At 46.1% G+C, this 144,179-nt stretch overlaps 1 protein-coding gene, 1 non-coding gene and 2 pseudogenes across 3 annotated transcripts; 3 read left to right on the top strand and 1 right to left on the bottom strand.

Annotated features, from left to right (window-relative positions):
- Positions 1-41,634: 41,634 nt before the first annotated feature.
- Positions 41,635-41,766, top strand: LOC111763645 (small nucleolar RNA SNORA38). The gene has a single exon (XR_002796476.1). It is a non-coding gene; the product is annotated as a small nucleolar RNA SNORA38 (small nucleolar RNA).
- Positions 41,767-46,603: 4,837 nt separating this feature from the next.
- On the bottom strand, positions 46,604-52,202 carry TMEM177 (transmembrane protein 177). Of its 2 annotated transcripts, none has more exons than XM_004456252.3 (2): positions 51,792-52,202; positions 46,604-50,856 (listed from the first exon to the last, which is right to left on the bottom strand). In XM_004456252.3, the coding sequence occupies exon 2, from the start codon at positions 50,832-50,834 to the stop codon at positions 49,899-49,901; it is 936 nt and encodes a 311-aa protein (XP_004456309.2). In that variant the 5' UTR covers positions 50,835-50,856; positions 51,792-52,202; the 3' UTR covers positions 46,604-49,898. The 2 variants fall into 2 exon arrangements, with proteins under 2 accessions (XP_004456309.2, XP_004456310.2); XM_004456253.3 differs by having other exon boundaries at positions 52,080-52,196.
- A 53,468-nt stretch (positions 52,203-105,670) lies between these two features.
- Positions 105,671-119,815, top strand: LOC139439266 (cilia- and flagella-associated protein 221-like; annotated as a pseudogene).
- A 361-nt stretch (positions 119,816-120,176) lies between these two features.
- LOC101412796 (cilia- and flagella-associated protein 221-like) lies at positions 120,177-143,756 on the top strand (annotated as a pseudogene).
- Positions 143,757-144,179: the final 423 nt, after the last annotated feature.

Here is a 144,179-nt window from a genome sequence, read left to right as displayed (position 1 = left end):
TCTACACCAACTCCAAAATCCCTTCCTGCTCTCACAGTGCTATCTGGTCTGAAAGAAGATGGCCTTCAGCCCCCTCTTTGATGACACCCCTGAGGGAAGTGTGCACACGGGCTGTGTGCAAACAGCTTTTCTCCCTTAACAAGTGTTGAGATGGATTTCCGGACAGAGCCAAATGAAGCAGACAGGGAGGCATGGAAAATAACAGCAAGATGGAAGGCAGGTTCAAGGCCCAACCTGCCATCTGAGGGCATGCGCAGCAGACTCAGGGCTGTTTGAGGATTTGTGCAAGATTCGTCATCTAGTTCTCTCAGGCTGACAAACAACTCATTGTTCTCGGAAAACAGTAGCTGCTTCTGGGGAGCAGTTAGCATTTGGGTGTGCCAACTTAGGGAAGCTAGTCTTCAGCAGAAGGCATGGGGCCTTCCTCTGTCAAGGATGGGGGGCATCATTGTGGGCAGGACCGAGTGTATTCGTTTCCTACTGCCGCTGTAACAAATCAGCACACATGTAGCAGCTTAGCACAGTATACCTGATTTTCATAGTTCTGTAGGTGAGAAGTCTGATGCAGGTCACACATGTTGACAAGGTCATGTTACATTCTGGAGACTCTAGCGAAGGATCCATTTTCTTGGTTTGGGGCAGAATTCAGCTCCATGAAAACGTAGGCCTGAGATCCCCATTTCCTCGCTGGCTGCCAGCTGGCAGTCCTTGGCCCCTAGAGACCTCTCTCAGGGCCTTGCTCACAGCTTCTGCATGTCCAAACCCGCAGCAGCCTCTTCTCATACTGCCATCTCTCTGCTCTTTCACCCTTTGTCATGTCCATTTCTCTGTCCACGGCAAGCAAAGACTCTCTACTTTTAAGGATTCAGGTGATTTGGTCGGGCCCACATGGATTACCGAGATAATCTCTCCATTGCAAAGTCTTTAACTTCAATAATATCTGCACGGGAAACGGACTTTGGCCCAGTGGTTAGGGCGTCCGTCTACCACATGGGAGGCCCGCGGTTCAAGGCCCGGGCCTCCTTGACCCGTGTGGAGCTGGCCCATGCGCAGTGCTGATGCGCGCAAGGAGTGCCGCGCCACGCAGGGTGTCCCCCGCGTAGGGGAGCCCCACGCGCAAGGAGTGCACCCATAAGGAGAGCCGCCCAGCGCGAAGGAGGGAGCAGCCTGCCGAGGAATGGCGCCGCCCACACTTTCCGTGCCGCTGACGACAACAGAAGCGGACAAAGAAACAAGAAACAAGACGCAGCAAAAAGACACAGAGAACAGACAACCGGGGGAGGGGAGGGGAATTAAATAAATAAAAATAAATCTTTAAAAAAAAAAAAAAATAATATCTGCAAAGTCCCTTTTGCCATGTAAGGTCAGATATTCATAGGTTTTTGGGGATTAAGGTGTGGACTTCTTTAGGGGGTTGTTACTCTGCCCACCACAGCCAGGTTAGGCTGTATGGTCTGCTAGCCCTACGAGATGTAACACAGACCCAGCAAACCTTTATCAGTCAACTCACACTCCTGGGGGACACCGAGCCGTGTGAACCGCAGCCAAGCTGGCTGGGCATGGCGCAGAGCAAGACCTGAATGCACCCGTCACAGGCCCTCATGGTCAGGCCATCAGGCGCACTGAGTGGTGGATGCTTGCTGGGCTCTGTGGGATGCAATGATGTAGGCTGGCTCACAAAGCGCTTTTACAGTATCTGACACAAAGGGAAGCCACTCAGCCTGCTTTTCCTGTTCTAGCTTTGCCAGGCCTCGTCAGGACCCTTCTGGAACGTCACCTGCTGCCAATGACCTCACCCCCCTTCTGCAAGGTGGCTTGGTCCCATGCAGCCTCTGATCTCCAGGCTGAAGTCATAAGAGTCTCCTCTCAGTTACACTTGCTGTCGCCTCCCAACCTCACCCCAGGGGCCTAGCAACTCCCCTCTGCCTTCTAGCTCCTCTCTGCTCAAAGTGCTTCTGAGGACCCTCATCAACTGAGAAATGCAGAATCTTAGGCCCCACCCTGGACCTACTGAACCTGAATCGACTTTTTTTACAAGATTCCCATGGAACTCCTAAGCATTCTTGTCCAGAAATGTCATCAGAGGCCTCAGAGGCAATAGCAGGTGCCAAGAAGTCCCACATCCACCCTCTGCAGGACAAGCTAAGGGAATGGTGAACTTCCTCTGCCGGCATTAGCCCTTCACCCACTCCCAGCCCTCGGAAGTATGGGAGGGTTTCTTTGGAGAGGCTGCCTGAGGCTTGTGTCTTCCCACCACCCTTCTCCCTGGAGAGGGGAGACAGGTACTTCTCCCTCACCTCAAAGCAAGTGAGAAGGGCTTCAGGGGGGACTTCCTTGTGCCTTAGTAGTTGGGGAAACTGAGGACTGGCCTGAGAAAGCAGGGCTGCATTGGCAAAAGGTGCCCACTTCCAGAGGGCAGTGGGGCCAAGGTGCATGGTTCCTGTGGACCAGGTGTGGTCGAGGTGGGGGACCTGCTGGAGCTGCCTCAAAAGGGGCCTCACCCACGAGGACTGCCTGGATGGGCAGAGGGCCCAGCCCAGGGATGGGCCATTGAAAAACGAGAGGCTGAAGGGACACTGCGGCCCCCACCCCTGACAGACAACACCCCAACCTCATCATGAGAATTGTACTTGAGATAAGGTTGCCAGATTCAGTCAATGAAAATACAGGAAGGACGCCCAGTTAAATTTGAATTTCAGATAGACAATGAATAATTTTTTAGTATCAGCATGTCCCAAATATTGCATGTGACATGCTTATACTAGTAATGTAAAAGCATGTTGTTTATTTGAATTCAAATTTAACTGCGCATTCTGTATTTTATCTCTCAGCCCTAAGTCTGGAGATTTGCAGCAGAGATTCTTATGGCTTTTCCCAAGAAACCAACAGATGTGCCCCAAAGAGAAGTTAGCTTTTGACTCCGGATGTCAGGTCATGGCTGTAGCAGTCGTATAAGACCCTGTGTTTTCCTTTATCCTATCCCTCCACCTTCTCCCCTAGCGCACCCCACCCTGTCTTGCTAGTGAGGGGGAGGGGGAGGGAGGATAGGGGCAGAGGAGCTAGCCACGAGTCCTGCATCCCTACAGCTTCCGAGCTGTAACTCTGAATGACATTTAGCTTTTCGATTATTCCCTGCACGGGACATAGAATTACTACTGTTCTTGTGACTTCTAGGGACCTGGAGCCAGGTTGAAGACAGTGCGGGGACGGATGGAGTTACTTTATGATTGTGCGCGGCTGCGCGGAGCTGCAGTCCTAAAGTGATTCCTTTTTGCACACCCATCTCTCTCGCTAGCGTCCTATCACTCATCCCTGAGGCCCCAGCGCCTGGCCTAAGTGGGGACGCTCAATAAATGTGTGGAATATTGAGAGCTTCACTGAATCGACCCATTTTTTTCACCTATAGGGTCTATGAAGAGAGAGTCTTTTTTGGCCAGAGATATTTTGGCTATGGTAAGCTGTCTTATTGCAAAATGTGCCAGTAAAGAGAATGGAAATAAGCTTAACTGGATTTGGAGTCTTCTCTAGGATCACAGCTGGGCACGTGATGTCATGGCAGAGGCAGATCTAGGTTTTCAGAACCTGAAGTTTATACAACCTAGGGACAAAGAATATAAAATTATGAAGACAGAATTAGGTATAATTGTGAATATTTATTTAGGATAAATCACAAAAGATTACAAATATTAAAAATCTACCAAAAGCACAGAAATCACAAAATCCAGAAAAATAACACAATATTTGTATTGGTTAAAAATTAGACACGTGGCTATGTGCTGCCCTTTTTTTCTACATATTTTGGCTACATAGTTTTTTTCTATGTTTTTTCACCTGTGTCCTTGTAGTTCATGTTGGCCCTGCTGATGACACTAGTGTTTTGTGGTTAAACCACCAAGAATGCAAACTTAAAAAAAATAAAACCACCAAGAATGCAAACTTAAAAAAAATAAAAATGCTCATATAATTCACTGTTCTTTTTTTTTTAAAGATTTATTTTTATTTATTTATTTCTCTCCCTTCCCCCTGCCCCAGTTGTCTGTTCTCCGTGTCTATTTGCTGCATGTTCTCCTTTGTCCGCTTCTGTTGTTGTCAGCGGCACAGCAATCTGTGTTTCTTTTTGTTGTGTCATCTTGCTGTGTCAGCTCTCCGTGTGTGTGGCGCCATTCCTGGGCAGGCTGCACTTTCTTTCACCCTGGGCAGCTCTTCTTATGGGGCACACTCCTTGCGCGTGGGACTCCCCTACACGGGGGACACCCCTGCGTGGCAGGGCACTCCTTGCGCGCATCAGCACTGCGCATGGGCCAGCTCCACACGTCAAGGAGGTCCGCGGTTTGAACCGTGGCCCTCCCATGTGGTAGACGGACGCCCTATCCACTGGGCCAAAGTCCACTTCCCTCCCTATTCTTATTAAATTGAGTTATTCAAGCAATTTATTTATGCTTGAAATTTATCTCTTCCTCTTAATGAGGTATTGCTTTTGGCATGATCTGATTCTCATAATCTTCTTTCTTCTCTTGTCGTTTTCATTATTTATATATTTTTGGCTATTGTGATTCTTTTCCTTAACTTCGTGCTTTTGACTGCTAGACTTTTTAGACTCTATTGTGATAAAACAAGAGAATTTTTTTGACATTTTGAAGTTTCTCTCAGTCTTATATCTTTCAGTTTTTGTCTCAGGCTTTCACTAGGATGTTTCCTTCTCAACACATTTAAATTTTGAATAATCAATAATTCTGAAAAGTTAATCAGAAATTAAGACATGTTCTGGAGCAATTATTAATAAAATGCACTTAAAATTGATAAAATGTGTTAAGTTACGTATTGTGAAATCAGATTACTTTTTTGCTATACTGACCAATCTGTTGAGGAATATTGGTAGGGTTTTTGTTACCATAGAATACTTTTTCCTCAGTGTATAGCTATATTGGTAGTAATTTGGTGCATAGTTTCATCTAAAATAATAAGACTTTATTGAATAAGAGGATTAGATATTTTAAGGTTTATCTGCTCATTTGGGACAATAAATCCATGGAAGGCTTCATGTGAACCATGGACTCTCCTCTCTTTGTGGAGCACATCTCATATGCTACATTAAAAGGACAAGCACCCGGCTTTTTATAATCTAAATTATGAAGCATCATCCTTATAGGATATTATTACTACTGAAGTTCTTTTTTTTAAAGATTTATTTATTTCTCTCCCCTTCTCCCCCACCCCGGTTGTCTGTTCTCTGTGTCTATTTGCTGTGTCTTCTTTGTCTGCTTCTGTTGTTGTCAGTGGCACGGGAATCTGTGTTTCTTTTTGTTGCATCATCTTGTTGCATCAGCTCTCCATGTGGGCAGTGCCATTCCTTGGCAGGCTGCACCTTCTTTTGCACTGGGCGGCTCTCTTTACGGGGCGCACTTCTTGTTCATGGGGCTCCCCTACACGGGGGACACCCCTGCGTGGCGGGGCATTTCTTGAGCGCATCAGCACTGCGCATGGGCCAACTCCACATGGGTCAAGGAGGCCCGGGGTTTGAACTGGGGACCTCCCATGTGGTAGACGGATGCTCTAACCACAGGGCCAAGTCCACCGCCACTACTGAAGTTTATAGAGCTTTGTTATATGTTGCAAAGAAGCTTTATCATATGTTGCAAAATGGCTCTTACATAATATTAAGGGCAAAAAAGCAAGATATAAAATGATACATGCATTCTGATCTCAGCTAGAATGTAATAATCCCCATGATCAGAAAAATTACACTATTTTTTCTGACCATGAAATATATATTATTCCATGACCCTGGAATATACATTATTTAAAAATGCAGGGAAGTGGACTTGGCCCAGTGGTTAGGGCGTCCGTCTACCACATGGGAGGTCCGCGGTTCAAACCCTGGGCCTCCTTCACCTGTGTGGAGCTGGCCCATGCGCAGTGCTGATGCGCGCAAGGAGTCCTGTGCCACGCAGGGGTGTCCCCCGCATAGGGGAGCCCCACGCGCAAGGAGTGCGCCTCGTAAGGAGAGCCGCCCAGCGTGAAAGAAAGTACAGCCTGCCCAGGAATGGCTCCACACACACGGAGAGCTGACGCAACAAAAAGAAACACAGATTCCAGGTGCCACCTATAAGGACAGAAGCGGTCACAGAAGAACACACAGTGAATGGACACAGAGAGCGGACAACTGGAGGAGGGGGGGAAGGGGAGAGAAATTTAAAAAATGCATTAAAAAATGCATACTATCTATGTATGTACACCATACATATCGTGAATATCCTTCCATCTCAGTAAATAGAGATTCAAGAATCATTAAGAATTGAATAGTATTCCATTGTATGCATAAACTAAAATTTAACCAATTTCCTATTTTAATCCATTTAGATTATTTCCATCTTTTCCTCTTTTAAGTACAATTCAATAAATGATCTTTCACATTAATTGTTTAGCCAGTTCTCCAATTACTTTCTCAGGAAAAATTCCTAGAAGTTTAAGTTGCTGGGTCAAAGGACTTTTTAGGGATTTTGAAACTTCTTGCTAATCAGTCTTCCAAAGAAGTTATAAATTCTCACCTTCCCCCCCCCGCCCCCCAGCAGGGTCTGAGTGTATTCTCTTTTCCTGGTGCCTTTGCCAACGTTGACCCATCGATTTGCTTTAAAATTAAGAAAACAATTTAAGAAAATACCCCTGTGCAACAGATTTGAAACTTAGTAAGTTTTTGTCACACATCCTAGTTTGCTAGACTAATGATGATAACAGCTAACACTTGCTGCTCAGCTACCTCATCCCAGGCACTGTGTTCCATGAGCTAATTTAACTCTGGATAATTCTAGGAGGTGGGTGCCATCATCAGCCCATTCCACATGTCAGGAAATTGAGGCACAGAGGTGCTAAATAACCTGCCCAAGGTAGCACAGCCCAAAGCAACGAGGGGTGCAGCTAAGACCTGCGCACCCAGACCGCAGCCTGTTCCCAGCTGTATGATTTCTCCCTCGAGGGTCTGCTAAGATGTTCCTGATCACCCAGTGGGACCTTTCGCTTCAGGGTCTGCCAAGGCACCTCTGGGAAATGAGCCCCTCAGGTCTGTCTCTCTCTTCCTGCCCTCTAGTCCTTTTCGAGGATGGGTCTCAGTTGAGACCCTGAGGGCAGAGAACCACATGGACGCTGCAAGAGTCCACATCCTCAGCGAGGTCGCCCTCCATGCCGCACGTGCACACGATGGGATGGTCTCGCCCAGCGGCCCCCTGGCTGAAGAGTCACGGGGTCCCTTGGAGAGAGCTGTGTCGGGAAGCGGACCAGCTCCTCCTGTTTGGCTGACCCTGTCCTGGGCAAAGGGGCAGATTGGTCACCTCCTCCTTGGGGAAGTTCCCTGTGCTTCCCTTTGGCCTCAAGGCTAGTGTGAAGGCCTCTGAGGGCCTGCTCTGGAGCCGCGGGCCGGGGCCAGTGTTAACTCCATGCCCCACTGAGTCACAGGCCAGGCTGCTGGGCTCTCCTTCCCTCAGCACATCCCTTCTGCCTCTGAGCCCCTACTCAGAGGGCTCTGGAATCTAACTCCAGAGTGTGGGGCCTGGGGTGGACCCTGAAGAGAGAAGCAGCCAGTGACTTTTTTTTTTTTTGAGGTATCGGCTCCTCTGCGTTGGTTTTTTCATTTCTGCTTGTTGCTGTTTTTAGGAAGCACTAGGACCTGAACCTGGGACCTCCCATGTGGGAAGCAGGCACTCAACCACTTGAGCCACATCTGCTCCCCAGCCAGTGACTTCGGACGCCCCCACTTCCACACAGCAGCGCCTATACCTCAGGCAGGTCCCAGCTTGTCCGGGGGGCAGAGACAGAAGCTTACAATGACAAAACTTAGATTTGATTACTACCATGGTTCGGAGATTTTAGTCGCTTGAAAGGAGACTTCACAGGGCCCAGTGGCACTATGACAGCCCCGGGGATGGGAAAGGCAGATTCCAGAGGGCAGTGGGAAGGCCAAAGCTGCGAAAACAATGTGACAAAGGGGTGCTGAGATTCTGCCGTAGTTACTTATTGTCTGAGTTGGCCTTTGTGACCTGCCCTGGAGTTCTAACCACACTGGGTCATGAGGTTTCCCTGGAAGAAAATACACCTTGGGTCCTACATCACCAAATTCCAAATGGAGTTGTCTTGAATGATACTGCGGGGACAGATGCTAGACATCATGTATCCTGCCATAACCCACTGAATGGACTGGGGGAGAGTGTGAACTACAATGTAAACTATAATCCATGCACTGCAGCAGTGCTCCAAAATGTAGTCACCAAATGCAATGCATGGGCCACAAAGATGAATGAGGTTGTTGATGTGGGAGGAGTGGGGGTGGGGTATATGGGAACCTCTTATATTTTTTAATGTAACATTTTTTGTGACCCATGTAATCATCAAAAAAAACCACAAAAAATTTAAAAAATAAAGTAAAAGATAAAAGTACACCTGGGGCAGGTAAAAACAAGAAACAAAACCACACTGTTAGCACACAGCAATACATGAGTTGGGGAATGTCTGCCCGGAAACTATTTTACTTGGTATAACAAGGAAACTAAGCTGGACTCTTTTTTTTTTTTTTAATTAATTAATTAATTAATTTTTTCTTTTATTTTTTAAAGATTTATTTATTTATTTAATTGCACCCCCTCCCCCGGTTGTCTGTTCTCTGTGTCTGTTTGCTGCGTCTTGTTTCTTTGTCCGCTTCTGTTGTCGTCAGTGGCACAGGAAGTGTGGGCAGTGCCATTCCTGGGCAGGCTGCACTTTCTTTCGCGCTGGGCAACTCTCCTTATGGGGTTCACTCCTTGCGTGTGGGGCTCACCTACGCGGGGGACACCACTGCGTGGCAGGGCACTCCTTGCGCGTATCACCACTGCGCATGGGCCAGCTCCACACGGGTCATGGAGGCCCGGGGTTTGAACCATGGACCTCCCATGTGGTAGACAGACGCACTAACCACTGGGCCAAGTCCATTTCCCTAAGCTGGGCTCTTTAATTCGACTATTTGAGTTGGTTGTTTTAAAGTAACATAGGAGCAGTGGGGCACGCTGCAGTTTGCCCTTCTTTGCAAGAATCATCTACAGAATTATTCAATCTCTCACGAGTTTGTGAATACGGTCTGATGGGTTTAGCCTGTCCTTGCCCTTAACTAGTGGTGTGACCTTGGGTGAGTCACTTTACCCTTATAGGCATCTGCTTTACAATCTGTAAAATAAGGGGGTGACCCGGGAAGTCCCCCAGTGCCCCTCCTGTTCTCAGTTTCTGTGAAATACAAACAGCTCTGTATACACAATGGCAAATGTGGGGCCTGCTCAGAAATTCTCTTTCTTTTACTGCCTTTTATCATTTTTTTTCTCTCTCTCAGGAGTGGCATTCTCCTTGAGCTTTAGCGGAAGAGCAAAAGTGAAAGTCGGGTTCTCTTGTGTTAAATGGAGCATTTAGTGATGGAAAAGCAAAAAGATGAGTGACAGGCCTTTTTCTTACATTGGATGCGGCTAATTGATGCCCAGACTGTGGCAGCCAAGTGACAACCCGCGTTGAGAGCTTGGAGGGGAAGCCATGGTGCATGTCTCTCATTTCCCCTGAAAGCTGGGAGAATGTTCAGCTTGGCACTGCCAACTGTGTAACGCGGGGTCACCTCTGAAAGAAGGCTTTTCCTTGGATGTCTTTTAGCCTGCAGTGTTCCTCTTGGCATCCCTGCCCCCTTGGAACAAAGCCTGGTGCAAATGCTGGATGCTTCTCAGAAGGCCAGCATTGAAAAACAGTGGACTCATATTTTTTAATGTAACATTTTGTGTGATCTGTATATCTTTTAAAAAAAAAAAGATAATTAAAAAATGAAAATAAAAAATAAAAACAGTGGAAAGGTCCCAGTATGTCATTAGTGACTTTTAAAATTTATTTTTCATTTTTACTTTTACAAACACACGCTCCCCTTTCCCCTCCTCTCCCTTCCTCCCATCCTTCCCACAGTAACCTCTAGTTGCCTTCTGGTTCTGTGAATTTACTGTTTCTAGTCATCTCTTATAAGTGATAGCATACATTTTTAATCTGCATATGTCTGGTTTTCTCACTGAGCATGATGTTTTCAAGGTACTTCCATGTTGCAGCAGGTCTCAGAACTTCATTCCTACTTGTGGTCGAAAAATATTCTCTTGTGTGTATGTACCACATTTTGTTTGTCCATTCATTTGTTGATGGACACTTAGACGTTTCCCAGCTTTGGGCCATTGTGAATAATGTATATAAACGTTGGTGAACAAGTATCTGCTTGAGTCCCAGTTTTCACTCTCTTTGGGCGTGCACCTAGAAGTGGGATTGCCAGGTCAAATAGTAAGTCTATGTTTAAATTTTTGAGAAAACACCATCTTGACTGCCACAGTTTTGCCACCATTTTATACTCCCACCGGCAGTGAACGAGTCTTCTGCTTTTTCAAAATCCTTTCTAACACTTGTACTTTTCCATTTTTAAGTAGTAACCATTCTAGTGGGTGTGAATGGTATCTCACTGTGGGTTTGATTTGCATTTTCCTAATGGCTAATGAGGTTGAGCTTTTTTTTTTCCATGTGCTTTTTTGGCAATTTGGATATCTTCTTTGGAGATACGTCTATTAAAGTGCTTTGTTCACTTTTTAATTGGGATGTTTGTCTTTTTGTTGTTGAGTTGTAGGAGTTCTTTATATATTCTGGATATTAAACACTTTTCTGTTATATGGTTTGAAATGATTTTCTCCCATTCTGTAGGTTGTCTTTTACTTCCTTGGTAATTTCCTTCAATGCTCGAAAGTTTTTAATTTTTATGACATCAAAGTTACCTATTGTTTCTTTTTTTGAAAAAGATTTGTTTTATTTCTCCCCACTCCATCGTTGTTTGCAGTTGCTATGTTCGTTGTGTGCTCATCTTCCTTTTAGGAGGCACTGGGAAAGAACCCAGGGCCACCCACATAAGAGGGAGGAGCCTAATCGCTTGAACCATGTCCACTCCCTGCTTTGTTATGTCTCTCATTATGTTTTCCTCCTTGTATCTCTTGTTGCACCATCTTGTTGTGTCAGCTCGCCATGCCAGCCCATTGTGTCAGTTTGCTATCTTGCTCATCTTCTTTAGGAGGCACAAGGAACTGAACCTGGGACCATCCATATGATAGGCAGGAGCTCAGTTGCTTGAGCCACATCTGCTTCCCCTATTGTTTCTTTTGTTGCTTGTGCTCTTAGTGTCACATCTCCAAATCCATTGCCAAATCTCAGGTCATGAAGATTTGCCCCTCTGTTATCTTTTAAGAGTTTTATGCTTTTTAAATATATATATATATATTTATTGTCTTTTTAAGAAAAGATACATAGATCACACGAAATGTTACATAAAAATATGAGGTTTCCATATACCCCACTCCCTACCCCACTCCTCCCACATCAACAACCTCCTTCATCAGTGTGGAAAATTCATTGCATTTGGTGAATACATTTTGGAGCACTGCTGCACCGCATGGATTATAGTTGACATTGTAATTTACATTCTCCCCCAGTCCATTCAGTGGGTTATGCAGGATATATAATGTTCTGCATCTGTCCCTGCAATATCAGTAAGGACATCTCCAAGTCCTGAAAATGCCCCCATATCACACCTCTTTTTCCCTCTACCTGCCCTCAGCAACTGCCATGGCCAGTGTCTCTACATCAGTGATACAGTTTCTTCCATTGCTAGAGTCATAATAATTCTATAATAGAATACCAGTAAGTTCACTCTAATCCATATTTTATTCCTCCATCCTAAGGACCCTGGGATGGCGATGTCCACTCCACCTCTAAATTGAGAGTGGGCTTAGATCCCACATGGCTGATGGATGGGATTCTCCTGCTTGCAGTTGTAGACTCGTGGTTCCCCAGTGTGGACACTGACCATCCTCACCTTCCTGTTAGCTGACATGGGTAAATCCAACAAACTGGAGAGTAGGTGCTGCAACTCTCCTGAGGCTCAGGGCCCCAGTGGCACATGGATAGCTCAGAGATTCAAGTCTTAGAGTACACCAACCCCAGCACCAACCACAGGTTCAGTAAAAGTGACAGAAGAAGCACGTGTAGAGAGGTCACATCTGAGTCCAATTCCATCACACTCAGGAACACAAATTCCAAAGCAGGGCCCACTGGCAAGGCAATGAACTCCAGAGCTGTCTGCCATGACTGTAGGACCTGGGTGTCTCTGTTGCCCTCAGGAGCACCAGTACCTGGGGTTGTATCTACTTTGGCTGTCTCTGGGATCCTGCTGAGATGTGTGTAATCGTGACCTCTCAGATGACCTCCTGTCTCATTTTGAAGTCTCTTAGCCACATAAACTCATTTGTCTTTATCATTTCCCCCTTTTAGTCAAGGTCTTTTTCAAGTTGCATCACCAGCTGGTGCTTGGTAGTAATCCCTTGGCACCAGGGAGACTCATCCCTGGGAGTCATGTCCCATGCTGGGGGGAAGGTAATGCATTTACATGCTGCGTTTGGCTTAGAGAATGGCCACATTTGAGCAACATGGAGGCTCTCAGGTGGTACCTCTTAGCACCCTGCAGCTCTAGACCGAGTTGAAATTTCAAGCACTCAGACTCATAAGTATAGTCATCAGTATCAAGGGCCCATCATTGGACAATCCTTCTTCATTGGTCTATGCCCTTGCACTTGGGGGATTATTGCTGTTTCATTGGGGAATGAGACAGAGCTCCCCAGACTGGGAACTCAGCACTTCCTCAGTTGTTATATGTAATTCTTCCCATTATGACAATACCCAATGATTATCTGAATATATCTATATACCCTATGTGCATGTCCTGGAGAACTCTCCCCCATCAATGACACCCCACACCAGTTCTCCTCTCATGCCATAGTTGAATCCCTCTGTATCCAAAAGTTCTGAAAAAAATGAAGCCTAATATAAACCATAATGTAAACCATAATGGAACCAGGGTTAGTAGCTATGTTTCAATATCTGTATATCAGTTGTAGCAAATGTAACATCCACATGTAAAAAGATCATTGTGGGGGAAGGGGGAAAAGGGTTTGATGTTGGGTATATGGAAGTCCCCTATATTCTATATGTGACTTTACCGTGACCTAAAACTTTTTTTAAGACATAATAAAAAATTTTTTTTTAAAAAGGATGTAGACATTGAGGAAGAAATGGAAGAGACTGCCTTGCCACTGTACATATAGGGCAACACCTATTATAGTGATGAAAGGAAAAACATTAAAAGAAAAAGTTTTATGATATTTTTCATTTTTTAATACCCAACTTATTTTTATTTTATTTTTTCTAAATTGTTATGTATTCTATTTTGAAACTTTAAACCTGTCACTACTATTTCATTTTCCTACTAATTGAGTTTTATGATTTTAGCCCTTATATTTAAGTCCTTGATCTATCTGGGATTGATTTTTGTATATGGTTTGAGGTAGGGGTCTAACTTCATTCTTTAGTGGCTTTTCTTTTAAACTAGCATTTGATTTGTCTATTTCATTGTCTTTTTCCCACTTCTTTCCATAAAACTGGCTTAGAGCAAGGACACATATAAGAAAATGCTGCTGGAAACATATAGAGGGAGAGGATTCAGCCCAGGGAAAATAAAATAGGAATAGAAAATCAAGATTAGGTCAAAGAAGATTACAAATGTATAGGCTAAGAAGCCCAAAGAGTTGTTATAGATGAAATTCAAATTTCGCTAGCTAAAATTTTCTTGGTGTCCCAGGAAAATGAGCTACCCAATTAGTTGGATAACTGTTAGTGTTTGGTCTAAGGAAAGGGTTTGAATTTCTCAGAAGAGTATTCTTTTGTCTGTTCACTTAATAAACGTCTATAAAACACTCACCATGTTCCAGGCACACTGCCAGTTAATCAAAGAGGAAAGAGCTGTCATCAATATCCCAGGGAGGCTAGATGAAGGAACAACATTTGTGCTCCTGCTATGTTGGACATTATACAAGTTACTTCTCATTTAACTCTCCTATTACATACAAGTCAAGTAGACAGTAAATCTACTTTTTACAGGGAAGCGGATTTGACTCACCTGATAGAGCGTCCACCTACCACATAGGAGGTCCTGGGTTCAAACCCAGGGCCTCCTGACCCATGTGGTGAGCTGGCCCACGTGCAGTGCTAATGTGTGCAAGGAGTACCATGCCACGCAGGGGTATCCCCCACATAGGGAAGCCCCACGCACAAGGAGTGTGTCCCATATGGAGAGCCACCCTGCGTGAGAAAAAGCGCAGCCTGCCCAGGAGTGGTGCCGCACGCAGAGAGAGCTGACGCAGCAAGATGATGCAGCAAAAAAGAGACACAGATTCCAGGTCCTGCTGACAAGAATACAAACTGACACAGAAGAACACACAGTGAATGAACATAGAGAGCAGGCAACTCGGGTGGGGAGGGGAAGGGGAGAGAAATCAATAAATCTTTAAAAAAAAAAATCTACTTTTTACAGATGAAAAACCAGACTCTCAAAGTCTGTTCCCATAGCTGCTAAGTATTGCTGTTGGGATTCAAATCAATGGCCACTGATCAAATGCTCTTTTTTTTTTCCCTAATAAATCAAAGTCCTTTGTATTTAATGCCAGTCTGTCAGTGATCTCTCCAGCATCCATTATTCATTACTCCTTTACTTTCCTAAATAACTTTATTTAGTTACTTACCATTCCTCAGGATAGCTCATGTGGATCAAGTGCTGCTGACCCCATCTCCAGTTCTTGGAGTAGGATGGAAAGATTGATTAATCTAGATTAATCTAAGCCCATCGTGGTAATACCCTGTGTTTAACAGTGATTAATTTAAGAAACTGGTCCTAAATGTATCTGTATGTGACATTCTGGTGACTGTCTTAGGTCTAGGATGACATAAGTGGGACTAATAAGGTTGAAGGAAAGATCATCTATTCCATGTTTGGGGAAAAGCTTTTTCTCTCCTTCTTGCTGGAACTAGGAAGCATGTAGGTGCTGGCAGCCTTTTCATGACTGTTGGGGAAGCTGACCTTCAGACAAACATGACTTATGGGGGAAAGTATTGATATGAGAGAAACAAAGCTGGAGCCCTGATCAAACTGTACCTAAAGCCCACACTACTTTGGACTCTGAAATATGAGATAGAACCTTTCCTCACTGTTTAAACCAGTTGGAGTTGGGTTTCTGTCACTTGCAGCTAATTGATGTTATGTGTGTTATTGGGCTTTTTCTTTCTTTTTGTGGGGTGCAGAAGTGGGAGTTCCCAGCGTCACTCCATGGCCCAGGTTTTCCCTTGCACAGAGCCTTGCACCCCTCCCCTCCCCTCCCTGTAGAAACAGAAAATCCAACTAAAAGTAACTTAAACAGTAAGATCTTTTATTATTCCTCATAATAAGAAGTCTGGAGGAGAACAGTTCTAGACTTTTCACATTTTCACTTGGGGTCAGAACGACGTGCGGTAAGTGAGGTACTAACTTCAGGTATGAAATGTCAGAGGGTGCTGAAAGACTCAGTAATCAACATAAATAATATTCTCCAAAATGAAAATTAATGCAAAGCAAGCCATGATGAACAAAATAACAAAATATTACATAAAGTCAGGATCAATACGAGTGTTGTGCTGAGCAATATTAGAGTCCTGGGCCAAAGGAAAATTCAGTGACACTGACCCTGTTAGCACTGTGGATTTTTTTGCATAAATTTTCATCTCTTGGGAGGTGGATGTGGCTCAAGCAATTGGGCTCCCATCTACCATATGGAGGGGCCCGGGTTTGGTTCCTGGGACCTCCTGGTGAAAGCAAGCTGGCCTGTGGAAAGCTGGCCCATTTGGAGAGCTTGCACAACAAGATGACTCACGAGAAAGGAAACACAGAGAGACAACGAGAAACACAACAAACCAGAGAGCTGAGGTGGCTCAAGCAACTGAGTGCCTGTCTCACACATTGGAGGGTCCCGGGATCAGTCCCCGTTGCCTCCTGAAGAGAAGACAAGCAGACACAGAGAACACTCAGCGAATGGACACAGGGAGCAGACAGCGAGCACAAGTGGTGGACGGGGATGGGGGGAGGCTATCTTAAAAAAATTTTTTTTTTCCTCTCTTGAAAACATTGCATCAAATGGGATTCCTTTTGATTACTGAGATTCTTGGCACCCCCTTAAGTTTTGTGCCCCAGGCAAGTACGTCACTCACCTCCCCCTGGTCCCAAGCCCTGTTTCCCCTTGGCTGTCCTTGGAATGTTGTTTTTAGACCTGGCTGTTTCCCTTCATGGTTGTAAGGTGACTGCCCCAATTCCAGGCACGTCATACAGAAATAAAAGGCTGTCATGTGTAACTTTTTTTGTTTACAAGGAAACATTTCCCAGAAGGCCCCCAGCAGACTGTCCTCCTTAGCAGAATTCCATCTGATGCTCATGTCTGAACCAGCCAAGCCACTTGCTTGGCTTAGTGCATCAAGGGCTGCGGCTGGGGGGATGTGGCACCTTCCCTGAGCAGGTACACGGGTAGAGGTTGGACGCTAAGCAAGATCAGGGCTGGACTCCAAAGATGACAGGCTTTGTAAGTTGAAAAGCAAGCCATTTCCTAATGGACTGTGGCTACCTGGGTGTGTTTACCATACGCTGTAGGCTTAAGATTTATTCATTTTTCTGCAAGCATCGTGTACCCTCGCTGCTCAAAATGTGATCCAGGGCCCAGCAGCATCAATGTCTCCTGGGAGCTCATTAGAAATGCAGATTCTCATCCCATGGAGGTGGGGTGGGAGGTGCCGTACAGGACCAGATGTTTTACCCATACAAATGAGGAGAAAGTGCTCAAGCCTAACCGTAATTTCAGAAATGCTGCTTGGAGTATCTGTTCTGCAAGTGTATGTATGTGCTTTGCCATAAGAAACACACTGGGATTCTAAATGATTGCTGGAAATATGCTTATTAAAATTTCTTCACTTAAGCAGCTCTGACAATTCTAAAACTAATTGAGTTGGTTTTCTATCAATCTAATTTTAGAAGTTTAATCTTTGCACTTAGTTCTCTGAAGAATATTATTAACCAAACCTTCACGGTTTTGCTTACAGGAATAAGATAACGTCTCAAAGCAAAACCAGAGAGAATGGTGTAAATCTGTAACTTTTCTCAGACACAAAAAACTTGATATCCTTGAGCAGTTGGCTGAGAAAGGAGCCACAAAGTCCTTGCACCTGCACAACAATATCTAAATTTTGGTTTGTTAGCTGCTGAAACCCTTGTATTGGAAATAGCCGAGTTTATAGTAACACGAGCTCCAGAAACATAGGTATTTTAAGAACTGTATACTCTATTCCCTTTGCTTTGATTTAAGATAAAATTCTCCTTATGATTCCTGCCTACAAATCAAGCTTTCTCAAATTCCCATTGGCCCTAGCCACAGCAGAAGCAAATAGCTCAGAAGGCGGCTGGGCAGGCAAGAGCACAGGAGGAGGAGGCTTCTATTAATGGGGCACAGGGACATCATCCTTTTAGAGTCTCAGGTCAGGGGCAAGTGTCAGAAGTAGGAGCTGAGAGGTTCAAGGTAGCTGTGGCCTCTGCACCAGGGGCTTAGCTTAGAGCCCAGGAATAACCCACACCCACATCAGAGAGTGATGGAGCCGCACACTGAGTATCACACAGGGCCCCACGTTCAGGAAGGCCCAATGCTTGATTTACTGCTCTGCCATAGCTGTTTCAACATTCTTCTGATTTTGAACCAGGAGCTCAACGTATGCATTTTGTACTGGGCCCCACAGATTATGTAGCAATTCTGAATCTAGGAATTACGGCAAGCGGAGATGTTCTGTACTTCTTCCTGACCCCAAGGCCCATGGGGCCCCATGAAGAATTAGAACTGGTCTGTCCGGTGTCTCCCTGACACCCCATACCAAATTGCCTTTTTGTTCTCCAGCTCATTGTGCCGTACCTCCTCCATGTCTTATTTTCAATTCTTTTCTCTCTATTGTTATGTATTAGTTTCCTATTGCTACAATAACAAATTATCACAAATTTGGCATCTTAAACAATACAAATTTATCACCTTACAATTCTGGAGGTCAGAAGTCCTACATGGGTCTCAGTCAGCTAAAATCCAGCTGTTGGCTAGTTTCTTAGACTTTTCCAGCTGCCAGAGGCCACACACATTCCTTAGCTCATGGCCCCTTCCTCCATATTCTGTGGCAGCCACGGCTCGTTGAGTTCTTACGTCACATCTCTCTGACTTCCTCCTCTGCTTCCCTCTTCCACTTTTAAGGACCCTTGTGATTACATTGGGCTCACTTGTATAATCGCCCTATTTTAAGGTCAGCTGATTAGCAAATTTAATTCTGTGTGATAGTTAAGTGCATGTTTCAACTTGGCTAGGTTTTGGTCCAGTTGTTTGGTCAAGCAAGCACCGGCCTGGCTAATACTATAAAGGTATTTCCTGGATTTAAATCACCAATGTGTTGTTTGCATCTATGGCTGATTACATCTACAATCAACAAAGGAGATGGCCTTCAGCAATGAGAAGAGTCTCAGCCAATGGGTTGGAGACCTTCAAGGGAGAACTGGGGATTTCAACAGACAGAAGGAATTTCTATCTCTACTTCAGCCAGCCAGCTTCTTCTGTAGAATTCATGGAAACCTTCATCAGAGTTCCCAATCTGCAGCCGGCCCTACAGAATTTGGACTTGCCAATGCCCACGGTTGTGTGAGCCAATTCCTATAATAACTCTCTTAAGGGAAGCGGATTTGGCTCAAGTGATAGAGTATCTGCCTACTATATAGGAGGTCAGGGGTTCAAACCCAGGGCCTCCTGACCTGTGTGACGAGCTGGCCCACGCACAGTGCTGATACGCGCAAGGAGTGCTGTGCCGTGCAGGGGTGTCCCCCACCTAGGGGAGCCCCACGCACAAGGAATGCGCCTCACAAGGAGAGCCGCCCCGCACAAAAAACGCACAGCCTGCCCAGGAGTGGTACCACACACGGAGAGCTGGTGCAGCAAGATGACACAACAAAAAAAAGGAGACACAGATTCCTGGTGCCGCTGACAAGAATGCAAGCAGACACAGAAGAACATACAGTGAATGGACATAGAGAGCAGACAATGGGGTGGGGAGGGGAGAGAAATAAATAAAAAATATTTTAAAAAAAATAAATCTCTTAATACTTATGCACACACATATTGCCTGTGGGCTTTCTTTCTCTGGAGTGTGCAAATACAATCTGCAACCTTAATTCCCCTTTGCCGTGTAACCTACCATACAGGCGCCCAGGGATTAGGACACGGACTTCCTTGGGGAGCCGTTATTCCGTCGGCTTCCTTCTTTCCCAGCCTCCACTCCCAGCTCATCTTGTCCTTTGGTCTGCTTCGTGCCCGGGGCTATTCTTAGCAACTTCATCCTAACCGTAAAGGGTCACTGGGGCCTTCGAGTGATTACAACACAAGATGACAGCCCCCACTGGCTTGGACGTGAAAGCTAAATATACAGCCTTACAATGTGGACCTAAATCCCCAGAAGCGCTCCTTTTTGTAAGATTTGTAACAAAAAGTAATATGAATGGAATGAATAGTTCTAATGGAATGGGGGACCTAACAACCATACAGTGCTAGCAGAATGGCAGAATTCACATAACCTCAAAGTTGTCCTGCAAGAGCTTCGGCGCCTAATGAGATCTAAAGAAAATGTGACACTCCTTTAGTCTCCTGTCTCCTGAAGGACGGTATCATAGCAATTAATCAAAAAGAAAAATCACAGGCTTCCCTCTCCCCCCACACACCATTCAATTAAAGCAGTCTTCATTTTCCACAGACATAAATTTGCTAAATTTGCTATGTCGTGCAGACCTCAAAGTGCTGGAAAGGAGGTTCCCATTCAAAGGCATTTTATCTTAAGATACTGTAAATGCTACTAATGTTTTGTCCATCTGAAATACATGTTATGCTGAAAGAAAAAAACAACAGAGAGAGAAACTTGCAAAAAGGTGGGTGAGAAAAGCAGCGAGGGAAAGAATTCAATGTTTTCGATAGCCTCTCAACTTAGGATTTTACATTCCGAAACTTGCTTCACCATCTCCACCTCCGTTTAGCACTACTTTTCCTTACATACTTGAAGATCCAGTAAAGATCTTAAGCTTTGAAGAAAATTACTTATGCGAACCTGACAGGAATGACATGGATCTTGTGCAGGTACAATCGAGGACTTAGGAAGAGGCCTTTCAGAAGGAAGCTAGGAGAGAGACTCCTGCATCACTGCGTGCGCCATTCACTTCCAAATGTGACTCTGTGGTCTGGGCAGGACTGAGTGCTGCAGACCCTTCAAAACCTTCATTCGCTCCTCTCTAAGGTCAGGTTCATTCTTCCTGTGGGGGTGAGGGGCCCTGGGGGAAGTGTGCTTGCTCCTCTGCACTCCCTCCACTGCGTTCCTCCCCAGCTCTTGGGCAGACTGCTGAGAGGATTCTGGCGTGGAAAGTATTGCCAGCTGGTCTGGTACCCACATCTTTTCAGTAAATTTCTCTCGAGCATATGTACACATACAAATACGCCTTCTGTTGAAGACAATGAAACAGTCTTTCACCACGGAGACTGGCGAAGATTTGCTGAACCGTGAAACTGAAGCCATGCCTTCAGGTCTGGGACGGTTTGTCCTGGAGCACAGACCAGCGTGGCTGAGCAGGGCAGGTCACAGTGGTCAGCAGGTCCAAGTGGACCCAGTAAGCCTAAGAAAGCCCAAGGGAAGTCCTGATGTTGAGATCCAGTTTCGGCTCCTGAGAAAGGCCCTCCAGGGTCCACCTGCCACCTTTCCCGTTTCACTGTTTCACTGTCTCACAGCCCAGATCCCTCTGAAGACGCCATATCTGGTTCCCTGCTGCCTGGTTCCCTGCTGCCTGCCTCCCCACAGGAAACGCAAGGCAGGGCTTTCTCTCCGTTTTGCTGCCTAAGGTGTCCCCAGCACCCGGCTTGGCAGATGCTCAGGACGCGGGGACATCCCCCCACCCCGACTGTGCCTAAAGCCCTAGAGCGGGCCTTGCTCGCGGGCCCCCAGGCCCTGCACCCCATCATGAAGCAGGGAGCCGGCAGCCGCGGGGGGCGACTTCATAGGCGACTTCATACCTGCCAGCCTCCCCATCTTTGGGAGTCTGATCTACAACCCAGGGAAAGGAGATAAGGGGCAAGGAAAAGCAAGGACGAGAAAGCAGGGGGGGCGGGATCCTGCCAGGGCTTTCCTCCTGGGTGCGGGAGGGTGACAGCCTCCGCGGTTTGCTTGGAGGCTGGCCGTGCGGGGCTGCCCCGGGAGCTCCATCACCAGTGGCTGCTGCTCCAGGCGTAGGGGCGGGGCACATTTCCAGACTTCTCTCTGGCTTCCATTCCCTCCCCATTGCCCTGAGGTTCCAGCCTTCACCCTGGTGGGGCTTGCCCCTCTCTTTTCCACATCAAGTCCCACGTGCCCCAGCCAGGGCTCCGCCTCCAGCCTCTCCCCTCGCCTGACCCGCATGACCCCTGGTGGGTTCCCGGTCTGCCCAGGGCCCACGTTCGTGCCTTCCTCACCTGGGCCTGAGGGCCTGCAGCGACCCGGCCCAGCTCTGCCCTGTGCTGTGGCTGCCCCGCCCGCTGCCAGCCCATCCCAGCCCCTCATCAGGCTGCGTCTGAGGATTAGGGAGGGCGGGCAGATTGGAGCAGTGACCCTTCCAGGGCATCCCCTGATAAAATCTCCAGCTGCCAGTTTCTGCTGCTCTGGGGAGGTCACCCATACTTTGTCCCCACCTTCTCAGGACTCTGGAAGGAGGATTCATGAGTTCATGTCTCAGAAATGCTTTGAAGATGAGAAACACTGAGCGTTTTCCCGACAGCCCTCAATTTACTTTTTTCAGAATTCTCCCTGGGTTGTTGAGCCTTTGTAGTTATTTTTATAAGTAGCAATCACTGGCTGCTTCCATTTTTACCCAGGAAAATTCCACCTCTGGCTGGAATTGGCTGCCATCCTACAGCAGACCAGCCACGGGACAGAGTTTAGCTCTTTTTCTTCTGACCACTCTTCTTTCCACATCCCCCACTACTGCAGGCCCCACCCTCACTGTCTCTGTGGGTTTCCAGTGTCACCCCTCACCCTGCCGCCAAGCCACTGATCTGTCCCTCCTACTCCCCTTCTTCAGACAAGCCCAGGTTCCCCAAAATCGCATGCAAGGTCCGCCGCGCTCAGCCGCTCGGCCACATCCTCATCCTGTCCACTACCACACTCTGTTCGGACATCCTGAACTATCTGCTGTCCCCTAAAGGGCCAGAGACTAGGTCCTGCCACCAGGCTAGGGGGGAGGCCAGTTCACAGAGCAAGGAGCCTGAGACAGCAGGGAAGAGAGAGCAGGCTTCTTGATGGAGCTGGGTGTGTTTCAGAAATAAAACATTCAAATCACACAAAACATGGGTGGGAAATAATGTAAGAACCACTTGCCTTAAGACGTGAAGTGCTACCCTTCTATGTATGTTTTTTCCTCTCCCCCTCCAACTCACCCTCTCTCCCAGAGAGAACCACTATGTTAAGTTGGGTGTTTAGTATCTCCAGGAAAGTCTTTATGCTTTGGTTATATGTGTGGGCCTACCTAAATAATATAGGGTATAGATTTTGTAGAGATGTTAACTTACTGTACACATCCTTATGAGATTTCTTCACTGACATCTTTTTAAAAAGATTTATTTATTTCTCCCTCCTCCCTCCATCATCTGTTCTCTGTGCCTGCTTGTATTCTCATTAGGCGGCTCCGGGAACCAATCCTGGGACCTTCTAGAGTGGGAGAGAGGCGATCATTCTCTTGTGCCACCTCAGCTCCCTGGTCTGCTGCATCTCTTATTATCTCTCCTCTGTGTCTCTTTTTGTTGTGTCGTCTTGCCGGCACCAGCTCTCCGCGTGGGCCAGCGCTCCAGCGCGGGGCGGCCCTCCTGTGCGGGGCAGCACTCCCCGCAGGCCAGCACTCTGCACAGGCCAGCACTCCGCGTGGGCCAGCTCGCCACACGGGCCGGCTTGCCCTCACCAGGAGGCCCTGGGCATCGAACCCTGGACTTCCTGTATGGTAGACAGGAGCCCAATTGCTTGAGCCACATCTGCCTCCCCCTCACTGACTTTTTAGTCACATCTTTAACATACTAACCCTTGCGGTCTGTCTGGCTGGGGAAATAGCTATTTATCATGGTCTTAACGAGAGTCAGGTCTACCAGTGAAGAGCCAGGGGAAGCTGGAGGGAGGAATGGGCCTCAGGAAGAGTGTTTTATCACTGACATTGTTTAGAGTTGCTTGTCCGTGTGGTAACAAAAAGCAGATCGACTCTAAGTGGCTTTATTCCTGTTTTTAAGTTCTCTACAGACAACACAATGCTTGTTGCCTGCCTGCAGGGAGCACCACTGCCTCCACGGCCCCTCCTTGGCACGTCATTGAGGCCAACATAGTTCCTTTCAAAAAATTGTTGAAAAGGGACATTTTCAGAGAAAATGGGGCAAGCTCTGCCCCACCCCAGCCACCCTCATCGGATTTGCCTCTGCCCCGGCCCTTTGCCTCCCAGGCCCTCTCCTTCTTGAGTGCCCTCCTACCTCCTCATGATCTGGTGAGCACATTTTGTCCCTCACGGCCCCCGTCCACCTCTAGGGCAATACCTTTCCTGTGTATCTCCATGGGAAGATCCCCCAGATCCGTCAGATCCCCCAGATTTCTCACCATCATCACCACCATCATTGAAGAATTCTGGGGCCACTGTGCAAATACATGTAAAGAATGCCACTGGTTTTCCCTCCCATTTGGCTGAGACTTGATCCCTTTGTTATATAATAATAATAATAATGTCTTACCTTTGCATGCTGCTCATTAATTCTCATTGTAGATCCGTGAGGGAGTCTGTTTTTCAAATCCCAATGGCTTAACCAGTAACATTTACTTCTGACTTACAGGCCTGGGGTTGGCTGTCCGCTCAGCTCTGAATTAGGACTTGGGCCGTGTCTTAGCTTTCTAGGTCTGCCGTGACAAAATACCACAAACCGAGTCGCTCAACACAAAGAGAAAGGGATGTCTCATCGTTCTGGAGTCCAGGAGTCGAGGTGATGGCAGGGCCATGCTCCCCCTGGAGTCCATGGGGAAGACTGTTCCAGCTCCTGGTTTCTGCCGGGGGCTGGACGGCAATCCACGGTGGGCTCTGCCTCAGTCGTCCCTTATCTCTGTCTGTGTCCAATTTCCCCTTTCCTATGAGGACTCCAGGCATATTGGATTAGAGCCCACTCTCACCCAGTTTGGCCTCATCTTTAAAAGATCTTCGAAGGCCCTAATTCCAGCTCAGGACACAGCCACAGGACTGGGGGTGGGGCTGGAACATGTCTTTTGTTCATGCTGCTGGCTGGGTTGACATCTGCTCTGCACTATTCTGATCCTCTTTTGGAAGGCAGCGACCCAGGGCAAGTTCTTCTCGGGGCAAACGGCAGGAGCCCGGGGGCGTGATGACGCCTCTTAAGGCCTTGGCTGGGAGCTGTCACACTGTCCTTTGACCCAAACGCGTGACCTGGCCAACACAGCACCAACGGGAGGTGAAATGCACTGCCTGCTCGCCTCTGCAAGGTGTGTGTGTGTGTAAGGAATTGAGAGTAACAGTCCAACCTCTCAAAGGGAACTATTGTTATCTCACTTTTACAGATGGAGAAACTGAGGCCCAAAGTGCCCAAGACACACGTCTAGTAAGCTACAGCAGGAGCCACACAGATGCCAAGCCCCAGGTTCCCAAACCAGCTCTCCTTAGCACCCCAGAGCCCAACTGCACCGTTTCTCTCTCCCTCCACTCTCCAGGCTTTGTCCCTGTCTCGACTTGCAGGACTAATTCATAGTGAAATTCTGTTGCCGCTGTCCCAAACTGGGGGAAACTCCCCTGTCAGAGCTCCAGTGACAGCTGGAGCACCAGCAGAATCGGGCTTTGTGGTCCCAATGATCCAGCTGGACGTGGCTCCTGCTCTAGCCCAGGGTCCCTGTCTCCACCCCAGGGAGTCTCTTCTTGTGACTCCTGGCAAGGACCAGACTGTTTGGTCCTGTGGAGTCATTAGAAAGAAATGAGTCCTCAGTTTACTGCCTCCTCCAAGCTTTATTGGTTGTCCCGTGTCTTGCTACCTTCTCTGCAGCTTGAAATGGTGTGAACTGGTACCTTGTTTTCCTCAGGAATGGCAAAAGCAGTTTGTCAATTAGTGAAGAAAGCTGACCTCAGAAAGAAAAAGCCCATTCAGATTTCAAGTCCCAGGAGATGAGTAAAACTCAGTCACGTTTCAGGAGTATCCGCCTCCCCAGGCTGTGTGCATTTCTGCCTGGAAGAGCTCCTTGCTTCCTGAAAGCTGACGCTCCACTCCCCACTAGATTGACTGCCCACTTGCCAAGTGTTTTATAAATATTACTCCATTTAACATTCCCAACTGCCCAGCAAGAAAGCATTGCCCTTGGGAAGTGGACGTGGCTCAAGCGATTAGGCTCCTGTCTACCGTACAGGAGGTTGAGGGTTCGATTCCCAGGACCTCCTGGTGAAGCCAAGCTGGCCTGAGTGGAGAGCTGGCCCATGCAGGTACGTGGACCTGTGTGGTGTGCTGGCCTGTGCAGGAGTGCTGGCCCACACAGGAGCACTGGCCTGCGCGAAGTGCTGGCCGGTGCAGAGAGCTGGTGCAGCAAGGTGATGGACAAAGAAAGAGACACAGAGGAGAGACAATAAGAGATGCAGCAGACCAGGGAGGTGAGGTGGTGCAAGAGATTAAGTGCCTCTCTCACACTCCAGAAGGTCCCAGGATCGGTTCTCAGTGCTGCCTAAAGAGAAGACAAGAAGACATGGAAGAACACATAGCAAATGGACACAGAGAGCAGACAGCAAGCGCAAAAACAATGGGGGTGGGGGGCGATAAAGAAATAAATCTGTAAAAATAAAAAGAAGGCATTGCCCTCATTTTACAGATGAGCAAAAGGAGGCTCAGATGAAGTAACTTACTAACAGTTTGAACTCCAAACAAACATGAAATAGTTTTATTTTTTCTCTCAATTTTTTTGGAGATTATACCAAATTTCCTTTCACCAATCCTTGATAAAATCTTTGGCTGATCCCCCTAGTTTTTGGTTCAGGTATTTAAACACACACACACACACACACACACATATACATATACACCTTCCAGTTTCATCTCGTTCCTTTTTGAATTCTTATTGTGCATCCGATGGAATGCCCACTGCCTGTCCTCCTCCAGCACCAGCCCGCCCTGAACATGGAGCCTTGGACTGGGTTAGGGCTGCTCCTCAACTCTGCTCACTTGTTTGGTCCCTTTCTCTTCCTGTGCTTGGGGACTTGGAGAAGGGCTTTGGGGGAAATGGCAATCTCTTTGCTTCACTGGGCCTTTGATTGCAGCCTCTTCCTCTGTGGGTTCTGTGGGTTCTCTGCTGCTCTTCTCAGAAGGGCAGGTGCCCAAATGCCCTCTCAGAGGGGGGCGGGTATGGCCTCCCTTCCCAGCTTGGCTCAACCCCTTTCCACTGTTCTTGGCTCTCTCTGCTTGCTGGAGGCCCTGCGCCTGGGCTTGACTTTTTTGCAGAGAAGTGCTGGCGAGGCAGCCCACAAAATCCGCTGCCCCCGTGAGGCTTAGCGATGTGGCTTTCATGCGAGCCACCGTGGCAGATGCTCCATGCTGCCCTTCGGTTTCTCTCCAACGCAGCAATATGTTTCTTCCAGGCATCCGTGTTCTCAAAGGGCAGTGCTCTTGGAGTACCTCCCTTGACTGGGGAGATCCAAAACAGTCCCCAGTCCAGTGTTCTCCACAAGTCCTGGGAGATTCCCTCTGGAACCTCCAGTCTTCTGCTTCCATAGTCTGGGGTGCTGGGAAAGCGGGGTGCCAGCTGGGGCTGCCGGAGTTGAGTTAAGACTTTTAATCTGGTGGTGTGTAGTTCCTTTTGGGACCCCTTTCCCTAAGATTGGTTGGATGACTCTTAGCTGTCACCAGTAGTTCTGGTACCCAATTCATGAAAGTCTCAAAGGGATTGTAGTATGGGGTGGTGTTTTATCCAGAGGCCACCAATCATTAGCTTTCAACAGCCATCTCAGAATGGCCATAATTGCCTTCACCTCCGTAATTAAAAATCAGATCCATAAAATATCAACAAGGCAACAGGCATTTAGTGAGTATTTTCTAACCCAGTGCTAGGTAGGGGAAACAGACAGTGGATGCCTGTTTGAGTACCAACTTGCTGTGTGTCCTTAGACAAATTATTTAGCTTCCTGGGGCCTCAGTTTTCTCATCTGAGTCTATAATACCCATAGTAGTATTACTACGTATGCAATTTATAAAACAACAAAGATACAATGAAGAAAACGCAAAGCTTAGATGAGATGATCTTTAAGAACTCCTTGAGGTCTAAAGTGCTAAGAGGCAGTGGACCCTTGGGTTGTGGCCTTGTGCATTAATGCGCCAAGGGCCAGCAAAGCCATGTCCCAAACTGTGAGGTAATAAACATGTATTATTTTAAGCCACTCCGTGTGTGATAACACGTTCCACTGCAATAAAAAAAAAATAAAACAAACAAACAGAAAAAGAAAACACGAGATACTCCCCAAAATACTGCCTGGGGAAGTGTATCTGGGTGGAGCAGTCACTTGTCTGTCACTTACGGGCCGACAGCTCACAAAGTGCCCCCTGCTCTGTGCTACTACAGGAGGCTGTGGTCACGTACCCTTTTCTCCTTCACCACTAGCCACAGCAGCAGCTTTCCCACCCGAGACATGATGGAAGGGGTGGGAAGGGAAACTCACAATTAGAGAGCTCCCATGGTGAGCCAGGTCCAGAGCGTTTATATACACTGATCCCATCAGTCATCACAGTGGCCCCCAAGGTGCATATTATTATAACCACATTACAGATAAAAACCTGAGGTCACACAGTGGTGGCACTTGGATTCTAAGAAACTGTCAGCCCCTCCCATTCTAAGCTGGGTTAGAATTTGGCTTAGGGGAAAAACCAGGTTGTCTAGGCTCCCATGGCCTACTTTATCAAGGCTTCTTCTTCAAAGAATTTTTAAGAAATAGCAGTTTTTAAATGGAATGAATATCTAGTGTAACTTCTTCACTTTTCCTTTGTCGGCATATTCTTCCTCTTCCATAAAGACATTATTAGAATGTTCTTTCACTCTCTTTCTAAATTTGAAACTGATGTCAGCATTTCTTTAGGCTGACTTCCATTGCGTGGCGGGGAAGATTCAGTGATGTGATGGAGGTAAAAAATCAGGTCTTTGTTCTGTATAACAGTCTGTATTCTTCATGTCTTTTTTAAACGTAATTTTATTTTTATTAGCGCAATTGTAAGTTTACAGAAAAATCATGCAGAAAATATAGAATTCTCATATCCCCTTTTATCTCCCCTTTAATCTTTTTTTCCTAAAGATTTTATTTATTTCTCTCCCCGTCTAACCACCCCCGTTGTCTGCTCTCTGTGTTGATTTTCTGTGTATTCTTCTGTGTTGGCTTGCGTTTTTGTCAGGTGGCACCAAAAATCTGTCTCTTTTTGTTGCGCCATCTTGCTGCATCAGCTCTCTGTGTGTGTGGCGCCACTTCTGGGTGGGCTGTGCTTTTCACACAGGGTGGCTCTCCTTGCGGGGCACACTCCTTGTACATGGGGCACCTTTACTTGGGGGGCACCCCTCGTGGCACAGCACTCCTGTGCGGGAGCACTGCACATGAGCCAGCTCACCACACAGGCCAGGAGACCCTGGGTATCAAACCATGGACCTCCTATATGGTAGGCAGATGCTCTATCAGGTGAGCCACATATGTTTCCCTCCCCTTTAGTCTTAACACACGTCAGTCAGAGACCTGGCAGGAAATGGCATTCACGCAAATGGTTCAAATGGAGAGCTTGTGGTGAAGAGTGGACAGAGGTGTGGATAGCTTTAAAGGAACCAACAAAAAATTCCGGGGCACCCAGGATCCGCCAAAAGCTATTACCATCCTCAATCCAAAGGGGCAAGGGGAGAAAATTCTGGCAACAGAGCCCAGAGAAGGCTGCAGGCCCAGTGGGGCTGCCCAGTGGGAGCGGTGGTCCCAGAGGCCCCGAGGCCGAGAGGGAGCAGAGAAGAAATATCGCAAGCTCTCTCTCCACTGGTGCCCCCCACTGGCTGAACCCAACTTGCAGCCAGAGAGTGAGGGAGCTGGGGTGATGATCCCTGGGGTGCAGAACAGGACAGGGAGGGGCAGAGAATGTTCTGGGTGGACAAATGGAGAAAGCATATTATATTGTGAGCATTATCCCATGCCTTTAAATATCCCTTGAAAACAGTGTTCTAATGGTGGAATGATATTTTGTCATATGATGGGTCTAAAATTTATAATAAGTAGTAGTAGTAGTAGTAGCAGTATAGTAGTGATACTGGAGGCATTTCGATTGGTCCCGGCTCAATTTTTCTCCCCCAATGGACATCTTTGCCTCACATTATTTTTCTACATCTGCTTTTTTTTTTTTGAGATTTATTTGTATTTATTTCTCTCCCCTTGCCCCAGTTGCCTGTGTTCTCTGCGTCTATTTGCTGTGTGTTCTGGGTCCCCTTGTATTAATCTGCGGCACCGGGCATCTGCGTCTCTATTTGTTGCATCACCTTGCTGCCTCAGCTCTCAGTGTGTGCCGGTGCGCTGCGCTTTTTCCACGCGGGGTAGACAGATGCACTGTCAGTTGAGCCACCACCGCTTCCCTACATCTGCCCTATCTCTCCACAGCTCACAGGCTTGGTGAGTCCAGAGGAGAACACGAGGGGCCCAGCCCCCTCCCCAGCCCCCGCAGGAGACTCCTGGAAGCCACTTTGGGCGTCACCTCCTGCCGCCTGTGTCCAGTGGTGCGTCAGGAGATGGCTTGGGAGGCCGCTGAAAGAAATGTTCTGGAGGACAAAGGGCCGGGCCCTGCGTTGAGGGAGAAAGGAGGGCTCCGATGCTCGAGGAGGAGCCGACCGCCTGCGAGCCTATGGCAGGGGAGGGGGGCTTTGCTCCCCGCGCTTCCGCCCTCTTCGGCCTGGGGCACCTGCTGAGCCGCCCTCCGCCGCGGTGAGGCTGCGCCCCCTGCTGGCTGGCCGGGGCCACTGCTGGAAGCGGTGCCCAGCTCCCTGGTTCTGACATGCCCCGGCTGGGGCGGGCCGCAGAGAAGCTCCCGGGAACTAAGGCGGGGGTTCCGAACCTGTCGTGTTCCACGGACCCTTTGCTAGTCAGGTGAAAACCACGGACCCCTTACGACGTCCACACTGTGGTGTGTGTTATTTAAAAAATACATCTCACCCGCACCAACACGTCCGCACAAGAGTAATGTTTTTTTTTTTGAATTTCAATTCAAGCTCAGGGACCCTTGATTAAGAACCCCTTTCCTAAGGAGTGTTTATTTTATTTTTAATTTTTTAAAAAGATTTATTTTATTTCTCTCCCCGCCCCAGTTGTCTGTTCTCTGTGTCTATTTGCTGCTTGTTCTTCTCTGTCCTCTTCTGTTGTCGTCAGCGGCATGGGAATCTGTGTTTCTTTTTGTTGTGTCATCTTGTTGTGTCATCTCTCCATGTGTGCAGCACCATTCCTAGGCAGGCTGCACTTTCTTTCGCGCTGGGCGGCTCTCCTTGCGGCACGCAAGGACGCGTGGGGCTCCCCTACGCGGGGGTGGCACAGCACTCCTTGCGGGGATCAGCACTGCGCATGGGCCAGCTCCACACGGGTCAAGGAGGCCTGGGATTTGAACCGCGGACCTCCCATGTGGTAGACGGACACCCTAACCACTGTGCCAAGCCCGCTTCTTCCTAAGGAGTGTTTAGATACAGCTCCCTGGGATGGAGAACTGTCTTGGTTAGAACCAAATCTCCCAGAAACAGGTGGGAGTTTTAAACTGGCCCAGCTTTCCTGGAGACAACTTAGAAGATCCATACCGAGAAACTCCACAGTTCAGGTTCAGTCGGCCCGGCATCAGCTCCTCTAGGAAGCTTCCTTGGCGACAGTGCCGCCCCCCACCACACCACCCACTGCAACCTCTATGCCCCTGTCTCTGACTTGGGTGAACAAGAAAAGTAACTTTATTTTGCTCTAACTTCTGTGTTTCTATTCTGAACACCAGTTCCTCCAGGAAATTGCAGGAACTTGACTTCCATCACTTCAGGGATGCCCCCTGCCCTTTTGCTGGGATTATGTCCTAGCAGGAGGCAGAGGGGAAGGTTGCCTTGCCTGGTGTCCTGACAGGGACTGGGCAGCACCACCGTCCTCAGCTCTTCCTTGGCTGAACCCAAGCACCTTTCTCCACCTGGGCCAGGAGTCTGGCTTTGTTTCCCCAGTTGCTCCCTCCCAGATCATTTGTCCATGATTTTTTTCCCTCCTCCACCCCCTCCCTGCTGTTTTTGCTGTCTATGTCCATTTGCTGTGTGATCTTCTGTATCTATTTCTCTTTTTGTCTTCTCGTCTTTCTCCTCTAGGATTCACTGGGATTCAATTCTGGGGACCTCTGATGGGGAGAGAGGTTCCCTGTCCTGTACGCCACCTCAGTTCCTGGTCTCTGCTGTGCTTCACCTCGACTCTCTCCTTCATCTCTCTCTTGCTGTGTCATTATCTTGCTGTGTGACTCACTTGCACGGGCACTGGCTCATCATGTGGGCACTTGGCTTGCCGTGCGGACACTGTCTTGCCACGCAGGTACACTTTCTCTTTTTCTTTTTTACCAGGAGGCCCCAGGGATTGAACCCAGGTCCTCCCATATGGTAGGCGGAGGCCTTATTACTTGAGCTACCTCCGTTTCCCTGTCCATGATCTTTGGTGCTTTTCTTTTTTTCCTTTTTCTTCTGCTTTGGTTCACCCCTGTCTTCTGGAGGCCAAGAACGAGCAGCTTTGAGGGAGCCTGGGAATGGAAGGAACTCATTTTCCGTTTGGAAGTGGTCATCCCGTGGCAGGACAGAATAGGGACCTAAGGAGGAAGGGGTAGAAAACCTAATAATATACCTAATAATAAGCCACATAAACACCAACTAGTAAGAGAAACTGAGGCAATGGCCTGCTGAGTCACAGAGGCAAGTTAGGAAGGGGCAACTCACAGCACACACCCCAGGGCTGCATTATCAGAAGGCAGCCAGCAAATCCGGTACATGGCGGGAAAGAGGGAAGGGCAGGGGGTACCCCCCCACACTTTCAGGTTACCGCATGCCTCATGGACAGCGACCAGAGGCCAATCACCACCAATCAACATGCCCCGCAGAGCTCATGGACAGCAGCCAGAGGTCAATCACTGCCAGACAGCACCCTGAAGTCCCTAAGAGAATCAAACACCCAACTGATTTCCCTTGCTTTGTCTCAAATACTCCAATCAGCGCAGACTGCGGCGGCTTGCTCGGTCGGTAGAGGTGGGGTCTGGCTGCGGACGAGGGGTCGGTCCAGCTCTGGACGAGGGGTCAGTCCCGCTTGGGACGAAGGGTCGGTCCCACTTGGGACGAGGGGTCGGTCCGGCAGCAGACGAGGGATCGGTCTCACAAGGGGTTGCGCGGTTCGGCTGACGGGGTCGCTCGGCGAAGCTGGCGACGAAGGGGTCGCCCGGAGAAGCCGGCGACGAAGGGGTCGCCCGGAGAAGCAGGCGACGAAGGGGTCGCCCGGAGAAGCAGGCGACGAACTGGGAACAAGGGAGGCCAGGCCCTTGTCGGGGGCTCTCAGGACTGGAGGGCGCACGGCAGAAGAACTACCGCGGAGACAAGGTAAACACGCAAGTCCACTTTACTGAGGGAGAGGCAACAGTTTTATAGGGGCTGGGGAAGGCTGATTGGTCGAAGCCACGCCCTGTTCTGATTGGTTGCCGGCGAAAGGTCAGTGGGCGGTACTGGACGGGGGAGGGGTGGTGGTTAGAGATTGGCTGTCGCTGTTGCTGGGGGAAGGGGCAGGGTTTAGGGATTGGTGGCTGCTGTTGCTGGGGTGGAGGGCAGACTTGAGTTTCCCGCCCACGCCTGGCTGTTGCTGCTGTCGGGGGAAGGGAAAAGGGCGGGCTGGATTTTTCCGCCCACGCCTGGCTGTTGCTGCTGTCGGGGGAAGGGAAAAGGGCGGGCTGGATTTTTCCGCCCACACCTGGCTGTTGCTGCTGTCGGGGGAGGGGAAAAGGGCAGACTGGAATTTTCTGCCCTGCGCCTGCGCAGGGAGAAAGAAGGCATCGTGTGGCGCCATCCGGGAGGAGGGGTGGCCGCGGAAGCATGGCTGCCGAGAAGGGGAGACCCGAGGGCACTCTGCGCCCATGCCGAGCTCCCTTCAGGGGTGGCGGTGAGTCCGACCAGCCACCCTATTATGGGGGCAGCGGCTTGGCCTACCGCGGCCGCTCCCCCGCCAGGCCAGCAAACCACGCTTCAGCCCGAGGGGTGACCGCATTTCCCCCTTCTTTTCAAATAAGGACCAGGATGGCAGCAGCAACAAGTAGCTGAGGCCCAAGAGGCAGTAAGCAATGAGGGAAGCGGGGCTGAAGAGGGAGGTGAGTATGCCGGGGATAAATGTACAATTTGGGGGGCAGTATCTTGCCGTTGCAAGCAAGGGTGGCCAATGTCCAATTCTTGTTGATCTCGGTGGCTATAAGGTCCATCTGCTTGTTAAAAGTCCAGGATGACAGCGCGTTACAGGTAGTTGATCTCTTCTTGGCGGCGAAGAGCGGTAGAGGCAGACTGTGTGATGGTCTGGAGGATCGCAGCGGTGAGGACAAGTCGCGTCAGGGCACCAGCGACGGTGGTGGCGGCAGCGTCGGGAGTGGTGGAGACGTAGGCGAGGACAATAAGAAGGCCAAAGTCTTCACGGGCGAGAGAGAGGCCGATGTTAATGGGGCGGGCCGACATGGGGCGGCCCAATCTGCAACGCAGTAGGGGTTCAAGCGAAAAAAGGAGGGGGGCGGGGGACGAGAAAGGACGCTTTGGATGGCTGAGAAGAGGAGTGAGGTCGAGACAGGAGGAAGCTCCGCAGAAGTATGGGGAGGCAAGAGCAGAAGCATTATTGGATGCTAGGAAGCAGGCCGCGGGCCGGGGAAAGCGGGTTGTGGGCCGTTTAGCAGGGCTGGAGCTGCTTGAGAGCGATGGCGGCATGGGGGGCCGTGGTTACAATCTTCTGGGGTGGTAGTGGCTAGACAGATGGCGGAAAATATTATCAAGAAAGCAAAGGTTATGAGAAAGAAATAGAGTATTAAAGGCTGTGGGGGAAGTGAGAAGATCATTTAGAGGATAGGGTTGAGAATGGTATGTTTAAGACAGAAGCTTTGTGGTTTGTAGGAGACTGCTTTATAAACGAAGGAGAATGAGGGCAGTAAATATAGTAACGATAGATAGGAAGATGACAGTGAGGAGGAGTCTTTGTTTAAGGTTTCAATCGTCCGGCGCAACAGTGGCTAGGCCGATAGCGAGGGGTGTTGCTAAATAGACAATGGCTGCAAAGACAAAATCATCTTCTGTTTCCTTAAGAATAACTTTTCTTTAAATACTTAGTAGCATGCAATATTAGAAACCGTTTCCTAAAAGCAAGTTGGCAGGGGAGCTTGGTTGCTGTTAATCTTTCCTGTTATAAAATTACCTTTTATTATTATTATCATCAATTTAGTTTTATATATATATATTTAAGAATGACCTTTTGGAATTAGCCATTTAATACCTTAATGTAAACTACTGAAGATAAATTTTATCTTTACAGAACACATTCCCCCACGTAAAGTTATCACAATACCTTTTACACTTGCCGCATGCAAATTAAGTTTCAAGAGTTTATGAAAAATTAGCCATCTTACTTTAGGACAAAATACGTCTTTTTGCAAAACTTATTACATTTCCGTTAGCATTTTTACAAACTTTTAACCTTTTTAATATTCATATAAGTTTTACATTCTTTATATTATCCTGTGAAGAAAAATAAGTTATTCATTTTAATCTAGGCAAGAACAACTTTTTATGAAGATGTACAGTTAATTTTGTTAATTAAGACTTACAATTTTTTTTTTAAATTGTAGATATCTTATTAACATTTAAACTTATGTATTAATATAATAAACTTAAGTATTAATATAAGCGCTTATTTAATTTTTGGCCATTTGAATAGAGCTCTTTTAAAGATTTCTAGTAATTTATATTTACCATCCGGAGGTATCACAATATACGTTGACATTGAACGAACAGACAGACAAACACAGAACAATTACAACACATTAACAGAAATATATAATTTATTTACAGTTGACTCATAATTCTTACTTTCTTGGTATAGCTGCTTTTAAATCTTTTTTTATATAGCATATCATAGATTATACCCTTCAAGATTTCTGGACTTCATGTTGCCTGTAATAAGCCAGGAGGGAATCTTTTACCTTCCTGCTCCACAGCAAAAGTGACCCTATCTATAAGGCGAGTATAGGTGTCCAGGTCCCAAAGCTGACACGTGGTAAGCCACGGATTAAAGGGGAGAAGAAGGTCCCAATATACTTGAAGCTCTTTGAAAGAGATCTTACACCGGTGAGTGTCTAGGAGACCGGTGAGGGCCCGAACTTGTGGGGCTTGCTTAGCAGATAGGATGTTACCCATTGCTAATGGCCTTTTGGAGCCGATAAGAAAAGGGGCCCTTACCTTGAGAGCGCGGCGATGGGAGCCGAGGTGCGCGGTGAGACGAGGGGTCGGAGCCGGTGGGGCTCCGACGGTGGTCGCGGGCCAAGAGAAGGCCCCGACGAGGGGAGGGCGGGACGACGAGCAGTGGAGCAAGTCAAAGGGGAGCAAGCGTGGAGGGGAGGAGGCAGAGGTGAAGGCAGGGGTAGAGGTGCTCAGGCACGCGCTCCTGAGAGTTTTATTGGCGCCTCTTAATCATAGCGGGTCGGTATAAGCCCCCGACATGGAAGGAGAAAGCCATCCAGCGATTCTCCCAGACCGCCGTGGATCATGAGGTCACCAAGGTTCAGGAGCAGCAATGCAGAGCGAAAAGATAGGGGTGAGAAGAGAGGAGAGCGTAGGGCTATGGTAGGATTACTTCAGACGTGCAAGCGTGCGCTCCCGAGAAATCCAAGGCTCCTCTTAATCATAGCGGGTCGGTATAAGCCCCCGACATGGAAGGAGAAAGCCATCCAGCGATTCTCCCAGACCGCCGTGGATCGTATGAGGTAGCCAAGGCTCAGGTAGCAGCAATGTTGCACGAGAGAAGTCCCAAGGTGAGAAGAGAGGAGGGGGGGGCTGCCAGGTTATGAAGTGAGGCTGTGGTGGGGTTGCCTTGCCCCACGTTGTGCTGTGGTGGGGTTGCTTTGCCCCACGTTGGGCGCCAACTGCGGCGGCTTGCTCGGTCGGTAGAGGTGGGGTCTGGCTGCGGACGAGGGGTCGGTCCAGCTCTGGACGAGGGGTCAGTCCCGCTTGGGACGAAGGGTCGGTCCCACTTGGGACGAGGGGTCGGTCCGGCAGCAGACGAGGGATCGGTCTCACAAGGGGTTGCGCGGTTCGGCTGACGGGGTCGCTCGGCGAAGCTGGCGACGAAGGGGTCGCCCGGAGAAGCCGGCGACGAAGGGGTCGCCCGGAGAAGCAGGCGACGAAGGGGTCGCCCGGAGAAGCAGGCGACGAACTGGGAACAAGGGAGGCCAGGCCCTTGTCGGGGGCTCTCAGGACTGGAGGGCGCACGGCAGAAGAACTACCGCGGAGACAAGGTAAACACGCAAGTCCACTTTACTGAGGGAGAGGCAACAGTTTTATAGGGGCTGGGGAAGGCTGATTGGTCGAAGCCACGCCCTGTTCTGATTGGTTGCCGGCGAAAGGTCAGTGGGCGGTACTGGACGGGGGAGGGGTGGTGGTTAGAGATTGGCTGTCGCTGTTGCTGGGGGAAGGGGCAGGGTTTAGGGATTGGTGGCTGCTGTTGCTGGGGTGGAGGGCAGACTTGAGTTTCCCGCCCACGCCTGGCTGTTGCTGCTGTCGGGGGAAGGGAAAAGGGCGGGCTGGATTTTTCCGCCCACGCCTGGCTGTTGCTGCTGTCGGGGGAAGGGAAAAGGGCGGGCTGGATTTTTCCGCCCACACCTGGCTGTTGCTGCTGTCGGGGGAGGGGAAAAGGGCAGACTGGAATTTTCTGCCCTGCGCCTGCGCAGGGAGAAAGAAGGCATCGTGTGGCGCCATCCGGGAGGAGGGGTGGCCGCGGAAGCATGGCTGCCGAGAAGGGGAGACCCGAGGGCACTCTGCGCCCATGCCGAGCTCCCTTCAGGGGTGGCGGTGAGTCCGACCAGCCACCCTATTATGGGGGCAGCGGCTTGGCCTACCGCGGCCGCTCCCCCGCCAGGCCAGCAAACCACGCTTCAGCCCGAGGGGTGACCGCAGCAGACCCTGGAGCCCTGTACCCCATAAAGCAGAGGACCCCAGGGCAAAGCGCATGTCTCTACCCTGAGCACACCAGCACCCATGTTTCAGGTGTGTACTTATTTCTTTTCTTGTTTCTTATTAAACTCTTTACTTCCTTGCCTACCCTATGGCATGTCCTTAAGTTCCTTTATGCGACATAAGCCAAAAACCTGGACACCGACTCTGGTAACAATCCCACCACGCGTCCTTGGCCACTCCATCTGGTGCTGACCTGTCTAGTCTCCTGGCTCAGTCAGGACCAAGGAGGCAGCTCTTGGCGGTGGTGGGTAGGTTGCCCCCGGGCTCCCACCAAGTGTCAGGAAATGCCTGGTGAGGGAAGATGCTGGGAATCAGCAAAGCTTTTAAGATAGCCTAGAAAGCCAGGAGCCCACCTACTTACTGAAAAGAAGAGACTGAGGCAGTGAGAAGCAGAGAACAGATTGGTGGCTCTCCTGGGAGAGGAATCTGCAGGGAGAAACTGCCTGGAGGGGCAGGAACGTTTGACTAGGAATTTCCTGTGGGCCCGCTGTTATCATTGTCATGGTTCAGAGGGGAGAGAGAAAAGGTTTCATGAGCCTTAGCCTTCCCATGACCCTGGGTCACACTTTTCCTCATTCATAAAGTGAAGTTAGAGTTGCCACATTGTCGTGTTGTAAGGATTAAATGAGGATAGATGTCAACTGGCATCTAGTCGCAACTTTCCTCCATCGGGTCTGAGGCCGCGTTTTCCAGTCCACAGTTCACCCTCAGTAACCCACATGTGATTTCCCCATTTTCAGGTTACTCGTGAGAACAAGGGGTGGGTCAGGTCAATCAGCATGTGTTGCCGTATCTGCTATGTATCATTTTCACTCAGAATTCTCCTGAGCCCCTTGGTGCATACCTACTGTAGCCCGTTGGTGGGTGGGGACTCACAGATATGAAATAAAACGACACGGCAGAGCAGAGGAGTTAGTTGGAGTTTTTTTTTCTTTCCCCTCCCCCTCCCTCTGCCCTCCTGTTTTTGCTGTCTGTGTCCATTCACTGTGAGATCATCTGTATCTATTTCTCTTTTTGTGTTTTCTTCTTGTCTTTCTCCCCTCACCAGGATTCGATCCTGGGGAGCTCTGATGTGGAGAGAGGTTCCCTGTCAATTGTGCCACCTCAGTTCCTGGTCTCTGCACTTCATCTTGACTCCCCTTTGTCTCTCTTTTGTTGCGTCATCATCTTGCTGTGTGACTCACTTGTGCGGGCAATGGCTCACCACATGGCCACTCGGCTCACCACGCGAGCACTGACTTACCGCGCAGGCACGCTTTCTCTTCTTTTTCACCAGGAGGCCCCAGAGATCGAAACTGGTTCCTCCCATATGGTAGGTGGAGGCCCTATCACTTGAGCCACATCCACCTGCCAGTGAGTTGGAATTTTGAGCCGGAACCCAGAAATTGATCACACAGGAAAAGAACACAGAAGAAGAGATGGCTCCTTAGACATGGCAGGAGCCCTGGGGAGAGAGACAGTCATTCGCCTGCTAGTCTACAGCTGGCCTTGTGGAGCAAGCACAGCAGCTGAGCCCAGAGAGAAACAGAGTCCTGGGAAGAGAGGAACCCAGGAAGCCTGAACATGGGGCAACCACCTTGCCCCAACACATGGTTATAGACTTTGATGAGGGAAGTAACTTATGCTTTATGGTCTGGGCTTCTACCCCAAATAAATACCCTTTATAAAAGTCAGCAGATTTCTGGAATTTTGCATCAGCACCCTTTTGACTGACTAATTTGCCTACAGAACCAAAACTCATTTTTAAGTAGTTTAAAAAATACTGTCTAGGGAAACGGACTTTGGCCCAGTGGTTAGGGCGTCCGTCTACCATATGGGAGGTCTGCAGTTCAAACCCCGGGCCTCCTTGACCTGTGTGGAGCTGCCCATGCGCAGTGCTGATGCGCGCAAGGAGTGCCTTGCCACGCAAGGGTCTCCCCGGCATGGGGGAACCCCACGTGCAAGGAGTGCGCCCGTGAGGAAAGCCGCCCAGCATGAAAAGAAAGTGCAGCCTGCCCAGGAATGGCGCCGCCCACACTTCCCGTGCCGCTGACGACAACAGAAGCGGACAAAGAAACAAGATGCAGCAAATAGACACCAAGAACAGACAACCAGGGGAGGGGGGAAATTAAATAAATAAATAAATCTTAAAAAAAAAAATACTGTCTATAATGGAAGTTTCCAATGATACCAATGAGAAACTATGTTTCTAAATTCATGGATTTTCCTCGCTTGGATGCTTCAATCCATTATAGTCATTATTACTCTTTTTGGGGCTCAGTGGATGCCCTTCAAGCTGGCTGCTGTGTCCTCCAACATTACTCTATTAGTTGTTGGCAGCTTCCTTGATTTCGAGTACAAAATGTTGCAGGCTTATCTTGGACATTTCTTAACCCAGACCTGGAATCACTCATTTCTCAAAAAATGTCCTGGTTCCTTTTAGTAGTATGGCAAGGTGTCAATCTAAGTGCCACAAGGAAAGGAATTGTTGCCAAAGTTCTCCTTGTTTCCAGGCTTTTGCACTGGATAGAGTTAGGAAATACATGCATTTTTATTTTTAAAGAGGGGGCGAAATTCATGAGTTCATGGTGATATTTCCCATACAAATGTCAGATTATGGTTTTTTTACTTACTTTTTTTTTGACATTGTATTTATATTCTCTTACCTTGAAAGCCTTGGGTTCTAAAGGTGATGATGTAATTGTATGCTTTATCACAATATATCTGAAATGGTTTCGTTGCTGGATTTTGTCTAGGTTCTTGACTAAACTGCAAGAAATGAATTTCTAGAACAAGTCACATTGATTAGGCCAGTAATTTATTAAGGTAGCGGGGGAAGAAAGATGGGAGATAGTAACAGATGAAGGGTCCCAGGTTGAGAGAAAAGGGTTGAAGAGTGATAAAGAGGGCTGATTTACAGATTACAATTCCCCATGATAGATTATAAATCCCCAGGTTTACTTGCAATATTGATCCGGTCGGGGGGGAGGGGGGCAAAGAAGGCAGAATAGTGCATGAACAGGCACAGGGACAGGGCGAAGGCAAGAGAGAGCAAAAGGCCTTTGTGCTTGCTAATTTAAACCGTTGATTATTCCATCCCTTTGCTAATGGCAGGGTTGCCTTTTTGCTTGATTACCCCACCCATCAGTTCCCCAGGAGGGCCCAATGATAAGGCCCCTGGAGGATAACCGGGGCTTCTCCTGGCTTCCAGAGGAAATCTCGTCTGAACGGGAGTTCTCACGAGGGTTGTCCAGCAGCCGTCTTGGGAGTATCGATGCCCATGTGTTAATGGCGGTGTTTTTTCTGCCAGGTTCCAGATCTGCCTATTGATTCCCTATCTAGTCTGCTTCAGTTTCAATACAATACCCAAATTACCACCCAAAAATCTAGCAGCAATGAAATTAACAAATGCAGTTTAAGATTTCTTTGCCATACTTTTTGTCCCTAAACTAAAACATCCACTAAAGATACACATGAACTAGATGTCCACTGAAGATATACATTTAAAATACGGTTTTAAATTTGCGGTTCTTAAATTCTAGAATTTCTTTGAAAATGTGTTTATGAAGTTAAATTGGAAGGGGGAAAATGCCCAGTAAACCTCTCAGAAGTCAAATTATGTATTATCGCCTGTGTCTGGTGACGTTGAGAGCCTCTGGGAATGGCTCCCCCCTCTTGTGGATGAGCAGAGTTAACTATCACCTTCCACGTCTGGGAAAGCCAGAGACACAGCCCTGGGAACCACAGGCTCTCAACAAAGGTAAACTGAGAGCTGCAGGATGCCGGGTTGACCTTGAAAGTCATTGACCTGCTGGCTCCCTCCTTCCCTCCGTGCCCATGGACACTGGCTCCTGTCCCTGCCCCATCTGCTCTGCCCTGGCTCCACCCCCTCGGACGTGCGGTGGTCAGAGCCAGTGGGCAACAGCAGGGCGTCCTTCCTCTGTTGGTCAAGCAGGGTGTCTTGAGTGGAACAAGGGGCCTGAAGGGGACAGGCCAAGAGGCGGCAGGCGTTCCAGGCAGAGGGAGCAGCATGTGCGAATCTCAGTGGGGGTAAGAAGAGCCTGTGGTTACACGGCTGGCTCCTAGAGGAGGGCAGGTGGGCAGGCCGGAAGCAGAGGCGCCAGCAGCGTCCTCTGCAGAGCCTTCCTCTTGGTTCCACGTTTTGCCGAAGTGTCCTCAAAGGCAAGCTCCACCTCTGATAGCCGTGGCTTTGGGGCTCCTGGGGAAGCCTGAGGAGGTCAGCGCAGCTGAACCTGGCCACAGGTGATGATAAGAGGAGGCTTCTTCGGGGAAAGCTGCTTCCCAGGGGAGACAGGTTGGCCATGGAGACAACTGAGTTCAGCAATGCAGTAACCCTCCTACAAAGGCGTGTCAGTGGTTTCCTGTCCTCGCACACGTAAGAATTGGAGGCAAAAAGATGTGGACTTGGAGAAGTCTGGAGCCCGCTTGCTCCCCGCAGGCTCAAGATCATCCTTTCCCACACAGAAAATAAAAAAAAAAAAAAAAAAAAAAAAAAAAGCAATGCAGTAAAGACAAAGGAAAGCTTCTGCCAACTCGCTAACTTCACCCTTGTTCCTCCGCCCCTTCCGCCCTACCTGACCACGCTGGCCTCCTTGCTGTTCCTCCAGCCTACCAGGCACGCTGCTGCCCCAGGGCCTTTGCCTGGCCATTCCCTCTGCCTGGAAGGCATGAGGCTCACTCCCTGTCTTCATTCAGGTCTTTGCTCCAATGTCACCTTCTCTGCGGGGCCTTCCCTGGCCACCCTAACTAGGAAAGCAGCTGCTCCGTCAAACCAGCCTTGCCACCCAGTTCCCTTATCATCCTCTTATATGCTTCATGTAAGAATATTTACGTTTTCTCGTTCATTGTCCCTCAATAGGCCACAAGGGTGGGGATTTTTAGCCATTGCTCTTTCTCCAGTGCCAAGAACAGGATCTGGCACATAGTAGGTGCTTAATAAACATGTGTTGAGGGGTGGGTGGTGCCCGCTGGAGGACACTGAGGGCAGTGATGAGAGCAGCCATGCCCTCGATGTTCTGCTTTGGTCCAGTTCTCCTGGCAGGTGACAGTGGTCTCAGCACTGGCCTCCCAGCTGCCCAGCCTGCCCCCTACCCAGGGAGCAGCCCCTTGTTTCTGGCTCATACCCAGGGGCTGACCTCTGCCCACACGGTCTTGAACAGCCAGGATTCCCGGACACTGCCCCCATCCAAGCTGCCCACTCCTTGGTCACGTGTTAATTCCCTGCAGGCCTGTGACGGGCTCTGTGGATGCTGGGACGAGGCAGTGTCCCTAGACCGGCTTGCCTCCCCTCAGCTTCACCGTACCTGCACACCTCTAGTCTGGCAAGTGGGGGAGGCACTTTAAGAAGGGCGCAGTTTGCAGAGCCAATCACCCATCTTTTTTATTTAATTTTAATTTTTAAAGTTGTCTTTTTGTTTTTTAAAGATACAGAGATCACACAAAATGTTACATTAAAAAATATAAGAGGTTCCCATATACCCTGCCCTGCACCGCCCCCCGCCCCCCAACAACAACAGCCTCTTTCATCTTTGTGGCACATTCTTTGCATTTGGTGAATACATTTTGGAGCACTGCTGCACTGCATGGATTATAGTTTACATTGTAGTTTACACTCTCCCCCAGTCCATTCAGTGGGTTATGGCAGGATATACAATGTCCAGCATCTGTCCCTACAATATCATTCAGGACAACTCCAAGTCCTGAAAATGCCCCCACATCACACCTCTCCTTCCCTCTCCCTGCCCGCAGCAACTCCCATGGCCACAGTCTCCACATCAATGCTACAGTTTCCTCCATTGCTAGAGTCACAATAGTTCTATAGTAGAATACCAGTAAGTCCACACTAATCCATATTTCATTCCTCCATCCTGTGGACCCTTGGATGGTGATGTCCACTCCACCTAATCAAGAGGGGGCTTAGATCCCACAGAGCTGATGGTTGGGATTCTCCTGCTTGCAGTTATAGGCACTCTTGGTTCCCTCCCTGTTAGCTGACCTGGGTAAGTTCAACAAACTGGAGAGTAGGAGCTGCAACTCTGCTGAGGCTCAGGGCCCAGCTGGCACATGGCCAGTCCAGAGAAATCCCCCATCTTATAAACCAGGATGCTGAAGCTTCCAGGCCACAGCGCTGGTGGGGGGCAAAACCAGGGCTCAGAGCGACGCACGGCTGCCTCAGGTCAATTCTACTAAGGCAAAACAAGGATGATTTATGTTCAGTTTCCTCACCAGGGACTTGTGCAGTTTCTAAAACTACCCATATGATAGTGTTTGTAAATTGTAACGTGTCTTACAAATCTGGACTTTCCCCCAGCAACTCACACAGCCACTTGCACCGAATGGGTGCTCAGTAAATGCTTCTGGCTTGGGTGGGCCCATAGGTCTGACCTCCGAGGTGCTTCCTCCCGTCTCTCCACCCCTGCAGGGTGCCAGGTGCTGCGACAGGTGCCTGGGATACAAGAAGTGATACCTAGTCCTGCCTGTGAGACATTCACAGCCCAGTTGGGAGAGACAGACAAGCACCCGGGCCAAATGCAGTGTGAAAAGCGCATGGCAGGAGCATGCCAGGTTGCCGTGGGAACAGAGGGGTGGGCTCAGAATGGCAAGAATGAAAACAGCACTTTACATCTGTGTGCTGTTTCCAGCTTTTCAAAGAGATGGAGTGTGAGGGGGGCAGGGAGAGGGGAGAGGAACTTAAGACATGGCGTTTTCCCAGTCCCGTTTTGTTTCTACCCAAGCTGTACCTTAGGTGAGCTTATGGTTTTTCAGTGGGGGTGCATGAACTGGGGGGAAGAAGACGCAGAGGCACTTTCACTCACCTACCTATAAGCCAAGCATTTTAGCAGGTCTGTGGCGCACAATCGTTTCTTGGTGTTCGTTTTTCAGGAAGACTTGCAGCATCAGCTGACACAGGCGGCGAAGCCCCAAGCGTTGACGAATTTGCAGGACTGCCTCCCCTGAGCAGAATTCTCACCTCTTATTAATGATCATCTCCACAATGCACTTGTAGTTTGGTGCCCAGGTTACATGAATTGTCTAAGAAGAGTGAACTTAACCTTCGCAGCAGCTTGGCTCGAAGTACAGAAGAGCAGCAAGATGGGGTAAAATATAATCCCCATGTCCGTGCCTTAGAACCACGAAGGTGTATTGTTTGCTCTCCCCACGTGCCCGTCAGGGGCTGGCAGGGACTCAGCTCCGTGCCAGCCTTGCTTGGGGACCCAACATCTGGAGCCCACGGGGGGAGGAAGATGGGCACTGACGCCTAGCCCTGGAATGCTTACACATGACCCTTCAAGTCCACTCGCGTTCACTGGCCAAAGCAGGTGAAGTGGACACGCCTACCTTGACAGGGGCGGAGAAGTCAGTGAGACCAGACCATGGTGTCAAGCAGTGTTAACCAAACAGTAACGAGCATAGCCCACTCCAGTAGGAACTCCATCCCTGCTGTAGAACTCAGCCAAAGGGCTGATGCAAAATACCAGAAATCAGTTGGTTTTTTCAAAGGGTATTTATTTGGGGTAGAAGCTTACAGTTACTAGGCCATAAAGCGTAAGTCACTTCCCTCACCAAAGTCTTTTGCCATGTGTTGGAGCAAGTTGGCTGCCAACATCTGCCAGGGTTCAGGCTTCCGGGGTTCCTCTCTTCCCGGGGCTTGCCTCTCTCTGGGCTCAGCTGTCCTGCTCCCTCCACAAGGCCTGCTGTAGACTATCAGGCGAACGGCTTGTCTTTCTTCCTGGAGCCTTCTCTTTCCTCACAACCAAGTGCCTCTGTGTGCTTAGTTCCTGGGGCTCCAGCTCAAGACTCCAGCATCAGAACTCCAACTCTCTTCTTTTGCCGTGTCTTGGTGGATGGGGACTCAACACCCCACTGATGTGGCCCAGTGAAAGCCCTAATCATAATTTAATTAAGTAAATGTGAAACTTCAGAAGGCCAGTTTACGAACATAATCCAGTATCTATTTTTGGAATTCATGAACCATATAAACCTGCCACACCAGCTAACCTCTGAGGCTCTCTAGGCCCCGCTCTGAGCTGACGTACTCTCTCCCTACACCTTTGCTTTAAATATCTGAGTGAGACTCTGATGGTGCCAGTGAACTAATATCACCGTTTTTTGGGCTGGGCTTCCGAGAGTGGCCTGGGCAGTGTGTACATGTGTGCGGGTCCTTGATGATTGCGGAGGGTGGGGGAGGTCATGCAAGCAGGGTCCCCCTTCTTCAGGCCTGGCCTAGGCATTTTCTCTCAGAAGGGGATGCATGGATTTGGGGGGGCTCCATGCCCTGGATAGTTAAAGAACATTACTTTTTTCATCAATGTTGGCCAATCCAAAAGCAGTGATTCTCAAGCTTTAGGGGCGAATTGCCTTGGGGGGGCTCCGTGAGTCTTGCCCACAGAGACCTAAGTCAGGCAGAGCCTGAGAATCTGCATTTAACAGTCACCCCTCGTGGTTACAGAGGCTCCCTTCTCCAGAAAACTGATCTTACAGCAGTCTCCACTCCTCCTTTGAGGGCGTCTTATGAAGAAGCCCCTCTCCAGCGACGTAGAGGCTGCAGTGCCCCAGCTGGGGCTCCTGGGAACCTGATGCTCCTGCTTCATCTGTTTACTCAGCATGGGGATGGGGCTCTCCGGGGTCTCCGGGAGGCTGTGCCGCTCCACAAGAGGGGCTACTGCCCCTGGTGTAGAAGCCCTGGGTGTCCTGACTTCCCAGTGAGGATGCAGCCGTGGGGGAGAATAGTGCAGGCTCGGCATCGGGTGCCGCGGGACCCCATGCTGACTTTGGGTCCACAGGGAAGTCATTCGCCCTCTGTGGGCTGTCATTTCCAGGTGGACAAGGGCACGAGTGCCTTTCTTTAAGGGGCTTTGTGGAAATCAACGGAGACAGTGGAAAGGCACAGCCTGGACAGAGCGGCTGGCCCAACGTGGGAGCTGTAACCTTGCTGCACAGAGAGGGCTCCATTATAGGCCTGGACAGAACCGGCCCGGGGAAGCCTTACCACGGCACGGGGCCAGAACTCTGCCTGCTTCCACAGCCACTGAGACCTGGCCTTGCCCACCTCTGCTGAAGATGAACCCAGCACCTTGTATGCTCACAAGGCACCACCGAGTGCATGACGGCTTCCTCCTTGGGCCATGGGACATCTGCCTGCTGGGCCCTCATTGCCTCTCAATGCTCCCTCCTGTCCTGTCCCCTGGGCAGGTGGTCCTGCCTTCCTCAGGTTAATAAAACTTTGGAATCATTTAGCAACTCTTCCCTCTTGCAGCTGAAGATCTCATCACAAGAAAAATAAAATCGATCCACATGCATGCAAGTATTTTCCTGGCAGCTGCCTCTGGGTTAGGCTGCCAGGTGGCTGTTTTTGTCTAGATATGTTTATTTATAAACAGTAATTACATATACTTTATACATATGTTATACATACTTATATACACACACAAACATATATACTGAGTAGAATAAACAGCATTTATATACTGTAGGGGAGACATATTTCACAGATTTATCTCAAGCAAGTTTCTAAACAAAGGAATGAATGAAAAAAGAAACAAAAACAAGAGTTTCAGGAGAAGCACTAGCCACATTCTTTATGGGAAAAGTCAGAATCTAGAAGTGCTATGAGATATCACTAAAATGACCCATTTTTAGTCAGTGAAGTGACCCAAACACAGGAAAAACAGGCAATAGAAACTGTCTCTTAGGTAACTACAGCCATTGGATTTATCAAAGACTTCAAAGTAGTTATTAAAAATATGTTCAAGAAACTAAAGGGAATCATGATTAAAGAATGGAAGGAAAGTAGGATTACACTGAATCAACAGATGTCAACTCTGAAGATAAAATTTATCCAGATGGCTTCTAACATTCTCTTGGCTGAGCCTTAGGAGCCAGACCCAAAATGGGTCAAATGGCAGAGGGTGGAGGAAGCTGTGGGTCTCCATGGGCCAGGAGGAGGCACTGTCAGGTCAGGTCAGGGCCAGGGCGGGGCCGGCGGGGCCACCTCCATGAGGCCCCCCATGCCTGGGTCTCTCTGCAGCCCGAGATATCTGCACCTGTTTTCTCTGCTGACACTGAGCCAAGCCTTGAGACTGGCCAGGGACTGGACTGGGACAATCAGTGTCCAGGGCATTCAGAAACAGGCTGGTCTGGACCTGGTGGACAAGGGCTGAACACGTCTTCCGGCTGCTGCTGGCAGCAGCAGCACAACGGACCACAGTTCAGTGGTTTTCCCCCTTTCTAAAGCCTCCTGGGGTCCCCGAAGTCCTAGGTACCCTACAAGATGGGATGACCTCTGGGCCCTACAAGAAGTGACCAGAAGTGACCTGGTTTTTCTACTGAAGTCAGCAATCTCGGGAGCCCTGCCCTTGGGAATTCCTAAAAAGTTGGGAAGGCATGAAAGGGCCAAATACGACCTGTGAATGCCTTGTCCAGGGTGTTCAGCCAGCCTCCTGGAATTACTCACAGACTTGAGGGAGCCAGGACTGTACGTCCTGTAGCTTAAAAGCTTTGCTCATTCAAAAAAAAAAAAAGTCCAGTGCAGTAAATAAGACCTACCTTCTCTGCTCTTGTAGCTATGCCATTTTGCTTTTCCATTCTTTTTTTTTTTTATTCTGGTAACATGCACAACATAAAATTTCCCATTTTGACCACTTACAAGTATACAACTCAGCAGCATTCCCTGCATTAACATTGTGCTACCATCACCACCATCTCCTCCCCTGCTTACAGACATGAATTATCAAGAGCTGGGTGATAGGGAGGTTAGCCAGAAGGCTCAAGTGAGGAAAGACCTGAGGGCGAAGGCAATGAAGAGGAAGCCAAGGGCTGTCTGCACTTGACCACAAAGGTGTGGAGCTGGTTTAGCCAGAGGGTAGGATGTGGGACAGATAGGGCTGCTGAGCCCACAGCAGGTTCTCAGCTGGGTATGCTCTCTGCCTGCCAACTTCTTAGGGGCTGTGCAGAAAGCAGCAAGGAGAGGCACTGCCTGGAGGAGGAGCTTCTGCAAGCCAAGCTTCGGAGGTGGGGCCCTGCAAGGGCGTGTGGGGCCTGCGGACAGCCTATCTGAATGGAAGCAGTTTGAGAACTGGAGTAGAGGCTGACTTCTCTCTTGTGGTAGAGAGATGGGTGGGGACGGAGAGTGGTAAGCAGGCGGAGTCCATCACATTCAGACCTGTCTGCACTTCCACAGCCTAGATTTGCCCTGCCCTGAGGCTCTGAGACTCCAGACCACAGCTGCAATAGCTGGTGACAGCTGTAGGAACCCCTTTCAGGGGGGTCACAGAGTGGAGACACACTCGGTGGCTCACCAACTCCTCCAGCCATCGTGCCTCTTCCAGGCCCTTATCCCGTGTCATCTTTGGCACCCAGTGGCACCTGAGAGGTGAGAGCTGCTCTGCTCAATTCGAAGTGGATGACCCTGCAGGCAGGTGCCATCTCCCCTTCACCAGCCCCACCTGGCTCCCTCCCCTCTCAAGTCTCCAGCCCTCCCGCAAAGCCTGATCCCTTTGCAGGAGTTACATGGCGGCCAGATTCTTTTAGGGAAAACTAAACCTCCAATGGAAAGACGCTAACATGGTCAAGCTGGGCCTAGCTCGCTGGTGATGACTCTCATTACCTGGCCCTGGGTTCTCCCGTGCCCCCCACCCTGCCCTTTCCAAGGTCAGGACCGTGACTGGAGGTCTGATCAACTGACCACTCCACTCAGGGAAGCCAGTGGGGCAGGAATGCAGCCTCTTGTGGGTGCTGAGTGTGCACACAGGCTGGCCCACTCCCACCTACACCTCTGCTCTCCTTGCTGCCCACACCTTCCCCTGCTCCTCTCTAAGCTCTGACCTTGCTCTGGGCCCTCGGCGGCTGGCCACTCAGTCACCACCAGTCCCCGTCCTCTGGCTTCCAACAGACTTAGCCCACAGGAGGCCCCAGCAGGACTGAGGGTGCCTTCGTTCCCCGGCTCCCTCCCTGCAGGCTCTGGCTTTGGCAATGGCTTGTTCCTCTATCTGGCCAGGAGGCTGCCTGCGCCACACACCTCCCCCAGGCTGTGGAAAGAGCCTGCCTTCCCTTCAGGCCCAGGGTGGGTGTGGTTCTCCAGGTGCCTCGCCTTCCTCTCTGAGCTTGTCATCTGCATCTCCAGGACCTTGGTTGTTAATGCAAGCTTCAAGTCCCACAGCTAGCCCACACTTAACTTGTCAAGTTTTTTCACTTCTACCACAGCAGAAGTTTGCCCTTCAGGCAGATTAAGGGTCAGTTCACCACTCTACCAAAGCGTGGGTCCCACCCTGTAAGCGCTGGTAGCAAAGATGAAGCCAACTCCCACAGCCCCCTGGAGTTCAGGGACTGAGAAGGAGGGACCTCCAACTTATTTATGGCGCGCCCTCTGCCACGCCCTTTACATTCATGACCTCACCCCAATCCTGTGAGGCCGTTTACATCACCCCTGTTTTGCAGTGGAGAAAATCAAGGCTCAGATTCATAAAGCACCTTGTGCAAGGCCACGGAGTTCCTAGGATGAAGACGTAGGGTCAGGTGAGAACCCTAAGCCTGTGGTTTTTCACACCCTGGGCTGAGAGGGCAGTCAGTGGTAGCTCGAACTGTTCAGGGATGTGCCGTCAGGGTCGGCTGGGACTGAGTCCCGTCCTCCACACCTGCAGCACCGAGTCCCTGCGTGTCGTGTAGGGTAAATGTTTGATGCGGAACCAGTGTCTGGGGACAATGTTCCCACTGGGCGTGTAGAGCTTCTCCCCATGCCTGCCCAGGAGACCGCGCAGGGCCAGGTTGCCCGACAGGACCTTCTCGTAGAACTCCACTCCTCCCCAGGCATAGGCTGTGGATAGGGAGGCCGTGCGGCGGTCCAGCCAGGCCTCTAGGGCGTGAGTGAGAGAGTCGGTGGAGAAGGCGTAGGCCACAAAGCCAGCCACCGCCGCCACCAAGTTGAAGGTAGCCCGCAAGTTCATGGGGCCTCCATAAAGGCCCAGAGCCTGCTTGGCACTCACGCCCAGTGCCCAGGTTCCCACCAGGCAAACTGGGGCTGGCAGGGCCTGCAGGGCTGCTGTGCTGCTTTCCAGGTACACCACCTCCCGGGCCAAAGCGAACTTCTGGGCATCACGGGACAGGGTCAGGGCGTCTCTCAGCTGGGTACCTGCTGGGCTCTGCCAATCCACTTTTTGCCCATGGACGACCACAGGCTGGTCGGTGTTTGTCACTGAGTCACTCAGGAAGCTGGCGGGGATGCCCACCACGGCCCCAGCGGGGAGCCGTGGGAAGCCAGCACTCACAGGCTGGAAGGTGAAAGCAGTGAAGGCCTTGTAGTGATGGTCTGAGGGGACTCCCATGTCCTGGAGCACCTCTTGGAAGATGCTCTGCAACTCCAGGGCCGGCGGGGCCGGCTGGCCCTGAGGCCAGTACTGGTACAGCCACTGGACCACAGGATCCGGGAAGAGGTGGTATGAGATCTGGGCCCCAAACAGGCCTGTGCAGGAAGACACCAAGAGGCCCATCCGGTGTCTCTGCACAAACGCCGCAGCCCACCGCAGGGGTCCAGCCATGACTGCTGCTACTGCTGACAACCTGGGCAAAGAAAATGAAAAATTAAGTTTCTTTGAATCTGTCTGCAGACCAAGGGTCACCTCCTCTTTCACTGGGGCAATACAACATAGGCCCTAGAGTCTGACTGCCGGCTTCAAAGCCCAGCTCCATCTCATACAAGTGCTGCTCGCCCTATCGATGCATCACCTTCACAATTGCCAAAGAAGTCCACAACAGTGGCCCACCTCTAGGGTGGTTGTGCTGAGTAAGTCAATGAACGTACTCCAAGCACGTCTTCTCAGGCACAGAAGCAGGAACGCTTGTGTTAACCACTGTGATTATTTTTATTCTCATGGCTAGGCTCAGCACTAAGTACCCAGCTGTTTCATTCTACTTTTTCCTCCCACAGTTAGGCCTTAGGATTCCTAATTTACAGACGAAATATCTACTACGGTCAATTTACTACATCCCAGACACATTTCTGGGTGCTTTATATTTATTATCTAATAATTTAATCTTCACAACCCCATAACCTAATTACTACTGTTGGCCCTACTTTAAAGCTGTGGAAATGAGGCACAGACAGGTCAAGTAAATTGATCCAAATCACAGGCTAGTAAAGTGGCCCACTAGCTGAACACCGGCTGTCAAATTTACATTTTCAGAAACCTGCTATGATAAAGCACATATACAAAAATAGACAAAATCGTACATCAACCAATTTCAACCATCAATCCACAGCTAATGTTTCAGCTCTACAACCCCGCCCGCCCCCCAACTCCTTCCCTCCCAGCCGGTTTATTTAGAAACAGCCTAGGCAGCCTATTATATCATCCGCAAGTATTTCAGTAGAAATTCATAAGTCTAACGTTGGTTGAGGCTTACTGTTTTCCTGCATAGAAAATTGTTTAATGAGCAAATACGTGAATGCAAGTAGCGTTTGGTCAATTTTAATGGAAAAAACCCCAAGGAGTCACCTAATTTGGGCGCCGTATAAGGACGCTGAGGCCAGGGAAGAAAGGGCCCTGGCCAAGGTCGCCACGCCTCCCGGACCCCCAGCGCCAAACCGCGCTCCTGGTGCAACCTCTCGAGACGGTGCAGAGCAGCCCGCGGGCGGCGGCAGGGCTCCAGGACCCGCGACGGGGAATGCCCTCCTCGAGCTCCCTTAGCGGCGCCCCGCTGGGGCAACACGTAGCGAACAAAGAGCCCGAGCAAGGGGGGCGGCCCAGGGGTGAGCTCCCTTGACTGCCGCAGCCTGTGCTCACCTCCAGCGTCTGCCCGGGGAACGCAGCGGCACAGACACGAGGCGGGGACCGGCGCAAAGCACGACGGTCTGGACTTCAAAGCCGCAGCGGAGGAGGCGGGCCGGGCGTAAAGCACGCCTGCCTGGGGTTTGTGGGTGGGGCTTCCCCGTGCAGCGCGCGCCTGCGCACTGGATGCTTTGCTGGGACAGCAGGTGGCAACCTACATTAGTGTGGCACAGCCTCCATTAGTGTGGTGCAACGTCCCGGGAACCATCTGTTCTTTTTAAAATAAGATTTATTTCATTTCTTTCTTTCCTCTCCCCTCCACCCCTTGTCTGCTCTCTGTGTCCACGAGCTGTGTATTTTTCTGCTTCCGCTCGCATTGTCAGGCTGGCACTGGGAAACTGCGGCTCTTTTTTTGTTGCGTCATCTTGCTGCGCCAGCTCTCCTGTGTGTGTGCTGCGCCACTCCTGGGCGGGCTGCGCTTTTTACACGTGGGGAGCTTTCTTCGCGGGGCGCACTCCTTCAGTGTGGGGCACACCTACATGGGGACGCCCCTGCATGGTATGGCACTCCTTGTGCGCGGCAGCACTGTGCGTGGGCCAGCTCCACATGGGTCAGAAGGTCCTGGGTATGGAATCCTGGACCCTCCATATGGTAGGCCCACGCTCTATCAGTTGAGCCACGTCCACTTCTCTGCTTTTCTGTTCTTGAAGGGCAGTCAGGATCATCCCTTTGAACCTTCGAGGAAACGCCGGGCGCAGGAAGGTGACAGCCACACGAGAGTCAAGTGTGGCCTGTGGCAGAGCCACCATCCCAGCCTATGCCAGGTCCATGCCCTTCCTCTCTGAAAGCGCCAAAGCGCTTGCCACCGGCTGCAGGCACTGAGCTATATTTTTATTACTTCACCTGCTGCCCCCACATTCCTCCCAAGGGCTCTGCATTGGACAGTTCTATCACTTCACCCTGCCAGCAGCTCTATGGAGTAGACCAGGAGCAGACAATCCAGCCCATCACCTGTTTTTGTATATGAAGTTTTATTGGCACACAGCCCCTGCCATTTCTTTCCATATTGCCTATGGCACCTTTCTGCAGTCTGAGCCACAAAGCCTAAAAATTTTACTATTTGGACCATTACAGGAAGTTTGCTGACCCCTGAAGTAGATTATTCCCATTTTATGGAAGAAGAAACTGAGTCACAGAGGTTGTGCAGGATACCCAGCTAGTAGGTACCTAGTATGCAGGCGAGGACTCATCCTGAACACTTCCCGCTACTGCTGCCTTCATGGGTCTTGCTTGGGGTTATCAGCTCCTAGGCCCTTGGGTCTCCAGGCAAACCACCAACACAGTGACCAATGTGGAGTGCCCTCCCTGACTGCCTTGGGAGTTGACCAATCCAAACTATAGCTGGTTCCCTGCTGACCTGCTTTTGGAGGGATGACTTCCTCTTAGTGTGCTCCTGAGCACCTTGTGGGGGTACTTTGGGGTCTGCATCCTTGGCTCAGCCTGGGCCCAGCAGCCTCTTGAGGAGCCATGGGCCAGCCAGGTGACGAGGACCCTGCTGATGCCAAAGGGGGGAGAAATTGGAGCAGGTGTGGCTGACCCCCCATCCCCAGCCCCCACCTGGGTCTCTTTCTCAGTCAAAATCACTGCTGAGGGAGCTGGTCCCCAGGGAAAGAGAACCTATTTAGGAGGCAGGGGGACCTTGGGGGAAGGATGTCACCTCTCTGAACCTCAGTTTCCTATCTCTATAGTGAGAATAATCTCTGTCTCAAAGGCCTGTTACCCTCCAATCCTAGGCAAATAACTGCCTGGACACCCTCATTTGCATAACTGAGGGGGACCCTTCAAGTTGCTTGTCCCTGACTAAGAAGATCTGACCTAGAGTGTTCCTTCTCTCTCTGCTTTGAAAGGCACCGTCTGTCACAAAGGGCTTCTGTGTCAGTCTGGCAATGGCAAAAGCCAAGCTGCCTGGGTTAAATCTGGCTCCACACCTTACTAGGTGTGTGCCCTGGGGCACACAGAAACCTTCTATGATAAACCACATATACAAAAATAGACAAAATCATACATCAGCCAACTTGAGCCATCAATCCACAGCTAATGTTTCAGCTCTACAACACCGCCCCCCCGACTCCTTCCTGTATAGGCTTTCTAGGCCTAGTGTTTCTCAGTTATCTAATTGAGATGAGTAGTACTTACCTTGTAGTGTTATTGTGTGATCACTTGCGTTCATGTATATCAAGTGTCCAGCATAGGTTTTGCCATATAATTATCAGCTATTATTCTTAATATCTGTTCCGGTTCAGAGACATTAATTTGGCTGCTCAATTACTTGTAGGTATATGGTGCTACAGTGTGCTTTAATATGTGACTTCAACAAACAATCAGCCAAAATAAGAATGTGGGACTTTGTGCAGCACAAATGACCTGGTTTCTGCAACAAATCAATAGGAAGGAAAAAAACAGAGGGAGGGGGACATAGCAGTTTAGAGACATGGCATTTAAATATAACATGTCTTTTGTTGCCTCGTGATTTAAAAAACTAACTGTAATAAGACACGTTTGAGACAACTGGGAAAAATTGAATATGGATTGTGTATTAGATGATATTTGTAAATTATTGTTAGGTGGGATGGTGTTTATGTAAATCATAAAGTTCTTATCAGTTAGAAATACCTAGTGAAATATTTACAGGTAAAACATGATACCCGCTATTTGGCTCAACATATTCCAGCCAAAATGAAATAAAACAAAACCAAAGAGGCAAACAAAAGACAGGGGAATAGATGAGACAGCGGTGACAAAATGTTGGTAATTATTGAAGATCCATGACAGGTTCAGGAGGGTTCATTATATTCTGCTTTACTTTTGTGTAGTTTGGAAATTTCCATAATAAAAATTTTTTAATGTGCCGTGAAAAGTATGCCAGCTAAAAGGAAGATACATAAAAAGATATATACATATAAAAGATTATGTTTTGTGACTTTCCTTTCAAATCTTTGTGCATTGTATACATGAATATGTTTGTAGAACTATGGACTTCTTTTTGGAAAACATGCTGGCCAACTGGATGTCATCAAAATTAAAATTTTTTTCTGCATCAAAGGACACTATCAAGAAAATGAAGAGACAATCCACAGAATTGGAGAAAATATTTGCAAATCATATATTTGAGAAGGTTTTAGTAACCAGAATACATAAGGAACACTTACAACTCAAGAATGAAAAGACAAACAACCCAATTGAAAAAGGGCAAAAGATTTGAAGGGGCAGTTCTCCAAGAAAGATATGCAAGCTACGAACTGGTACATGAAAAGAGGCTTAGCACCGTGAGTCACTAGGGAAATGCAAATCCAAACCACAATGAGATAACCACCTCAGATTCACTAGGATGACTATAATTAAAAAAATGGAAAATAGCAAGTGTTGGTGAAAATGTGGAGAAATTGTAAAACTTGTACATTGCTAGTGAGAATGCAAAATGGTGCAGCTGCTGAGGAAAACAGTTTGACGGTTCTTCAAAAAGTTATACGTAGAATTACTACATAACTAGGCAATTTCACTTCTAGGTATATACCCAGGAGAATTGAAAACAGTTCTTAAACAAATACTTGTACATGAATGTGCATAAAAGCATTATTCATAATAGCCAAAAAAGTGGAAACGAGACAAATACCAGCCAACTGATGGATAAACAGAATGTGGTATACTTGTACAATGGGACATTATTCAGCCATGAAAAGGAATGAAGTTCTGATATGTGCTGCACCATGGATGAGCCTTGAAGACATTATGCTAAGTGAAAGAAGTCAGGCACAAAAGACTTTGTATTGTATGATGCCTTTTATATAAGATGTCCAGAATAGGTAAATCTACTTAGAAAGAAAGCAGGTTAGTATTTGCCAAGGGAGGGACAAAGAGGGGGAATTGGGAATGACTGCTAAAGGGTATAGGTTTTCTTTCTTGGGGTGATGGAAATGTGCTGGAATTAGTGGTGATGGTTATACAATATTGGAGATATCCTAAAACCACTGAATTGTATACTTTAAAATGGTTTAAATGGTGAATTTTGTTTTATGAATATTATCTCAGTTAAAAGATGCAAATATTATGTAAAAAAAAAAAAATTGACAGCCCCACTGCAGAGCTGATAGAATGAAGGCACTCTAGGAGGGTTACTGTTCAGGAATGGGGAGTAGGAACCTTATAGGACGGGTGGGTTTTTGCCTAAGGCTGGGCTTCCCAACAAAACTCATGTCGGTCATTTACATCGTTTTTGGGGGGTCCAACCATCCTCAATACCTCCTCCCTCACCACTTCCTGGGTATCTGAAATTCTACCATTCAGGTGTTCATTCATTTATTCATTCAGCTCCTACTCTGCCGGGTGCTGGGGTAAAAACATGGTTAAGAAGCAGCCACTGTGCTCAAGTAGCTAGCTCCCAGGCCAGTAAAGCAGACAGATAAGCAGTGGCCAGGCAGAGGCAGCCCTCCACGCTTCCCTCTGCCCGGGCCACGAAGGAGGGAGTGACCACTTCTCAGGGAGGTGCTGTTGCATCTGAACTTGGAAAGACTCCTGGACGCCTGCTGGGCAGACAATGTGTAGGGCAGGTTGTTTTCTGCTAAAGCTTGGGGAATAGGGTAATGAAGGGAAGGCGGTGGGTTCTTTAGTCAAGGTGGCTAGGCAAGGCCTCTCTGGGGATGTCAGGTTTTTGCTGAGTCCTGAATGGCAGGAAGGGTGAGATGGAGATGGTGAAAATAGCCCCAGCAGAGAGAATGGCGAGTTCCAAGGTCCTGAGGCAGGAATGAAACCAGTGTGTTCAGTAGATAGGATTACGTATCCGGGTTAGACGTATTCTACTCCACCCTCCACCCCCGGTCTGTGCCATCACTGATCGAGACCAACAGTATATCCCACTGCTATCTCTCCTACAAAATGATGGCCATGTTCTTATTTTTAATCCACATTTCTGTGAGTAAGTGAACTTGTGAACTCGTTTTAACTAGGCTCTCTTGAAGATGTTATTTTTTTAAAATAAATATTTTTTTAAATAAATCTTTTTTCTAAAGAAGATTTATTTTTTTTCTCCCCCCTCCCTCCATTGTCTGCTCTCCCTGTCTGTTTGCTGTGTGCTCTTCTTTGTCTGCTTGTATTCTCATTGGTCAGCTCTGGGAACCGATCCTGGGACTTTCTGGAGTGGGACAATTCTCTTGTGCCACCTCAGCCCCTGGTCTACTGCGTCTTTTATTATTTCTCCTCTGTGTCTCCTTTTGTTACATCATTTTGCTGCACCAGCTCTCCGCGTGGGCCAGCACTCCTGTGTGTACTCCGTGCAGGTCAGCACTCCACTTGGGCAGCACTCCGCGCGGGCCAACTCGCCACATGGGCCAGCTTGCCTTCACCAGGAGGCCCTGGGCATTGGACCCTGGACCTCCCATATGGTAGACAGGAGCCCAATTGCTTGAGCCACATCCACTTTCCTAAATCTTTTTTTGATGTATTTATTTATTTCCTTCCCCCTCCGCCCCCTCCCTGCTGCTGAGGTAGATAGGCTAGTGATTTAAGGGTGGGAAGCTTAGGTGGTTTTTATCTGAATGCTTCTTTTTTCTTGGTGCCATATGGGGTAGGGTCATCAGCTGAGAATGTTGAGATGATGGTGAAGATTTGAAGAAAGCAGAAAAGAAGCAAAATTTCCATTCAAAGAGGGAGAGAGTATCCACAAGGGAAATGTGGTGATTGCTGTACAGGGTTGCGTGCCCATTTGAGATCTGTGGTCAAAAGCCCAACATGAGACTAGTGAGTATGGTAGAGTGATGTTTCTCCAGGGATGTTCAGCTGGTCAGGTGCTGGGATGGGTCTGATGAGAGCTGGGCTTTTGCTACCAAGTACAAAATGTGGCGAGGGGGATGAGGCAGGTGAAGGTGTTTACAAAGGAGTAATTACATAGTGATGGACCAAGAACTTGAAGCAATCGAGGAGGGTAGGAAGGATGTATGTGGGTGATTTGTCTACTTATCACTTAAATACTATATGCCATGGTAGGCATGGTTCCTAAGTACTTTACAGATAGAACAAGTGGCAGAGTCATTAGCCTGTGGAATGTAAGAAGTGGGGTACCAGAGCAAACTAAAAACAGGGAGGTGGCAATTAGAGGTGGGAGGCTTGCAGTGGACATTTCAGAGATGGTGCTTATAATGGAGAGGGCAAGGTCAAGGGTAGGACTATGGGAATGGAGAGCTGAGATGTGGTGGAAGAAAAGGTTATTAAGAGTTGATTGAGGCTGCACAGTTAAGAGAGGCCAGGGTGTTGGATGGATGGTCTCTGTGAATGCTGAAGTTGGCAAGAATGGTGAAAGGAAGAACGGCAAAGAGAATAGGGAATAAAGTGCTAAAATAACACAAGAATGAGGGGGTGACCAGGAGGTAGGCAGATAGTAGCAGCAAGGAGGGGTGAGATGTAGAATGGTCTGATGGCATGCATGTCAAAGGAGCTGGGGTTTGCAAAGGAGAAATAGCTGTGGAGAGGACACCTGTCCTACCCCGGTTTCCATGGAGTATGGGGGAGAAAATGACTTCACTTGAGAAGGCTGAGAATGACTTCCCAGGAAAGAGAGCTAAGCTTTGGTTAGAGAAGGCAAGAGAAGGAAATGTTTAGAGAAGCTGATGAAGATATGGGGCAGTTTGCATCCTAAGTTCACAGTGAAGTTTGGGAGGCCTACAAGGGATGGGTGATTGGGGTCAGATTAGGGGATAAAAAGGAAATAATTGTGGGGATAAGCACTCAGGAATGACCACTGGGGTTTTAATATCTAAGGGTGCTTTTATGCCTGAGAGGAAGACTTAAGAGTTACTTATATTTTAATTACTATTCTCCTTATTGAAGTGGTAAGTTGAAATATGTCTCCTAAACCTAAAAACCCAATTCACAAATGTTATTTTATTAATATATTTAGTAATTTTTGTATATGAAAATAATATTTTTTCTACTTGTTCATTGATTAACTTTCAATTAACCCATGGGCTTTACAGATTAATCTTCTCTCAAGATTACTATGTCACACCACGTACACACTTAACATATCGAATTCCCTTAGACATTTCAAACCACACTTTCACATTTAATTTAGCTGATCCTCTTAAATGCATTACCCTCCAACAAAGTGGTCTTTCAAATCTAAAGAGCAAAATCTTTCTAAACCTATAAGCAGCTCTTGTAAAGCCAAAAAAAATAGACACAGACATTTCACAGATTTTCTTGACTGGTGCAAACATCTTAAAATCAAAGCCTACATTAAATGTGGAATGATGAACAAAAGTTGTTATAACAGATAAACCTAACCAGCGTCAAAGTAGCGATACTGTGGGTAGATACCTTTATTCATCCTGGGTTGCAAATGTACTTACCTAACCCAGGCCCACAGAGCCATCATTTTGGGACATTTGTGCTGCTGCTCTGTGGGTTGAGCTGTTGGTGGGATTTTCATGCCTAGGCAGGAGTCCAGAAAGGCTCCCTGGATGACTCATCATGAGTTGGTGTTTAATCAGCTGAGTCCCGGTGGGAATAATTGGGCTTTCCAAATCTATGTCTTTTTATTTTGCTGTAATAGTAAAATCTACTTTTATTTTTCCCGAGTAGTACTGATGAAATTTTTGCACACCCTACTAGGATGGCAAACAAAGAAACTTGACTGATTTGCAATCATGAAATTGTGGTGTTGACCAAAGCTTGAATATAGTAGGCACATAGCTAGGCTTACTCAATATATGTACTGATTTTCTATAAACATTATTAAAAACTTGTGCATGCCTTTCCTTTAGTGTGCGTTATATGGCATCTGCACAGAATTATTGCCTTCTTTCTTTTTTGAATTCATAATAAACTTTATTTTTTAGAGAAGTTTTAAATTACAGAAAAGTTACATTAAAAATATAGGGGATTGCCGTATAACCCTCCCCACCCACGTACACATTTCCCCCTATTAGTCACATCCTACTTATTGAGGTGCATCTGTTACAATTGATGAACCAAAATGAAGTACTACTAATCAAGGTGCATCATTTATGATGTAAACTTTGTGCTGTTCAGTTTTATAGGCATTGACAAATGTGAAATGTCATGTATCTATCATTGCAGTATTATAGAACAATTCCAATGCCCTAAAACTGCCCTGTGTTCCACCTCTTCTCCCTCCCTCTTCCCTATGAGGTCATTCCAGAGATTGTACTTATGCAGGTCTCAGCAGATCTCACTAACTGTCACAGTAAATAAAACCCCAAAGAAAAGCGCTCCCTAGGGCATTAGGGACATCTGGATACTATGGGCAAAGTGGGTCGTATTTGGGAATATATGATTATCTGTTCCCCCAGTATAACAGACTCATTTATAAGTTCCCTCCTCATCATTCTTCAACCCCTTTTATTTGAACCTGTAGTTATCACTATATGCATTAAACATATGTCTCAGAGACTTAACTCTTTGGACTGTTCATATGCCAGAATTGCTTTCTTTCTTTCTTTTTTTAAAATATATTTTTGTTTGTCTTTAAAAGATACTTAGATTACATAAAATGTTACATTAAAAAAAAATAGGGGATTCCCATGTGCCCCACTCCCCACACCTCCCACTTTTCCAACATAAACAATTTCTTTCATTAGTGTGGCATATTCATTGCAATTGATGAACACATTTTGGAGCATTGCCACACAGCATGGATTATAGTTTACATTGTAGTTTACATTCATTTCCATTCCATTTTGTAGGTTATGGCAGGAAATATAATGTCCTGTATCTGTCTTTGCAATGTCATTCAGGACAATTCCAAGTGTTGAAAATGCCCCCATATCACACCTCTTTTTCCCTCTCCCTGACTTCAACAACTCCAGTGGCCATTGTCTCCACATCAATGATATCATTTCTTCCATTGCTAGAATCACACAACTTGACCATGGGAGCCCCTTGAAACAAATGACTTTGGGTATTTTTGAAAGCATTCTTGCTTTCTGGTGGCAACAGGATGCCCCAGACACATGTTAATTACTTTTGTTCCTAGATATAGATTCATCTACTTTCCAAGAATCACTGGTGCCTTAAAATGGAGAATTATATTTGAGATGAAAATCTGGGAACTCTCAGCACATGTTAGATTGCTCTACTTGATACTGGGGGTGAGTGACACCCCAGGAGGCCCCTTTAGAGACAGAGCCAGAAAAGAGATATTTTTTAAGTGATAATGAGTCATTATTTCCAATTTATCTCCTACTTTACAGACACCTTAAACAAATCTTGTTCTATGTGATTTTCAATTTTTCTTCATTTTTCTGAGACACCAGTTTCTTTTATTGCCACAATATACAACATTCTTTTATTAACTTTGACATACTACGCTGTAGGTTGTAAAACTGAATCACAGAGATCAAATTAGATCCTGGGTCTCTACCCAGCTGCCTTGCACACCACAGACCCCGTTCCTATTCTTTTTTTTTTTAAGATTTATTATTTATTTATTTCTCTCCCCTTCCTCGTCCTGTTCCCTCCCTGCCCCTAGTTGTCTGCTCTCTATGTCCATTTGCTGTTTGTTCTTCTGTGTCTGCTTATATTCTTGTCAGCAGCACCGGGAATCTGTGTCTCTTTTTTGCATCATCTTGCTGCGTCAGCTCTCCTTGTGTACGGCGCCACTCCTGGGCAAGCTGCACTTTTTTTGCACTGAGTGGCTCTTCTTATGGGGTGCACTCCTTGCGCGTGGGGCTCCCCTACGCGGGGACACCCCTGCGCAGCATGGCACTCCTTGCGTGCATCAGCACTGCACACTGGCCAGCTCCACACGGGTCAAGGAGGCCCGAGGTTTGAACCCTGGACCTCCCATGTGGTAGGCGGATGCTCTATCCATTGAGCCAAATCCGCTTCCCTCCTATTCTTTTTTATGATCCTTAGTTTCCCCCTCAACTATGATTCCTTAGTGTCTTTTTGACATAAGAAGCTGAGCCTTCTGGTGATGCCTATAGTGTGAATTGTTTGACTGAGGAATATTAGCTTATTTAGGTATAAATGAAATATTACCTATTTTAAAGAAAAAAATAAGGAAAAAAGTATTAATATAATGAAATCTTTTTTCGTAAAGACTTAAAGCCTGAGAGTTTAAGTAAATAGTAAATATGTTATAGCTGAACTATTTCTATTGATAATGAAGGAGCAGAAAGAAGAGTGGACTTTTGGCTCTGTCCACACCTGACTCTTGCTAAACGGGCAAGTCCATGAAACTCTCCAGGCCTCAGTTTCCCCAAGTAGATAGCTACTGTGTGCCTCAGAAGTTTGTGAAAGTCACTGAGAAAATACTTCACAAACTGAAAGCCCTAAAAAGGGAAGCTATTATAATTACATTCTTCATTCATTCATTTATTTGTTTTTGAGGTACTGGGGCTGTATTAAGTCAACCAAAGGGGTGCTGATGCAAAATACCAAAAATCTGTTTGCTTTTGTAAAGGGTATTTATTTGGGGTAGAAGCTTATAGTTACCTAGACATGAAGCGTAAGTTACTTCCCTCACCAAAGTCTGTTGCCATGTGTTTAGAGCAAGATGGTTGCCAATGTCTGCAAGTGTTCAGCCCCCCTCCCTCTTAAGGCTCCCAGCTTTTCCAATATCAGCTGTAGGTTGGATCAGTCTCGTCTCTCTCCCGGGGCTTGTTCCTTTTCGGGCTCAGCCGCTCTGTTCTCTCCATAAGGTCAGCTGTAGCCTCTGAGGCTTTCCCCCTTCCCAGGGACTCTGCCATGTCTATGGAGCTGTCTCTCTTCCTCTGTGTTCTTCTCCTGTGTATTTCCTTCCTGGGGTTCCAGCATCCAGAAACTCCAACTAACTCCTCTGCCTTGATGTTTTCTCAACATCCTACTGACATGGCCCAAACAAAGCCTTAATCATAATTTAATCAAGTAAGAGAGAAACCTCTGAATCCAATACAATCTAATGTACCCAGAGGAACAAACCAATTTACGAACATAACCCAATATCTATTTTTTGAATTCATAAATAATACCAAACTGCTCCAGGAGCCATCCCTGGGATCTTGTATGTGGAAAGCTGGAGCTCAACCACTGAGCCACATCAGCTCCCTTGAGCTGTTTTTTTGTTTTGCTTGCTGTTTTTTGTTTTATTTTGTTTTGATTTTAGGAGGCATTGGGAATCAAACCTGGGACCTCCCATTTGGGAAGCAAGCACTCAAGCCACCTGAGTCACATCTGTCCCCCTATAATTACTTTATTATTATTATTGTTTCTTTAGATACTGGGGCCTGGATCCTGGTCCTCATATGTGGGAAGCTGGAGCTCTGAGTTGGTTTTCTTGTTTGTTTTTGTTTATTTGTAGGAATCACCAGGAACCAAACCCAGGACCACCCATGAAGGAGACAGGCACTCAATTTCTTAAGCCACATCCACTCCCCTATAATTACTTTTATTTATTTTTCTTTTTATATATTTTTAAAGATTTATTTATTTCTCCCCACTCCCTCCATTGTCTGCTCTCTGTGTCCACTCTCTGTGTGTTCTTCTGTGTTTGCTGATATTCTCATCAGGCACCTCTGGTAACCAATCCTGAGACCTTCTGGAGTGGGAGAGAGGCAATCATTCTCTAGAGTTACCTCAGCTCCCTGATCTACTGCATGCCTTATTGTCTCTTCTCCATGTCTCTTTTTGTTGCATCATCTTGCTGGGTCAGCACTCGTGTGGGCCAGCACTCCTGTGTGGGGCAGCACTCCTGCACACAGCAGCAGTCCACACGGTCCAGCTCACCACATGGGCCAGATTGCTTTCACCAGGAAGCCCTGGGTATCTAACCCTGGACCTCCTATGTGGTAGATGGGAACCCAATTGTTTGAGCCACATCTGCTTCCCTATAATTACTTTGAAAAGGAAGCAACTGCCATGGGTTATTCTGAGGTTCTTTGGTTTTATATTTCTTTGGCCTGAGAGAGAGAAGAGAGAGGATGAGGTGATAATCTGAGGAAATGCATGAAAGAGGGAGCTGGCAGGTCTGCAGAGATGGCTGTGTAACCTCAAGATCCTCATTCATTCAGCAGCCCTTGATTATATCCATAATCCTAATGGACTCTGGATATTCGATCCCATAGGGATCCCCCAAACCTCCTACAGTTAATGATTTCCCTGAAGGAATTTTTTTCTGTGGGATCGATCATGGAAGAAAATGCACATAAGATTTCTTTGCCTTTTTCCACCTGAAGGTGGTCTGAAAAAAAGGAGGGAAAAAGCACGGATGCTAATCCATACTTGAAAGTTCATTCAGTTCATGGTAGGAAACCACGGCTCCCTTTGGGAAGCAGAAGAGGCCTTTCTTGTGGCATCCAGCAGTTCCCCAACACACTTAACACAACTTTTCCAAGGGGTCACAGTCTTTAGTTGGCTCTTGGGAGGAAGGGTAAGAAAGAAAAGAAATGGTTTTTGCTTATATGTGGGGAAACTGAGATGAATTTAATTACATGCATTGACATGAGAACAGGTCCAAAGTCATGCAACAAGCCCTGAGCAATAGTTTGTGCAAATGATGCATTGTGGGGGCCCAGGGAGAAAAGAGGTTTGGGATAGCTGAAATTAGCCAAGGATGGCCAGCAGCCAGCCCCAGTCTTTGAGGACAACTCATCACCTTGAGGATGCCTTGATTTTGGACTTACAGCCTCTGACACTGTGAGCCGATAACTTCCTGTTGTTAAGTCAATCCATTGTATGGTATTTGTCTTAACAGCCCAGAGACCAAGATAGTTACCAAATGGAAATGGGTAGAACAGAGTGGAAAGATGAGGGAATGGGAGAGAGTGGCAGGTATAAGAGGGAGTGACACTTCTCTGAGCATGTCTTTTTGTGTAGTTCTGACTCTTAGAATCACAGTAATGTTTCACATCCTTTCACATACCCCCCAAATTAAACAATTAAAAGAAATCAGGATGTGGGGATTTCCCCCCCAAATGGGAATACAAATAGTAACAAAAGGGGAACCTATGGGAAGCAGATTTGGCTCAACTGATAGAGCGTCCACCTACCACACGGGAGGTCCAGGGTTCAAACCCAGCACCTCCTGACCCGTGTGGAGCTGGCCCATGTGCAGCGCTGATGCGTGCAAGCAGTGCCGTGCCACACAGGGGTGTCCCTGCGTAGGGGAGCCCCACGTGCAAGGAGTGCACCCCATAAAGAGAGCCACCCTGCACAAGAAAAGCACAGCCTGCCCAAGAGTGGCGCTGCACACACGGAGAGCTGATGCAACAAGATGATGCAACAAAAAAAAGAGACAGATTCCTGGTGCTGCTGACAAGAATGTAGGCAGACACAGAGGAACACACAATGAATGGACACAGAGAGCAGACAATGGGGTGGGGGGGAAGGGGAGAGAAATAAATAAAATAAGTATTAAAAAAAGGGGGGGGGGGAACCTAGCAATATCACAAATGAATAACAACCACAGTGAAGGAAAAAGAAGAACTAATTTAAGTAACTTTGGGAAACTATTTTAAGTATATACTAGAAAGCTAAAGACAAAAAGAACAGAAATACTGTAATTTGATTAGTAAATGTGTTTCTTTCAGGGATATGTGAAAGCAATTCTGACATGGCTTTATGGATATACTAAGATGGAACAAATAAATAAATATAGTGTGGGTAATGAGAGCTGGGTTACTCACTGTAGGAGAAGGAAGTTACCAATGAGGAAAAAGGGAAGGTAAAACTGAACCCTATGGTGTTGGACTGGAATTGGGAGTATCAGTATGAATTCACAATTTCTTTTATATATATATGCAGATTGAAATAAAACAGATAAATATAGAGGTGCGTGTATGTGTGGGTTAGTTTAAATACATATATTTCCTCATTCTGTCAACTGAGAGGGCCCAGAAACCATGAGACCCCCACAGCGAGCAACATACCTAATGCCGAGGTGTTGGTTTCTACATATTTTCCAATAAAACCAGGGCTCCTTGGAGAAATGGTTGATTCCAGGGCTGAAGCAAAGAAATTACAAGGTGAGCCTGGGCTATCTTGTGGTGCCAGAATGTAAGAAAGTGCTTAGAACAAGTGGGGGCCACACCAAAGGGGCACAGGAGACAGCCCAAAGGAGCTCTCAATGGCCAGAGCTGGAACAATTTGAGCAACAAAATAATTAATGATAATTTTGGATGATAGCCCACAGAATGAAATAGGTATCCATGATTTCATAATGATATTGAAATTGTGGGCAGGCCAAAATCGGTTTGTGGGGGGACGTCCTCTGTTCCTGTAACCTTTTCTTCTGAGTTTGTTTACCTGCAGGTCATATAACCTGAGCATGCACAGAAAACAATGACTCTTGTCCTTTAGACAACCATTGAGACACCAAGAACAGAGGTCACCTCCCTCAGAAACAAGATGATGAGGCGTTGGAAGCAGATCAAATGTGAGAGGTCCTTCAATAAGGAAAATCTGGCCTAAAGTCCACTCTCCCACATATAGAGACCTTTAAAATTAACCAGTGGGCCTATGCCAAGTCAAACCTCTCACTTCTGCCCCACCTCTCACCTCCCATTCCCATAACATCTCCCTTAGTGTTCAGATCAGGAAAACAGATTTGAGCCTGGTCTCCTGTCTCCATGCCAGTCAACCTTGCGTTTAAGCTCTTTCTCTTCTCAAAATCCTGATGTCAAAGTGTCGGCCTCTGTGCACTTTGGGCAGCGAGGCCTTGCTCAGTAACAACATAAATAAACATTGAAAAAACTAGGGAGAAGGGTAGCTCTTGAAAATCACCACTAAGCAAATCCACAGTAATAACCATTTGATGGATGCACAAATGAATGGGGGAAAAGTGGAGGAGAAGCAGGAGAACTGCATTGTCTTAAAGTATCTCCCCAGGATATTTAATGATTACCACGGGACAAGCAGTAACTCAACAGTGGAAAAAGTTGGCAGACACCCCTTTAGCCGAGAGCTCAATGTCAACATTGCCGGTGGTAAGACACGTCAACACCGTGGACCCCTGACAGGATGCACTGAGAATCACCTGTCACTTTGGGGGCAATCTTGCATTCAAAATACTCAAATTGAGAGCCATTTGTATAAAATAACTCTCCTGAGTGCCATGGTCATGAAAGATAAGAAATACTGAGGGACTGTCACAGATTGGATGATGGGTAAATACAGCATGGGATCCTGAAACAGATAAAAGGACGTTAGTTGATATTATTGTGCCAGTTTCCTTTTCCTGTTTTTGACAATTGCACCACAGTCATGGAAGATGCTAACATTTAGGGCAGCTGGGTGAAGTGTTCATAGGAACTCCGTACGATTTGTGCAAGTTTTCTGTAAGTCTAAAATTATTTCAAAATGAAAAGCTTAAAAGAAAAATGCTGATGCCTGGAGCCTGTGCTGTTAGTCAAGGGAATTCATATTTTTGAGCTGTTGTTTTACGCCAGGTGCACGCTTCCTATTTCCTAATTTAACACCCTAGTCCCATGTGAAGTGAGACCAGAAGCCTGTCTCTGCGCAGGGAAAACCAAGCTCAGGAAGGCGGGAAGAGCCAAGAAGGCAGAGGAGGGCTGGGATTCAAACTCAGCCACTCCAGCTCCAACCCCCTTGCTACTTCCCTCTATAGAGAGATGAGGTTGCAGAAGGTAAAGGGTAAAACACTGGGAATCCAGGGCCTGCGGTGTCACTGTGAGGAACTGGGACTTCCTCTGGAGCCCGGTGGTTTTCAGTCCCAGCTGCTCAGTAGATACACCTGGCGAGCTTTTCTTTTCTTTTTTCCCCTGTATATTTCTTCTTCTTCTTCTTTATTTATTTATCCCCCTGGTTGTCTGCTCTCTGTGTCATTCTCTGTGTGTTCTTCTGTGTCTGCTTGTCTTCTCTTTAAGCGGCACAGGGAACCTTCTGGAGTGAGATAGAGGCGCTCGATCTCTTGTACCATCTCAGCTCCCTGGTCTGCTGCGTCTCTTATTGTCTCTTCTCTGTGTCTCTTTTTTTTTGTTGCATCATCTTGCTATGCTAGCTCTCTATGCAGGCTAGTTCTCTGTGTGGGCCAGCTTGCCTTCACTAGGAGGCCCCAGGAATCAAACCCCAGACCTCATATGGTAGATGGAAGCCCAATCGCTTGACTTACATCTGCTTCCCCATATTTCTTTTTAATGCCGACCTCCCATGGCTCCCTTGTCCGTCTGCTCATCTCCTTCAGGAGGCAGGGGGAACAGAACTTGGGGCCTCCCAAGTGAGAGGCGGGTGCCCAACTGCTTGAGCCCTTCTGTTCCCTATGGGTTGCGTTGTCTGCTGGTTGAGGGGTCTGCTTGTCTTCTTTAGGAGGCACCAGAAACTGAACCCAGGACCTCCCATGTGATAGGCAGGCACCCAATTGCTTGAGCCACATCCACTTACCTAGGGAGCTTTAAAAATTATTCTTGCTTGGGTCCTACCCCAGAAAGTCTGATTCAGCTGGGAGAGGTGGGGCCCAGCCCTGTAGGTTTACAAAGCCCTCCAGGTGGCTCTAATGGGTGGTGCATTTAAGAACAGCTGAGTAGTTTCCCACCTACCACGTGTCCACCACCCACCACGTGTCCCAAGCATGTGGCCCTTCCCTTGCCCCTTGGCACCTTCACACCCGCCTGGAGCATCGCTTTTGTTTTTGTTTGTTGGTGGGACATGCTGTCTGGACCTGGGATGCACCTGACTGGCCCTGCTCCCAGGATCGGCCCTGGTGCCAGGCAGCGGGAGTTACCACTGGGACATTGTGGGATCTCCTTGCTTCACCCCTGCTCCCTGTGGTCAGCTCTGATAAATCAGGATAAAACAGAAAACAGGGCTCCCATCTTGCCTAGAATGAAATCTGAAATCCAGTTGGTGTCCTGGCTCTTAGGAAATCCTGTGACCTGGTCCCCAGTGACCTCTCTCATCATGACTGGCCACTGTCCCCTCAGCCCTCTCCAGTGAGCTGCCCGGGCCTTCTGTCCCTCCGGTTTGCCAAGCATACTTCCACTGAGGGTCTTGCACCTGCCGTCCCCTCTGCTTGCGAACGACTGCTCGGTAAGCCTTGCTCCCTTACTTCGGCTCCTCCGAGAGGCCTCTGGAGGCCACTCCCCTCCTTTGAGTTCCTCTGCCATGCTGCTCATGACCTGGCATCCTGCTACACGTGTGTGAAGCTGTCATTTGATCGTGGTGTGTCCCCTTTACTCAGGCCACACTTAGGATGGCATCCCTCCGCCCAGGCCTGTGCCTGGCTCCTGGACGAAAGCAGCAGCTGTTTGAATTTTGCACGAATGTGTGTGCGTCTTTGTGTGTGCGTGAGTGCATGTGCCCTCTCTCAGCCTGCACCTGGAAAAAGGTGAGTGAATGAATTTTGAACGAGTTCCTCGGAAATCGGCGTCACCAGCACCCTCACGAGGTTCTGGCCCCCAACACCCCCCATCCCTAGTGAGATTTTGGGAGGGCTTCCCCTGGGTGAAGGACTCACCTGCCTCCAGGACACCCCTGAGTCATGTGGCCATCAGGTTGGGGTGGGTGCTGCTGCTCCCGGGACTCCTGGGGACCCCAAGGCCCTGTTCCGTGGAGGCAGCCTTTTCTGCTTCTTTCCGTGGGAGCTGTGAGGAGCCATGGGTCTCTCTGCTCCCAAGTCCTCCAGCCCTTGAGGACAAATTTATTTCCTGTTTGTTCATGGCTCTCACACTTAGTCCCTGCAGACTCCTTCCTGTCCTTTTAAACCACATGCTTTATTTTTATCCTTTTCCGATGCTGGGGCGGCTGGAACTGTGGTGACCTTTCCCGCCCTGTGCTGTACCCACCATCTTGGTGCCAGCTCTGGGAACGTGGCGTGTATGTGCGTCTTTGTGTGCGTGCATATGTGTATGTGTCGCCTCTCAGCCTGGGTCAGTGTGCAGTGCCCATTCCCGCCCGGCCAGCGCTGGTGGGGTGAGCCGTGGCCCCCATGCAGACAAAGGTGCAGGCTCCAGGGCCCAGAGAGACCCTCTGGGGTTCTTGGACTTATCCCCGGGAGGCAAGTGAGCTGTTCTTGTCATAGGTGGGACAGGACAGACAAGCTGTGAAAAATGTGAGCAATGAAAAGAGCATGGCTTCATTTTGCTCCCTAAGCTGATGAGGTGGGACAAACTGGAATTTTCAAGGGGAGGAAAAGGGGGATGAGGGAGAGGAATGAGAGGAGGGGGAGAGAAGAACACGGTGCCGTGGGCGGCTCAGCAACGAGGACGGGGTCTGCAGCAGAGGGGGGAGGTGCCCTATCACCAGCCCTTTCTGCTGGCCCAGTGCAGCCCCCCGGCTCCACCCTGCGGCTGCTTGGAAGGACCCCCCCTGGTTTTACCTGGGCTATTCGAGACGTCTGGCTCTTAAACAGTCAGCTCCCTCACCTCTTGGACCCTCGGCTCCTCCGCCCCAGCAGACACCAGAAGGCCTCTTTCTGGGGAGGGGTGAAGTGTGCAGGAGTGACGCCCCCATCCTGGGCCCTGCCCAGGGCAGCCTTCTGTGACCACATAACTCTCCTTGCTGTTCCTTTCCTTCCTCCCTTTCCTGCTTGCTCCCTTCCTCCCACCACTGATCAGTAGACAAAATATATAGGACACCTAGGCAAATTAGAATTTCAGGTAAATAAGTGATCTGTTGTGTAATATGTCTCAAATATTGGCATTGGACAAGCTAAAAATTATTTCCTGTTTATCTGAAATTCAGAGTCAGCTGGGCATCCAGGGCTGATCTGGCAGTCCTGGAGCTGAGCAGGGGCCACTGGGGTCTGCATCTCAGGGTCTGGAGCTCCCCGCCCCCTTCTCCCTCCCACCTCCCTCCCAAGGCCCTTTCCTACCTCCTACTGCAGGTGGGGTCCAGACCACTGCAATGAAGTAAGTACCGCAAGAAAGCCAGTCACACAATTTTTTTGGTTTCCTAGTGCCTGTAAGAGTTACGTTCATACTATGCTGTAGGCTATTAAGTGTGCAATAGCATTACAAACATAAAACGTGACTGCATTAATTGAAATGAGACAAGGAATGAGCAGATGCTGTTGCAAAAATGGCACCTATAGACTTCCTCAAGGCCAAAAACCTTCAGTTTGTAAAAAACAAACAAACAATTATCTGCCAAATGCAAGAAAAAGAGGCATGCCTGTGACTGATGCATAGTTGAATCAGGGAAACTTGTATTTTGATGTTGGACATCTAGGCTCTAGAACTAGGAGACAACAAATGCCTTTGATAGCGTGAAGCTGTTGTGTGGTATTTGTCACAGCAGCCCTGGCAAACTGTGACACTCCCAAATCAGCCTAAAAGCTCCTGCTGCCTCACCATGTCCCCCACTTCCAGCACCCCTCACTGGTGTCTGCCACAGGAATGCCTACTGTGTTCACACCAATGCTGTCCTTCTGGGAGTGGATGCTACCCAAGCCGGCAAATGCTCAGGGAGCTGAGAGGCCCAGTTCCCCACAGAGTGGCAGGGCATCCTCCTTCCCCCAGCCACCTACCCCTGGGCCTTGGGCTCTGCACCTGCCACGACTCTCAGGGGACAGCTGTCAGCATCTGGCTTTAGTCACTAGTCACAGCAGCTCACACCTCACTCACAAAATCTTGATCCAGCACTAAATCAGGTACGGGTTGAGAGCTTTTAACTGCAGATTCTTCATCTCCTCCAGTACCTTTTCTCCCGCCTTCTCTGGTTGCTGTGCTTGGTCTTTTACTTCTCTAAATAGCAAAAAACCAACAAGGACACATGAGGACAATTAATCACTCAAGCCACCCAGTACTGCCAGTGACATTCCAGTCAAGTTTGGTGGAATGTTTTAAAAACAAGGTTTTTTGTTTTTTTTCAAAGATTTATTTTTTATTTATTTCTCTCCCCTTCCCCCAGTTGTCTGCTCTCTGTGTCCATCCGCTGTGTGTTCTTCTGTGCCTGCTTGTATTCTCATTAGGCAGCTCTGGGAACTGATCCTGGGACCTTCCGGAGGGGAAGAGGGGCGATTACTCTCTTGTGCTACCTTGTCTCCTTGTTGTACTACATTGTCTTATTTTCTCTCTTCTGTGTCTCTTGTAGTGTCATCTTGCTGTGCCAGCTCTTTGCGTTGCTGGCACTCCCATGGGAGGGGGCTTTCCTGCGCGGGGTGGTATTCCTATGCAGGGCGGCACTCCTGTCCATGGCCACATTCCCGTGTGGGCTGGCACTTCGTGTGGGCCAGCTTGCCCTCACCAGGAGGCCCTGGGCATCGAACCTTGGACCTCCTATATGGTAGGCAGGAGCCCAATTGGTTGAGCCACATCCCTTTCCCTAAAAACAAGGTTTTAAATGGTATTTTGTGATCATTTAACTACCGGTGAGAATCTCAGCTTGTGAGTGATATGAATCTGGCATCCAGGCTCCCTGCACGGATGTCTTAGCCTGGGCAAGTTCCCTAAACGTTCAGAGCCTCTTTTTCCTGATGTGTGCATGGTGATTATTCTACCTCTCAGCATCGTTAAGAAGGGAAAAAGAGCAGTGATTTGCAGAGGGCCCGGCAGGCTGCATTTACAAGCACAGGCAGCGTTAGGTGATTTCCATCTTTGTGGAAAAGTCCACGCACACTCTCTGGTTCTGACAGTGGCTCTGGGAAGGTGGGGTTTGGCTCCCGGACCATAGAGCGGTTGACGGGGCTGAGGCTGGTGCTGGGTGTGGCAAAGGGTTGCTGGATGGAACTTCAGCCAAATGTGGTATCATTGGGGCCAGCCACTGAGGGTGAGAGCAAGTGGGGGCTGAGACAGGGCAGGGAGCCGGGGAGTATCTGGGCTTTGCAGGGCCCAACAGTCCTCTCGGTGGGCAGCGGCCAAGGGTTAGAGTGAAGATGGAGCCTCAGCTCAGGGACTGTTGTGGGAGGAAAAGGCGAGAGAACCTGGCTGTAACGACAGATGTCATCCCTAAGGATTGTGAGGATGACCTGCCTTGGAGAGTAGCTAGGAGAATACATTAGAAATGTAAGTGGTCTGAAACATTTTTTTTTTAAGAATTATTTATTTCTCTCCCCTTCCCCCCCACCCCAGTTGTCTGTTTTCTGTGTCTATTTGCTGCATTCTTTGTCCGCTTCTATCCTTATCAGCGGCACAGGAATCTGTATTTCTTTTTGCTGCGTCATCTTGCTGTGTCAGCTCTCCGTGTGTGCGGCGCCATTCCTGGGCAGGCTGCACTTTCTTTCGCACTGGGTGGCTCTCCTTACAGGGAGTACTCCTTGCGCGTGGGGCTCCCTATGCGGGGGACACCCCTGCGTGGCAGGGCACTCCTTATGCACATCAGCACTGCGCATGGGCCAGCTCCACACGGGTCAAGGAGGCCCGGGGTTTGAACCGTGGACCTCCCATGTGGTAGGCGGACACCCTAACCACTGGGCCAAGTCCGCTTCCCTGAAACATTTTTTAAAGAGGGAGAAATGTCAAGTTCTGACAAATGCCTGGCGGTCTTGGAAAACCAGAACTATGGAAAATTTCAATGTTCCCTAATACATGCAATTTAAGAAGTTAATAGGCACCATATTATGGAAACATGTCTAAATTACATAGGTCATGGCCCTCCTGAAAAATAACAGTGATTGAGTGCACCGGTGGCACTCTGAGGAGTGTGGGACGATGTGCCAGCAACCAAGGCCGGTTTCACAGTTTCTAAGTCTTTTTTACCACACGATCCTTGGAGTGGGATGAGAGTTCCGTGGAGGCAACCAACACTCTCTTGAGTTCATTATAGCCACTAGGAGAGAGCAGGTGATTCTCTGCATCCATGAAAATAAATATTTGCCAGAAACCAAATGGACAGGAGTCGTCATGGGGAGATGGAAGGCGACGTGTGCTGTGTGTTCCTTGTGACTGTCCCTGTCTGTTCAGCTCTGGTGCATGTGCCTGACTGAAGGAAGGGCTTCTGTTGGCTTCCGGCTGAGGCTGATGGAGGTGAGGAAGATGAACAAGTAAGGACAGAGAAGGCAAAACTGAACGTGGGATATAAGGCTCATCTTAGAACCAAAGAAGTTTTGAAAATAGTCTCAGGGCTATCAGCCCGTTAGAATACTATGCAGCCAATCAAATGAGAATTACATTGACAACTTTGTGGGGAAAGTGTACATGAGATTTATCTGCAAAACAGGTGAACTCAAAATACCAAGGATATATTGATTTCAAATGTATGCAATGCATGCCTACTTTGAAAAACTGGAAGTTAATCTGATGTACAGAAAATGTTAGTTTATTGTTTGCTAGCTATTTTTTAAGTAGTTGAAATTCATTTTTTTAAATTTATTTTTTTAACTGTTTCATTTTAAGGAGGTATGAAGGATTGAACCCAGGATCTCATATGTGGGAAGGAGGCACTCAACCATTGAGCTACACCTACTCCTCAATGAGGGCTGGTGTTCTCATTTGTTTGTTTTTAGGAGGTACTGGGGATAGAACCCAGGACCTCATACAAGGGAAGCAGGCCACTTGAACTATGTCTACTCCCTGAAATTCATTTTTAAAAAGCGAAAAAGAATGACATACCACTTTGGGTTAATGTATAAAGTAATAACTTCTATTTCATTTAATAATAATTTGATAATCAAATGGCATGACACATTAACTCAGTAGTATAAATGGTAGTATAAACCATTCTATGTCCTGGGGTAATATCTGAAATAGAAAAACAATTTTTATTTAAAACTCTTAGGCAACTACTCATGTTAAATAGAAAGCAAAGTGCAGTTGAGTGCAACAGGATATTTTATAGTGGTCATTAACTGATCAAAGCAGGCACTCACTGAATTTCCATTTTAAATTTTCATCCTTAAACTCTCTTACTAAAAACTTGCAACTTCCTTTTGGAGACCTGTGGGTTGCTGCAGGCCTTGAAATGATCACAAACAAACCAAAGACTCCCACACTCCTAAGACATGTGAGCATTCCTTTCAGAAAAGATAGGACCCAAAACACCTTAAGCTAAGTTAGAAGACAAGCTAGAAAAGAACTTTGCAACATACCTAGAAAGGGTAGAGATCCTTAACATATGAGGGACGCACAAGTAAATGAAAGATAATGTTAAATACGCAAAAAGATGAACAGTCCCCTCACAAAAGATGAAAAAACGGTGGATAAGCAGAGGATATTTTAATATCACTAGTAAGTGAAGAAATGAAAATGAAGACAAGGGGATGGCCTAAAAGGGCCATCTTGGTAAAAATGAAGCGAACATGAAAAAGGACAGTGTCCTGTTGTGCAGGGTGTTTGGAGACAGACGCCCTTGACCTCTGCTGCTGGGAGGTATGTGGAAGAACTTTCTGAAAGGTAATTTAGTAAAAAATTACCTTAAAATGCATCGACAGACCTTGCATTTATGTTTCTAGGAGTTTCTCCTAAGGAAACATTCTGATAATTTTGCAGGTGATTCTGGCACAAGGATTTTGGCTGCAGCAAAACTTTGGAAAGAGCCTACGTGTCCAACAATAGGGGTTGGATAAATACATGAAGGCACATCTACCCAATGAAATAGAATGATGTATTTATCATTGCATATTTATGATATATTGTTAAATAAAAATACAGAAAACAATATGTACAGCACGATTTATTTGTGGTTAAAAACTCTTTATATGTGTATACATACGTATATAGAAATGTTTGGGAGGCCATATATCAAAATGTAAAAGTTTCTATCTCTGGGTGATTGGATTATGTTATTTCATTCTTTATGTTTTTCCGTATATTCTTAGTTTTTAAATACAAATAATAACAAATTTCTAAAAGGATTAGAGTTTTAAAAAGACTATACCTGGAATTTCAAACTTATAAACCATATGCACTATTGGCGGTTAATTCCATCACAAAAGGAGCTTTTTTTTTTTTTTTTTAGGGTGTACCGAATAAGGTGAGTGAGCCCTGAGAGGCAGGGCCGCCCTGGGGCGAAGGCCCTGCTGGACGTCCTCTGAGGGGACAGCGACGGGGAGTGAGCCGAGCCTGAGGCCCCGGGGCCCCCGCGGCGCCCAAAGCGCAGCCCGCCCGCTCCACCCCGTGAGGAGCCGACGTCTCTTAGCCCTTCCCAGGCCTGGGCCCTCCTCCGCCGCCCGTTCCTCAGCTCATTCAGTTCTCTTGACAGCCCGAAGCAGTCAGCACTAGGATTGGGACCCCTTCTCAGATGGAGAAACCGAGGCACGCGCGCTGGGTGCCCCTCCTCCGCCGAGGCCCCGCGTCCTGGGAGGGAGGCTCCGTTTCGCCCGCCGCCGTCACCCGCCGCCTCTCACGGTGGCCTGGGGTGATTCTCACGCGCCTCCACCTCCTCACCGGGACCCTGAGAGAGGCCCCCTGGTGGGTGCCTGCGCGCAGGGCCAGCAGGGCAGGGGCGAGAGGCCCCCGGGTCTCCCGGCCGCGCGCCCGGCGCGGGCCCCACGGGGCCCTGGGGGGCAGCTTACCCGCTTCTCGCCCGCCAGGCCGCTCGCGTTCAGGCCGCAGGCCAGGTCGGGCCGGGGGAAGGCGTGGGACCAGCCGTCCTGCGTGCAGTTCCGAAAGACGGCGCCTGCGGGAGCCCAGCAGCCTCGGGTGAGCGCGGAGACGGGGGCCCTGCGGGCGTCCAGCCCCCCACACTGCCGTCCTGGGGCGGCCCCCCCAGCCCCCCGGCACAAGGGCCCTCAGGGCCACCCAACCCGCCCCCCTCGGCCCGTCCCCGCCCGCGCCTCCCCCTCTCCCCCTCCCCGGCCAACTGGGGCTCGGTCAGGGCCACTCAGGGCCACCCCTGCACGCCCCTCCACCTAAGAGGAGGAAGAGGACAGGTTGGCCCCAGGAATGTGTTTTTGTTTTAGATTTTTTATTATTTATTTATTTTTCTCCCTTCCCCGCCCCCCCAACCCCCCACCCCGGTTGTCTGTTCTCTGTGTCCACTTGCTGCATCCTCCCCATCCGCTTCTGTTGTCGTCAGCTGCAGGGGAATCTGTGTTTCTTTTTGTTATGTCATCTTGTTGCGTCAGCTCTCCGTGTGTGCGGTGCCATTCCCGGGCAAGCTGCACTTTCTTTCGCGCTGGGCGGCTCTCCTTACAGGGCGCACTCTGTGCGCGTGGGGCTCCCCTATGCAGGGACAGCCCTGCGTGGCAGGGCACTCCTTGCGCGCATCAGCACTGCGCATGGGCCAGCTCCACACTGGTCAAGGAGGCCCGGGGTTTGAACCGCGGACCTCCCATGTGGTAGACGGACACCCTAACCACTGGGCCAAGTCCACCGCCCTTGTTTTTTTTAAAAGACTTATTTTTTTATTTATTTGCAAGCAATAAGATGGGTCATCGTCCGTAGGAAATTTTAAAATGGCAATAAAGCTACTAAAAGTTGGCCTCCTTTTAATATCATTGTATCACCCACAGTGATAAAATTCTCTTCTCCCCACGAGGCCGACTGCTCCCATCCATTGCCTCTCAGACAAAAGCAGCATCTTGCCCCTGGTCTCCCAGCTTGCCATGCTCAGCTTTGCTCCTCTCTCGACTTACCCTGGTGTGTGAGGCTGTCTGGCGCGCTCCCTCAGAGCTGAAAAGCTGTCTAGCCCTGGCCCTTTCTCTGTGTCAGCGTGAGCCCCACCCCACGTGTGCACAAACATGCCCACTGGGGCTCCATTTCTTCAGGGGCCACTTGTCCAGTCAGGCTTGCGACCAGCAGTGGATGGGCGTATGGGTGCTTGCCTTTCTGTGCTTGTCCCAGCTTGTGGCAGCTTCCAGGTCAGCTTCTCTCTCTCCCATTCTCTATTTTTTTTAGGAGGTACCAGGGATGGAACCTGGGACCTCTTACATGCGAAGCAGGTGCTCAGCCACTGAGCTGTACCTGCTCCCCTTACTCTCTCGCCTACCAAGAGGACAGTCTCCAGTCAGCTCCTCTTCCAGCGCTCCCATCACTGTGTTTTTCAGAGATGGGACCCTGGACGCAGCTGCAGCATTGCCACTGGCTCATTGTGATGCCCTGGTACTCCCCGCTGTCTGGGTTTCCATTTGTACCTCCTTAGGGAAAGTCCCAGCCTGAGGATGGTTTATAACAATTTTTAGACTGTTGGAAAGAGTAAAGGAGAAGTGGTCCATTAATACTCAAATTGAGTCTGTTGCAGATTTTTTTTTAAATCCTCAGCTTGTCATGACTTCATCACTCATTCATTCACTCATTCATCCATTTGGCCTGCTGCAGGCTCCCAGTTTGTAACCTTTGATTTAATTCATCTGGCTGACATGCATAGCTTGGCCCACGTGGGCGAGAAGGCCCATGCAATTTGAGAGTCAAGAGATTTCACGGAGGAATGTGGATTTCCCCTTCGCAGTGTTTTAAAAAAGGGAAGCTGCAGCAATCCTGGGCCTGCATTCCTGTGTGGTCACCGCCAACCCAGCGGGGGCTGAGTAGAGACTCCTGGCAGAGGAGACTGCCCTTTCCAGCCCTCCACAGCCCCCACCCCTTTTTTGTTCCCTCACACTTGCCCCTCTTCACTTGTTTGGCCCAAAAGAACCTTTTATCAGCAAAGCAGCTGAAAAGGAGAGAAGGCAATGCAGTGAAGTGCCAAGGCTCTGGAGCCATTCTGCCTGGATTCCAGTCCCAGCTCTGCTTCTGGAGGGCTGTGTGTTCTTGCCAATCAACAATCTCTGTGTGTTCTAAGTTCCTCATCTGTGAAATGTACCCCATAATAGTACCTACCTCGTATGATTGTTCTGAGGATTAAATGAATTAAAATAGAACTTATTCATCATTAATAATAATCGTTTCAAGTTTTTTTAAACACAGAATGCTGCCTACCATGCAGTCAGTGCTTTGTCTTAATTATTATTATCATTACTATTACTGTTATCATGATGATTACTATTATGATTGTTCTTGCAGAGATTTTAGCCTAAAGAAGTCACAAGTGAGTTCTAGTCAGATTGGCTTACACACTAGCAGAGGTAGACAACACATAGAGAAATGGCAACAAGAGACGGAGAAGTGGAAGGTCTGGCTCGCCAAGTTGCAGGTGGGCTTCCAACACCCAGTGAGTGGGTCTAAGGGCAGAAGGATGTGTGAAACCCCCAGAATGCCCTGCTGGGGACTGCATAAGCTCTGGCAATTCCACAGAGGGCTTACGATGAGGGAATGGCTCTGGAATTAGAGGAGAGCTTCTAACTTCTCTTGGTACTTATACTAAAAATAGCTTTATTGAGATATAATTCACATACCATAAAATTCATCAATTTAAAATAAGCGTTCAGTGGTTTTGAGGACATCCACAAAGTTGTGCAACCATCGCGAGAATCAATTTTAGAACATTCGCATAACCCCCAAAAGAAGCTCCAAACCCACTAGTAGTGTGTCCCTCTCCCCACCCCCCAAATCTCCCTGCCCAACACTAATCTACTTCTGTCTCTATAGATTCACCTATTCTGGATATTTCAGATACATGGAATCATAAAATATAGGGTCTTTCATAAGGAGCTTCTTTCACTTAGCATGATGATTTCAAGGTTCATCGATGTTGGAGCATGTAGCAGTACTTCGTTCTTCTTTTATTGCCAAGTAATATTCCCTTGTATAGCCAGAGCACATTGTGGTTATCCATTCTTCAGTTCCTGGATGTTTGAGTTGTTGAGTTGTTTTGCTTATTGGTTATTATGAGTAATGCTGCTATAGACATATGTTTTTATGTGGACATAGATTTTCATTTCTCCTGGGTAGCACCTGGAATTGCTGGAGTCTGTGGTAAGTCTATATGTTTAGCATGTTGAGGAGCTGCCAGACTCTTTTCCACAGTGACTGCACCAATTTCACATTCCTGCCAGCAATGTTTGAGGAGTCCAATAAGACTTATATTTTAAATATCAAAATAAAACATTTCTACAGTTAAAGAAGAAACACCATGGGAAAGACGAAGGTAAGGGGAGAACTCCAATTCAGAAAGTTGATTTCCCTTTGCACGTTTAAAACACTTGGACAGAATTGCCAGAAGTTGTAGGATTTGCATCTAATGCACTTTGGTGTTGCTGCCAGGTAGAGCTTCTCTGAGGACTAGATAATGCCTCAGTACATTTTCCCACAAAGTATATGTATTCATCAACTAAATTTTCCTTGGCTGGATTTGATCGTTGTAAAATTTCCTTACTGAGATAAAATTCCATTGGACATTTACCAACTGCCTATAAACAATTTTGGTGGCTTGAAATCTGATAAAAGGTATTTTGACAGCCTCTGTAAATCGCAAAGAGTGGCATTCCAGTTTCTGTCCAACATCTCTAAACATCAAACAGCATCCTGGGGTGCAGGAGGACTTTCAGCTCTGTATTTTGAACCTTGCCTTAGAACTAGACAAACCTAACCACCATGGCTTGGTGAGCTTTGTAACAAAATGTAATCTCACCTTTCCTAGGCAAGTAAATAAGAACATGCTTATATTAGGTACTGAACTTTTGTGTCTGTCCATTTCTGTGGTTCTAAAAAGATTCGTGTTGCTTCAGCATGCTCTGCAGTTTCTCCAGCATGTGTGTACCTGGTACCAAAAACAGGGCGACATGTCAAGCCAGTCCAGTCAGTTGGCCAGTTGTTTTCTCCATGTGGCACCAACTTATCTTCCTTGCAGCATGCTGCCTCTGTTGACCAGTTGGCTGGTGTGTCGTAGACACACTTACATGAAAATGTCCTCGGGCCTCCTCTGGATTACCCCTGGCTTCCCCAGTTTTCGTTCTGGGTCTGGCTGCGTGGGTGTGGAGCATGGGACTCCCACAGCAGGTGCAGCTTCATGCGTCTGTGAAGGCTGGGGCCACTCCAAAGACTGCAGGGCTGCAAGCATTTTATTAACAGAACATATTCCCAGCTATTCTGTTCCAAAGTCAGGATCTTCTGGTTCCTGGAACTTTAATAAAAATTTTATTGTGCTAGCACGTGTATGTATTTATGTTATAACAAAACGTTCCATCTTAAAGGTAAAATTCAATGGCATTAATTACATTTACAATATTGTACTACCACCAACACCAACCATTGCCAAAATTTTTCATCCCCCAAACAGAAACTGTTATCCATTGAGCAGTAACTACCCATTTCCACTTCTTCCTGGTCCCTGTTAACCTCTAATTTACACTGTCTCTTTTAGTTTGCATCTTCTAAGTATTTCATATAACTGGAATCATGTGACATTTATCTTTTGTGTCTGTATTATTTTACTTAGCATAATGTTTGCAAGATTCGTCCACGTTGCATGTATCATTCCTTCATTCTTTTTTACAGCGGTATAATACTCCGTTGTATGGCTATTCCACATTTTGTTTATCCATTCATCTGTTCATGCACCCGGGTTTTTTCCACCTTTTTTTTTAATTTATTTTTTTATTATTTTTTTATTTTTTTAAAGATTTATTTATTTATTTAATTCCTCCCCCTCCCCCGGTTGTCTGTTCTCTGTGTCTGTTTGCTGTGTCTTGTTTCTTTGTCCGCTTCTGTTGTCGTCAGTGGCATGGGAAATGTGGGTGGCGCCATTCCTGGGCAGGCAGCACTTTCTTTCGCGCTGGGCAGCTCTTCTTCCTGGGTGCACTCCTTGCGCGTGGGGCGCCCCTACGCGGGGGACACCCCTGCGTGGCATGGCACTCCTTGCGCGCATCAGCACTGCGCGTGGGCCAGCTCCACACCGGTCAAGGAGGCCCGGGGTTTGAACCGTGGACCTCCCATGTGGTAGATGGACGCCCTAACCACTGGGCCAAGTCCGTTTCCCTTTTTAACTTTCTTGATGTGCAAAACTTTTTAATTTTGATAAAGTCCAGTTTATTTTTTTTATTGCTAATGCTTTCAGTGCCAAATCTAAGAATGCATTGCCAAATCCAAGATCATGTAGGTTTTCATCTATATTAATTTCCTAAAGTTTTATGGTTTTAGGTCATTGATCCATTTTGAGTTAATTTCTGTATATGGTATGAGTTAGGGGTCCAACTTCATTCTTTTGCATGTGAAAATCCAGTTTTTCATCACCATGTGTTAAAGAGATTATTCTTTCCCCATTGAATGGACTTGGCACCCTTGACAAAAATCAGTTGGCAAGGGGATGCGAACTTGGCCCAGTGGATAGGGCCCAGGAATGGCGCCTTCCACATGGAGAGCTGATGCAAAAAGATGACGCAACAAAAAGAAACACAGATTCCCAGTGCTGCTGATAAGGATAGAAGTGGTCACAGAAGAACACAGAGAGCAGACAACTGGGGGGGGGAGGGTAAATAAAAAATAAATCTTAAAAAAAAAAATCAGTTGGCCATAGATTTTTCAATTTATTTCTGGACTTTCAGTTCTATTCCATTGTTTATATATCTATTCTTTTTTTTTTAATATTTATTTATTATTATTATTTTTAATTACATTAAAAAAATATATGAGGTCCCATTCAACCCCACCGCCCCCGCCCCCCACTCCCCCCACAGCAACACTCTCTCCCATCATCGTGATACATCCATTGCACCTGGTAAGTTCATCTCTGAGCATCACTGCACCCCATAGTCAATGGTCCACATCATAGCCCAGACTCTCTCACGTTCCATCCAGTGGGCCCTGGGGGGATCTACAGTGTCCCGTAATTGTCCGTGAAGCACTATCCAGGACAACTCCACGTCCCGAAAACACCTCCACATCTCATCTCTTCCTCCCGTTCCCCATACCCAGCAGCCACCATGGCTACCATTCCCACACCCATTCCACATTTTCTCTGTGGACATTGGATTGGTTGTGTCCATTGCACACCTATGTCAAGTGAGGGCTTAGATTCCACATGGGTACTGGATGCACTCTTCCCGCTTCTAGTTGTAGACACTCTAGGCTCCATGTTGTGGTGGTTGACCTTCTTCAACTCCATGTTAGCTGAGTGGAGTAAGTCCAATAAGTCAAAGTGTAGGAGCTGAAGTCTGTTGAGGCTCTGGGCCTGGGTGTCATATTATCGGTCCAGAGATTCAGATCCCCTACATATATCTTAAACCCGGCACCAACTACAATTCCAATAAAGTAGCATGCAAGTCTTGTGAAAAGAGATCCCCTCTGAGTCCATTTCCATCACGCAGAAACACCAGCTCCAAAGAAGGGCCATCTGTCATGGCAGTGAACCCCTTCTGCCATGACCATAGAACCCGTGGGTCTCTTTATCCCTCAAAAGAACCAATACCTGGGGTTGTATCTACCTTATCTGTCTCTTAGACTCTGTTCAGTTGTACATAGGGGTATTCCTTCTGACAACCTCCAGACTCTTTTTTAGAGACTCACAGCCTTATAATCTCATTTCTCCTTTCCATTTCCCCCTTACATTAGGTCAAACCGCTTCCCGAAGTCGTTATTATATGTAGGCAGGTATATTCTGCTGTTCCGCATTGAATCTTTAATTCAAGGTCATTTTCTAGTTGCTTCTTCAGCTGGTATGTGGTAGTGATCCCTCGGTGCCAGGGAGGCTCATCCCCGGGTGTCGTGTCCCACGCTGGGGGGAATGCATCACATCTACACGCTGAGTTTGGCTGTGAGAGTGGCCACATTTGAGTAACATGAAGGCCGTCAGGAGGAAACCCCCAGGCACAATGCTACTCTAGGCCTTGTTCTTATTGCAGGTGCATAGGCTCAAAAGTGTAGCCATTAGTATCAAGAGCCCACTGTTGGGCCCTCCTTCCTTCCTGGTTCTTGCCGTTGCACCTGGAGGATTGCCGCTGCTCTCCCAGGGCCCACAACAGTGACCCCCCGGCCAGGAGCCCAGTACCCCCCCAGCTGTTGTTTTTAATTGTTTCCACTATGAGTATATATAGACATTACCATATACCCTGGGCATATGCCCTGTATAACTCCCTGTCAACCATATATATCCTGTCAATAACATCCCATATCAGTATTCCTCCGCTGCCATTGTTGAACCACTCTGTGATCCAAAACTTCCCGTAAAGTGAATCCCAACATAATGTCAGCTTCAGAAGAGTCTTAGATCACCAAAATTCATATATACAATATACAGTATTTCCCCAGATCCACCATAAAACCTTTTCCCTTCCACAGCAATAATCTTTTAACTTATTCATATCATATTTCCTGAAACTGATGTACAGATTCCGAAACTATAGTTTTCAAACAAGGTAACATTTGTGCTTACTATGTGGTCCATACTTTAGGTTGTACAGTTTTCTAAATTTTTTAGTTATCCTATGTTTTGTCTTATGGTTTTCATTATTAGTCTGTCGTCCCCTATATGTTTTTGGTGTAATATTAGCTGTTTTATATTCATCCTCGTGTACTCTCACATAACTCCTCTTTTGCCCCCTTATTTACCTTTGTTCCATCCATTGCACGTCCATTTTCCCCTCCCCTTAGGGCCCACAACGCCTGCCAATCTAATGCCCTGGGAGCCGTCCTTTCTCACGAGAGATACAGTTCTCTCTATTCGACGGCATTAGTCTTCCCCAGGATATGGGTCCACCCCACCCAATGGTAGAACCCACCTTGGCAAAATGAGCCTTCAGCTATTCCCTCCGGAGTCCGTCCCGCATCAGACCATACCCCCTGAGCGTCCTAACCAGGTAACCCTCCTACTTATACTTTGATACGTTTTACTCAACATTTAGTTCTCAACGAACTTCTGGCACTCTCCCATGTTTGTATGTTGCCCCTCCCTCCCACCTATTTCTTGGACCATATTACCCCTCTTCCCATCCCCAGCCCCCCTCAAACCCTGAAAACCCCACCCAAAGGTAACCCCTTGCCCCCATTTTGTCCCTTCTTTGTGCTCATACTTACCCCCAGCTCATCACAGATTCCACCCCTACAGACATTAACTCACATCCTTCCTCCACCCCCCGATTTCCAGTAAGCCACTTTTCCAGACTCTAGCTCTCTGAGGCAGTTAACTTATTTCATATCATTGAGGTCATATAGTATTTGTCCTTCAATGCCTGGGTTGCTTCACTCAACATAAGATTCTCAAGGCTCATCCATGTTATCACGTGCGATTGTAGTGTATTGGTTCTTACAGCTGAGTAGTATTCCATTGTGTGTATATACCACATTTTATTGATCCACTCATCTGTTGATGGACTTTTGGATTGATTCCAACTTTTGGCGATGGTGAACAATGCTGCTATGAACATTGGTGTACATATATCGGTTTGTGTCCTTGTTTTCAGATCTGATGGGTATATACCCAGCAGTGGTATTGCTGGGCCATATGGCAAATCTATGGATAATTTTTTGAGAAACTGCCAAACTGTCCTCCAGAATGGTTGGATCCTTCTGCATTCCCACCAGCAATGGATGAGTGTTCCCCTTTCTTCACATCCTCTCCAGCATTTATATTCTACTGTTTTTTTCATGGCTGCCAATCTTATGGGAGTAAGATGGTATCTCATTGTAGTTTTGATTTGCATTTCCCTGATAGCTAGGGATTTGGAGCATTTTTTCATGTGCTTTTTAGCCATTTGTATTTCTTCTTTGGAGAAGTGTCTGTTTAAATCTTTTTCCCATTTTTTAAATGGGTTGTTTATCTTTTTGTTTTCGAGATCTATGAGTTCTTTATATATGCAAGTTATAAGTCTCTTATCAGATATATGGTTGCCAAATATTTTCTCCCATTGTGTGGGTTCCCTTTTTACTTTCTTGACAAACTCCTTTGAGGTGCAGAAGGCTTTAATTCTGAGGTAGTCCCATTTATCTATTTGTTCTTTTGCTGCTCGTGCTTTTGGTGTGATATTCATGAAGCCATTTCCTATTACAAGGTCCCGTAGATGTTTCCCTACACTGCTTTCTAAGGTCTTTATGGTCTTGGCTCTTATATTTAGGTCTTTGATCCATCTTGAGTTGATCTTTGTATAAGGTGTGAGATGGTAATCCTCTTTCATTCTTCTACATATGGCTATCCAGTTCTCCAGGCACCATTTGTTGAATAGGCCATTCTCTCCCAGTTGAGAGGGTTTGGTGGCTTTATCGAATATTATATGGCTATATACATGAGGTTCTATATCTGAACTTTCAATTCGATTCCATTGGTCTGTGTGTCTCTCCTTATGCCAGTACCATGCTGTTTTCACTACTGTAGCTTTGTAGTATGTTTTGAAGTCGGGAAGTGTGATTCCTCCTATTTCGTTTTTCTTTTTCAATATGTCTTTGGCTATTCGGGGCCTCTTTTTATTCCAAATAAATTTCATAGTTAGTTTTTCTAGTTCCTTAAAGAAGGCTGTGTTGATTTTTATTGGGATTGCATTGAATGTGTAGATCAGTTTTGGTAGGATAGACATCTTAATAATATTCAGTCTTCCTATCCATGAACAGGGAATATTCTTCCATTTATTTAGGTCTTCTTTGATTTCCTTGAACAATCTTGTATAGTTCTCGATGTATAAGTTTTTTACCTCTTTAGTTAAATTTATTCCTAAGTATTTGATTTTTTTATTTACTATTGTGAATGGTATTTGTTTCTTGATTTCCTCCTGATTTGCTCATTATTGGTGTATAGAAATGCTACTGATTTTTGCACATTGATCTTATAACCTGCGACTTTGCTAAACTCATTTATGAGTTCTAGGAGCTTTGTTGTAGATCTCTCAGGGTTTTCTATATATAGGATCATGTCATCTGCAAATAATGAAATTTTGACTTCTTCCCTTCCAATTTGAATGCCTTTTATATCTGGTTCTTGTCTCAGTGCTCGAGCCAGTACTTCCAAGACAATGTTAAATAGGAGCGGGGACAATGGCCATCCTTGTCTTGTTCCTGATTTTAGAGGGAAGGATTTCAGGATTTCGCCATTGTAAACAATGTTGGCTTTAGGTTTTTCATATATACTCTTTATCATGTTCAAAAAGTTTCCTTGTATTCCGATCTTTTGGAGTGTTTTTATCAGGAAGGGGTGCTGTATTTTGTCAAATGCCTTTTCTGCATCTATAGATATAATCATGTGGTTTTTTTCTCTCAATCTGTTTATATGGTGTATTCCATTGATTGATTTTCTTATGTTGAACCATCCTTGCATACCTGGAATAAATCCCACTTGGTCATGGTGTATAATTCGTTTAATGTGTTGTTGAATACGATTAGCAAGTATTTTGTTAAGTATTTTTGCGTCTAGGTTCATTAGAGAAATTGGTCTGTAATTTTCCTTTCTTGTGGTGTCTTTGTTTGGCTTTGGTACTAGGGTAATGTTGGCATCATAGAAGGAATTAGGCAGTGTTCCTTCTGTTTCGATTTTTTGGAATAGTTTCAACAGGATTGGTGTTAGTTCTTTCCGGAATGTTTTGTAGAATTCACCTGTGAAGCCGTCTGGCCCTGGGCTCTTCTTAGTTGGGAGATTTTTAATGACTGATTCTATCTCTTTGCTTGTGATTGGTTTGTTAAGATCATCAATTTCTTCTTTCGTCAGTATGGGCTGCTTATGTATTTCTAGGAATTTGTCCATTTCCTCTAAATTGTCATTTTTGTTGGAATATAATTTTTCAAAGTATCCTCTTATGATAGTCTTTATTTCTGTGGGGTCAGTGGTGATATCACCTTTCTCATTTCTTATTTTGTGTATTTGCATCTTTTCTCTTTTTTTCTTTGTTAGTCTCGCTACAGGTTTGTCAATTTTGTTGATCTTCTCAAAAAACCAGCTCTTGGTGTTGTTTATTTTTTCAAGTGCTTTCTTATTTTCTATTTCATTTAGTTCTGCTCTTATCTTTGTTATTTCCTTCCTTCTTCTTCCTGTTGGGTTACTTTGTTGTTGTTTTTCTAATTCCTTCAAATGTGCAGTTAATTCTTCAATTTCTGCTCTTTCTTCTTTTTTGATATATGAATTTATGGCTATAAATTTCCCTCTCAGTACCGCTTTTGCTGCATCCCATAAATTTTGGTATGTTGTGTTATCATTATCATTTGTTTCAAGGTAGTTATTGATTTCTTTTGAGATTTCCTCTTTGACCCACTGTTTTTCTAAGAGTGTGCTGTTTAATTTCCAAATTGTCGTGTGAAGTCTGAGTCTCTGTCCCTTGCAAATTTCCAGGTTGACTCCACTGTGGTCAGAGATATTGTTTTGTATGATTTCGATCTTTCTGAATTCATTAAGCCTTTCTTTGTGGCCTAGCATATGGTCAATCTTGGAGAATGTTCCATGTGCGCTTGAGAAAAATGTATATCCTGCTGTGTTTGGGTGTAATGATCTATATATGTCTTTTAGATCCAGCTCTTCTAATATACTGTTCAAATGTTTTGATTCTTTAGTGATTCTCTTTTGAGATGTTCTGTCCAGAGTTGATAGTGGTGTATTAAAATCCCCCACTATAATTGTAGATGCATCTATTCTTTCACTTAGTTTTTCCAGCGTTTGCCTCACATATTTAGAGGCGCCCTTGTTAGGAGCATAAATATTTATGATTGTTCGATCTTCTTGACAAATTGTCCCTTTCACTAAAATATAGTATCCTTCTTTGTCTCTCACAATTGTTTCGCATTTAAAGTCTATTTTGTCTGATATTAATATAGCTACTCCTGCCTTTTTTTGGTTGTTGTTTGCTTGTATGATTGTTTTCCAGTCATTCACTTTCAACCTCCATGAGTCTCTGGGTCTAAGATGTGTCTCTTGTAGGCAGCATATAGATGGGTCGTATTTCCTTATCCAGTGTCCCAGTCTGAATCTTTTGATAGGTGAGTTTAATCCGTTGACATTCAGTGTTATTACGTTTAGAGAGTTATTTATGGTAGCCATATTTTGGTTGGATTTGTGTTTGTTATATTTTGTTTGTATTATTTTATTTTCCCCTTCTATTTTTGTCTTTCTTGTTGCTTTTACACTCTCCTCCATCTCTGACTGTCCTGTTTTTTCCTTTCTTCCTGCAGAATTCCCTTAAGAATTTCTTGAAGGGGAGGTTTCTTGTTGATATACTCTTTCAGTTTCTGTTTATCTGTGAATATTTTGAACTCTCCATCATTTTTGAATGCTAGTTTAGCTGGATAGAGTATTCTTGGTTGGAAATTTTTTTCCTTTAGTACCTTGACTATATCATACCACTGCCTTCTTGCCTCCATCGTTTCAGATGAGAAATCAGCACTTAATCTTATGGAGTTTCCCTTGTATGTGATGGTTTTCTTTTCTCTTGCTGCTTTTAGAATTTTTTCTTTGTCTTGAGCATTGGATAATTTGACAAGTATATGTCTTGGGGTGGGCCTGTTGGGGTTTATGACCAGTGGAGTGCGCTGTGCTTCTGGGATATGTACATCTGTCTCTTTCAGTGGATTTGGGAAGTTTTCATTCATTATTTCCTGCAACACTCCTTCTGACCCCTTTCCCTTTTCTTCTCCTTCTGGAATGCCTATAATACGTATGTTTGAGCGTTTTGCGTTATCATTCAGGTCCCTAAGTCCTATCTGGATTTTTTCTACCTTTTTATTGACCACTTCTACTATCTGTTTGATTTCCAATGCACTGTCTTCCACATCACTAATTCTCTGCTCTGCCTCTTCTAGTCTGCTGATATTTGCTGCAAGTGTATTTTTGATTTCTTGAATTGTGGTGTTCATTTCCATCATATCTGTTATTTTTTTGCGCATGTCTGCAATTTCCCCTCCAAGTGTTGTCTTCACGCTGTTAACCTCTTTCATTACTTCATCAAATTTGTCGGTGATAAATGTTCTGAGATCTTTCATTGCTTGTGCGAAGTCCTGCCCCCCTTCCTGATTTTCAGTTTGTTGATTGGATTCAGCCATGTTTTCCTGATTACTGGTTTGGTTTGTAGATTTTTGTTGCTGTCTTGTCAACATTTTTTCTTGACGGGTTTAATCAGTTCCTTAGCTTCTTTGTCTAGTCTTGGAGATTAATTAGCTGTTGTTTTTGCGTAAGTGTTATATCTTCTCTTTGTCACTTTGTTCTTCTTATTCCAATTTCTTATTGCTAGTTAAGCTCACTTTAAAGGAAAGTATTAGTGCTGGGGAAAGTCAATTGTGTAAGGAAGGAAAAAGTGTGAAGTAGTATTGGTGATATATGTTTACAAAGCAACAATATGAGTTCTGGGAGGATGGAGGTTAGATCATGTAAATTGTGTAGAGTTATAGTAGTAGGAAAGTACCTATAATGAGGTAGACGACTGAATATGGGAGGAATGTGGTACGTACTAAGAGGCTATTGTTTTCGTGAGAGAGGGAAAGAGAAAAGAAAGGTAATAGTTTCAGGGATGAATACCAGATGGAAAACTAAACAAAGGTATTAGAAATTAAGAGTTAGACACTTTGTGGATCAAAGAAAGGGAGATGGAATATAGGAGAGATAGCAGATGGTGGAGGATATCAAGTTGTAGGGGAAAGGGGATAATGTAGATAGGCTAAATCTATTCACAGAGAAATGAGGCAGTGGAGGGTGAGGAAACCCAGCAAATGTGAGGTATTTCCTGTAGGACCTATTGTATTGTTAAGGTAAAATAGTATAAGAAGAATATTGGGGACAAGAAAGAGAGGATTGAAAAAAAAAAAAAAGAACAAGAAGAAGAAGAAGAAGAAGAACAACAACAACAACAAAAAAACAAAAAAAACCAAAGAACAGAAACCCCGCCGCCAGGCTCGGCTGGGCTCAGCTGGGCTCCGGTCCCCCGCCCGCCACCCGCCGCGGCTCGGCTGGGCTTGGCTGGGCTCGCCGGGCTCGGCTGGGCTCGGGTCCCCCGCCCGCCGCCCACCGCGGCTCGGCTGGGCTCGGCTTCCCCTCCCGCCGCGGCTCGGCTGGGCTCGGCTGGGCTCGGCTTTCCCGCCCGCCGCCCGGCGCGGCGCAGCGCAGCTCGGCTCTCCCGCTCGCCGCCCGGCGCGGCGCGGCTGGGCTCGGCGGAACTCGGCTGGGCTCGGCCCCCCCCCCCCCCGCCCGCCGCGGCTCAGCCGGGCTCGGCCGGACTCGGCTTCCCCGCCCACCGCCCGCCGCCGCGGCGCAGCGCGGCTCGGCTCTCCCACCCGCCGCCCGCTTTGGCGCGGCTAGGCTCGGCTGGGCTCGGCTCCTTCGCCCGCCGCCCGCCGCGGCACAGCGCGGCTCGGCTCTCCCGCCCGCCACCCGCCACGGCGCGGCTAGGCTCGGCTGGGCTCGGCTCCCTCGCCCGCTGCCCGGGCGGCTCAGCGCGGCTCGGCTCTCCCACCCGCCGCCCACCACGGCACAGCGCGGCTCGGCTCTCCCACCCGCCGCCCGCCGCGGCGCGGCTGGGCGCGGCTGCGCTCGGCTGGGCTCGGCTTCCCGGCCCGCCGCAGCTCGGCTGGGTTCGACTGGGCTCGGCTGGGCTCGGTTCCCCCGCCCGCCGCCCGCCGCGGCGCAACGCTGCTCGGCTCAGCTCTCCCGCCCGCTGCCCGCTGCGGCGTGGCTCGTATCCCCCGCCCGCTGCCCACCTCGGCCCAGCTAAGCTACCCTGGCTGCCGCCCGCCAGGGCTCTGCGCGGTGCTAGCTGCCTCGGCTCCGCCTACCCAAGGAGGGAGTCCTCCACACGTAGCTGGGATCTCCGTGTATATTTCACAGATGGATCCTCTCTGTTACCTTCCCTCCAAATCGATGTCCAGACACCTCCAGACCAGGAAAAATCCCGAAACAGCCGGTCCCAAAGAGTCTCCGACGCCTCCCAGCCGATTCCCCCCAGGAGCTAGTAACCGGGAAGTTCACTCAGCCGCCATCTTGCCTCCCCCTCCTGAAAAGTCCCAAATTATATCTTATAGACCAGTCCTTTCCGTTACCTTCCCACCAAATCGATGTCCAGACACTTCCTGCCCTGAAAAAATCCTGAAAAAGCCTGGTCCCGGAGAACCTCCAGCGGTGCCCAGCTGCCTCTTCCCAGGAGAGACGGCAAGGCAAGCTCACTCAGCCACCATCTTGCTGGAAACTGCACCCTATATATCTATTCTTGTACAAATTCCACACTGTTTTGCTCACTATACCTTTTTATTTGGTTTTGAAATTGGGAACTGTGAGTGCTACTTTGTTCTTCTTTTTCATGATTGTTTTGGCTATTTGAGGGCCCTTGTAGTTCCATATGAATTTGAGGATTTCTTTCCATTTCTGCAGATTGCTTTGGGTAATTCTGACATCTGAACAATATTAAGTCTTCTAATCTATGAACACAGTTTCTGGAAGTTTTAAATCATATGTTTAAGAATTCACTGAATTCTTGTTGTGTTTCCTTAGGCAGTGAGATTTAGGGCTCATTTTAGAAGTGTGGGAATAACCAAGATCAGAATTTGATGTCCGAATGAAACCAAATTTTCTCCCTGTCACTGGAGTTTAAAGAGTCTGGGCCATGTGGGAACATGCATTTGTAAATAGCACTGGCAGGAAGTGAGATAGTGAGAGTCTGTCCCCGCACAGCCAGTAACCAGGCTCCATCTGATTGTGCCAAAATGAGCCTCCAGTTGAGGAAGCAGAGAACTAGGTGAACCTGGGTTAGAGGGAAGGCATGGTGATGAAAGTTTACAATTGATCTTCAAAAGGGTCTTTTGAAGCCATCCCATTTTTCACCAAGCCAAGGAAAACACACTCTTGACCTATACTTATGTGTTTAAAACTCAAAGCTGGTGTCTTGAAGGACCAGCAGCATTTTATGGAAACCATCTGGCAAGACTTGAGCCATCTTGTCCTTTATTTACTTCAGCTCTTGCTTAGTGTATGCAGCAGTCCTGAGCTTATCTTTCAAAATGTTTCAAAATTGATGTACGATCATTGTTGCTTAACAACAACCTGAATTTGTAGTATACAAAAACTTCTCCCATAGGTTGTAGTTAAAATTTCTTTGAGTTCATATCCCTTTGCTGACCTGGTATTGATTTAGTTACTCATCTTGACCAGTCTGTCTTCATGAATTTTAGCAGGAAAAGAAAGTCATCCAACCTCTAAATCATAGGGATTTTATTTATAAAGCATAAAGTGTACCCCCCTTTCCTTTACCAGCTTGAGATATTCCATGAAGGGAACTTTTCAGTGAAAAACACAAGTTAGTTTTTGTTTTCTTAAATATTGAATTCTAGACTTTTGACTCCTGGAGGAAGCAGTTGAAAAGTTGAAAAACCCAAAATGGAGCAAGCCAATATTGACCTTATTAAAGCCTTGCTCAGATGGTTTGCATCAGGCAAAGGGGCAGAACAACACACATTTATTATCAGCAACTAGAACAAATAAATATGTATGCCAGAGGAAGTAGTTAAAGGTGGAGTATTTTTCTTATTTAGGTCTTCTAGCCTTTGTATAAATTCTTGGAATGATTCATTGAGTTCAGAAGCATATTTGTTTTTTGGCTTATATGAAAATATCAAGGTGGTATCCTGTGCTAAGAAGAAAGAAACACTAATTTAAAATATTGTTGGAAAAAATATTCCTGGATTAATTCCCAATTCTAGTGTTTAAGAATGTAACACGAGGAATTCCAGGGTCTCCCTGAAGCACATTCCTTGGAGAAGCAAAGTCATAGATGGTCTCCAATTAAAGACCACTCATTTGAGAGTGCTTTGAGTGCTTTCTGGATGATTCCTCCACCTTGCTTGGTTTATGCAATTGTCACATCCCACATAGACACTGTAAATGCAGTCACATTTGGTCACTGTTGCTGCTACTTTCTGAAGCTTGGTAACATACGAAATGGTGTTTTATTTTTGACAAAAGCACTACATACACATACACACACATTCTTTTACTATGGTTTCTAGGACATGATTACTTAACGCTTGTCCACCTATTTAGAATAGAGTAACTAACAACCAGTCAACCAAATTGCAACTGCTTTTTCTTAAATAGTGTCTTTTTGTTATTTTATCTGTTATTCCACTGCCAAGTTGGCTTCTTGTTTCAATAATTGCTGGTGGGTAAGCTACACGACTGGTTAGCTGGGAGCTGGGTGACCTGTTAGAGGCCAGGCTACCATGGGTCATCTAGCTCGGAGGAAGTGTGGTTTCCATGTAGTCACTATGTTGTTTTCTCTACCCCCAAATCTAAAAGAAGGAAAGGGTATGAGTGGTTTTTAGTGTGTCTTTTCTCCTAATAAATGTTGTCTTTTTCTCAAGAAAAAAAAAAAAAATCACTCTACTGCAGGCTTTTCATCACCCTTCATATCAGGATTAACTCCTTCCTTTCCGTTCATTCCTTTCCTCTCCCAACTTTCTCTGTTCTATCATCTCTAGACACATATCCTGCTCTTATCTCAAATGAACCACCCCTGAATTTCATTCATTCATTATCCCATATTATCTGAAACTCTGATGAGTTATAACTGCTCTTTTCTAGTAAATTCACTATTAATATTAATATTTATTTTTTAGTGCAATACTCCATTGTTTAAAGGTGTCTTCAAAAGGAGTTTTTTTGAAAAATGAATAGCATTTGTATCTTCTGTATAGATGACAAATATCATGTCATTTGGTCGTCTCCAACGTTTTCTAAATTTAGTTCCTGGCTTAACTTCTTTTACTGAGGATGGAGAAGTAACTGCATGTAGTTCAAGTTGTTAATTAGAGGTTTCCCCAGAATTCCACCTGTTCCCAAACTGCTGGGGTGAAGGGAGTTCCTGGTAGAGAGGAGTAAGTAGGTTGAGAAAGAAATAGAACCAAAGGAAAGGAAGGAGCTCGAAGGTCAGGCCACCGAGTGTAAAAACAAAGTTGTGTTGATATGTCGATCTCTTTGCCTCTAATACTGTCCTAAGCTTAATCTAAAATTAGGGTGGTTTTTCACTCTTTCTATGTAAGAGGTAATTGCATACTGTTATTTGGACATTTAATTGTGTAAATGTATGCCGATCTTTATTTAACGCTATCATTACGGATTATGAGCCCACTGTGCTTCTGGTTTGAGGCCCCAGTCCCAGTAAGATTAATTGTGTCTTTGAAAATAAGATAAGGAACATATGAAATTCCATGAGACTATAAATAGCTTAGGTAAAAGAGCATTCTTTGAAACTTGAACTCTTCTATATCTTTTCAGATTCTTTCCAGCTTGGGAGGTTGGGGTGGACCTCCCAACCTTGGGAGGTTGGTTGGAGGTTGGGGTTCTGGCTTCTCAGATAATGAATCATTGTGTCTGATTTTCTTCCATTTTCTTTGGTCACACTATGAATATAGCAATTTGTATCTAAATCTTAAAAGAAAATAGCCAATTCCCAGATTTCCTTCTTTCTCTCTACATGCTTGTCAGTACTTGAGAGGAGACTGGTAACATTTTAGAAAAGGTCTAGGGATTTTATAGGCCTTTCTTGCTGATCGACTAATGAAAGGAAATGTCTCCTAAAAAGCCCAACTAAGAAATCACAGAGTGATTGCTTTCAAGGAGAATGTCAGTAGAGGAGAAGAGTATACTGCAAATAATGACACGTGATTAGCTCTTTCTTTTTAGAGTTCTAGGTAAGATGAAATAATAGAGCAGTTAAGAGAAGCTTCTGGAAATTAGGCTTTAATCCCACCTTTACCCTCTTTATATGTTGGATCTCTCTATATGTCAGGGTATTTCTTTGTAAAATAAAGATGTTAAAACTACCTCATAGTGTTGTTCAGAAAGTTAACTTAGATACAAACACAATGACTACTGCATATTAAAGCCAAACACAAAACAAAACAAAACAAAAAACCGTAAAATTGCCAAATTAAGATTGCAGTCAGAAACAGGATAAGGTAATTGTTCACTGAAAAAGAAGTGAAGTGGAAAAGGCAGAATGCAGTTTTGGTTCCATTTATCTACTGTGTAATAAATATCCTAAAACAAATGGCTTAAGGGGGCAAACTAGTCACTTATTTTGCCCATGGATCTGCAGTCTGGCCATGGCCTAATGGGGAAGGCTCATCTCTGCTCCACACAGAAGTCAGCTGGGGCTGAAAGATCCACTTCCAGGTTGGCTCACTCCTGTGGCTGCCTATCATCCTGGGAGCTCAGCCTGGACTGAGCGCTAGGAGCTTCCGTTCCCCCACGGGAGTCTCTCCACAAGCTGCTTGGGCTTCCTTGCAACATGGTGGCTAGGTTCCAGAGTGAGTATCCCATGAGAAGTGAGAGCATGCTAGCTTCTTGAGGCTTGGATCCAGAATCTGGGACAGCAGCATTTGCATCATATTCTGTTAATACTGATATTAGTTAAGTAGTCAGAGAACCCAGGGAAGGAGACTTCACCTCTCAAGGACAGGCATGTCAAAGATTGTGTGGACTTATTTCAAAACTGCCATAGCATATAACTCCAAAGCTTGCCCAGACTGTGAGTCTTTTGTACATTTGTAAGGGAAAGGATATACAGATATATCATTGTCATCCATGTCTTTGAATCTGTAAAAGTTCCTCATATCAACCAGAAGTTGTCAAAGGAAAACTCCTGCTTAAATGGACTTAACCTGAAATGAGACAATTGAGCCTACTAACTGTAGGTTTTGCTTGGTCTTGGTGCCACAACTTTACAGTCTGTGGTCTAGTTTAACTTAGTCATATATCTTTGTGGGAAGACTGTCCTTTGTCTTGATGGTGTTTCACTCAAATTTTGTACACACATCGTAACTAGTGGTTAATTTATGGTGCCGTCCAGAAATAAGTTAGCTTTTGACGTGCTCATGGATCATCCAGGTCAGCCTACTATCATTATCCAGAAAAGGAGCCAGTATCTTATTGTGATAAAATAGCCTTCTCAGTGTATACTCAGGAGACCTGAATCTCTGGACTGTCCATGTGACGGCCAGGCCCTGGGCCTCAGCAGACTTGCAGCTCCTACCCTCTGGTTTCTTGGACTTACCCTGGCCAGCTGACAGGCAGGTGAAGAGGATCAGCTACCACACGAAGGAGCCAAGAGTGCCTACAGTTGCAAGCAGGAGAATTGCATCCAGCATCCATGTGGAATCTAAACCCCCTCTTGATGTAGAGAGGGACTGGACATAGCCATCTCAGATCCACAAGATGGAGAAATAGAGTATGGATTAGAGTGGACTTACTGGTGTTCTGCTGGGGACTGTTGTGATTAATAAGGGAAGAAATTGTAGTAGTGATGTGGAGAGGGTAGCCACGGTGGCTGCTGATGGTTAGAGAGGGAAGAAGAGATATGGTGTGGGAGCATTTGCAGGATTTGGAGTTGTCCTACGTGGTTATGCAGGGACAGATGCTGGACATTGTGTGTCCTGTCATGGCCCACTGGGTGGACTGGGGGAGAGTGTGGATTACACTGTGGACCACTGTCCATGTGCTGCAGTGGTTCTCCAGAATGTATTCACCAGGTGCAGTGGATGTGCCACAATGATGGAAAAGGTTGTTGATGTGGGAGGGGTGGCGTGGGTGGGGTGGGGGTTATATGGGGACCTCATATTTTTTGAATGTAACATTTAAAAGAAAATAAAGAAGAAAAAAAAGTAGAAAAAAATAATGGAATGTCTTGCCCTTTTCGAGGATTTGTTTTGAGAAGGGGGAGGGAAAATTTGAATTCATATTGTTATTTTATTATATTTACTTTCTCTAAGGCAAAACTTGCTCTCTTCTTCTAATAGGCATACATTTGTACATGATCAGAATGTAAAAGTCTAATATTTAAAAGATTTGAGCTGGATTTTAGAAAACAATTCTTTATAAGTACTTAATGTAGTTTTTATACATAGCTTTAGAATAATAAACAGAATGTTTAAATAATGAAATAATGAGGAGAAAATTTGTGGTTATCTCCCCAAGTCCTAACGTCTACCTGCTTTAATATTTTTATTGCCTACCTCCTGTAAGTTAAAGAATTACTTTAATTCAGGCCTCTATCTAATGGGATTTCATTCTTCAAATATGAAAAACTTCTAAATAAGCGAAGCTTTGTATTGCTGAACCTGCCTTTGACCCAAATTGATCTAGATTTACCTTGATTTATGATTGTAGTGGTCATTCTCACTAAGTTTGACCTCTTCAGTCTGAACTGCAGCAACGAAAGCCAAGTTCAGTGAGCCCATTGAAATTTGTATTACTTGCCCTACCTATGTCTCCATATGAATCATAGTGCTGGAATTTTGTGCCACTTAAGAAATTGTTTGTTTTTCCAGACTGGTTACTATATTAGGATTTTGGGTTCGTGTAATCATCATTAAACAAGAGCCCTGACACCTTCTCTGTGGGTATTATCAGGGCTCTGAAATTAAATTGAAAATTAGACACATATTAGCAATGGGAAAACCCCAGCATTTTTTTGTTTCTGTTCAGGAAAATGCAAACATGCAGCTTTAAGCAGAAGAGTCCTAGGCATCAGACCTGACTTGGCTGGGGGCAGCTCTGAGCAGGCCCTGGGATCACCAAGCTGAGGGCTATGCAGCCTGTGTGCATATGTGAATTACCTGCCTGAGCTTCAGAGACCACGTTTGGGCCATTGAACGTTTCCCATCGAGCATTGCCCAAGGCTTCCTTATGCTTGCTTACGCTTTGAGGGGCTTAGGTAACTTGTACTGCTACTTCTGTCTACCCAGTGAGGCGTGAGCAACAGTGAGGCTGAATTGCCTTGAAAATAGAGTATGGATTAGAGTGGACTTCCTGATATTCTATTCTGGAACTATTGTAATTAGTAATGGAAGAAAATGTAGCATTGATGTGGAGAAAGTGGCCCTGGTAGTGGCTGAGGGTAGGGAGAGGGAAGAAGAAATATGATGTGGGGGCATTTTCAGGACTTGGAGTTGTCCTGGGTGGTACTGCAGGGACAGTTGCTGGACACTGTATGTCCTACCAGGACCCACGGGGTGGACTGGGGGACAGTGTAAACTACACTGTAAACCACTATCCATGTGGTGCAGCAGTGCTCCAAAATGTATTCACCAAATGCAATGAATGTGCCACAATAATGAAAGAGGTTGTTGATGTGGGAGGAGTGGGGTGAGGGGGTGGGGGTTATATGGGGACCTCATATTTTTTGAATGTAACATTAAAAATAAATAAATAAATCCAAAAAAGAAAAGAAAAGAAAAGAAAATGCAATGACCTCTGTGGACTCTGTTTTCCAGAATTAGGAAGCATCTCGGAGTTAAGATTGACCTTGTGTAGAGCCTGGTTTAGGACAAGTTTATGAGTATGGTAAAAACCAAAAGCAAAGCCTGTGAATTATTTGTCTCATTGATGCTAAAAAGATTGCTCTGCCCAGAGACCCTTATCCAGAATTTATATCAGAAATGTGAGGCCCTTGGCCATGATTGTATGAAATCTGAGGCAAGTGTGCACCTCATTGGGGATCTCATGTACTTATAGGACAACTATTCTCCTCTCTCAGATACATTTCTGCTAAGAACAATATATATATATATTTTAAGTCGACAAAAATTTACCAGAAGTTACAGTAATGGGTGGTAGTAATGGCATCATAACATTGTGAAAGGAATTAACACCACTGAATTGTACATTTGAATGTGGTTAAAAGGGGAGCTACTAGGTGGTTTATATGTTAACAGAATGAAAAGTTTTAAAAACCACAGAAGTGTAAAACACAAACAGTAAACCGTAACATATCCTATGGGCCATAATTAATAACATAATTATATATTTCATTAATTGTATCAAAGGCACCACACTAATACAGAGTGTTACTAGTAGGGAAAACTGCATATGAGGCATGGGGTAGGGGGAGGAATAGTGGAACTCTGTATTTTCTGTATGATTTTTCTATAAAAATCATGTTAAAAAGGAAGAAAAAAACAAATGTTTTTTCAATTTGTTTCATGTTAAAAAGGAAGAAAAAAACAAATGTTTTTCAACAAATTGAAAATTAATGAGAAAATAGGGTATTTCCTGGCGGTATTGGGAGCTCTCTGCATTCATAGTGTAGGTCTCTCAAAAGTACATTTAGGGGAGCCAATGTAGCTCAGTGATTGAGTGATGGCTTCCCACTTACGAGGTCCTGGGTTCAATTCTAAACACCCTAGTTCCTGAAAAAAAAAAAGGAAGTACATTTAGAGACATGTGACAAGATGAAGCACCGAGATTATGCTGCAAGTGTACCCCCATCTGTTCCAGATACCTAGTAGTGAGAGACAACATAAAAGGAGACCTCTAGAAAGACAGAGCCAAGGTCAGAAAGAAGACAAAGAACTCTATGGTGCAGGAAGAGAAGTGCTAACTGGTGATCAGGGTAAAACCACAGCCTTGAAGGATCTAGGTTCTGAAGCAGAAAATGGGGGTTTGGAGTTCGCTCCTGTGGGCTATGGCGTAAAAGAGACCACAAATTTCCCACTGATGCAGATCAGAATCTGGCCTGCTGCTCAAAGCCAGGGTACAGTCAGCCTCCCCACTTTTGCAGCTCCCATGAAAGAAGGTTGGAAAAATCTTTGCTAACCTGCTGCCTGGCACTTAGTGGGCAGAGGAATGTGGGAGAACAATAATATTCAGCTTGTGAGCCAAGCTACCTGCTTGGCCAGTAACTGAAAACACCAAAGCCCCAAAATAGCTGCCTGGCAGAACTCCAGTACACCATTACAAAACCCAGTATAAGACTGAAATCTTTTACTCAAAATGAATGTGCAAATCCAAATTCCATAGCACATGAATAAACCTCATGCTAAAAAAGACAGCCAAAACCCCAAAAATCAGAATATGGTTGGATGAAATTAAATTTATAGAACAGTTTGATAAGGACTTTAAATAGGTACACTAGGACATTCAATTCAATTAGATAAATGCCAGCAATCTTCCATTTAAAGATAAAAACAAAGTATGAAACAAAACTAGGTGGAAATTAAAAATAGGTGGAAAATAAGAACCACTTAGAAATCTTAGAAACTAAAAGTAAACTTAACTGTTGAAATAAAAAATCCCAACATATCAGAAAAACTTTACACTAGATGTAGTTGAAGAGAAGGTTAATTAATTGGAAGATAATGCTGAGAAATTCACCCAGAAAAAAAATATATATATATATTTTGTTTTAATGGAATGGTGTTAAGAGATATTGAAGGTAGACTGAGAGACATGAATATACATCTAATAAGAGTTCTCTAAGGGTGCAGAGGTGCCCAAAGATGTACTTACCAAATCCAATGGATGTGTCATGATGATGGGAACGAGTGTTGTTGGGGGGGGGGGAGAGGGGGGGTGGGGGGGTGGGGTTGAATGGGACCTCACATATATATTTTTAATGTAATATTATTACAAAGTCAATAAAAAATAAAAAAATTAAAAAAAAAAAAAAGAAACAATAAAAAAAAAAAAAAAGAGTTCTCTAAGAAGAATGGGGGGAATGGTAGAGAAGCAATCTTTGAAAAATTAGTAACTGAGACTTTTCCAGAATGAAAGATAAACATGACCCTTTATATTAACTCATTTTGCATATTAACCAAGATAAAGATAAGTCTCCACCTAGACACACAGGTGTGAAGCTGCAGAGCATCAAGCATAAAAGAGAAATCCTTAAGAGCTCCTAGAGGAATGTGTGATTACATTAAAAGAATGGCAACAGCAATTATTCATCAGCAATGAACAATGGAGTAAGTATTTTCAAAATGCCAGGGGAAAATAAAGTCAACCTAAAAAAATTTCTCAGTTAAAAGAGTGAGGGGAAAATAAAAAATAATTACATATATGTAAAGGCTTAGAGAAATTTCCACATATACGTCACTAAAAGAACTTTAAAAAGATGACTGCTAGCAAGAAGAAAACAATTTCCAGGGGGAAGTCATGGGAATCCAAAAGCAATGGAGTTACCAAATTTTGATCCTATGTATTGGCAAATATAGTCAACTGTTTGAAAAGTCAGTATTTTGTTTGTTGAAAGTTAAGTTAAAACTAAAACAGCATCACGTATATATTATAATGAGGTTAGGAAAAGATGTTCAGAGGGCAGGTAAGGCATGCTAATGTATATACCTGGTATAGAAGGAGAATATAAATACTGGATACATTTAAACTTTAATGGGATATTTATAGCTATCAATATATTTTTAAAAAATTAACAGAAATATAATCTCAAGCCACCAAATCAAAGGAGTGAAACAAAGAAATGTAAAAAACAGTCTAGCAACAGGGCAAAGGACAAAAGTCAAGCAAAGATGATTTTTTAGAAAACACAAAATAAATAGAATAAATAAGTCCAAATACAGCTATCATTAATCACAGCAAATGTAAACAGATTACACTTACCTATTAAAAGGAAAAGATTATCAAATTGTATAAAAAAGGAAAGCAAAATCCAACTTAATGCTGCTTTCTAGAGACCCACCTAAAATAAAATTACTTAGAAAACCTGAAAATAAAAGAAAAAATTGTGTATACCAGGCAAATTCTAACAAAAAGAAAACTCAGTCGTGGTTAAAAAAAGTCTTAGGAATAGAAGGCAATTTCCTTAATCCAATAAAGAGTTTTTATCGTAAACATTCTAAAAACATAATTTTTAAGGGGTAAAACATTAAAGTATTTCCAGTAAAGTCAGAACAAGAAAAGGATGCCTTCTATTACCACTTCGATTCAGTATGAGACTGGAGGTTATTTTCAGTGCAGTGGCCTGAAAAATATGAGTCTCACAAGTTGGGAAATTAAATATAAAAGGAACCTGTTTCTCTTTTCCAAACTTTGTAATTTTCTACATGGAAAAATCTAAGAAAATCTACAGATAAATCTTTTAGAACAGATAGACTTTAGCATGGTTTTCTATCAACAACCCCAAATTGGTAACATTGCTATACACTAATAATGAAGGATTATAAAAGAAAAAATCCCATTCCAGTCACAATAACAGCAGAAGCTATAAGCTACTTAGGAAAAGAAATGCAACAAAAAATGTACAAGCTCCTTATGAATAAAATTACAAAGCCTAATTGAAGGGCATAAATTAAAACCTGAATAAATTAGAGATATGCTGTATTCATGAGTCTGGAACAGATTTCCATTCATCCCAAAATAAAAACTGATAAAGCTGACTACTACTTTCTCTTTTACCAAAGCACCATAAATAAATAAAAAGGTAAACTCTGCATTGGAGAAGATGTTTGCAATGCATTTAATTGACAAAATCAATACCCAGAATTTAGAAATTAATAAGAGAAAAAAGCAAACCAATTTTTAAAAATGGTCAAAAAAGTTGCATAAGCATTTCACACAAGAGGGAATTCTTACGGATTCCCGTGAATAGAAGCTCAACCTCAAAATATAACAAATTAACATTTCACCCTCATGAGGTTGGTAGTTAAAATGTCTGAATGTGTCTCATACTCTGCCAGTGCAAGTAGAAATTGATAACAGGGCTTTGGACAGCATTTTGGCCATATGTAGTAAGATGATGTTTTTCCTTCACTATGATCTAATCATTCCATTTCTCAGTCAAACCTAGCATAACTCTGCAGAAGAACACAAAGGGTCATGCAGATAGGTCCTCATTGCCACGTTGCATTGCAAAAAATCTAACAACCTCAATGTCCATCAGCAGGAGAGTAGATAAATGAGTTGTAGTGTAGTGACATAATGGAATCCTCTTCGGAAGTTATAGGAAAGAACAGAACTTGGTGTATTACCATAGGTAAATGTCAAAAATACAGTTTTGAGCAAAAAGAGCAAGTTTCAGAATGACTTTGTTGAAAACATAATAAAATAGTATATATTTTGTGGACACATGTGTAGTAATATTATAAGGCGAGGGAATGGTACTTAGTGAATATTGGGCAGGGGCGTTCTGGGAGCTTTAATTGTTCTATCGTGTTTTATTTCTTTAAAAAAGCCAAACTGGTCTACCCAAAGCAAAATCCTTGATAGAGCTTGGTAGTGAATACAGAGAACTTTCTTTTACTTTTCTTTTTTTTTTTTTTAAAGATTTTAATTTTTATTTCTTTAATTCCCTCCCTCCCCCAGTTGTCTGTTTTCTGTGTCTTTTTGCTGCGTCTTGTTTCTTTGTCCACTTCTGTTGTCGTCAGCGGCACGGGAAGTGTGGGCGGCGCCATTCCTGGGCAGGCTGCTCCCTCCTTCGCGCTGGGTGGCTCTCCTTATGGTGCACTCCTTGCGCGTGGGGCTCCCCTGTGCAGGGGACACCCCTGCGTGGCACGGCACTCCTTGCGCGCATCAGCACTGCGCATGGGCCAGCTCCACACGGGTCAGGGAGGCCCGGGGCTTGAACCACGGACCTCCCATGTGGTAGACGGACGCCCTAACCACTGGGCCAAAGTCCGTTTCCCTTACTTTTCTTTTTATTTTATTTTTTTAAATTTTTTAAATTGACTTTGTAATAATATTACATTAAAAATATATATATGAGGTCCCATTCAACCCCACCCCCCCACCCCACCTCTCCCCCCGCAGCAACACTCGTTCCCATCTTCATGACACATCCATTGGATTTGGTAAGTACATCTTTGGGCACCTCTGCACCTCATGGTCAATGGTCCACATCATGGCCCATACTCTCCCCCATTCCATCCAGTGGGCCCTGTGAGGATTTACAATGTCCGGTGATTGCCCCTGAAGCACCATCCAGGGCAGCTCCATGTCCCAAAGATGCCTCCACCTCTCATCTCTTCCTGCCTTTCCCCATACCCATCAGCCACCATGTCTACTTTTCCCAATCCAATGCCACCTCTTCTATGTGGACATTGGATTGGTTGTGTCCATTGCACCTCTATGTCAAGAGGAGGCTCAGATTCCACATGGATGCTGGATGCCATCCTCCCACTTTCAGTTGTAATCACTCTAGGCTCCATGGTGTGGTGGTTGTCCTTCTTCAACTCCATCTTAGCTGAGTGTGGTAAGTCCAATAAATCAGATTGTAGGTGCTGGAGTCTGTTGAGGCTCAGGGCCTGGCTATCACATTGTCAGTCCAGAGATTCAAATCCCCTAAATATATCTTAAACCCCAACACTAACTGCACCTCCAGCACATTAGCATGAAAGTCTTATGAAGAGAGATCCCATCTGAGTCCAGATTCATCACACATAAACACCAGTTCCAAAGAGGGGCCATCTGACCTGGTAATTAACCCCATCGGCCATGACCATAACTCCCATGGGTCTCTTTAGCCCTCAAAGGAACCAATATCTGGGGGTTGTATCTGCTTTATCTGTCTCTCTGACTCTGCTCAGTTGTGCATAAGGGCAATCCTTCTGCCAGCCTCCAGACTCTTTTTTAGAGACTCGTAGCCATATAAACTCATTTCTCCTTTCCATTTCCCCCTTACATTAGGTCAAACAGCATTTTAAAATCATGTTATTTTATGTAGACAGGGATATTCTGCTGATCCGCATTGAACCTTCCGTATAAGGTCATTTTCCAGTTGCATCATCAGTTGGTAGTTGATAGTGGTCCCTCGGTGCCAGGGAGGCTCATCCCCGGCCTTACTTTTCTTTATATCTGAGATTTTTCACAAATTTTAAAGAGAGAATGAATTTTTAAGGCCAAATAAAAATGATTTTGATATATCCCCAAAATTGTTCTGAAAAAAAAAGGGTTCACTTTGCACCAACAAGTCTTTGTTGGTTGTTGTTCCGTGTTGGGTGCTGGCATCGTGCCGAGGTTATCCTGAAGAACCAAATGGACGCAGATTGTACCTTCATAAACTTAGAGTCTCCCAAGGAAGGAGACCCTGGGCAGCAAGAAGGGAAGCCCAGAGGCTGGCCAGGTCGGCCTGGGGTTTCCCTGCTTCCCTACCACCATGAACTGTTCTGGCTGCGCTGCCCAAACCTGCTGACGATCTTGTTCGCTCAGGAAGAGGCACAGGGAAATGGCAGAGGGGAGGGCAGGAGGCAGGGGCTTTCCATTGAAAGGTTATGAGGTGAGACCCAGCCACGAGGCAGGGGGCCATGTTGGGCCACAAAGGAGCAGGAGTCTGGAGTCAGCAGAAGTTACCAAACAGGAAGGGATACACAGAGTCCTGGGTGCAGGAGCTGGCGGGTGGCAGGAGGAGTAGGGAGGAGATGCAGAACCAAGCAGGGATGGTGGGAGTGGCTGAGTTCCCTTTGAAGGAGGAGCACAAATTCCTGCTGCCAAAAGGGTGACCAGAAAACTGCCCCGATTGCTGCTCAGGACACCGTTATGGGGTGAATAGTGTCCTCCAAAAGATATGTTGAGGTCCTAACCACCAGTGCCTCAGAATGGGATTTTATTTGGAAACAGAGTCATGGTGGATGGGATTAATTCAATTAACAGGAGGTCCCTTAATGCAATATGGCTGGTCCTGATAAGAAGGGGAGAAGAGGGACAGACAATGGGGAGATGACCGTCCAAGAAGGCAGCAGAGACTGAAATGCCACAGCTGCAAGCCAAGGGATGCCAAGGATGGCTGGCAAACAGCAGAATCTTCTAGAGGTGAGGAAGGAATCCTGGACAGGGTCAGAGGGATGGTGGCCCTGCTGGCCCCCTTGATTTTGGATTTCTGGCCTCCAGAACTGTGAGAGAATACATTTCTGTTTTAAGCTACTCGGTTTGTGGTACATTGTTACAGCAGCTCCAGGAGTCTAAGACAGACCACTGAGAAGTTCTGCCTTTCCGGTCCTCATTCATGTCGTGATCGGAGGAGAGGCTTTTAGGAACAGCACAGGGCTCTCTGAGAGATGGCTGCTGTGGCAGCTTCCAGGTGCTTTTTTGTGACAGCCTCAAGCTTCCTTAGGAGGCTTGCCACCCTGGGCGTGGAGACCATTCGTGGATACACAGCCTCTACCTGTGTTCTCCAGGGGTTATGGACTTCTGATCATATACGGAACCTCCAGCTTATTTAAATCAAACCCAACCCAAAGCAAGTTTTCTTCAACACTATTCAAGCCTCTGTGAAGACCAGGGCTTCCCAGGCTTCCTAGAAGGCTGGTTTATTCAGATCTGGCTGCGTGGATGAGACTGCCTGTCCCCTGTCACCATGAGAATCCATAGATTACATCAGCCAGTTCCAAGAGTGGTCAGGAGTGCGGACACCTGACAGTAGTCGACCTGCGTTCAGTCCTGGTTCTCCCACCTGGTTCTAGCTGTGTTGCCTTGCGTGGAACACCTAACTTCTCTTGTTCCTCAGTTTCCTCTTCTGTAAATGGGGAACAACCAACCTCAAAGGATCAAAATAGTTAATTCTGGGAAATGTTTAGACTTCCTGGCACACAGGAAGTACTCTCACTGTGAGCTTTTGCGAACTTTATAACATAAGAAAGTCTTCCCTTGCTGCCAAATTAGTTGGTTATAAAGAAAAATAATATTTTCCATTTCTCTTTTTTGTTTTGCAGCAAAAATCATGTTATTCCTTTGCAGTGCAGCTGCCCTGTGGATTTTGAATTTCATATTGCCTTGATTCAGTCTCATCGTGCCTTTACTATTGAGCCCAAATCAGGTAATGAGATTCAGGATTTCCAGTTTCCAAGTACTTAGGGTTCTCTGACCAAAGGGGATTTGGAAAGTTGGTGTCAAGTTCTAAGAGAGAATAAGCAACATTTGAAGCGGGTAATTTTGTGTGTGTAACATTAACAAATTTTATGTATCTGACAATGTAAATTGGGTTTGGAGACTTGGGAATAAGAACACTTTGGTATAACTTTCATCACTCAATACTTTATAGTAATATCCAGGTAAGTTGTGTCCAATATCAGTGCTTAAAATCCGAAGTGAATCCTCTGTCATTTCTAATTTTAGCTCTTGGTACATCCTTGGTATTCACCTTCAGTTCAATTTCAAATAAAATGAGAATATTACTTCTTTCCAAGAGTTCAGAATCTTCATGCTGGTTTTAATAGGCTTGTGTCATGTCTGATGTGAAAAATCCATCTTTGCCTGCCCCAGAGGACATAGTTCTCAGTGCTGCTCTGGAGTCTCTGTGAGACCTGAGACTTTGCCATGTTTATTGCTGTATCTCGGGTTCCTAAAAGAGTGCCTGGTACACAGTAAGTGCTCAATAAGTGCTTGTTGAATGGCTGAATGGGAGGTGCATGGGGCAGAACGTAGCAAGAGGAGAGTAGTATAACCCTCAGAGGAGGGGATAGACAAGAAGTAGGTATTCCAGGTGAACAAACTGATCCTTAGGCACTTATGAGAGAATGTGCAAGGCCTCTGTGGGGACAGTGGGGTGACCAGATGTGCGAGGGCAGAAGACCTCATTCTGGAAAGGAAACCAAAGCCTCTGTGGAAGTCAGAGAAAACACTAGCCCTATAGACCTAGGACCTTGACTCTTCCTCCCTCCCTCTTTCCTTCCTTTCCTTTTTCCTTTCCACACTTATTGAGCATTTACTCTATTCTGAGCTTCATTTGTACCAGGAATATACAGGAGGAATAGCTATGGAGTGATGTTTGATCTCTGGGAGAATTGTTTTCCATCCTGAAGAATTGAAAGCAGAGAACCAAATTACACAAAAATATAGGGAAGTGAATTGTTTGGGCACAAAACTTATGTATGTTCCTAGTTTTTCCTTGTTTGGAGCATTAACATTGACATCTGGCAATTAGCTTGAAGATTACTGTTCTGAAAATTTACTTCTGATTTGCTAATGTTGATGGATATGTATATAGATATATATAATTGACACAAGAAATTAATTACTATGAAGGATTGATGGAGTAATTGACAAATAAGATCAGTACAAACATGCAGAAGTTTATTCATGTGTATTTCATGAGAATACTATTGTAAAGAACACAGAAATTCTTATCATGGAAAGAATATATTGAATGGACTTAGCAAGAAGAAAGAATATCATGTTTTCTCCTTTCTTTCCTCTAAGGAATAATTCCAGCGAATGGGAAGGTGAATGTGATTATTAAGTTTACACCATTTCAGTATGGGACTACACAGATAAAAGTGCAGTTATTGATTTAACAGTTCAACTCTCAACCATATGAATGTGTATTCACCAGAAACTGCTATCCCAACATGTCTTTAAAGTATGGCTTCTTTTGCAAGTTTTGTTTATTTTTTAAAATCTTTTTTCAAAATCCAAATCTTCATTTCTTCCATTCTATCTTTCTGTCTTGTAAAAGATTGCCATCAAAAACTTATTTAGAATGAAATAGTATACATACTTTAAAATGAAACTGTAATACATAGAATATGTCTATCCTAGCAGCAGTAGTTGCTTCTGCAAAGGGGTGAGAAGATAACTGAGAGAAAGGGGTTTGCAAGGATTACTTTCTTTTTGCTGATTACTACTGATGGACGGTGAAATTTTGGCTATATGCATATATTACTGTCAGAAATTTTAATTACAGGGTGGCCAACGTAACAACTATTTTAAAAGCTTGAGTACAACATTACAATTCATTGAGAGCCTGCTGTGTGCAGTGTCAGTTGCAAAGCACCATGGGAAATAGCCCATGCCCTCAAGATACTCATGACCAAGGAGCAGAAGTAAGTTGTATAGAGCAAGTTACTTTGATATAAGGCAGAAACTAAAATGTGGCACACAAAATTTTTTTAAAAAGCCCCATCAGAGTTCAAATGAGAAGAAAGATGTGAAATGGAACTTTTACTTCTTACCAGTATTTTCTGAACTTCAATTTTCACTTGAACATAAGCTGATATTTTTACATCCTAACATGTATTATAAGTTGTTTCTAATAGCCATGAGTTTTTTAAAAGATTATTTATTTATTTATTCCCACCCCCCCAACCTTGCAGCTTGCTCCATTCTTTGCTGTCTCTTCTCTGTGTCCATTCACTGTGCATTTTTTCTGTATCTGCTTGTCTCCCTTTGTTGCGTCATCTTGCTGCACCAGGTCTCCGGGGAGCATGGGCTGTCAGCTCTCCACGGCACATGGGTCAGCTTGCCTTCACAAGGAGGCCCTGGGACATGAACCCAGGGCCCCCCCTATGGTAGACGGAGCCCAACTGATTGAGCCACAGCCGCTTCCCTAACCATGGGTTTTATACAAGTTAAAAGGAGAGGTTGACACAGTATAAATACTACCCTTGGAAAATCCTTAAAATTATCTTGCAAATAAAAAAGAAATATCTTGATTTCTTCCTCTATCCTTTTGTTGCTAGATATATATCTCCTATTAATGCCATTAGACATATTAAAAGTAGAGTAACAAGCACACCAAGTATAAAACTAACAGCATTCTTTATTTTATATTTATACCATGATTTTCTTCTTAGCAGTTCAAAGTAGTCTAACCTAACTATGGAATATTAGTGAGTGCATATCCTGCAAAAAGCCAAGGTAGAAATAAAATCATTCAAGCAATAAACAAGTAGAATTGACTAAAAGCAAATAGTGCTAAGTTGTCCGGTGTCAGATAAGGGGGTCAACAAAATGCCACTTGCCATCTCATGTCATGTGCTGTAACATAGAAGGGCATTTCTTGAAGACAGCACTTAAGTAGGATTTTGACCCGTGCATATCCTCCCACACACATGCTCTCAATACATGAGGGCATCTTCTACGTGTAGAAGCACCAAACAAATGCAGATGTGCCTTATTTCCCAATGAATTAAAGACTGTGCCTTATTTAGTACAGTTTCGACATTTTCAAGGACTAGGTCTCAAGATCTGCCTGCCTCCCATGACTGCAGATAGTATGATAACATATAGATTGCACCGTTAAGTACAGAAATTATACTGGCTGCAGCACTCTCTGAAAATGTGAACAATTGCTTTTCCTGTCTGCGTGTAGAGTGTGTGATGGACTTACCATGTCCTAAGTTTTTGGCATTGCCGAATTCCACATGTACCTTGTTAGTGTATCCCCTCCTTAGATGCCTCATTTCCGTCTTCACCACTAGCAATTAGATTTCTTTAGGGAACCGTGCCTCACATCCCCCTGCAAAGGTTTTGTTGCTCCCCTGTGTTTCACAGCCGAGGTGATAACAAAGGTCTGTTGAGATATGGATGGGGGCCTGCAGCTGAGTCCCTAGCTAAGCTCCTCATCACTGCACATCAGCGCCTGTCAGTCCATATGGTCTTGCCAAATGACAGGTGATTCCTCGCCATGGACCTGGGAGGACATCTTCCATAGGTGGATGTTAAATCTGACATTGCCAGCAAACAGCCCTTACTTTCCAATGGGGAGTATTCAGTAGGTGCTCAGCAAATGCATATTGACTGTCAGAATGGATGAATATTAGCATATTCTTATCTAATGTCTGTTATGTCACGGAGGCATGCCATCCTATAAAACAATTCTGAACATAACCCAGGTCCCCTGAGTATCTTCTGCAGCCTTGGGACTGGGACCAGCTCCACCTACATCTGTCCAAAGGCAGTTTTCAGTTTAGAAAAGATCTGAAACGTTTGTCTGAATCTCTTTAAGACCTTTCCATAAAGAGTGGGCATATTCATTCTTTTGCTACGAAAGTAAATTTGGCTGTTGAAAACCAACAGCCTGTAAATTATGCTGGACCATGAGGGCATTTTCCAGCATACCATGTTTTTCACTTGCTTCTTTAAGAATGTAAGGAAAAACAGCTCTTGGTGGGATTATGATATTCTGATATCACTTTTATTTTAGTGCACCACTGTTTTAGCAGGCAATTCTTTTCAGTTTAATTATAATATAATGGACTATAAGTCATGGTATTACGAGAGGGAGCATGAAGACAGGAGCTTGAGTTGTGGATTATATACTAATTTAATATTTGTTTTAAAAAACAGCTTAGAATAATTTGAAAGATCAAATACTCTTTTTTAAGAAAGTAGGCGTTCCTCTAGAAAAGACAGTGCCACGTATGCATTTTCACAGCTGTCCAGCAAAGCAAAAGCCTCAAAAGTGTAAGGTAAAGTGGACATTATTCTACAGATGATGGAGGGAATGATAACAAAATAATTATTCCCTCTCTCCCCCACCCCTTGTGGTTTCTTAGGAAATTAAATACCAGAACTTGAGATTTCCAGTAAATTTATCAAATCCGTTTGCTGTAGCAACTGTTTTAAACCAAGAACCAGAGAAAATGAAGGTTAAAGAATTAAGAGAAGGTAACCAATATATCCATCATAAATCAACCCCTGGATGAATATGAAAAAAAATGATTGCTTGTCACATTTACTGCTTGCAAACAACAATAAGACTTGGTTAGGTAGCTGTTATGTTTTGCCATTAAAAATGTACTTTTCTCTTGGCAAATGCTTCCGATTTGATTCCTGGTATAATCGTATCATCATTGTTTGCTTCTTCCTTCAGTTTTGGACCAAGGCAATGAGATTTCAAAAACAAGAGAAATGAGGGAAGCACTGTTTGAACAGAAAGACAGGACACTCATGAAGAAATCGAAAATCACCTTAAGTGGTAAATACTGATCAGTTATTTGTGTCAAGTTGCTGTATGATTTTTTTTAGATGAACCCTTTTTATATGTGGGACACAATGAAATGTAATAACTTTTTATGCCCTTTGAAGTATTTGATTGTTGTTTCCGCTCAAAAGATGACTCTGTTTCCAAATGGTGTTTCTATTTGGAGTAAATTAATGTGATCAAACCACACTCTACCTAAGCGAGACCGATTGGTGGCAGCAGTGGAGTTCCACGCATGGCCAGGACACTGCTGGCAGCACCCTCCTCGCTCCAGGAGAGAGCTTGGTGACTTGGGCACTCAAATCTCACCCTATCCCCTCTCACTCCCCCATGGTCCCCTGTGCCCCGAGCTCGAGCCCCTGGAGCCCTCAGGATGCCAGCCCTGGTGGGAAGAAGTGAGAGACTACTGGCAGAGGCTTGAAACTTCACACGTAAGAATTCCTCCTTGTGCTTCTGTGATCAAAATGGAACCTTTCCACAATTAAAAAAAAAAAAAGGATCATCCCCAGCATATTCAACATAACAAAGATTCGACTAAAGTCAACTTTAGAAAGTCTTGAATAGAGCTAAAAGACGACACTTCTCGAAAATGTCATTGAGAAATGCTCTAATCCCTGCCCTTGCCTTCACACTTCCCAGACAGACAAGAACATCTTGATCTCAAAGACCTTCAAAGCGGTGCTTACAACACCTTGCTACCCCATTTTAATGGGAAATGCTTCTGTTTCTCACAGAAAAACCATCTCCTTCAGTGCAAAGTCTGTTTTCACAGTTAACAGAATATGTGCTAAGTAGCTAAACATAATTTTAAGAAATAATTGTTCAGATTATAAAATCCTGAGATGTCATTGTGGAAACCTGAAAATATTGTTTTAAAAATATAAAGAAGGTAAAAAAAAAAAAAAAAGGCCACCAATATCCACCTCCTAGCATGACCCCAATTAATGCTTTGGTGCATTTCCTTCCTTTTATGCTGATCTGTAACTTCCTTGAAATCACCTTCTAAATTCAAGTCCAGATCTTGACTATGTCAACTTTCTATGTTGACAAATTTAAAATCTGTAATACCCATATAACTTGGCCTAAGTTCACTCACTAATTGTTCTTGTGTGCACACACACACGGCCACAAACACAGACCTGTACATACAACATCTTTTTTCCTTAATTATTTGAAAGTAACTTACAGATGTCTTGAAGCTCCATGTAGCTCCCTAAGAGCAAGCATATTCTCCTATATTACCATGATCACTTCCAAGAAATTTAACATGAATATAGAAATACTACTGGGGTTTGTTTTTGTTTTGTTTTGTTTCATTTTGGGATAGTGGGAATCCAGGGTCCAATCAAAGACCATATAATTTGTGTTTCATTTTCACATCTCTTTAGTCTCTTTTAGTCTAAAAACAGTTCCCCAGACTACCCTCCCCCTTTTAAAAATCAGAGCAACTACTTATTCAGAACATGTGCCAGGCTCTATGATAGATACATTACATGCCAGATTTTGCTTTATTGAGATAAAACAATTCACATAACATAAAATTCACCACTTCCAAGTGTATAATTCAGTAGATTTTGGTATAGTCACAGTATCATGCAAACTTCTCCACTAATTCCAGAAATTTTTTACCACCTTTAAAGGAAACCCTGGACACAGTAGTCAGTCACTCCTCATTTCCCACCCCCTACACCAGCCTTTGGCAACCACCCATCTACTTTGTGTCTTTATGGATTTGCCCCTTCTGGATGCTTTCATATCAATGATGTCATACAATATGTGGTCTTTTGACTGGCTTCTTTCACTTAGCAAAAAGTGTTCAAGGCTCATCCATGTTATTGCATGCATGACTACTTCATTACTTTTTATGGCTGAATAATGCTCCATCGTATGGATAGACCACATTTTGTTCACCCATTCATCAGTTGATGAACACTTGGTTGTTCACAATTTTTGGCCTTTGTGAATAATGCTTTTATGATCATTTGTGTACAAGTTTCTGTGGGGACGTATGTTTTATGTTGGAAATATGCCTAGGAATGGAGTTACTGGATCATGTGGCAATTCTGTGTTTACTGTTTGAGGAATTACTGTTTTCTGAAAAAGCGGCGCCATTTCATATTCTTGCCAGCAATGCAGGGGGATTCCTATTCCCCCACACCCTCACAAACACTTATTTCACCCTTTTAAAAATTATAGGCATCCTAGTGGGTGTGAAGTGATATCTCTTTGTGTATTTTTTTTTGAGGTCTGAGCCGAGGTTTCATACGTGGAGGCTGGTGCCCAACCACTGAGGCACATCAGCCTCCTTGAGTTGTTTTTTTTACATTTGTTTGCTTGTTGTTTTTTTTGTTTTTAGGAGGCACCAGGGACTGAACCTGGAACATTCCATGTGGAAAACAGGTGCTCCACTGCTTGAGCCATATTCGTTCCCTTCTCATTGTTTTGATTTGCATTTTCCTACTGAATAATGATGTTGGGTACCCAGATGTTTTATTATTCATAAATATTTTAGCATCTGTCCCTAGTAAAGAAGCTTCCTTTTGTAGAACACGTTATTCATGTTGGCTATGTTGTTGGAGGCTCTACAACTCTCTCCCTCATGCTGTCTCCAATGTTTCAACATCCCTTTTCAGTTGTGGAATACAGCCAAGACCTTCCATCCTAAACTTGACTGTGGTATTCTGATGGGTTTACAGAATAGTTGCTGGGGTTTGTTTTGTTTTGTTTCTCTCCCTAGGCAGGTGCACCTTGGTAAAGATCACATGTCTTATTAAGTTTAAAAAAGAGCTTACTGAAGAATACCAAAGAGCATGCGCCAAATATAAGGTCAGAATTACTGCTGATTTTTTCCCTTTTTGTTTTTAAATATTTTTTATTCTGGTAACACATATACAACATGAAATTTCCCATTTTAACCACTTTCAAATATGTATTTCAGAGTTGTTGACTACACTCGCAATGTTGTGCTGCCATCAGCACCATCTATCCACCCTTCCAGTCTGAGTCTCTTGACAGGTGAGTTTAATCCATTGACATTCAGTGTTATTACTTTCAAGGAATTACTTATACTAGCCATATTTTCTTTGGATTTATGTTTGTCATTTTCTGTTTGATTTTCTTTTTCTGTTTTTGTCTTTTTAGTTGCTCTTACACTCTCCTCCAACTCTGTCTGTCCTGTTTTTTTTCTTTCTCCCTGCAGAACTCCCTTCAGTATTTCTTGAAAGGCAGGATTTTTGTTGGCATACTCTCTTAGTTTTTATTTATCTGTGAATATTTTGAACTCTCCATCATTTTTGAATGCTAGCTTTGCTGGATAGAGTATTCTTGGTTGGAATTTCTTTTCTTTTAGTAACTTGACTATGTCATACCACTGCCTTCTTGCCTCTATGGTTTCAGTTGAGAAATTAGCCCTTCATCTTCTGGAGCCTCCTTTGTATGTGATGGTTCTCTTCTCTCGTACTCCTTTTAGTATTTTTTCTTTGTCTTGAGTGTTGGATAACTTGACAAATATATGTCTTGTGGTAGACCTGTTGGGATTCAAGCTGTATGGGGTGTGTTGTCCTTCCTGGACATATACATCCATCTCTCTCAATAGGTTTGGGAAGTTTTCAACCATTATTTCCTCCGACACCCCTTTTGTCCCCTTTCCCCTCTCTTCTCCTTCTGGAATGCCTATAATACGTATGTTTGCACATTTTGCATCATTATTCAGGCCCCTAAGTCCCTGCTGGCTATTTTCTATCTTCTTTTTTTTTTTTTTTTTTTTTTTTTTTTAAAAGATTTATTTATTTATTTAATTTCCCCCCCTCCCCTGGTTGTCTGTTCTTGGTGTCTATTTGCTGCATCTTGTTTCTTTGTCCGCTTCTGTTGTCGTCAGTGGCACGGGAAGTGTGGGCGGCGCCATTCCTGGGCAGGCTGCTCTTTCTTTTCACACTGGGCGGCTCTCCTCACGGGCGCACTCCTTGCGCGTGGGGCTCCCCCACGCGGGGGACACCCTTGCGTGGCACGGCAGTCCTTGCGCGCATCAGCACTGCGCATGGCCAGCTCCACACGGGTCAAGGAGGCCCGGGGTTTGAACCGCGGACCTCCCATATGGTAGACGGACGCCCTAACCACTGGGCCAAAGTCCGTTTCCCTATTTTCTATCTTCTTATCGATCAATTCCATTTGTTTGATTTCAGATGTTCTGTCTTCCACATCACTAATTCTTTCCTCGCCTCTTCAAATCTCTGTTATTTGCTGAGAGTGTATTTTTGATTTCTTGAATTGTGGTGTTCATCACCATCATATATCTGTTATCTTTTTCTGTATGATTACAATTTCTTCTCTATGCTCTCCAAGTGTTTTTTCTTAATGCCCTTAATCTCTTCTTTCTCTTCATTAAATTGTTCCATGATATTTTTTGAGAGCTTTGATTAGTTGTTCGATGTTCTGCTCCTCTTCCTGGTTTTTAATTTGTTTATTGGATTGGGCCATGTTTTCCTGATTATTGGTTTGATTTGTAGTTTTTTGTTGCTGTGTGGTCATCATTTTATCTTGATGGGCTTTTCAGTTGATTAGCTTCTTCTTCTAGTCTCAGGGTTTAATTAGTTTTTGTTTTTGTGTGTGTTTTAAGTCCTCTCTTGTCACTTTGTTTTCTTATTCTATTTCCTTGTTGTTGGCTAAGTTCCCTTGAAGGAAAATATTAGGGCCAGAGAAAGCAAAGGGGGTAAGAAAAGAAAAAGTATAATAGCAGTATTGATAGTAAATTTTAGCAGAAGAACCATGTGAGATCTAGGAGACTGGATATTAGACTCACATAAGCTGTGTTAGAGTTATTATAGTAAGAAAAGTGGAGTACCTATAATGAGATAGTAAACAGAATATGGGGAGGAATATGGTATGAATTAAAAGGCCAGTGTAGCCAGGAAAGAGGGAAAGAGAAAAGAAAGGACAATAATATAAAGAGTGAATAAAAGATAGAAAACAGAACAGAGGTGCTAGAAATAAAAAGCCAGAAAAATTGGGGGATAAACAAAGAGAGGTAGAATGTAAGAGAAACAATAAACGATGAAGAATAGAAAGATGTAAAGGAAAGGGGATAGTGTTGGTAGCCAAAATCAGTACACACAGAAGAGGAAATTGAGGGTGAGGAAACACAGCAAATAAGAAGCGCTCCCTGCAGCACCTAATATAAAAAAAGAAGAAGAAAAAAGGGAGAGGAGCAAGTAAGAAAAAGAAAAAAGGCCATGGGGGGATAAAGTGGAAGGAGAAACAAGAAAACAAACTAACACAAAAGACCAGACAAGGCTTCAAGTAAGGAATCCTCTTTGCAGTGAAATAAACCGCTTAGGAGTCTGACCTTCCCCTTTATCCCTTCCTCACTTCCCTCTCTCCCAGGGCAGCAGGAAAGCTGCACCAGGGGCCCTGCAGGAGACACAAATGTGTCCCTGGTGAACCAACTCACCACAGAAAACAAAGATTCAATTTCTTGGAGAGAGCACCCACACCTTGCCAGGAACCCTAAATATGCTATTGGAAGCCTGCAAAGAATGCCCCACTGTCCCTCTCCCTCAGGTGTGCCACGGGAGGGCCAGTTACCTTTCTGACTCCACCCTCTCCCAGACCAAGTCCCCCATCCCAGGGCGTTTAGGTAAATCGGGTTTTCTCAGCAGATTCGCCCCTTCACTCCTCCTTTCCTCCCAGGCTCTCCGCGGGCCAGCCAGCACGCTCTTCCAAACTAAAAAAAAAAGAGGGGGAGGGAGGACCAAAAACTTGAGCCTGCACTCGGTAGGCCCCTCTGCACCTCCCACCTAAACCCTCCCACTCCTGGAGCCTGCCGGTGACAGGAGGGCTAGGGGAATCCCGGACTTCAGTGAGCTCGGGATTCGGGAAACGCAAGCCCAGGACGCTGGGGACCTGGGGCACCTGCGTCCATGAAACGCGGGCCAAGGGGTCCAGGAAACACAGACTGGGGAACCGCACACGGGGGAACATGGAGCTGGGATCGCCGCCGCGCACAACTGACAGTCCCCAGTGAAGCCACAGCCCTCAACCCTAGGGGGAAGGGCCCCGCCCTCCCACCACCTCCCACCTCAGTGTCAGAAACCCCCAGTCCCACCTCCAGGATGCATCACCCCTGTCGCAGTCCCCCCAAAGCGACGTCCAGACACCTCGTGCCCTGCAGGCTGCTGAGCAGCCCCTCCAGCAAGATTCCAACCCCACCCAGCCGGTGCTAAGCAGGAGAGACTACGGGGTGTACTCAGATGCCTTCTTGCCCCACCAAATTTGTATTTTTGTTTTTTGGAGTCTAATTATTGGCAGTCTTTTCTAAGTTGATTTTTAAAAAAGCACCCAACAGTTTTATTGAAATACTTTTGCCCAGAGATATTCAGTACTTTTTAATATGCTTACATTTTCATAGTGTTTTTTTTTTTTTTTTTATTCTGAAATCAAAGCACCAAAACTTGGGATTTATTTTTCTCTTGAAATTAACAGCATTCTGTGCTTTGGCTCCTTCTCTCCACCCCTCTACATTCTTTGCCCTCTTGGCATCCTTTTTCCATTTCCCTTTGCTCTCTCGGTCCTCTGTTCACTGCTGCCATCTACTTGGTAATCGATAGAAGATCAGATTTCTGAAGCCAGAGGTCTGCTCTCAGCTCTATCACAGACATAGGACTTGGGAGGAGCCCTCTTGGCTCTGATGCCTCAGTGTCCTCAAGTATAAAGTAAGGATGGTTGCCCTCCACCTGAAAACCCTCTGTCATGTGAGTTTCCTGTTACAACTCAAATTGTTGATTTTACTAATGAAAAACAATTCTTACTAATTTCCCCATCTCCTCATTCTAACTTTTCTTTACTGGGTTTGCCACTTTGGGATTATTATTATTTTTGCCTCTTTTCTTCTCCCCATGTCTAATCTGGCCACACAGGCTTACCAATAGCTCTTCTACAAGGTTATGCCCAAATCCAACCTTCTTGACTCACCCTATGTCTTAGTCTGCCACAGGGCTACTGATGCAAAGTGCCAAAAATGGGCGGGCTTTTATAACAGGAATTTTGTTTGGGGTAAAAGCTTAGACGTCCATGGCCATGAAATGTCCAAATCAAGGCACCACAACTGATGTTTTTTCACCAAAGTCAGCTACTGGTGATTCTGGAGCCCTGCCAAGTGGCAAAGCAGGTTGACCACTGATCTCTGCTGAGGTCCTTGCCTTTCCCTCCAGAATCCACTGTCTCCCCTGTGCACAAGCAGGCTTGGGGCTTGTCTGTTACTGGGCCTCCTCTCACTCTCAGCTGCTCCATTCTTAGCGAGTTTGGCTGTGAGTGATCAGGCCCAGGGCTCGTCTCTTTAACCTTGGCTATTCCATGGGCCCACCCTCTCAAAGGCCTCTTTCTGTGCCTCTGTGCTCTCCTGGTTCTAGACTCCTGCACCTCTCTCAGCCCTCGGGGCTTCCTTGTTTCCTGCAGTCCTCTCTCTCTCATGTGGCGGGATTAACGTGGCGCCTTCCTTTGTCAATGTGTGTCCATTCATGTCAAACCCAGCTAGAGGGCAGAGACTCAACCTGAATCACCCCTCACTAATGTAGTCCAATCAAAAGGGTATCGCACCCACAGGAATGGATTCTTTAAAAAACATAAACTTTCTTTTGGGCATTCATAAAAGAACTTCAAACTGTCATACCCTTCCACTAACCTAAGAGCATTTTGTGTTCACCCTTCTGCCTTTCTGCCTTCTCCTCTGCAGTCCACTCCTTGTGCCAGCGTGTGAAGAATTCTTTTCTGATGCTTTTTTCTTCATGTTGTTTTCCCATTCAAGAACCTACAGTGCCTCCTTAACACTGACCAGCTCAGTCAACTCTAACATGGCCCAGTGTGGTTCTCAAGGTGTGGTCTCTGGACCAGGAACTTGTTAAGAATGCAAATTCTCCACCCACTCCTCACCTGCTGAATCAAAGACTCTGGGCACGGCCTGGCCCCATGTCCCAGTCCTCCAGGGATGCTGATGCTTACTAAAATATGAGAACCATGGGTCTATAGCTTTGTTGTTGAAGAAATGCTTTCACCTGTTTTAGCTTATTTGCTCCTGATAACAAGCTTGAGGTAGGTAAGCAGATTTCTGCGTTACAGCCATGAAAGCAAGAGTAAGTCACTCGCTCAGCAGGAAACAGTGGAGCTGGAATCTGACTTAGGCCCTTTGATCTCAAAGCTCACAACATGTGCATGTTCATTGCCCCATGCTGCCCATTGGCATGGGCTCTCTGCTTCCATCAAGTCCATTTTTAACTGATCTCAAAGCTCACACCCTGTGCATGTCCATTGCCTCATGCTGCCCATTGGCATGGGCTCTCTGCTTCCATCAAGTCCATTTTTAACTGTCTCCTCCTACCCACTTTTTCCTTGCCTTTACCCTTGCCACTCCAAGAATGTGTGCTGCTTCCTTTATCTCCTGTTCAGGGCCACATGTAAAGTTGAACTTGGGCTCTGGTGGGTCTCAGTACCCCTTGTTCATTCACTGATTCTGTGGACACTGCCTGGTGCTCGGCTTGCACCCCAAGCAAAATCATCTTCTCCATTCACACACACGCATCCCCACTCACAGACATCACAGTTTATGTTCTTTCCCCTCTCCCCCTGTCCCTCAGAAGCACCTCAAGGGTCGCCTTTCTTGACAGAAGCAGTCTCACCATGTGGGACTGATTTCTGTATGACTTCTCCTGGAGCTTCCCCAATGGCCCTAACTAGACCATAAGTTCCTTATAAACCCAATCTCATCTTCTCTTTTTGGTTCCCACCCCAGAAATATCTCCTGAAATGTTCTGCACACCAGAAGTATTTAAGAAATGCTTATTAAATGAAAGAACGAATAAATAATAATTTGATCTGAGATCAGACTCTTAAGTCAATACTCTGTTTGGATTAAATGCATTTGCCTGGAGTGAAAACTTAAATCTAAAAGGTGCTAATATTTTATATTCACAGAAAGGCCATGAATTTCATCCTAATTTTGACCCACTTATTAATAACACATGGATCAACAGGTTCAGGGCACAAAAGCGGTTTCAACAAGCAGCACGCAAGGTAAGTCTCAGCACCAGATTGAAAGTTTAATTTATTTGATCATCAGCACAGGGAAGTTGAACAGTCGGTGTTTTTTTTTAAATAACAGTTTTATTGAGATATAAATCACATGCCATATAATTTGCCCCTTTAACTTGTACAATTCAATAGTTTTTAATATATTCACAGTTGTGCAGCCATCACCATTATTTATTTTAGAAAATGTTCATCACCTCCGAAATAAACCCCAGTCCCATTAGCAGTTTCTCCCCATTTCTCCCTCCCACCCTCCATCCTCTGATAATTGCTCATCTGCTTTGTGTCTTTATGGATTTCGCCTACTCTCCACATTTTGTGTAAAAGGAATCAGACATTTTTGTTACTGGTTTCTTTCACTTAGCATGTCTTCAAGGCTCGTCCGTGTTGTCACACGCATCAGCCCTTCATTCCTTTTTGTGGCTGAATTGTATTCCATTGTATTAGTAGACCATATTATCCATGCATTCATCAGTCTGTGGCTGCTTGGGTTGTTTACACCTTTTGGCTGTTTTGGATTATGCTGCTATGAAAGTTCATGTACAAGTTTTCAGGTGGACACGTGTTTTCACATCTCTTGGAGATATACCTCGGAGTAGAGCTGCTCTAGGACACAGGGAGTTTGATGGATTCTTTCTGGAGAGAACAATTGAGAATTCCTGTGGGATCTTGTATCTAACACTCAGGCTGATGGCTGGCAGTGCTGTGGCTTGATCCACCTCACACTGGTCTCCACAAAGTACATTTCTAAGCGTGGCTCCAGTGGCTTCCTCTTGTCCAGCTAAAATGAGGACTTGTTAGCCTTTGATGCCAGGAGAGTGTTCAAGGTACCGTCAAGGGGCAGCGGACTTGGCCCAGTGGTTAGGGCGTCCGTCTACCACATGGGAGGTCTGCGGTTTAAAACCCCGGCCTCCTTGACCCATGTGGAGCTGGCCCATGCGCAGTGCTGATGCACGCAAGGAGTGCCCTGCCATGCAGGGGTGTCCCCGCGTAGGGGAGCCCCACGTGCAAGAAGTGTGCCCCGTGAGGAGAGCTGCCCAGCGTGAAAGAAAGTGCAGCCTGCCCAGGAATGGTGCCACCCACACGGAGAGCTGACACAACAAGATGATGCAACTAAAAGAAACACAGATTCCCGTGCTGCTGACATCAGCAGAAGTGGAAAAAGAAGACGATGCAGCAAATAGACACAAGAGAACAGACAACCGGGGTACGGGGAGGGAAGAGAAATAAATAATCTTTAAAAAAAACAAAAGGTACCATCAAGTCTGGCGGCAACCACTCTTCTCCAGTCCCCTACTGTCCCCTTGCACTCTCCCTGTCCCTCTCTTCTTCCAAACACCCCCTGCTCATTCCCTACCACAAACTTGTATGTTTACACCTCATCCTCTGACTAAAATGCCTCTCCAGCTCTCCTCCATCTGTCTCCAACCCTCCCTGTCCTTTGGGCTAGCTCAAGTTCACCTTTCCTGGGAGAAGCAGTCCTTCAGTGCTTTAGTCCTGGGGTCTTCTTGGTACCCCTTGCATCTTGTGCCATCTGTGGGTCTCTGTCCCTGCTATGAGGTGAGGCTGCCCTGGGGACCATGAGGCACCTCCAGCAGGTCAACTCTGTAGAGCTCAGGCCTGAACTCTGGAGCCTGACTGCCCAAGCATAATTCTTGGAGCTGCTTCTCACAGCCTTATGCTCCTGGACTAGTTCTATAACCTCTGTGTCTTAGTTTCCTCATCCATACAAGGAGGATAAAAATAATACCTTTCTTGAAGGGTCACCATGAAAGTTAAATGAGAAATTACACCAGGAACCCCCAAAGTTTGAGTTAAGTATTATCTTTCAAGCAGACCTTCAGCCTGGGTTGGTGGCCCCATTGAGTGACCCGGTCACCACCAACCAAGGCCCCTAGAGAGCCAGCGTTCCCAGTGAAGCTTTGCTGAGAACATGTACAGAGAAGAAGGTGGTGGGCAGAGGCAGGCAAAGTGAGCTCTAGGGAGGAGGCTGCAGCAGTTGACAGAGGGGACAAATCAGCAAGAAGCTGCCCAGCCTTGCTTGCTGTGAGTGGGGCACCCTGAACCCTTCTGGAAGGAGCCCTCCAGCCTAACAAAGCCCTGTCCAGAGTCATGTGCTTTGTTCTGAGTGCTGGCTCTTAATCCTTTCCTCATCACGGAGAGTCCTACCAGTCTTAGGTCCAAATATATACTCCTCCCAGTGGCTTCTTGCCATAATCCCAGGTAGTCACAGCCCAGGCCATTAGCTCCAGCCTGGGCCCTGCCATAGGCCCCGCTGCTTCCAGTCTCCTCTCAGCAGCCAGAACAGTGGCCTTCCCAAAGCTTAATGAGGATAGCAGCTCTCCCTTCAGAAAACCCTTCTCATTACTATCAGCATAAAATACCCATTTTAAAAAATCAAGGCTACAAGGCCCACTGGGTCTCACTCTGTTCCTTAAGTATATCCTCAGGATCTTTGGATTTGCTAGTTTCCTTTCCTTGTAACTCTTCCCAAGGTGACCTCATCACTATTTCCTCATCATCCCAGTCTCAGATCAAACCTCCCCTCCCCAGAGAAGGCCTTCTCTAATGACCCTTGCACAAGGGGCCAGATCCTCTTCCAGTCCCTTCCGTCATGCCCTTGTTCATTTCCTTATAGTGCTGGCTTGTTTTCCCACCTAGGGGCTTATTGTGGCCACTCCCTCCCCTCCCCACACAACTTGGACTCTCAGCTTCAAGCAGGTGGAACTACATCAGCTCCCCGCTGCATCCCCAGCTCTTTGACTAAACAGGCCCAGAGTAGCCAATTGAGAACATTTGTTGAATGAAAGAGTCTTTTACAGAATGGCAAAGAGTGCTCATCATGGAACCAGTGATCTCTTCAGCCCCAGCTCTTGTACCTTCACTTTCAGTAGCATCCTCTCTAAATTCCAAGCAGGGTGGAGTGCATTATCAGGGCCCCTAATTCAAAGCTTTCTCTAGAATCATCCGTGTCTTCTGGCCTTTGGCTCTGAAAATTGCACAGTGGTAGCATTTTTCCTCAGATGCCTCCAAAAGAAGTGATGTAGAACTAATCCTTCTTTCCTGCTCTGGCAACATGTGAAAACCAGGGCTCATAAACTGGGTGGGACAAGCTCACCTGTTCCCCTGGTCTTTATTTATTTTCAAGCAAGTCACCCACTGCCTAGACCTAGAAGTCCCCATGGCCTTCACGTGTGGCAGTGTGACACTTTGTGAATTCTGACTTAGAGTGCCCCCTCAGCCCTCAGTTGTGGTTGAGGGAAGTGAATGAAATTGAGCTCCACAATGAGCACGTATCAATTATAACTTGAAATCATTGTTCTTCCCAATTCCAGATCATGGTTCACCTGCGATTAATCCGTATGCTGAATGCTGTTCGTGAAATTGACAAAGCGAGGCCACTAAAAGGGGTTGGTCAAAGAAAACCATCACTGTTAGGTAAAGTATACCTTTGAACTTCAGCAGTTTCAACAGTGAGTTTTCTTTATGATAAATTTAGCTGAAAAGGAACAGTATTTTCAAAAATCATGCATCTTACTTTCTTATAGCTGCTGTAACAAATTACCACAAAATTAGTGACTTAAAAACAGAACAAATTTAGTGTCTTAGAGATCTGGAGGTCAGAAGTCTCAAATGAAGGGGTCAGTAAGGCTGCTTTTCCTCGCGGGCTACTGGAGAGAAGCCGTTTCCTTGCCTTCTCCAGCTTCAGGAGGCGGCCTGCATTCCTTGGCTCTTGGCACCTTCCTTTCATCAGTCCAACCTCTTCCTCCCCTCCCCTCCTCTCTGCTCCTCTCCTTCCCCCTTCCCTCCCCTCCTTCCTGTGCTGGGGATTGAGCTGGACCTTGTACGTGGGGACAGGCACCCACCCACTGAGCTACATCCACTCCCCCTTCAACCTTTCTTCTTTAGTCATCTGGTCTCTTTCCCTGCCTCTGGCCCTCCGGCCTCTCTCTTATTAGGACCCCTGTGATTACATTGGGCCCACCCAGGTAATCTAGAGTAATCTTTCCATCTCAGAATCCTTAATCACCTCTGCAATGTCTCTTTTACCTTGTAGTGGAACATGCTCCCAAGTTCTGGAGATTAAGACACAGACGCCTTTGGGGGCTGTTATCAGCCTGCCACATCCCATAAAGCAAACCTTCATGCTGGGTCTGGCCAAAATACCTGCCCAGTTGACAGCAGACAAGGCCGACCCAGGCCAGGTTGTGGCACCTGTGACATTGGACTGTGGCTCCACTCTCTGGTTTTGTGTCTTCCGCTCCCTCTTGGAAGCAGGGGGACTAGGACCATCGTCACTTACACTTGCTGATTGACTGAGTCTGATATCATCTCAATGTAGCATTTTTACAGAAAGTTTTGATGTCATGTTGTGGGACACAAATCTTTGCTATTTAAAAAATCCCAGCGCTCCAATCCCCAGGTTGGTTGGGGCTTGTTGGAGGCCCATTCTCAGCAGCTTCCGGGTGTCCCAAAGGCATAGTCCCATCCTCTCCCAATATCAGTCTTTCCAATCCATGGATCTTCTGAAGGTGCCCAGGTGGCCCTGACCCCTCCAGTCTCATTCTATTCTGCCTTGCCTGACTGTCTCGGCCTCCCTCAGGCTTGTCACTCTCGCCAGCAGCAGCCACATGCTCCTTTCTTCCTCACTGCCAAGATCCAGAAGTTTGTATAGCCTGTGTTTTTCAAAACATTTTACAGCATTTTTTTTTAAAGATTTATTTACCTATTTTATTTCTCTCCTCCCCCTGCCGCAGTAGTCTGCTCTCTGTGTCTATTTGCTGCATCTTTTTGTCTGCTTCTGTTGTTGTCAGTGGCACAGGAATCTGTGTTGCTTTTTGTTGCATCATCTTTGTTGTGTCAGCTCTCCGTGTGTGCAGCGCCATTCCTGGGCAGGCTGCACTTTCTTTCATGCTGCACGGCCCTCCTTACGGGGCGCACTCCTTGCGCGTGGGGCTCCCCTATGCGGGGGACACCCCTGCGTGGCAGGGCACTCCTTGCCCGAATCAGCACTGTGCATGGCCCAGCTGCACATGGGTCAAGGAGGCCCGGGGTTTGAACCACGGACCTCCCATATGGTAGGTGGATGCCCTAACCACTGGGCCAAGTCTGCTTCCCCTACAGCATTTTAATGATTTACACTTTTCCTCCCATTTAGTTTGCTTTGTTGCAAAAAGCAGATACCGTAAAATGAGTTGGCTTTTCTTTTAAGATTTATTTATTTATTTATTTATTTATTTCCAGCACACATTCCCACCTCACTGTCCGTGCTGGCTGTCTGCTCTCTGTGTCTGTTTGTTGTGTGCTCTCTGTGTCAGCTTGTCTTCTTTTAAGAGGCACTGGGAACCAAACCCAGGATCTCTCATGTGGGAGGGAGGTGCCAAATTGCTTGGGCCACATCTGCTCCCTGCTTGTTTCATCTCCTTGTTGTGCCTCCTCATTGCATCATCTCATTGTACCAGCTTGTCTTCTTTAGCAGGCACTAGGAACCGAACCTGGGACCTCCCATGTGGTAGATGGGCACCCAACTGCTTGAGCCACATCTGCTCTCCTCGACTGGCTTTGTACAGTGGGAATTTATTAGCTTACAAGCTTACAGTTTCGAGGGTGAGAAAAATGTCCAAGTGAAGGCATCCTCAGGTGATGCTTTCTCCCTGAATACACTTGCCAGTGATCTTGTACTCCTCCGTCACATGGCGAGGCACATGGTGGCATCTGCGGGGCTCTTCCTTCTCTTCCAGGTTTCATTGCTTTCAGCTTCTTGCCTCTGTAGTTTGCTGCCTCTGTCTCTCTGTTCATCCCATTTATAAAGGACTCCAGTAAGAGGATGAAGCTTGTCAAAAGGCCCTACTTCAAATACATTTGCACCCACAGGAATGTACTCGCTTTAAGATAATGATTTTCTGTGGTCCATACAGTTATAAACTACCATACCTCCTTCTGTATTGTATGTCTCTGGTCTTCAGCTTCCAATAGAGAAACTGTGTGTATAAAAAAACACTTAAAAATTTATCTGCAAATTATGTGTGGCTATCTCTAAAATCTACTCACATACTCCTTTAGTTTAACCTTTTCTTTTTTCTTTCCTTGTAAAGACAAAGAATATTCATGAGAAATACCTTAATTAGGAATTATAATTTTTGGGAAAGAAATTTTTTTTTTTTTTTTTTTTTTTTTTTGGGAAAGAAATTTAAAACAAGTTTTTTCTTTAAACCTGAAGAAGCAGTTGAGCTTAGGAAAAAAGGGGATAAAAAATGGGGGAAACTATATAGATACCTTACTTTTGAAATGGTGTGACAAATATCCAAGAGCTGTCAAAATATTAAGCTAAAGATGGTAGTTTCCCATAAAACACTTTAAGAAGCCCTAAAAGTACTGTTTTCTCCCTACCCATAGACAAAACTCCCTCCAAATACCTCTTTCTCCCTGGGATGAGTCAAAATGATTACTCCATCCAGTTCTCTGTGTCACCCAACATTGTGCTGCCCTTTGCCTTCCCATCCTACAGTCCTCCACAAGGCTCCGATGAGTTGGTGGATGCTGTTAGCCTGAGACATGGGAGAGGATGGGGTCCGACCATAGTTGGGCAGCCAAGGCAAACTCCAGTCTATTCCCATCCCCTAACCTCTTCTAGGGACGTTCTCAAGGAGATCTGTGGCCAGGGAACTGGGCCCAGTGGGAAATCAGGGATCATCTCTTTGCATCTGCCTTGCATCTGATACACCTGTGCAGAGCTTCCTGGTAAACTGGGCTGGGTCTTGCCCAGCCTGGAATATGGCTCAGAGCACTAGAGCCCTTTCCAAGAACCCAGACCCAAGAACTGGTGTGAGAGCAGAAGGGCAGAGAGAGAAACCAAGAGAGCCAGGCCTGGCTCCAGGAGACAGGCTTTGCTCATCAGAGCCCTTCTGCTGCATGGGGTAATGGGTATGCCAGAGAAGGGCAGCCCCCAGATTTGTCACCCAAGCTAGTAATTAGGAAATGTGTCCCCAGAATCTAAACCATCAGACTCACGATTCTCTCCCTATACGTAGTTCTCTCTTTCTCTCTTAAAGGGGGTGAGCAGGAGGTATGACAGTTCTTTTCTTTTTCTCTTGGGCATAATGATGCATTATAATAAAAATAATAGCTAACCTTTACAATGCATTTACTGAGTGTCAGGCAGTATCTAAAGAGCTTTAGTGGTATCCACTCATGTGATCTGCATCAAATCTATGAGAGTGACTTATCATTTTACAGAAGAGGAAACTGAGGCACAGGGTCACATAGCCAGTAATAAAATGTTGCTCATGTTCTCCATGGTTAGTAATAAAAAGTGTGATTAAATCAATATCAAAGAGTATATGCAAAATGATTTTTAATTTGAGAATAAACTTGCCATTCACATTCTGAAATACTTGCTAAGCATTGTAGATTAATGTACTCAAGAAATACAAGATCAACTTTCAGAATCCATGTGTTTTTTCCCTTAAATAAATGACTTAAAATATCAGACTTTTTGTCTCATATGAAATAATACATTTGTGATTTTCAAACAAGAATAAATGCCTAATACTCAATAATTAATGGGGTACGGATGAAAAACAATGACCACATGTTCTTTTGGAACCCACCTGAGACCTTTGAATAATTCAAACCTTACACGTTTCCTTTGGTCCTTGAGTTCTATGAAGACTTCTCTGCTGGTCAGGGCTAATGAAAAATGGAATGTTCGGTTTTCTTTTCTAAAAAGAATTATTGATTCCATAAATTCTGTATTTCATCCTTCCTATGATCCACATTCTTTTTACATTTATCTTCTTTGTAATTGGGAAATATTTCATACAGAATTGCCTATTAGCATGGCCTCATAACTAATTTAGTAATGGTGTCTTAGCATGGATGAAATATGGTATTTCTTGAGTGCACATAATATGTCAGGCACTGTCCTAGGTTCTGTGTGTGTCTGAGACAGAAATCAGCACACAGAATGCATATTGGGGTGCTTTTAGGATTAGCACGTGTGAGGGGGCAGGGACAGAAGGACTGGCAGGGAGAGAGGCTTCAAGCCTCGCATCAGCTGAACTGCGATGAGCTCTGAAGCTGCGGTAGGTAGAGGCCCATGTATTTATACCCTTGCCTTTTTAAGAAAAGATTTATTTATTTATTTCTCTCCCGCCCCCTCACCTCATTGTCTGTTCTCTGTGTCTATTTGCTGTGGCTTCTTCTTTGTCCGCTTCTGTTGTTGTCAGAGGCACAAGAATCTGTGTTTTTTTTTTGTTGCCTCATCTTGTTGTGTCAGCTCTCCGTGTGTGCGGCACTATTCTTGGGCAGGCTGAGCTTTCTTTCATGCTGGGCAGCTCTCCTTACAGGGTGCACTCCTTGCAAGCTGGGCTCCCCTACACGAGGGACATCCTTGCGTGGCACAGCACTCCTTGTGTGCATCAGCACTGTGCATGGGCCAGCTCCACATGGGTCAGGGAGGCCCAGGGTTTGAACCGTGGACCTCCCATGTGGTAGATGGATGCCCTAACCACTGGGCCAAGTCTGCTTCCCTACGCTTGCCTCTTTTTTTTTTTTTTAATATTTTTATTCATTTTTAAAAAAATATTACATTCAAAAAATATGAGGTCACATTCAACCCCACTGCCCCCACCCCACCATTCCTCCCACAGCAACACTCTCTCCCATCATCATGACATATCCATTGCATTTGGTAAGTATATCTCTGGGCATTGCTGCACCTCATGGTCAGTGGTCCACATCATAGCCCATACTCTCCCATGTTCCATCCAGTGGGCCCTGGGAGGATCTACAATGTCCGGTAATTGTCCCTGAAGCACCACCCAGGACAACTCCAAGTCCTGAAAATGCCTCCACATCTCATCTCTTCCTCCCATTCCCCTCACCCAGCAGCCACCATGGCCACTTTTCCCACACCAATGCCACATTTTCTCTGTGGACCTTGGATTGGTTGTGTCCATTGCACATCTATGTCAAGAGGGGGCTTAGATTCCACATGGATACTGGATGCAATCCTCCTGCTTTCAGTTGTAGGCACTCTAGGCTCCATGGTGTGGTGGTTGACCTTCTTCAACTCCATGTTAGCTGAGTGGGTAAGTCCAATAAATCAGAGTATAGGAGTTGAAGTCTGTTGAGGCTCAGGGCCTGGCTATCATATTGTCAGTCCAGAGATTCAAATCCCCTAGATATATCTTAAACCCCAGCACCAACTACAATTCCAGTAAAGTAGCATGAAAGTCTTGTGAAAAGAGATCCCATCTGTGTCCAGCTCCATCACGCAGAAACACCAGCTCCAAAGAAGGGCCAACCGACATGGCAGTGAACCCCATCTGCCATGACCATAGAACCTGTGGGTCTGTTTAGCCCTCAAAAGAACCAATACCTGGGGTTGTATCTACTTTATCTGTCTCTGAGACTCTGCTCAGGTGTGCATTAGGGCAATCCTTCTGACATCCTCCAGACACTTTTTTAAAGACTATAGCCAAAATAAATAAATAAATAAATAAATAAATAAATAAATAAATAAAGACTATAGCCATATAAACTCATTTCTCCTTTCCATTTCCCCCTTACATTAGGTCAAACTATGCTTGCCTCTTGACCTTCAACAAAGGCAATGCCTGAAGAGGGTTGACCCCTAGAGCTGTTTCTCTCAAGAGGACTCCTGGCAGCTCGGAGACATAGTCCTTCAAGCCTGGAGGGGATTCTGGGTGATGCTGCAGTAGAAAATAGAAAAGGTAAATCACATACAGAATCTTCCCTCAAGGAATTCATCACTCCTGAGGAGATGAAACATGAATGGAAACAAGTACAATTCCACCTTGGATATGACATGTGGCCTAGAAAAGTAGTATAACTTCCTTTCCCAAGTATGACCCTAGAATGACTGTAGGTACCCAGTTTCATAGATAGCTTTATGGAAGAATGAAACAAAGTCCTCAGGGTTTAAATTAAGATTGAAGTCATAGGCATAATGGACTAAAGGCATTTTCACCCCACTGCCATTTCTGGAAAACTGGAATCGAAAATGCAGGTGAAAGCTTCATTTTCAATGAAACAAGAAACTAGTTGCAAACCATACATTATGCTGAATGTCCAGCCCAAATTGTAAGATGCTATGAGCCTGTCCATCCTTAAGGCTTAGGGCAGGATGCCATTTTTTCTGGTGTCACATCCCTAAAAGGCCTGCCCAGGGATTCTTTGATGGTAGTTACAAGCAGGTCATGGGTCATGCATGGAAGGAGGAGGGACTGCTGTTGGAGACTGCAAAATGGCAGGGGAGGTCAAGGCAATATGCCAGTCCTAATCTGTGATCTACCCTCCTCTCCAAGGAAAATGGATAGAAGTGAAGCTAGTGAAGGAGGGAAGGAAAGCAGCACCCATCAGATCACCAAAAAGAAAGCCGGTGATTTACGGAGTATCTCTGAGAGTGATACCTTCCTTCCGGACCCCTGAAAACCAAGAGGGAGACTTATGTCCAGGATGGAAGGCATTGCAAATTTGAGAGATAAATCCAAACGGCAGTATCCTGTTTTATTCCTCTCCACTCTAATCTGCAGCTAATGATCTCCATGGAACTGTCTTCATTCAAAGATGAATGAGAACCAGAAAAGGGTCAGTAGAGGATTTTGCCTAGATACTGGGGCAGAGTGGTGAGAGAAATGGGAATGGAGGAGGAAGAAGAGGAAAAGAGAAAGGGCATCAGCAGTAAAAACATCAATAGAAGAAGAATTGACCCAGGAAACAGAGGAGGAGTTTGGAGGAGGAAGGGAATCTTCATATGCTCAAAAATTTTTCAGGTAAATTCTATCTTTTTGAAACAAGAATTTGTAAAGGTGATATGGGGAGAGGGGCATTCTAGAAATTAATTGGCATGTTCTTTTCAGTTTCACATCAGTTTCCTTTTCTGTTAAACTTAAAAGTTTCCTTTAATGTTTGCTGTAATTTTAGAACCACATATATTTGGATCCCATTTCCAAAAGTCACTTTCATCTTTATGATTGTATATAGGCAGAAGAGATCTGAAATCATGTTTACCAAATCCAAATGCTAGAATTTTGAATGAATTTTTACCTTCTTTTATTACTTTCTTATTGCTTGATTGCAAAAATGAGCATTGCCATTTTTACAAACATGAAACCACAAATCGAGAAGACTATGATATATAATCATTATTCCCCTTTTGAGGAGGAGTATCAGTGAAAATTCTAGAAATACTTCTTTGGACCATATGAACTTACTGCTACTTAATCACTTTTGACCTAAAAAATTTGCAATTTCATATGAAATTTTTCAGGATAGCAATTCCAGACAGAAGGATAGATTTGAATATTAGAAGCTTCCCTCCTCCCCAAGGCCAACCACAATTGGCTTTTAATCAGGAAAACATCCTGGACCAGCAGTGAATTACAACAGAGTCATCATCTCCATATCTCTCCATATCTCTGCAGTGATTTGAGAGTAGAGCCAACTAGTATTCTTCCAGGCTGGTTTCCAATCGAACTGCTGATTGATTCCACAGCTATACACAACCTGAGGAACAAAGGCTTAAACACACATCTGCATGTGACTCTTTTGGGAAATGAAAAGAAAGATGAAAATGGTTGGTTGCTGGAGTTTTCCTCTTTGAAAGAGAATAGAAAAGGCCTCAGAGATGGCCAGGCCTGCAGTGCCAATTCCTTAAAAAGGCAGAGAGTGCATTTTGGGCTACAGGCTTGGGTTTCAGTCCTGGTACCACCAAGCACCTATTCCTTAATTCTTTGGAGCCTCAATTTCCTCATCCATGAAATGAGACATTAAATTTTATCAGCTGTTGATAGGATTGAATGAGCTAATATAGCTCTTCACACATTTCCTGGCATATAGTAAATGCTCAATATATGTTAGCTATTATGTATTATAACCACCCCCACAGCTCCTAGTAAGGGCATAAGTTAGGATCACAAATGCCTCAAGTTTTCTTTACAAGGTTATCCCAAACAAAGAAAGATGAACCTTGTACAGTGTTTTTTACTGGACTTGGTAAACGCCTGCTTTCCTAAGAAATCCACTCTTGACTCCTGCACAGCAGACTTTAAACCCGCTGTCCACCTGGACTACAGGTATACAGTAGTGTCTGTATTCCACCCCACGTTAGCGTCACTTCAGAGACAAAGCCAGTGCCTTGCAACACTTCAGAGTGCCATTCCAGTTGTATGTTCTGTCAGCAGAAGTAGAATTTCACCTAGTCTTTGGTAAATTAATAAGATATCTCATCCAATTGGTATAAAAACCACGGCAAAAATCAATCTCAGATTATTTGATGCTACCAATAACTACTTTCCTATGGTAGGAAATCAGAGAAAACTAGGTTTCCTCCATTATAATTCCTGGGCTGGTGTTTCTTGGTGCATTTTGAGTTGTTGTTTGGACCCAGTTTCAAGGTTACCGCTGGTGTTTGTGTTCCTCCAGCTCAGTGGGAATGTGACCCTCCTCAGTCCTGAGAGGCATAACCAGAGCTGCCTCAGCACCCCGCACGTGGAGTAGCAACTGGGGTCGGGAACAGTGTTCCTTGAGAACTGTCAAATTCCCCTTTCAAAATGTAGTGGAAATAGAAGCTTTTACTCTGTGGATTATGTGCCAATTTTAAACTTTTCACATTTTAGGCTCCTGATGGTCTTGGACTGGTCCCAAGTAAGTCTTCAGAAGTTCAGATCAAGCAGTGTTATTCCTTCTTGAATTTGCAGGTCAGACCTGTCACATGGCATTTGTTGATTGTGTTTCTTATGAAGTCAACAAAATATTTTAAAATTTGAATTGTATTATTTTATGATTTTGTTCTATTATGGGTGATACTGGGTAGCATACTACATATGTTTTTCTGCTGTTATTTTATTGTATGTGTGAGGTGTAACAGATCCTTTTTGTCAAACGTGGCTCACACAGAGCAGTATGTTAACTATGATATACCACAGATTGTGCATACATGAAGCTCTCCAAACTGTGTTTATTAGAAACTTGAGGAAAAAAGACAAGATGAAGTGAATAAGAGTTAGTCGACCTCTCTTGAGGTATATGACCACTTCTTTTTGGAAAATGTAAATCATTTAAATTGACCAGCTAATGTTGGGTGTCTTTCTACAGTTAAGCCATCTGGTATGGGAGAGGAAGTATGAATCTTTATGTGTGGTGGGACACAGAAGAAGGCTCTGGACTGACATCTATCTGGTGCTGGTCCAAATTAGCAGTTGCCACAATCTCCAGTTATAACATGATGCATGTTTTACTTTTAACATTGGGTGTCTCAGAAATGCTGTTGTTTAGAAGTAGATCCCACCCACCCCTTGAAGCAACCCAGCATGTGTGGTAGTGCTCAAGAAGGGTAAAGGATTTTGAAGGATATCCACTCAGTTGTCTTCTTTCATTGTCAGGTCCCTCAAGTGTACCAAATCAAGGGGTATCAGCCATTCTTTATCCAGAAGTCATCGACAAGTTACAAACCTCAAAAGCTTTCTTGAGCCCTGAAGAAAGGAGCTGAGGTAACATGTCCCATCTCCCAGAATTGCCCCAGACTCCCTCCCCCAGCCTACCGTGAACTCAAGACTAACTGCCTCCTCTTGGTCCTTGTGAATGACGAAGCCACCACCATCATCACCCTTCCAAAGCAGGACACCAAGCCTCAGCTCTCTGGAAAGACCTCGATTTTGAACATGAAGCTGCTTGAGGCCTTGGCCAAGTCCCTAGACTATGATCAGCTTTATAACTTTGTAAGTGACAGTCTTTTGTTCTCTGTTCCTTTATTTCAACAGTGAGTGACTTTATAAGAAAACTGAAGCGTTAATAGGGAATATGTTTTCTCTTGGAATTTCAAATGTTTAATTATATCTCATCTTGGAAATTGCGTGCCAGTGTTTATTGTTTGGAGAATATCTGCATTTCTATCTTTCAAGAATTGTAGCATTTGTATTCATGATCTTTTGTCATTAGCTGTACATACATTCATGGTATTATAAATGAAGAAGAAGAAGACAGGAAGAAAGAAAAAGAAAAAGAAAGCAAAATCACCCCAAGCCCTGTCACCAGAGTTAGTGTCACTACAGTGATTTGCTGATTCCTTTTTCTGTCCTTGGGCAGAGGTTGGTGTCCCTTCCACGTGTGTACCTCTTCCTCTCAGTTTTCTCTTCCATTTTTTCTATAACCTCACTTGATTAACCTCCCTGAAGCACACTCTGCTCAGGCCACTACCCTGCTTGACATTCTTCACTGGCTCCCTGTTTTCTGGCAAATCAAGCCCAATGTCCTGTTGGCCAGTTATAACACCCCAACTCCATGGTGCCCTGCTGTATGTGTCCCAGCCACACTGTGGGCCCTCTTCACTTACACCTGTCTACCCTCTCAGGGTTCCCTCTTCTATCCTTCCATTTCTGTCGACCCAATCCTGGTGGAATCAGATCCAGACAGGGCGTCTGATGAGGTTCTATGTAATAATGTGACCATCAGTGAAAATCCACAGTTATTGCCCAAGTTATGGTCTCTTTTCTTAAATATTCATGCACACATGCACACACCCATGCACATTCACTTACACATGTGCACACATGGAATTAAGAAGTACCTGAGACACTACTTAGGCGTCTTCCCTCTCTTCCATATAAGCTCTGCCTCTCATGTGGGCACAGCTGCTGATGGTCATAGCCAAGGTCACTCAGCTACTTGGTGTAAGAGGAGGAACCAAAACCTGCCTGAGAGCCCTGATTCCTTACCTCGCCCCTGCTGTGAAATCGAGGTTGCTTTCCTCTGCGAGCTGCGATGTTAGCACTTTGGCCATCATGGGACGCACTCCTCATAGCCTCGTTGGGTGACGGAAGTGTTCCACAGAGACATGGAGAATCTTAGAGCTGGAACTCACCTCACAGGACATTTGCCTCAGGGTTTCCACCCTTCATTTAGTGGCAGGGTCCTCTCATCAAATGGAATCTGACCTGGAAAGCCAACAGGTAAAATTGAGGCAGTTCTGGCTGCTCAGATTGTCATGGGGTCAGGGGCTCTGCCCACACCTCCTCTGCCCTCGGGACATCTCCAGAGGGGTGTCCCTGCACAATCTTGGGGTTCCCCATGGCAGGCTGTAGAACCACTCTTCCACCTCTGGTCCCCAGATCCACACACTCCACTCCACTCCACTCCCATTCTAACAGCAGGAAACATGTAGCCTCAAGAGGTCAAGAGAATTTTCCCTAGTCAGGCTCATACTTTCTTGGAAAGTATCAGAATTTATTTATTTATCCATCAATTCCACAAATACTTGGGCACAGATTCCATGTACAGGGTGGGAACCCAAGCACGGCCGTGCTCAGGGACAGCCTCCTCTGTGGCTCCTTTCTATGAAAGCCTGTGTTCGTATCATTCCCTACTTTTTGCTAGTGGACACGAGCAGAGGACGAGGGAATCTGAGGCCCTGTGCTCTGGGGAGCATTATCAGGGATGGTGGCTAGATCAGATGCCCGTTTCGCTCCCGTGGAATTTTTGGGTCTATCAGCTCTGCCTGTGTTTGGAAGAGAAAAAAATCTCAGGATTTGCTTGTAGAGCTATAGTTTCTAGATAAAGTTTCACCTATGCAATTTTCCTTCATTGATGCATTTTTATTCCTATTTTACAATCCACTCTTTCGCTGTTTTCTCCATTAAGAGATTCCTAGTGGACCATAAAATTTGTCCCAATAATTTCACATGCCAAAATGTAGTCATTGGTTTCAGATCATTGAAAGTCCCCAAGATGTAGAGATATATTTACCTATTTCCTCTAAAAGCATTGGGAAAATTGGCAGAGGTTCCCTATTTCTCATTCTTGCCCCACATAGATTTTTCAATAACTCTAAGCCCAGAGCCTCTTGATAGGAAATCAGGTTCCTGTCTTAGAAAGTTACTTGGGCATATACTCCATCAAAATAACAGTGTAAATGAAGAAAGAGGGAAGACATGGCATTCAAGAAATAATAACTGACTTCCACTCTGGCCAAAATGAAGTAACAGGGTCTGAATTTCCCATCCTGTCGGAATCAACTGAGAAACTGACAAACACAGGAAAACATACATTGGGCATCAACTAACAAAGGACAGTTGTCCCTGAGAGATGTTAAGTACCAGAGGTGAGCCTTGCGGGTTACCTGGAGAGAGCATCCAAGCTGCAGCAAAAGTCGGGGAACCCACACTAAGCCCAGGATTCTTCCTAAGTTGATGAGAAGGAATGAGGGGGCCAAGGGGCTGAGAGGTCATGGGACAGGATACAAGGGAGGAGAGAGGTGCAGAGAGAAAGTTCTGGAGCTGGTGTTGGGTCTCTCTCAAGTCAGCACCTGAATACTGATCAGCACATGTGTGTCAGGAAACTGCCCAAAGCCAGGAAAGAATAACCCCAAAGGACTCAAGGAAGCAAACCAGAAACTCACACAGGGCAAAGAGAGTTCCACTTCCCACTGCCAGAGTAGAAAACCCTGTAATTCAGGAGGCACCTGGTAGGGGACTGACCACTGGCTCACCCAGGTGGCTATGAAGCATGACAGCCATTGAATATGGTGAGATGGCCATTTCCAAAAAGGTTTCATTGACCACATTTGGCCGGAGGCTGATCAAGAGAGCTGGCCACGTGGCAACTTCATGGACCCTCTGTCAACCAGTGTAAGAGAAACTCCTGAGGGCCATGCAGCAAATCCCCTTTCCCCTGGTGTTGTACACATTTCCCCCGGTCACCAACTCATAGGGGATGCCCAGTGCCACACGTGTCATACTCTGTCCTTGTTCCTGTGCCCTGACTCTCCCGCACTGAGTGCTCATTGAGATGTGTGCTGGATCGTTCCTTCCTGGGGGAAGGCAGACCCTCCGTGGCCCTCACTGCCTCCCTGCCCTCCCCCTCTCTTCACCTCCACCCCTTCAGCCAAAGCCATCTCCCCATCACATCTCCGCACTAACATCCCCTGGTCTTTCCAGCCTCCTTAACTCCCACCCCACTCCTAGGTGCATGCTCTGCACCAGGACTCCTGCCCTTGCACCTGGGGCTCCCAGGCTTCCCTGGTTTCACTTCATTTCATTTTAGTGGGAGAGGGTCATTAGTTTCTTCACAGTGAGGTTGGGTTTCTGATGCCCACGAGGAGTTGGTGGTTATTTTTTTATTGTTAAAAAATCGTACATCGAATCTCAGCTTAGTGGTTCTGAAACATCTGTGATTAAACAACTGGAAGGGGGAGAAGAGTGTGTTTGGGAATAGGTGTTTTGTGCATGCCCCAGGAGGACCATTATAAGTCTTTATAGGGTGGGGGACTTGGTCCAGTGCTTAGGGTGTCCATCTACCACATGGGAGGTTTGTGGTTCAAACCGCGGGCCTCCTTAACCTGTGTGGAGCTGGCCCATGCGCAGTGCTGATGCGCGCAAGGAGTGCCATGCCATGCAGAGGTGTCCCCCACATATGGGAGCCCCATGTGCAAGGAGTGCACCCCATAAGGAGCGCCACACAGCATGAAAGAAAGTGCAGCCTGCCCAGGAATGGCGCCACACACACAGAGAGCTGACACAGCAAGATGATGCAACAACAACAAAAAACACAGATTCCCGTGCCGCTGACAATAGAAGCAGACAAAGAAGAACACGCAGCAAATGGACACAGAGAACAGACAACCGGGGTGGGGGGGGGGAAGGGGAGAGAGATAAATAAATAAATCTTTAAAAAAAAAGTCTTTATATTTTACTATTATGATGTAATTGCTCTGTGCCTCCATCAGTTGTGCTGGAAAATTTGCAAAAAATAATACCAACAAAAATTCTGGTGCAGACCTCCTGAAAGACCTGACCCTGCATCCAAATGGAGCCTTCCCAGGTTAAAAACATTACCCAAACAATGTTAAGCATTGGCATTTCCTGATACAATATGTCAAATGTCATCCTCTCCTTTTTCTCCTCTGTAAAGTCATTAAATGACAAAGAAGGCTCTTCTTTTTTTTTTTTAAAGATTTATTTATTCATTTAATTTCCCCCCCTTCCCTGGTTGTCTGTTCTTGGTGTCTATTTGCTGCTTCTTGTTTCTGCTTCTGTTGTCGTCAGCAGCAAGGGAAGTGTGGGCGGCGCCATTCTTGGGCAGGCTGCTCTTTCTTTTCACGCTGGGTGGCTCTCCTCACGGGCGCACTCCTTGCGCGTGGGGCTCCCCTATGCGGGGGACACCCCTGCGTGGCATGGCACTCCTTGCGCGCATCAGCACTGCGCATGGCCAGCTCCACACGGGTCAAGGAGGCCTGGGGTTTGAACCGCGGACCTCCCATGTGGTAGACGGACGCCCTAACCACTGGGCCAAAGTCCGTTTCCCAAGAAGGCTCTTCTTGTTTTCAAAACCAGAAGCTTATTTGCTTTTCAGTCAGTTGGCTTATTCCGTATTTCCCCTAATTCATCAAAATTCAAAAGAAATACTTAAGCCGTTGTAGGCTGTCATTTCAGTTTTGCCTTTTTCCAAGTGACTCAGTAAATCTACGTGGGATGAAATGAAGCTCTTAAACCTGAAAAGTGGCCTGTATGAACGACTGTGACATTTAAAAGCCCTGCCAATTTGAAGACACCTCTGCTGTCCCACTTATCTACCCCCGACGAGATGACCTGGAGTTGAAGTTTTGGTGCTGGTGGGAACCAGAGGCACTGGTTGGCGACTGTCCTGGCCCAGCGCTGAAACTGGTAAACAAAAAGGAATCTTCCTTTCTCTTCCTCTCTCTTCTGTAGAATCCCAGCCTGGGCTTATTTGCTGTGATGCACCCTCTCACCTACATGGAAACCGTGATAGATTATCATGTGTGCCCTCTCCCCAAGGACAAGTTCACCAAGGAGTCCCACATCGGCTCCACCATTCCTGTCACCCTAAGCACTTTCTCCATCACACAGTAAAGCCATCACCGAACTGCCAGCCAAGCTGGCCCTGGGCTGCCGGGAGGCGCAGGGCCCGAGGGTGGCGGGCCCCCACTGGGGTTGAGGAAAAGAAGGCTTGCACCTCGACCGAGAGCGACAGCCTCGGTGGCTTCCGCTTCCGTTCACTCTCATTCTGCCAGCCCTGTCGCCTCCTGGCCACCCATAGCCGCCTCTCGGGCTGCATGTTGCCCTTTCCCCAACATTCTCTCTCACTTTTACTCTTGAAGGCTACTCCTGAGGCTCACTGCGTTCCCATTTCAGCCATGTAAGGAGGGTCCCAAAGTGGGAAGAACCCGTGGGCAGATGCCCTCTTTCCTTTGGCACTGCCAAGTATGTAAAACTCAGGGATGGGCACAGTGGTGATGTGACAGGTGCACAGTAAGGGAGGTGGCACCAAAGATGTCCTTCCCCCTCCCCCCAGGTGACTGGGCTGTCCTGAAAACCCACCATCCAGGACACCCCTTGTGTGGGTGCACTCAGGCCACTCAGACCCAATAATTCCCAAGTTCAGTTCATTACCACACTTGGGTGATTACCCGGGTCACTCTGAGCCCTCTCTCCCTCATTCACTCTTCTAAACGAGTCCCCACAGTCTGCCTCTTCAAGAGCACGTGGATCTATCCTCTCTGTTCTGCCCCATTGCCCACCACTGTCACAGTCACTATCCCCAGAAGGCTCCCTTAGCTGCATTGCTTTCTAGTTCAGAAGCCCTTGGTGGCTCCCTGCTGCCCACAGGAGCAGCTCCAGGCTCGTGAACTTTGCCCACAAGGCCCTCTGTGACCTGCCTGCCTCTCCATTCACACCCCCTTTAGCCCCTAGCACACACCCTACACCCCACGAGCTGGTGGTCCCCAGCAGTGCCCTCCTTCATCTGCACACATGCTTCATGTCTTCGCCTGCCTCCCCCCTGCCCGGAGTGCCATTTGACGAGCTACCCATTGTCCTGGAATATTGCACTAGCCTTGCATTTGCAATCACTAAAACAGACCACAAAAGCCAAATCCATCACCCCTTGAGTGGATATGCTCTTCCCCCTATGCGAAGGAAGGAGAAAACAGGTCTCCTTTGTCCCTACTTTATTTCCATGTTGTCTTGTTTAATGCTCTTTGCTGGTGCAGTTGTCTCTTAGCTTCAGAAAAATTAAACTTAATGGAATAAAAAATTTTGGAGCTAAACTTTCCAGACTGAAAAACTGGAATCATTGCCCTGAAGGCAATGGAAGTTCTTCTTAGCCTTTACCTCACCACACAGTGGCTTTATACTTGAGGTCATCTGCGGTCACCCCTCGGGCTGAAGTGTGGTTTGCTGGCCTGGCGGGGGAGCGGCCGCGGCAGGCCAAGCCACTGCCCCCATAATAGGGTGGCTGGTCGGACTCACCGCCACCCCTGAAGGAAGCTCGGCATGGGCGCAGAGTGCCCTCGGGTGTCCCCTTCTCGGCAGCCATGCTTCTGCGGCCGCCCCTCCTCCTGGATGGCGCCACCCGATGCCTTGTGGGGCGGCACCCTTCTTCTTCCTTCTCCCTGTGCAGGCGCAAGGCGGAAAATTCCAGTCTGCCCTTTTCCCCTCCCCCGACAGCAGCAACAGCCAGGCATGGGCGGAAAAATCCAGTCTGCCCTTTTCCCTCTCCCCGACAGCAGCAACAGCCAGGCGTGGGCGGGAAACTCAAGTCTGCCCTCTACCCCAGCAACAGCAGCCACCAATCACTAAACCCTGCCACTTCCCCCAGCAACAGCAACAGCCAATCCCTAATCACCACCCCTCCCCCGTCCAGTACCGCCCACTGACCTTTCTCCAGCAACCAATCAGAACAGGGCGTGGCTTCGACCAATCAGCCTTCCCCAGCCCTTATAAAACTGTTGCCTCTCCCTCAATAAAGTGGACTTGCGTGTTTACCTTGTCTCCGCGGTAGTTCTTCTGCCGTGCGCCCTCCAGTCCTGAGAGCCCCCGACAAGGGCCTGGCCTCCCTTGTCCCCAGTTCATCGCCTGCTTCTCCGGGCGACCCCTTCGTCGCCGGCTTCGCCGGGCGACCCCGTCAGCCGAACCGCGCAACCCCTGTGAGACCGACCCCTCGTCTGCTGCCGGACCGACCCCTCGTCCCAAGCGGGACCGACCCCTCGTCCAGAGCTGGACCGACCCCTCGTCCGCAGCCAGACCCCACCTCTACCGACCGAGCAAGCCGTCGCAGTTGGTGCCCAACGTGGGGCAGTGCAACCCCACCTCTACTGACCGAGCAAGCCGCCGCAGTCATCTGCTGGTTTTCATTATAGGACATTATTCTTGGAATAACGCACTGGAAAAGATTCCAGTCCCTGGTTCTCTCATCCCTGCCCGACACCTCTAAGGCAGAGGTGAGCCAAAGGTAAGCTGAAGCTCATCTGTTTGTGTCACAGAGGCTGTGATCCTGAAAGGTTAAATGTTGAAGCTATGTCAAATTGTATTTTTAAGGCATGAGAGAAGATTACTTCTCTGAGAACTCTGATGATCTACCCACTGAGTTTCATATTTCAAATTTGTCTTATTTGAGATTCACTTTTAAAAAAATGAATGTCACAGGTGGCTATTTGGCAGTTCTTAAATAAAGTTGACAGCTGATCCACATAATTTATTGGAAATATTCACTCAGTTTTAAAAAATCCAGTTGTTTCCCCCAGTTGCTGAAATTAATCATCTACACATCTCATATCCAATTCCATATCATAACCTGGCATTAACTGTGGTGCCCCATGGCTAGTTCAGCTACACACACAACCTAGAACAGGTAAATGAGGTAAGTTCCTTTGACCAAAGACAGAAGAAATTTACAGTGCCTATATTTTTGCAAATTTTCTTATTTCTACCTTCAAAGCCCTAAGATATCAAATAAGTAGCCTGATGCTGTTTCATTATGACTCTGCCCAGCTTGAATTTACGTCTTTAGCCCCTTGTTTTTATAAACAGATTTGAAAAAGTTCTTGGTCAGCAAATGTGGCTGACATCCCAAAATGTTGACCATTAGCTGTCACCTTTTGTTCAACCCCTTTGATCTGGAATGAGGGTTCCCTCCAGTTGGGCAGAGGCCCGTTGTCTTAGTCTACCAGGCTGCTATGACAAGTACCACACGATGGGTTGGCTTAAACAACAGCAATCTATTGGGTCAAAGTTTTGAGGTGAAAAGAAGTCCAAAATCGAGGTGTCAGCAAGCCGAGGCTTTCTCCCCAAGGCCTGTATCATTCTGGGGCTGCTGCCGGCTGTTCTTGGGGTACTTTTGCTTGTTTCCCTCTCTGTCATCACACGGTGATGTCCTCTCCTTTCTCTTCTGGGTTCTGCTGACTGCTGGTTCTGACTCCTCCCTATCCTGCTTATAAAGGCCTCCAGTAATCTGGATTAAGGCCCACATCCTTCACTTGGGCCACACCTTAACTAAAATGCCATCTTCAAGAGATCTATTTACAGAGGGTTCACACCTCCATGAATGCTGATCAAGACCAAGAACCTGTCTAAATTGGGGCACATAATTAAATCCATCACACCTGTCATGGCCCCAGGAGTGTTCAGGAAACCTGAACTCTGCCACCAAACAGGAGAAGCATCCAGAATCTTTACCCACTCACCGCCACCCCTACCCCACCCCCCACCACTGATATGTCCTGGATCCTGGCTCAAAAACCCAACTTCCCAGCCCCCCCTTCCTACCACCACGACCACCAGCCTCCAGGAGCCACCTGACCTTGGGCATGCTCGTCAGCAGCCTCTCTGGGCCCACTCCTCTCCTCTGTGAGACATGGGAATTGGACTTGTTGTGGAGGCCTCTCAGCCTTGACATGTAAGTTTGAGTTGGAGTAAAAAGCTCTCCAGAAGATGCAGCTACCCCACAGATACCACCCATCTACTGCACTTCACCCTACCCACAACCCACCCAGGGTAGTGGGAGTCCAGTTTGTGACTCTTTATCACTCCTTTTTACTTCTTACTTCATATCCAGCAGAAAAAGCTCTTTCCAAATCATTCAAGCCCCAGGCTTGCTTCCAGATGCCTCTTTATGTGCTTCCCCTTTTATTTTCTAAGTGCTCCTCTACTATGCTGCTTAGCCTGGAGATTTAAATGAGGTCAATGAAAAGCACCCAGCCCAGGATTTGGGACATGGTGGGA

The sequence above is a fragment of the Dasypus novemcinctus genome, chromosome 7 (genome assembly GCF_030445035.2).
Source record: "Dasypus novemcinctus isolate mDasNov1 chromosome 7, mDasNov1.1.hap2, whole genome shotgun sequence".
NCBI lineage: Eukaryota > Metazoa > Chordata > Mammalia > Cingulata > Dasypodidae > Dasypus > Dasypus novemcinctus.
Note: the sequence above shows the minus strand (reverse complement) of the source record. Positions and strands in the feature narration are given on the sequence as shown.

Coding starts and splice junctions, on each gene's coding strand:
- TMEM177 (XM_004456252.3), bottom strand. CDS start 50,834: ATGGCTGGACCCCTGCGGTGGGCTGCGGCGTTTGTGCAGAGACACCGG.